This window comes from Uloborus diversus, chromosome 6 (genome assembly GCF_026930045.1).
Source record: "Uloborus diversus isolate 005 chromosome 6, Udiv.v.3.1, whole genome shotgun sequence".
In the NCBI taxonomy this organism is placed as follows: Eukaryota; Metazoa; Arthropoda; class Arachnida; order Araneae; family Uloboridae; genus Uloborus; species Uloborus diversus.
The window spans coordinates 138530434-138669757 of NC_072736.1; the positions used below are offsets into that span (position 1 = coordinate 138530434).

The 139324-nt window shown below is 34.2% G+C and overlaps 1 protein-coding gene across 3 annotated transcripts; it reads left to right on the forward strand.

The window, feature by feature from the left end:
• Positions 1-24037: 24037 nt before the first annotated feature.
• Positions 24038-121338, forward strand: LOC129224213 (ELAV-like protein 4). 3 transcript variants are annotated; one of them, XM_054858636.1, is made up of 6 exons: positions 24038-24406; positions 98900-99085; positions 100480-100586; positions 104722-104887; positions 114155-114380; positions 120799-121338. In XM_054858636.1, the coding sequence occupies exons 2-6, from the start codon at positions 98908-98910 to the stop codon at positions 121118-121120; spliced, it is 999 nt and encodes a 332-aa protein (XP_054714611.1). In that variant the 5' UTR covers positions 24038-24406; positions 98900-98907; the 3' UTR covers positions 121121-121338. The 3 variants fall into 3 exon arrangements, with proteins under 3 accessions (XP_054714611.1, XP_054714610.1, XP_054714609.1); XM_054858635.1 differs by lacking the exon at positions 24038-24406 and adding an exon at positions 53080-53221 and having other exon boundaries at positions 104722-104875; XM_054858634.1 differs by lacking the exon at positions 24038-24406 and adding an exon at positions 53082-53221.
• Positions 121339-139324: the final 17986 nt, after the last annotated feature.

Here is a 139324-nt window from a genome sequence, read left to right on the forward strand (position 1 = left end):
GATTAGAAGTCGGAAGTTGGTCATTTTCCCTCTGACTCCGCAGTCCTGGTTAAAAATTTTACGCTTTGAATATATTTCATTTTGATTCAGTCATATTTATCTCTGACTTGCATCAATGCTAAGTGTACGAAATATAATATTTCGATTTTTATTAATAACGTTTTTTTTTTCTATTTCTTGAACCCAAAAATTGAGAATGTATTCACAATGTGCACAATGGCTTAATTTTTTTTGCCAAAAAATAACTTTTCGTGTTGCCCTTAATGGTAAAAAATTTTGAACTGCTCAAAAAAAAAAAAAAAAAAAAAGTTTTATGTACATGTTTTTCATCGAGAGCTTTTGCCAACAAAGTTTGTTTGAAGCAAATTCCCTTTCACACACACACACAAGTTCGAGATTTATATTTGTCTTGAATTTCCCCATAGACACTGATGTTAAATTTTTTTGAACTGCTAAAAATTTAACGAAAAATTGTCAAATTAAAAAGTAAAATATGGGAACGAGGTGTCCTCGCTGAGGTTCTTCAAACAACAAAAGTTTGCTTAAATCGGACTATTCGTTCAAAAGATTTTGAGGGGGGGGGGAGGCAGACAGACAGAAAGACCGACAGACACACAATTGCCCCATCTCAAAACCAAACTTTCCAATTTTCAATTTTTCGATGTTTTAAAAATTATATTATTTACTTGTAACTTTTCTTTTTGTTTAACAGCCATATTTTTAAGATGCATTAAGCCTTCTTTCCTTATCATTTCTTTTTCTTCTTCTTTTTTTCCCCCCCTACTTTTACGGAAAAGTTGGCTAAAAAACGGGAATAAGTGAAAACAAATTGAAGAAATATCCATCATGGTTACCGTATCTTTGCTTTTCAAACTAATAAAATAAAATAATAAAGGGCAATAAATTAAAGAAAGAAAAAAAAAAGGAATCAATAAGATGAGAAAACTTTTCCTTGTAAAAATAAACATCATATAATTAATAGCCAATAATCGAATAACTTCAGTGTTTCAACAATGAAACTCGCGCCATGGCATGATAATTTGATAATATGTTTTGGTGATATTTAACATGCAGGGAAAGGCTTTATTGTGACAAGGCTGAACTCTATCCGGTAACTTAACTGTTTTACAGGTAAGACTTTCATTTTAGGAAAACGAAGAAACTTAAACAATTCGCAACTCCAGAGCTCGAATACACTACCTTGTGGCGATTAATAATACTAAAGAAAAAGGTAAAACATTCCATTCCACGTGTTTTCTTTGGGGTATATTACAGGCTTCAGAGAGTTTGTGGTGCAATGTAATTTCAGAAGAATAGAAAAGAAAGCTTCCCACAAATACGATGAAAAATTACTGTCATTCACTAAACGTCAATGCAAGTTATAAATTACGGCATGCGTTTGTTTTACCTTTTTCATCCGCCATTAGATAGTGGCTGCAACGCCCCCTATAGTTTATTGGAGTTGCGAATTAACGCTATCTACTGGAGTTTAGGGTTAATCCACTGGCTTTTGGGTTAAAATTTCTACTATCAAAATATCATCAAACAGGCAATTGCTTTGTTCAAATGTAGAAACAATTTTCACCCGTCATACCATGACGGGCGACTTTCTAGTATAATAATAATAATTAAAAAATAAAAAATAAAAAGAATAGTTAAAATTCAGCACTCTATTTTTACATGCGAAAAAAGCAGATATAAAATTTCAAAGTCTGATACTCGCTAAGAAAATAGAACGAGAAACATAAGGCAGGGCAGAATAAGCGATCTTGATTATTCAATACAGTAACAACTTTCTCTGTACAGATATTAGCTTTTTCACAATTTTTAGTTGTTTACAAAAAAATAAATTAATTAATCAATAAAAATAAATAAGCCCATCAATAAACATAAAATTTGAAATTAGAAATACAGTTAATATTAAATGTGCCTCAAAATCTGTATTTCTTTTTAATATAAAATCATTTGCAGCGAAGAAAAAAAAAAAAAAAAAACTCAACTTGAACATCTAAAATTTTGATGAAACTTTCAGTTATCTTACTGTTTGACATCTTCAATCTATAGATTATTTTTTTTTAATCTATCAATGATAACTGAATAATGATTAAATATTTTTGAAATTTGCTTAAAAAAAATTAACTTGCCGACAGTATATTTTAAAATGTTATAATTTAAGTTCTATGGGACCTATAGATTTGTGTAATTACTCTTTGTAAAGAGAATTGTATGCTCTTTAATTTGGTCCGTAACTTAGATACTTTTCAACATTTTTTTTTCCACAAAATTTTGAAATTTAAAAATTTTTGAGATAGGGTCTTTAAGATCTTAATGCAAGAAATCAATGTTTTTTAATTAATGCGTCCAAAAATTTTCTCTGAAAATGGCTACCACGAAATCAAATCCTGGTCGCCAAAAGTAGCGACCACGTGTTTCTTTATGCAGCGAAGAAAAAAAAAAAAAAAAAACTCAACTTGAACATCTAAAATTTTTATGAAACTTTCAGTTATCTTACTGTTTGACATCTTCAATCTATAGATTATTTTTTTTTAATCTATCAATGATAACTGAATAATGATTAAATATTTTTGAAATTTGCTTAAAAAAAATTAACTTGCCGACAGTATATTTTAAAATGTTATAATTTAAGTTCTATGGGACCTATAGATTTGTGTAATTACTCTTTGTAAAGAGAATTGTATGCTCTTTAATTTGGTCCGTAACTTAGATACTTTTCAACATTTTTTTTTCCACAAAATTTTGAAATTTAAAAATTTTTGAGATAGGGTCTTTAAGATCTTAATGCAAGAAATCAATGTTTTTTAATTAATGCGTCCAAAAATTTTCTCTGAAAATGGCTACCACGAAATCAAATCCTGGTCGCCAAAAGTAGCGACCACGTGTTTCTTTATGTGCTAAAAAAATATCAAGCTACGGCAACGCCCCCGTAGCGCTTCCCGCTCTACTTCATCAAATATTAGAAGGCCTCAATTAATACTGAAAATGTTAATAACAAGAGTTGAATCATTTTATAATAAAAAAATAATTTTTGACTTGCAACAAAATTTTACAATTTGATTATTATTTTTTGAAAATTGCTTATGTGTGTGTAACCTTTTTTCTTTAATCTTCAGCTTCAGAGGTAATGTTTTCTTAACTGGAGTAGACTACATGGGCTACTACAATGCTAATTTCTTACCAAATAGGTGGCGCTAAAAGCAGAATAAATATTTCACTTTTACCCCCACATTCCCCTACTTACAATCAGGGTTGCCAGATTTAAGAACAGTAAATACGGGACAGGCTTCGAGAAATGAAAAGGGGGGGGGGGGTATTTTTGAGGTTGAGTGCAATTACTGGTTATGTATTTTTAAAGGGTGATAAACAACTATGTTTTAATAACTTTCGGAAGATTTCTCCCAGAAACATGTTTATGGGTGAGCACATTTTTGGAGAAACTCTAACTCAAAGAATAAAGTAAGCAATAGAACGAAGTTCAGTAAACAGATCGACGTTGATAGGAACAGGTACTAATTAGTTTTTTTACTTGCGTTCGCTATAAGTTAAACGGTGCAATCGGTCTTAAAACAAAAAGGGGATTTTTATCTGTGAAATCAAACTACTTTCTCGTGCAAATTCACAGTTGCTTCAAAAAATGTCTGGTATCCCTCAGTCAGACATTGTATATTTCTACCGCCTATAGATGTTTTAAGGTTTTAGTGACGAACGATTCATAAAACTTATCTTCAAATCTGCTCTCTAGCTGTTTTACCAAATGTGTCATAATATCATAAAGTTATCAGGTGCAGTTGTAGATTCATTTCGAAGTTTTTTACGGACAACTTCAAAAACGGGGGACACATTAAGGTAACGGCACCAGTAACAAACAAGGGTCCAGTCACAGACAGTTATAAGTTTGGATTTAAATAATAAAAATTTTATGCGGGTAAAACGGATGTTGCTGCGGCCCATGAATACGGTGCAACCATCTAGTGTTAATTATCAGAGTGAATTTTATGAGCCAGTTGGTATTTACAAGGCAGTGGTGCAAGGTTAGGAACAGCCACCAAGAGGTCAGCTGGTGTTTCATGTTCATTTAAAATTTAATAAGGCTTCAGTTCTAAAAATAAAGAACTTTTGCACATTTTGAAGAGAAAAAAGGAAGGTTGACCATTACTCATCTTTTCCTCCACCCACATGTGTTACCGGGTATCATCAGATTTTTTGGAGTCCGTAAGTGGGGGTCGGATTTTTTTTCGAAATTCAGCAAATAAAAATAGAATTAACTAATTCAGAGGAATTAGTTAATTCCCAACTAATTTCCAGAAGCAGTCAAGCGATGAGATGTTGTTGCATGAGAGAAAAGCAGTTTAAAATGCCTAAATAAATAAATGGCTCAAAAATTTGTGTTAACCCGAGAGCGATGTCTTAAGCATGTCTGTTACTGGTGCCGTTACCAGAAAATGGAAAACTAATGCAACCTCATTGGTTTCACATCATGTTTTAGCTGTACTTTCTTTACTTAAAAGCAATAATTTTCTGCAGCAAAGGCTTAGGGATGGATTATAAAATAATTCATGAGAGCAGGCCAAGATTTAATGAGTCGATCTACAGCAGGAGCTCAACTTAGCCATTGTGTCAGGACAAGCTTTAGTTGCTCTTTAAACTCTAGGTTAGGAAACTCAAAAAACTCATTCCGCTTAACTACTGATCTAGAAAAATGTGAATAAATTTTTAAAACAATAGTTTTGACATCAATTTCTAAATCATTAGCAGCATGGCGAAATGCAGTGTGAACTATATGAGCTAAACACCCTGACTTCAGTAAATTTTTGTTTTGCTCTCTAAGTAGGGTACATGCTGACCGCTTTGTTTCAAAATTAGCGTTGGTATTGTCGGTTGAAAGTGCTGAAACTGACAATAAATCCAAGTCTGACTCAATCAATGAGTTAGTCAAGCAGCCGTCTCGGAACTTTTTGCTCTTTGATTTTCTTATTGTTCTTCATTTCACATTTTTTGTTTTACTTTATTTTTCCCCCTTAAAATTATGTCTCGTTTTGTAAAATATTGTTATTAGCCAGAATACGGGATTTTAGCCGTCCCGTATGGAAATTCCCCGGGACGCGGGACAATTTTTCAAAATACGGGACTGTCCCTTGAAATCCGGGCCATCTGGCAACCCTGCTTACAGTACAAAACAGAAAGAATTTATTCCAATTTTGCTTTGTATGTTATTCTCACAATAAATGAATCAGAAGGGATATTTCGGTAATTGCCGTGCTTGTTAAATTCCTGGCATACATAAAATTTTATTTTCGTAACCCAGATGCTTTGTAGTTACCCTGGGTAGACACTATACCCTGGGCAAGTAGAAACAGTTTGACCACCGATGAGAGGGAAAGGCAAATATCCGGGCTACAGGCGAAAATAGACGCATCTAGTATTAGTTTTCAAGGATGCCAGCTTTTGTAGAGGTGTGTTAGTCTCTAAATCAGTGATCGGCATCCTAAATTAAGAGCCGATCTACTTTCCAAGTTTGGCAAACACAAGGATCGACTTCACTGGGTGGTGGTGGCGGGGGAGGGCGGAGGGACTGATCTCTCCTCGCTACGCCACTGATAAAATTCTGTTCGAAACAATGTTTTCCTTGCTAAAAAAATTATAAAACATTCATACCAAGTTTTATCTGTCAATCCATACTAACTTTTGCGGACATTATTTTTCAGGAACAATAGGCAAAAATGATTTTTTTTTTTCTAAAATATTGAAAACGGTGGCCCTTTTAACGATTTTAAAAAGTACTAAAAATCTTCGAAACCCATTTGATTCAGAAGTTAAGCCTGATTTTCCCCCAGAAAATAATGTTTATTAATGGTACTCTAACAGAAAAGTAAACAAGGTCCAGAATGTCTTTGGGATCGACTCAAAACTGGCTCGCGATCGACGGGTCGCCTACCGCTGCTCTAAATTAAGCAGAGTCACCCCAAATCCCCCCCCCCCTACAGGCCGCCGCTACCAGCAATGGGGCCCGGTACAAATTTTAATTCCGAGCCTCCCCATTTGACTCCCCCCCACACCATTGCATATTTTTATACCGTCGCTTCATTTCCTCGCACACACCCACACACACTTCAAAATAAATAGTTTTAAATTGCATTTAGGCATCTTTTCCACTTCATCATCTAAAGAAATATATTTGAGTACTATTGGCTTGTGAACAGGGAATAAATTCCTTTCATTTCTTCAAAACTTGAGTTTACATCATTTATAATAAAGCCCAAAACTAAAATTATTTCTGTTTGAAATTCATATTCAGGGGTATGAGTTTAGTACTTTGATGTACAGTAGATCCTCGTTTTACGCGGGGGTTACGTTCCACGGAATTGCAGCGTAAATCGATACCGTGTAAATTGAGACCAAATACTAGTGTTAAAATAGGGGCTTGGTTCCATAGATAACAAAATACTTCATTCTAGTGATGAATAATTGTATAATAAGTTTAATATGTTCTTTATCGATTTTTATGCACAACATGCATAAAGAAAACATAAATTAATTTCGTGTTCTGTTTTCAAGAGGAGCTGGCTATGATAGTCTTTTGGCAGTCATTAAGAATTTTCTCTGTAATTCTTTGCAGAGCGTTAACGCATGCATGACCACTTGCGTCATTTCCATGATAGAATCTTCCTTCACTAACAAATCTGAAAGATCATTTCCATTGCCTAGGAATGACTCAAAATTTTCAATGTGACCGTTTTTGTTGTGAGTTACCGACGTCGGTGTCCTCGTTGGTTTTGGCCTCCTGTGTCACTCCTAAAAGCTCTTCTTCCAGTGAGTTTAATAACTTTACATCTGGAAAGAGCTCTGGAACCATTCGCGTAAGATGTCTCCAGTGGCCCAAGCTCGAATATTAGCACGCCAAAATGCAGTTGATTACGCTTAATCTGCAATCTTTATTAGTTTGGATTTTGAAAGAGGGGAAAATTTAATCTGTTTGCATTGCCGCATCCGCGTAAAACCGAAACTCATCCGCGTAAAATAAAATAAAGATGTCAAATCTTAAACCGCGTATAATTATTGCATCGAATTAAAAATCATTTTTAAAGACAATTAATTATCGGCAGGGCTCTAGCCAAGGGCAAATGTAGAGAGATGGCATGCCCCCTCCGTTTTTCAGAGAAGGGGCTACCAATCTACCTTAGCACGTGTAAAATAATAGAAAAATATCTTTGATTTTAAAAAAAAGCAAAAAAAAAAAAAAAAAAAAAAAACAAATAATTAAAATGCCAAAAAGCAGTTTTTTTTTTTTTGTGAAACTTAAAAAGAAAATGCCTATAAAGGATCATCCGAAAAAGTGATACGTTTCCTACAATTTTTAAGCAAATTATGGCAGAAGCATATAGCACAAGCCCCCAATTTGAAGAAAAAAAAAAAAACGAGTTGATGTGTGCATCACATGACTTCCTTTTACTCCAATTTAATGTCATTTCCCCGTTACTGGCAATTTTAATGTGATTCAATAGTTTACTCTCTAAATATCACCAACAGTGGCCAAATTTGAAACCAGATAAAAAAATAAAAAATAAAAAGAATCCCCAAATTTGTCGCCAAGTTGGCAACAAAACTTGGCGACCAAAAGACTGGCGATATATTGCCAAGTGACCGACAAATTATAACACCACTTGAGCTTACATCGAACTTAACAATGATTTCCCCCAAAAAAGGGGCAAAAGACCCCTTTAGAAACACCCGAATGCAACCAAAAGTGGGAGGTGCACAACTAGACCCCACTGGGAGTCTACGTACCAAATTTCAACTTTCTAGGACATGCCGTTCTTGAGTTATGCGACATACATAGGCACATACGCACGTACGCATATACGCACATACATGCGTACATACAGACGTCACGAAAAAATTCGTTGTAATTAACTCGGGAATAGTCATTACGGATATTTTGCGTGTCTATACGTTCTTGGGCACTCATTCACGTCTGGTGGAGTCTGAAAAAAAAAAAACTTAATATTCAATTCGGGGGTGAGTAAAATGGAAATTAAGGTCGATTTTTGAGTAAAATTTTTTTTACGAATACAATGCTTCCTTTTTTGTAAAAGGAAGCAAAAAAGAATAATAAATAAACATAACTTCATAGGGCTCGCCGATAGTTTTGTTATTAGGAGAGGGGGGGGGGGAGATAACACTAGTAGTTTTTAAATATTTGAAGGTAAAAAACGAAAGTAAAACAAAACTTCATTAAAAGATTTAGGAGGCATGATATTCAAAACAAAATAAAACGGAAATAAAAATTAATTTGAACTTTGACATCTTGAATTCAAATTATGTTTTTCGCAATCACGAGTGTGTGTATGTAGGCGTGTGTGTTTGTGTGTGGGGGGTATGTGTGTTTGTGTGTAGAGGGTATGTGTATGTGTGTGTAGGCATGTGTGTTTGTGTCTGTGTGCTGGCATAAGTGTGTGGGTAGTTGTGTGTATGAATGTGTGTGGGGGGGGGGTATGTGTGCGTAGGGCATATATGTTTCTGTCTGTGTGCAGGCATGAATGTGTGGGTAGTTGTGTGTATGAATGTGTGTGGGGGGGGGGGGGTATGTGTGCGTAGGGCATATATGTTTCTGTCTGTGTGCAGGCATGAATGTGTGGGTAGTTGTGTGTATGTGTGTGTATGTTTTTTTTTGTGTGTGTGTGTGTGTGTACGTGTAGGTGTCTGTATGTATGCATGATTGTGTGAGTAGCTGTGTGTATATTTTTGTGTGTGTGTATGTGTAGGTGTCTGTATGTATGCGCGTGTGTGTGTAGTTGTGTATGTGTTTGTGTGGGTGTGTGTATGTGTGCGTGTGTGTGTGTGTAGTTGAGTATGTATGCGCGTGTGTATAGGACATGGATTCAACCTGGAGACGGCTTTCGCTATGGAGCAGCATCGTGAGGACCCGGTCGACGGTGATGCTGCGGAGGGTGGCGGTGGGAAAATAAAATCAAAGGACATCAAAACACTCAAATGAGAACAATAAGCAATCGTGATTGCTCAAAAAAAAATTACTTATGGTATCACTTCAAAATATCATATAGTCCCCAAAATGATAAAAGTTTCTGTTGTCGCAGATATAACGGTGAGAATTATAAATTTCAGCAAGGAAAACTAGGAAATAATTTTTCACAGCATTTTTTTTTTTTAAGATAAAAGAAAAAAGAAGGTCGTAGGACAAAGTGTTGGAAGCGGAAGGAAGGGATCCCTGAACACCCTCCACAAAACATAGAACGTGTAAAATTGAGTTTTTGAAACTAGTATGTAGTCTCAAAAAATCTCCGTCGGACCAACCCATCCCAAAATACCCCCCGTGGGCCATTCCCGTCCGCGCCGCGCAGCCCTATCTGCAACCCATAATTTTCAAAGTTACTAATTTCATCCCTCAATAACTTTCATGTCTTATTTTGTCTTGCACAACGAGTTCTAGGGAATCGGAAGTCGAGTAAAAAATATCCAATAAAATGTTTGACGTAATGTTATATTCAAGGGGAAAAAAAAGTTGTCGAATGAAAAAATTTCAGACTTTTTTTTCGGCTAAAATTGGGCAAAAGAGCCGACGCCTAGGTTATTCCAATCATTAATTCAGGTGCAACGGAACGGGTCGATACAAAGGGGAAACTCACGGAGAAACGGATTCTGCATGCACCAATAACCGCGCCAAGTGGCTCGATCGATACCGCCAATGGAATGGCAAGCGTGCGCCAAACTCGCCTCCCCCCTCTCTTTTCAACGGGGGATACAGAGGGAAATATATGGGGAATTTAACGACTTATAGGAAAGGGGAGGGGGTGGGGATTCATATCACAATCAGAACAAGGCTTAGTCACACTGCCAAGAAAAAGTGGTTTCTATGGGTTGTTTTAATATATGTGTGAGTGCGCTATAGAATTGTGATGCTGCAGACGATCGGAAAAGGGATAAATTTCTTTATTAAAAATGTAGGAAAAATTCATTTCTGTATTAAAAATGATGGGATAAATTTATTTCTCTATTAAAACGGAGGTGGAAAATATGCTTCGTTATTGAAAAAGCCGGAATATTTTTTTCCTCATTAAAAATTAGAGATTTTTTTTTTTTTTACTGAAAGAAAAAGCCGTAAAGTCAACGTTTTCTTTTGAAAGTGTAATGCTGGACTTTTTTTTCTTTCACTAATAAGCACATTAGTACGGAGCAGACTGTTTTGTCTTCATAGATGTCTATTTTCATTTTCAAGTTTTCTGTGTTTAAGTCTTATTATCATTGTTTTTTTGAACAGAATTTTCAACTAAACAATCATATTTAACATTCAACTTTGAAAGAGTAGTAACATTTATGATCTTCTGAACTTTAAAAGCTCTTTAACGTAAAATAATCCAGGAAACAACAGGAAAGCGACATTCTAAATATCTTATTAAAATTTTACAAAAAAAAATGTATATCCAAGTGAAATTCGGTGTGGAACGATTTTCATATTTGCTCCGAAGTTTATAATGGGATATAAGAAGTTTCTAGTTTATTTATTATTCGCAATACGATATTTTTTCATTTTCAAATAAGGTCTATAAGAATCTAATTAGATGATTGAAAACAGTGATTTTCACAGCATGATTTTAATCATTAAATTAAAAGACAAAAAAAGAGTACAAAAAGACTAAAGAAAAAAAAAAGAAAAAAAAAAGGACTAAAATCAAAAGAAATTAGAAGACGCATGTGGAACAAATTTCTTTCCATTAGAAGTTCTAAATTCATGCTTGAATGATTTCAACCCCTTCTTCCACCCTCCTTCGAATAATGTCCAGTCTAGAAGACCTTTATTCGAATTGAAACAATACTTAAAGCATGCAAAACAAGCAATATAGTAGATGGATGACTTTTTTTCATGGTAGCCAATCAGTCGTCTCCAAATTTTTACATAATCTCTAGCAAAGTAACGATTACTTATATGCGTCCTAGTCAAACCAGGATGTCTGGCTAGCGTAATTATAGTCAAACAATAAACATCTGTTATAGTAAATCAAAAACTAGCTACAAAAATATTGATCATCAGGTAAGTCTTTGCCTGAGTTGAGAGAGCACAAACAGTAGAGTGTCCAAAAATCCGAACTAATTAAGACCATTGAAAATTCAGATTTTCATAAATAACTAAGAAAATAGTATGCCATTTAATCAAATAAAGTGGCTATACAATGTACATGAACATAACATACAACATAGTGCATAAGGCTGTTTTATGTAACTACATTTTTCAACAAAATTGAACAAACATTAACTCACATTGTCCAAAACGTAAAGGAAAACTGAAACCCACTCTGAGAGGCACTCTTACACAGCAAAAAGACCGTAAATAGAGTTTTATTTCGGGGAAGGTTTTACCAAACACATTTGTCGTGAAATCTATATGAACATTTAATTTGATTTAATTAGTATATTCTATTGATTTTCGTTACAAAATGTTATTTAAATGAAGGGGTGCTGCTTTAATTAGCAAATGTAAAAACTGATGTATATTAAATGAAGGAAAGACATCTGATGTGTGAACAACATAACTTGAGTTCTGTTAAATATTTGATGTCTTTTTAACATTTGAAAAGAATAGATGCATGTACTCATATTTTCACACTCGAAGTAATACTTTTAAAATTCATATTTTTTGACAGTTATAAGATATGTTAAATATAGAGTTTCACTTTCAAACTTGAAGAATTATAATGTTTTTGTTTGAATTTTAATGTTTGTATTCCAAATTTGAAGGGAAATACTGTATTGTTTTGTAAGAAAGGATATTCGCAATAAAATGCAATAAAAATAAACATATACTGCGGAAAAATCCTGAAGTTCTTCAACAATAATAATTCCATTTTTCAAGTGAAACTGAAAAAAAAAAAAAAAAAAAAAAAAACTGAAATACTCATTATAATTTTTTTCAGCCTAAACAGTATTAAAAAAAAGCAGTTTTTCAAACAGTTTTCAAAAATTTCGGAAAGGATTTTAACAATAAAAACTCACACAGCCCTCCACAGTAATTAGTTAGCCCTGAACAGTTAATGAAGGAAAATTAAATTAACTTCCGCCGATTCACGCAAAGAAATCGGAATTAATTTCTGTAAGGAAAAACTGACTTGAATTCATTAAAAAAAATCCCCGATTTTCGGCAGAGTGGGAGCTTCGAAATATGAGTTCTGATTTTTGACATTAGGTAGGGGTCCTCCCCACATGAGCAAAAACGCACCCACCCTAAATATCAACCCCCACCCAAGAAAGAGAAAACCTCTTCAACACCCCCCTAAAAATTTCAAAGGTCCAGTCTGCGCCATGCCCCCCCCCCCCCCTCAGGTGGGCACCCCTGCATTAGAGATGTGCCACGCTGTCGAATTTGAAGTATTAGAGATTTTGTATAAGCTCGACACAATTTTTTTCGTGCGAAAATCTCGAGTTTTGAGTTGGATAAACGTAGGCTTGCCATGCGACCCGGTTTGACCGGCGGGACAGTCCCGGTTTTCAGTTAAAATCCTGGTTTACTTCAAGTTCCGGTAAAAGATAAATTTGATTACAGATGTCCAAAGAAGACCTAAAAATAATTAACTGTGAAGGATTATTTAGAAAAATTATTTTGTCGTTTGTAACATTGACTTGTAAACTTAAATATCGGATTATTAGCTTGTGATGATTTTTGCATGATTAAAACTAAAAAAGACTTTCTATAAAACAAAATACTAACAATTGAAAAATACATGTAAATATTGTTCACATTTTATTCCTAATTCAAACTGTTTCTCTATTACTAAAGTAAACTATAAATATTAACGTTTCGGAAATAAAATATTTAAATTTATCTGCTTATGCTATTTACTATTACTAGGCTTGCCAGATTTTTGAAATGTTCAACCGGGACAGCGGAATCTTTTTTTTTTTTTTTTTTTTTCGGTTTTAACCTCGTTGTAAAAATCTTCACAAACTAATCCGATGTCAATTGTACGCGTCATGGTTACAAATGAAAAAGTAACTACACTAAATATCCCTTCACATTTAACTATTTTTAGACTTTGTGGTCACCAAAAATTAAATTTATCATTTTCCGGGAAGTGAAGTAAACCGGCCGGGGCACCTGGATTCTGTCTGAAAACCGGGACGTCTGGCAAGCCTAGCTATTACGGTTTAGGTTCATAACGGGGTTGTTTCCTTTAGTCAAAAGTACTACTTTTAGTCACTAAAGTTGATAGAATGAGTGAAAAAAATAACATGGACCCAGAAAGTACTTTCATTTTCCCAACAGTTATTTTTTAATTAATTTTTTTAAAATGTCCGATTTTGAAAACAAGGCGTGGTCTTTATGACGTTACAAATGACGCAATTTGGCGCATCTTTCTAACCCGTTTCCACGTTATGATAATCAAGAAGCGAATTAGGTATTGCGCTCTACGCTTGCTATCAACCATATCGTTGCCAATACACGTGAGTAAAGATGCGAATTAAATATTTTGCTCTGTGAATGGCAACACTGAATGGCATTTCATCATTTGTGATGTCTCAACGACAGAAGCGTAAACAATGAAAGCGGGCCGATTTAAGTAATTTTTTAAAAATATTATACCTAAACAAATTATTTAAAAAATGATCAGATCCTATGTTTTTAAACATGCTCTTTCAGAAAAAAAAAAAATACTTTTAAAATTTTGGAAATGACCCCATTAGTAACCATGTATTCATAGCACTTGAGAATAAACTAAATTCTAAATCACTCTAAAAACCAGCCTATAGTTCGTACCCTTTTGACTATTTGCAACGGGAGGGGGGGGGCATAGAAGCCCCCCCCCCCCGTATTTCATAAGCAGGGCTTCAGAAATGGGGGTACCATTGTACCAGGAGGTTGAAATTGCGCTCGGAAAGGCACCCAAACTTGCTCGCTTAAGGAAAATTTTCAAACATTGTGAGTAAAAAAGCATTTCTAAAGCATATATGAGGCAAGAAATTAATGAACCTAAAAATGTAAAATTTTAGCCTCTTTCATTTCTATGTGCTAATGGGGGTACCTTGGAATCTCTCGTGACCCCTGTGTGCACTCCTATGGGGGGGGGGGGCGCATTCTGGTATTCCGGTTAAGCATTTTAGAGATCTGGCAAGCCTAGATAAGCGTCATTTACTTGAATTTAAAAATTACTTCAATTTGAAGAAATCTGCAGAAATTGTACTTAACGTCTGAAAAGATTGGTCTTTTAAACTGCCGGTATTCGCAGGAAATCTGCATGATCCTGGTAGACCCATGGCACAATGATCGGCTATGCAATATGTAAGTCATCTTTTTTTCAGGTAAAATTTTTCTTTTTACCTTATAATCAACATTTTTGAGCAACAGGGCCGCCGAGAGCAAATGTCAGTTTGACCCACCGAGCCCTCCTCCCCCCATTGAACTTAAAGCATTTATACTACTCTGAATCTTTACCGAGCCGGAATCCCCAAAAGGCTGGACCCCTAATTTCTCATTAGGCTGACATGACCTCTCGTCGTCCTTGTTGAGCATTCAACTCTTGGTCTATTGATGATAGTGTTTTTAAGTTCAAAAATTTAATAAATCAAACATAATTAAAAGTTCGTTAACTTTTAATTATGCTTTGTTTATGTGTTTCGTAAAATGCTTGGAGTGCAATGTTCGTTCTATAACTTTTTGAAATATCATCGGAAAGTTTCAAAGTTAGATTATTAAAAGTAATTCTGACTTTATGAAGAAATCGGCACGTACCTTGTATTTATTTTCAACCACTTTTTAATAATAATAGCTTCTATAAAGATTGGAGATATACAAAATCAAAACTTTTTCGCTTGTTTCGCATCTGCCGTTCCAATTTGAATTTCATTAGTATCACATGATTTGTTTTTATTGTTCTAAAATACGATGATTTTGGTATTAAAGAATATTTATGCAGCTGCCATCATTGCACTATTATTATTCTTTGGGTTTTCAATCCTTTTTCTTCCCCTTTCAAAACCATATGCTAGGGAGAGGCAGGACTGACGTAATGATTGGTTTGTTTTTTTATGGCTCAAGAATCTTAACGGGCGTTACTAGAGCCGCTATATATACAGGACGACGCATCAGCTTAAGTGTAGCCATTTTGGATCGGATTTTTCATTGTTGAGGAGCTGGAGTTACCAGAGCAAAGTTTCGAGTTTTACTAAGCTGGCCAAAATTCGCAACTCCAATAAACTATAGGGGGCGTTGCAGCCGCTGTCTAATGTTGTTGTTGTAGTTGTTGTCGTGTGCAAGTCAGGCTAGCAATTTGGGGTGCGCTGCTTCACTTTTCCAACTGTACCGTAAATTGGTGTGAAGTCCGACTTCTACAGTACACACATGCCATAAGGACCCGTTTATAGGGTAGGCAACCATTCACATCACAACAACACATTCACACAAAGAAAGGACAAGGACAGGAGAGAGAAAGTACGTCCATGTCCGAGCCGGAATTCGAACCCGGACCGTCCTGTCACAGTCAGACTTCTCCTTCTCTGACCACTAGACAAGGCAGGCGGCAGCCACCGTCTAATGGCGGACGAAAAAGGTAAAACAAACAAATGCCGTTACTTATAACTTGCTTTGAAGCTTAGTGAATAACAGTAATTTTTTATCGTGTTTGTAGGAACCTTTCTTTTCTTTTCTTCTAAAATCACATTATACCACAAACTGTCTAAAGCCTGTTTACCCCAAAGGAAACACGTGGAATGGAATGTTTTACCTTTTTCGACAGTATTGTTAATCACCGCAAGGTAGCATATTCGAGCTCTGGAGTTGCGAATAACTTGGCAAAAAAGACAACCACTCAAACACGCGCTCCGATCCAAAATGGCTAATCTTAAGCTGATGCGTCGGCTCGTATATATAGGGGCCTTAGGCGATACTGTGTCATGCAAGTTCATTTTGGGGCAAGGTACACCTGCACTGCATTTGCGGGAAAAATAGATGAATTAAGTTAATTTCATTTGTGTGAAGAACAGACGAAAACTAGGAAAGATTTCACGAAAATCGAAAATTATTGTACAAGCAAACTTATTCTTGGAATTTAAATCTAATTCTCAGTTATTTACGATGAAGTATAGTCAAAAAAATTTTTAGTTTCTTCAATTTGTTACTGGTCCCCTAAATGCATGGGCGTTTCAATTTTTATTGAAACATATCAGCTGAAGCGTACCTTTTATGTGAAAAAGGTTACAGAACATTTATTCTCTTATTTCAAGAGAAATTCTTCAAAATGTGAATTTCTGCCAGTAATACAGTCTTTTTGGTCCGCCACTGTACGTATGTACATAGTTTTAAAAAGTTTCGTACTGATAAAGAAAATAAGAAAATTCATTAAAAAAAATAAAAATGCAATAATAAAAATAAATAAATAAATAAAAATCAGATGTAAACATAATTCTGTTTTTATTTTAAAACTTATCGCAAAAAGTTTTCTCACAAAGTTAATACACTTCTACGAGTTACGATTTAATTATATATATTTATTTATTTATTTATTTTTTTTTTTTCAATTTCATTTGAAAAATAAAATGACTATTATTGAAAAATGAACAAACTCAGTGCTTTATCTGCAATGTTTATTTTTATTGTAGGTATTGGAAACATCACCTCGTATGAAACAATACAGCTTAAAAATTTAAAAAAAAATTTAAAAGATTTTAAATACGTGGCGCTAACGAAAACATCAAAATTCTTCAAATTTGAAAGTGCCAAACTTTAAATTCACGCATCCATTTGTTTTTGTTTTTGAATTACTAAAAATACATCAAATATTTAACAGGGGTGAAGTTATGCAGTAAACACATGAGAGCTGTAAATTTTCAACACAAAATATATGTTAAGCAAACGATCTTTTACCTTGGAATATCGTATTTTTTAAACTGAATTTAATGGTATAGTTGAATTTCCGAAATACATTTTGGATGATTTTTAAATATTTATTCAAAACCTAGTAACTAACTGACATTTTAAAAAGAAGTATGTCAGTCAGTTACCATGCTTTTAACAATTTCTTTTAAATCGTCCAAAGTGTATTTAGAGAATTTAATGATAGCATTGAATTCAGCCTAAAAAATACAATGTTTCAAGAGAAAATATTGTTTTTACAATGTATATTTTGCGTTGATTATTACAAAATGCGCGTTGTTTTGCTTAATGTCAGTCAGTTACACGTGGAAATGCCGTAAATCATTTTTTAAAAAAACAGTAATTCAGTTTTTTCTTCTTTTTACTTTCTTCTATATCTAATATATAGAAGAAAGTATTGGATTCGTGCAAATTTCGAATTTTGACGGATTCGAACGTTTTGAGGTGTGCTGAGTCCATTTCGACCATTTTTTGAAAATGTCTGTCTGTGTGTGTGTGTATGTCCGTGTGTGTGTCACGTATGTGTGTGACCAGTTTTTTGTGGCCGCTCTATAGCAAAAACTACCGCATGAAATTGAACGAAATTTGGTATACATATGTGCCTCTTATGTGAATTTGTGCCCATTGCTTTTTGGCGTGAATCCTTCCAAGGGGGTGGAGCAATGGGACGTTTCCTGAGTTATGCATGCCTGCTATTCCCCAAGAAGTAACTGGAGGAATCAAACAAAATTTGGTCCATATATTGCCCCCCCCCCCCTTTTTTTTAAATTGATCGACTTTAAACATTGATTTTTTTTTGTTTGTTGCATCCAGTTATCAATATGTATGTGATGTACACATACATTAAATGTCCAAACATTAAACTTTAACCAATAAGCAAATTGGCCGAATACCGATCAATCAGCAAAAGATAATTGGCCGATGCTGATCATTCGACTGCCGATTAATTACAATGATAATGATTTTAAATGCTACAATTTTAACATCAACTTTTTCCTTTTTTTTAAATTACAACTTTGACTCCTCAGAATCAGTTAATAGTTTTTATTTCTGTAAGTGATGATTTATTTTTCTCCATTTTGAAAATTTTTCTTTGAAATGATGTTTCAAAAGTTTATTCAAGTTCTGTAAATCAGTTTTCTATTGTTGCTAATGAAATTAAGTTCTGTTGTTAACTAGGCATGAAAATTCAGTTAGTAGACTGCTATTTACAGCCACTTTTCGCTAAACATGGACTTTTTTACTATTAATAGCCATGTAAGGCAGGCCTTTTATGTTTACAAAATTAGAAGGCAATCTTAAGACACGATGCTAATAATAATAAACTTTAAGTAATAATATTAATAATAATGATAACAAGAAAAATAACAATAATAATAGTAGCAAGAAGAAAATTATTGAGAAGTGGAGAAAAGTATTGACACATGAGATTTTGTGCGATATTGTACGTATGGTAAATGTGCAGAACAATATAAAAAAAAATTTAAATAATTAACATTGCTTCAAGGGTTTATAAGATTAAAAAAAAGTGAAAACATATTTAATAATGCTAAATTTTTTATTGAATGAAAAAGGTGTTTTCTCTTTCTCTTTTCTTTGCTAATAATAAAGCTGAAAGTCTCTTTGTCTGGACCTCTCTCTGTCGTGACGCGCATAGCGCCTAGACCGTTCGGCCGATTTTCATGAAATTTGGCACAGAATTAGTTTGTAGCATGGGGTGTGCACATCGAAGCGATTTTTTGAAAATTTGATTTTGTTCTTTTTCTATTCCAATTTTAAGAACATTTTCCCGAGCAAAATTATCGTAAGATGGACGAGTAAATTACCAAGTTATCATAACGTGGAACCATAACATGGGCAAGCCAATTGGCAAGAAATTCATCATACATTATTTGTAAATAAATAGGCGAACCAAAAGACCTTTTAATTTTCTACTACGGGCAAAGCCGTGCGGATGTCACTAGTAGTAAATAAAAGTAAGATTTTAAAGAAATTCTGGAAGGAAGTCTGTGGCAGACGTGCGTTCAGGAGACCCCCACAGCAATTACAGTCTTGAAATTTTGTACAAAATTACTTCGAGCCCCGGGGGTGTGCACCTGGGGTTTTATTTTTTAAAATTCGAATTAGTTTTTTGCAATTAATTTTTTAAGCTCAAATTTCGCGTAAATTGCCTATTATTGCCTATTAAAGGGGTGAAAAATTACTTCCACATATTAATATTTTATTTTATATCATTGGAAAGGATAAAATTTTCCGCGTTCTACGCAATTTGCTTCAATGCTCTAACTTAAATACGGCGGGAGTTATTTGTGTTTTTAGCTCGACCTTTTTTTAGGCTTAACTAAACTTTAGGCACTACTTTCTTCATTAAATCTATCAATAAAGAGCGAAGGAATTGTCATACAGTTTTTTTTTTTTTTTTGACACCACTGAAAAGAGCAACTTTTTTTACTCCAGATCTAACTCGACCTATGGTCGAAAAACTAAACTTCTATCTCCATAGGAAAAGAAGTTACAAGCCGTTAAAAATCAATTTAGAATAATCTCATCTTCATCAAAATTATTGATGTTTTATTTCGCGTTGCCATAGTTACGTCTTTTCGATTCGCATGTTTCTTCTTTCTTATTCACAAACTTTAAGGGTTTCGATTTTAAAGAAAAATCTTATGCTCAACTCAATTCAAGCCCCGAGCTAAAGAGCAAAATATATTACTAGAGACCACGAATATGAAAGCGATTTTTCAAACGTACAAAACTGCAGTTTTTCAATGCTCGAGCCCCTTAGCCCTTACTTCTCTGCAAGTTGGTACAAGTTATTTTGAAACTCGGAGAAGGGGTGCTTTTTGATCCAAAAAGGAGCTCATAATGCGTTTTTAATCTGTTTCTTTCTAATTGACGACTTAAATTTTTGCGAATCAATTAAGATTGCGAAGAAATCGTCAGGGGTTGGTGAGCGTTAACGAGCAGGGGGCAGAGCCCCCTAGTGATTTTAAAAGAAAAGCACAAAATATACGTTGCAATTGTGTGCATAAACTGTGAATGTAGTAACTTAATAACAAAAGAAAAAAACTTTGAATCAGAGTATGGTCCTCTATGGTGAGGTAATAGGACCTCACACGGTTTTGGGGGAGAGGTGGAAGTGACAGACACGCATATAAGTAGCTATCACATAATTTCCTAATGTACGCATTATTCAATAACTACTTTTCAAAAACGATTTTCTGAAACCTTTTTGAATTCTACTTTATTATTATCATTATTATATTATTGTTACTACAATTATTGTTATTATTATTATTATTATTATTATTATTATTATTATTATCATTATTATTATTATTATTATTATTATTATCAATGTTATTATTATTATTATTATTGAAATTTTTTGTATTAATTATTATTATTACTATAATTACCTTTATTATTATTTTTATTTTTATTATCATTATTGTTTTTTGTTTTGTTCTTTTGATTTTTTTGTCATTACTACTGTTATTGTTGTTATTTTTATTACTATTGTTATTATTATTTTTACTTTCTTCTATATCTAATATATAGAAGAAAGTATTGGATTCGTGCAAATTTTCGAATTTCGAATTTTGACGGATTCGAACGTTTTGAGGTGTGCTGAGTCCATTTCGACTATTTTTGGAAAATGTCTGTCTGTCTGTGTGTGTGTGTGTGTATGTATGTATGTGTGTGTGTGTGTGTGTGTGTATGTATGTGTGTGTGTGTGTGTGTGTGTGTGTGTGTGTGTGTGTGTATGTGTGTATGTGTGTGTGTGTATGTATGTGTGTCACGTCTGTGTGTGACCAGATTTTTGTGGCCGCTCTACAGCAAAAACTACCGCATGAAATCGAACGAAATTTAGTACACGTATGTGCCCCTATGTGAACTTGTGCCCATTAGTTTTTGGCGCGAATTCCTCCAAGGGGGGTGGAGCAATGGGACGTTTTTCGAGTTACGCGTGCTTGCTATTCCTCAGGAAGTAACTGGCGGAATCAAACAAAATTTGGTCCATATGTTGCCATTAACAGGAACAGGTGCTGATTCAATTTTGGTGTCAATAACTCAAACGGGGGTTGAGCTATAGAACGTTTTTTGTCGTCAATTGTGACTGCTGTATCTCAAGAAATAATGAACGGAATGAAAGAAAAATTTATCGGCAAGTAGCCCTTAGTGGGTATAAGAACTGATTTTATTTTGGTGTCAACAGCTAAAAAGGGGGTAGCGCAATCGCCCGTTCTTTTTTTCCATTGTGAGTGCCCTATCTCAAGAAGTAATGCTACGTTCTGGTTGAAATTTGGAATATATGTGAATCCATATGTAAACAGGCTTTGGTTCAATTTTGGCGCCAATCGCGCCAAGAGGTGCTGATTTATTTTTATTATCATTATTTTTTAGCGAATAAAAGTAGCTTTATTAGTGCAACAATAAGAAAGATAAATCGTAATAGATTATCGTCTGCTTATTTCTCGTGATTTTAATTGTATGGAAATGATCGGAAATATTATTTCAATGATTTAAAATTTTTAACTGTTGCCATCTTATGTTCGTTAACAAATAAAATATTTGTAATTAATTCAAGCAAGGCTTTTAAAATAACTTTCAATTTTCGCTCTTTGCTTTGCTTTTGCAATAATGCAGACATTGGGATGGTCGTCAAGTTTTTTCATGTGTAATTTTGTTTTTGTTGGGAATATTGCTTCCTCGTCAAGCATGGGGAGGGATCAGAAAAAAAAAGAAAAATATAGAAGAAAGTTTCGTGATGGCCACAACATACTAGTTATTATTATTACTGTTGTTGTACTTTAGAGTTAATTAACACGACTTAACTTAGACTTACAAGACGTAATAAACACCCTGTATTTCTAAATTTGAGCCTTACACTTGCGATATGGTAAATACACTACTGCACGAAATAGTCTAGAATCAGTGACGCAGCCAGGAAATATTTTTGGAGGGGGTCCAATATATTAATACATTGATAATATTTAATATTTCTTTGGAATATATAACTGTACATATAAAGTGTAAAAAGAGAGAGAAACTTAGTTCTTAACAGTTGTCCTCAAATCTCATTTTGTTTAAAATTAAAAAAAAAAAAAAAAAAATCTGATTTTAATACATTTTTACCTAAATCTACATTTTACAAAAGGATTCAGAGCATGCTTTGGCTTAGAAGATCTTTTTACCGGGAACTACTCTGTAATAAATATACTTTGCTGTAACAGCATTTTTTTGTGAAGTAATAATATATGGTTTTTTTTTCTCTCTCTCTCTTTCTTTCTTATTTTTAAACTTTAATACCTGGACGATCGAGCTTCACTCGGCTTTAAAAGAATTATTTTTTGACAGCTTGTGTTTTTCTAAGGTTCGATACTTTTTCAAATATACTTGAAAAGCATCACGTTAACGAAATATTAAGGATCTCGCTAGTCGTTGGATATGCTTCCCAGAAACGAGAGATATACAATGTTAACACTTCATCAGCATTATAATAATTTCAGCTATAAGAAGCCTACTACTGAATATAGGCCTCCTCTCTCCCACAGACATCCACCAAGGGAATCTCTGAACTGGTTGCGTCTAAATATTTGACGCACGGTATTGCCAAAAAAGTAGTTTCTAAGATCAAACATGGCAACAATAAATATGAAAAATTGGATTGAAAATGCGTCGCGACCTTCTTATAACACTAAAGTATACCAAACAAAAAAGATTCTGAATGCAATTAAATCAACATTTTGCTTTAAACTATCTGTTACATTTTTGTTTCCACTATACAATTTTCCTGTCATTTATCAAAAGAGTTGCGATTCACGATTTTATCCCAATCGAGATTTTCATTTGGAATAAGTACTTTTAGTGTAGTTGGTCACTTTACGCCAGAAAATGCTACATACAGCATGCTATCCATAAAAACCGATGATCCACAAACCACTCCAACAAATTATAACAACAAGATATAAACAGTCAAGTCTCTGCTCCCGCTCTCCGTGGACGAAGCAGTGCCCACCCAGTTAATTTTTAATGTAGTTGTGTTCAATTTGTCGGTTTTGCATGTCTTGTTCAAATTTTTTCAATTTGTTGTTATTTCATTATTTTTTTTATCTTGCACTTACTGTGCACGCCTGGAGGCGGACTACAAGCATAACACCATGTGTATATATATATATATATATATATATATATATATATATATATATATATATATATATATATATATATATATATATATATATATATATGGGGGGGAGAAACAATTAAATAAATCAATAAAAACATCCCCGAATGCCATCATTTTAAACATTTTGAAGTTATATGAAAATAAAACAAAAAATTTACCTTGAATGTGTCAGAGGAAAGTGATGTCAAAAGACATAAAAAAAAGTTTTAGTTAAGTAATTAAATGAAACTGGGAGAACTACATAAAATAAATAACATCGTTCAAAAGAATGGCCGTTCATTTTAAGGATATTTTTAAGTTCATTTTTAAGTCGGTCTTTTAGACCTGTTAGTTCATTAACGACATCTCCAGTCGCTAAACTCAAGAGACAAAATGTCAAAATACTTTTTAATTAAAAAAAATAGTTATTAATTATCTCCGAGTATTCTCCGGGCTATACATATTGAAACCATCAGTGCGTAATTCCTTGCTGAAATTTTTTCAAATGGTTCATCAAACAGCGCCGGCAGCCCCCCCCCCCCCCCAAGCGCATACCGATTGCCTTACTATATTGCAGGATGGGCGTACTTCATCAAAGAGCATCCCCCAGCAAAATTACTTCTCGAAGCCCCTTCAGTCGATGAGGGGGAAAATATTTGCATCGCACCGCAGTATACTGCTCTCTCTCTCTCTCGCAATGCATTTATTTGCCAGGCCAATACAAACGCAGACGTGACTAAGTGCTTTGCACCACCCCATGAAACATCTCCTCCAGAATAATAAAACGCGTACCCAATGTCCTCTCGTTGCCGAAAAATCCCCATCTGGAAGAGGAGGGAGGGAAAATCCTTCCCTACGATCGACAAAAGAGGAGCCCAAGAGCAGAAGGGGGGGAGCATCGAAAGGGGGTATGGAGGGGGAAGAGCACGTAGTCTGCTCCAGAGAAATCGTCGCCGGCCCAATCCGTCAGAACGTTTCGTATTCTCTGCCTACTTTGGTTAGCCTTTACTCAGCACTTGCGTTCGTTAAGTTACCAAGTTTTTCGTTTCCAAACTTTCGATTAGTTCCGTAGAGTCAAGCCGATTTGTTGTCAATTCACTGCACCGTATATTTTTTAAAAGCTTTCCTATACATTCGATTTTGGTTCTGACAGCTGTAACTGTTGGACAAAGTGATTTAACCATCCAGCACTCTCCCCCACATATTACTGCAGAAGTCTTCCACAGTACTGTTTCTCATCTGCACAGGCATTGTCATCCGCATCAGCATCGTCACCTCATCTTGACAATTTAGGACCTCCTCAGCAGCAAAGACGGAGTTGGACGATCAGTTGGAAGAAGGTAAGCAAAGGGATGCCTGGGAGCAACGGGATCGGGGGAAAAGGATGCTGAATTCAATATGGCGGCTAGATCGCGTTTGGCGTCTGTGACGAAGAGTAGAGCGGTTTGGGAGGATGCCATTTAATATATACTTTGCTTTTATTCTTCTTTGATTTCCCTTTTCCCTCCACGAGTTTGCGTAATAATTACATTGTTGTTTTATTTGTCAAATTGGGGCAGCACGTTTTCTCTTGTTGTCATTCCGTTTCCGTCAAAATTGCTTTTTCTGAAATCGGGATGTAGAAGGTTGTATCGATAGTTATGTGCTATATGATTGATAATATAATGACAATATAATGGTTTTGTTGATTCAGGTCATGGAGATTTAAAAATGTTTCTGCCATATTGAATGTCATGTTGAATTTTCGCAACTCAACCATTAAATCATAGCTTTTCATTTTTCTTTCCTGATTTCATTTCGACGCATAATACTTTAAGTGTAGCAATTATAATTATTAGCAAAAACATTAAGAGAGATTTTTGGAGGTGCTTAAAAAATGCTTTAATTCAATGTTGCTAATTTCCTGGCTCATATTTTAAATTTAACTGTCAACTTAATTATTTAAAATTTTCATGAAATCATGATAGTTGCAATGTCTATGATGTAAATATAATCTATAAAAAACAAGCCGGAAAAATTACGCTTGTCCAACTGAATGTCACCAAGTGAATTTCTTCAACCGAACAATGAACAATAAAATGAAACAAATTTTCTAACCTCTAACTTCATTTTGGGGTATGAAACTAAGTAAGTATTTGTGATGACATTTCTAAAAATATACTGACAAGTTTCAGGATTTACTTTTGAATCATATACAAATTAACTGCTATAGAATTTAACTAGTAATTTTAAAGTTTCCATAGTCATTAGATCAAATGCAGTTTTATATGTGACATTGTTTCGGCATATCATTAAAACGTAATTTCTTTCAACAAAAATTTGAAGTTGTTCTATCCTGAAGGTTGTAATTAATTTTTGCAACTGAATAGTGAAGTGACGATGATTTTACAAGCATGATTTTATAATTGTACCAGATGCGACTAGGTAACTGGTGCAACATTAGCAAAACTTTTTAAAGTTTTTTCGGACGTTTTGTTCAAAAATATATTACAGTTCGGCGCCAAAGGCTTTTCACATTTAAAGTATTTATTCAATTAATTTATAAAATAAGAAATGCTGTAGTATTTCTAGCAAATGAAGTTACATAATGCTTCGGTACGTCATAAAACAAAAATTTTGAAAGAAAATGTTAACTTTTTTCTACCCTTTTGACTGTCACACTAAATTTTTCAAATTGAACGATCAAATGACAATGATCACAATAAATTGGTTTCATTTTGACGCATAAAGTTTGGGACTGTCGCATTAAAAATATTCTATGAGAATCAGAGACATTCTTTTTAAGTCTTGAAATTCATGATGAATTACTATTACTACATGATGAATTAATATTATTTTCATCATATTCATATGATGAATTCATTTTAATAACTACGACAACCATGGCTTAGCTCCGTCATTCTTTACCTTAGGGGGGGGGGCTATAAACATCCTTATCTGTACGTAAACTACTATTTTAGAGGGTTGGTATATTTGTAGAAACCAAGGGTATAGATATTTGTTTTGAGATTGCAGAACAACCATAATTTTCAGATTAGCGTGGATGAAAGATTTAATTACGGGTTTTTTTTTTTTTTTTTTTTTTTTTAATCTTCTTCTAAATTTCCTTCATCGTCTCCATCCCCCTTCCCCCGAAAAAAAAAAAAAAAAAAAAAAAAAAACATGAGGAAGAAACTTCTTTCCCAAGAAAATAACAAACCATAGCAGGAAATCTCAACCCCTTTGTCATCAAGTCGATTTAATTGCTTTATTCATTTAGTGTTCTTTTTCATCATTTTAAGACGTCAAATAAGTTGTATCACTTGTGAATTTAATATTAAAATCCAAGTGTTAAAGGTTACCTTAAGAACCAGCGAAAAGATAGTTTAAGGACAAATTATAAACTAAAAAATAAAAAAGTAATAATTGATTATACAAGATAAATTAATAAATAAAAAAGCACGCCATTATAAAAAAAAAAGAAAAACGCATTTTTCAATCCTGTCATGTACAGTGTAATGATGTAACACTACATATTTACATGCATGTAGAGACATTTTAACGCAACTGCAAGCGTATTTTATGCATTGAAAATCGAAAACCCGACTTAAAATTTCAGTCAAGCGTAGGCCCCGTCATTTCAAAATTTTCTGGTGGAGGGGAGTGAAAGGGGATGCACGAAACACAAATCATATCGAAAAATAGATAATGACATGCCTGTTTCATGTTTTGATTCTTGAAAAAAAAAAAAAATTAGCATCATGGAGAATGAGAAAAAAATCAGTTCAGTGTTTTTGAAATCTTACAATGGAATATTTTAAATTTTGTATAAAACTCAAAATTTTAAACATTCTAAAAAAATAAAAAATAAAAATATAGAGCATATTATTTTCTTTTCCTCCCATTTTCTTTTCCATTCTTCGAAAATTAGTTGTTTTAAGGAACTGATCACTGTCCTGCCGTAGGATGGTAAAGCGCAGTATCTAGAAATTTTTCATTTTTCTTTCTTGTATTTTTGTCACCTATTGTACTTTAGCTTTGCTGTACAAGTTTGTTTATTTGGTTTCCGCTAAAAATAAAGCAAGAAAAACAACTTCAAATTTCGGGATTGCCCGATTATTAGTATGGAATCGAATACGTGTTTCATCAAATATCTCGAAAACCTCTTTTTTGCATATACTGCGCTTTACCTTCTCACGGCAGTATTATGGTCTACATTGTTTTTTTATAATTCACTTCTCCAAAATGAGTTTAACTCCTCTAAACAATGCCAAGGAGTGTTTTTACACCTTTCAAAAAATCCGATCAATGTTTGCTTGTATACAACACCTGGTTTTATGCAAGCATTGAAGATTATCTTCTATTCCAATTTTAAGAACAAAAATATCATAAGATGGACGAGTAAATTACAAAATTATCATAACGTGGAACCGTAACATGGGTACAAGCCAATTGGTGAGAAATTCACCATACATTATTTGTAAATATACAGGCGAACCAAAAGACCTTTTAATTTTTCTATTGCGGGCAAAGCCGTGCGGGTACCACTAGTTACTAATAATACAGCCGAATGTTCGGATGTCTGGATGTCTGTGACGTGCATAGCGCTTAGACCATTCGGCCGATTTTCAGGAAATTCGGCACCATGGGGATGTGCACCTCGAAGCGATTTTTCAAAAATTTCATTTCGTTCTTTTTCTATTCCAAATTTAAAAACATTTTACCAAGCTAATTATCATAACGTGGGCAAGCAAATTACCACAACGTGGATGAGTAAATTACCATAACGTGGACGAGCAAATTACCATAACGTGGACAAGCAAATTACCATAATAAAGGCGAGCATATTGGAGAGAAAATCATCATCGACTATTTGTAAATATACAGGCGGATCAAATGACCTTTAAATTTTCTACTACGGGCAAAGCCGTGCAGGTACCACTAGTGTTAATTAAAACTGCAGCAATAGTTATTTTTCACAACATAATGATTCCACTCATTCAGCGATTGGTGCGTCAAAAAAGACACAAAACCCCAGGACTTGAATACTTACGCTTGGAAAAAAGATGCCCCTGTTGGAGTAATAACAGAACACCCTCTCAGCCTTGTCGTCCAAAAATAATCTCAATCATCCATTTTCGAGATGCTTGTCTGTAGTAAGATGAAGTACTTCTGGATATTGAAAGGCAGGCACAGAACGCGTGGTCCCGAAAGTGCAACATGAAGAGGCAAAATTGAACTCACGAAGAGTTATATAAAACTAGTGATCCCCGCACGGCTTTGCCCATAGTAGAAAATTAAAAGGACATTTGGTTCGCCTGCATATTTACAAATAATGGATGGTGAATTTCTCGCCAATTTGCTATGTTCATTTGCTCGCCCACGTTATATGGTAGTTTGCTCGTCCACGTTATGGTAATTTTTCTCGGTAAAATGTTCTTAAAATTGGAATAGGGGGGAAAAAAATCAAATTTTTGAAAAATCGCTTCGAGGTGCACACCCCAAAACTATAAACTAATTTTGTGCCAATTTTCATTAAAATCGGCTGAACGATCTTTTCGCTATGCGCGTCCTAGAGATCCAGACAGAGAGAGATGATCCAGACAAAAAGAGATCTAGACAGAGACTTTCAACTTTATTATTAGTAAAGATAAAGATACACATACTAACTGTTATTATTTAAATGTTAGGATCAAACTCTTATGGAGTTTTAAAACAAATTAACAGTAATAAAACGTTTTTCGAAAATTTTATTTTGAAAATAAGGTGTATTAGTTCGTTTCCAATACGTATTAAGCAAAAAGTTTTTGATACTAAAGTTTTTGAACTATGATATTATATTCTGTAGTTATTAAAGATTAAATTGCAAAGGGAATCGATTTAAAAAAAAAAAAACTGTACGAAAAACGAATCTAGTTTCGAAATAATATATGTGAAGTGATTGCTAAAAAAAATAATAACTTCTTAAAAACTCATGTATTTTGGGAGGAAATTACAAAAACCCTTCTTTATCTTTAGAAGCAAAGATTTAAATTTAACTAGGAACCTAAAACACTTAATTCAAAATATTTTGTGTAGTTAAAACTAAATTTTTATGGTATGCATGTCCAATGAATAAATTGTAACCATTTTCCGAAAAACGGGGGAAATATGATTACACAAGGATTGTCAGTTGATCAAAAAGAAAATATCTAGTATCCTACCTCCAAAGACTGACAATTTGGAGGCGCAAATATTTCCGAATTAATCTTGCATAAAGCATCGGCAGCTGTCATTAATTTCATTCCAGTAATGCTAAATCAATGAAAGTCTGCGTGGATGTTTGCTCAAACAGTTTCCCGGAATTCTTCCAAAAAATAGAACACATTCTCTGTCATTTTCATTAAGACATGTCGAAGACTTTTCCCTTTATTTCATTAAGAACTATATGAAAGGAGATCCGTTGATGATGATTTTTTTCGCCGTGTTATTACATCCATCATATTGGATTCTTGGAATTCCGAAAGCAATGTTGAAACATATCTGTTGCCAGGTTTCGCATTCTATTGACAATCGTGAGTGCAATATCAGACCAAAAATACAATTCAGGTATTTGGTATTTTTTTTTGTACGTGATACTGGGATTTTGGTATAAGAAGCTTCCAGACGAGAAACAAAAATATCCCCATTTCATTTCCATATTTCAGAATTCAATACAGAAAGGAAAAAACAATAAAAATTTGAAAAAAAAAAAATATATATATATATATATATATATATATATATATATATTAATTTGAATTTTTGGCATCTTTAATTCAAATTATGTTTTTCGCAATCACGAGCGTGTGTGTATGAATGAGCGTGTGTGTATAGGCGTTCGTGTGTGTGTGTATGTAGGCATATGTGTTTGTGTCTGAGTGCAGGCATGAGTGTGTGTATGTGTGTGTAGGAGTGAGGGTGTCTGTGCGCATGCATGTGTGTATGCGTGTGTAGGAGTGAGGGTGTTTGTGCGCATGCATGTGTGTATGTGTGTGTAGGCGTGTGTGTATGCGTGTGTGTATAGGATATGGACGCAACCTGGAGATTATTTTCACAAGAGGAGCAGCATCGTGAGGCCGGTCGACACGGCGGTGGTGCTGGAAAGGGTGCTGGTGGGAAAATAAAATGATAGGAATTCAAAACAGTCAAATGAGAACAATAAGCAATCGTGATTGCTCAAAAAAAAAAAAAAAAAAAAAAAATCAGCATAAACAAATATAAAAGGAAAAATTAAATACAGGGCTGAAAAAAGAAAAAAAAAGCTTATTTTCACTTTAATAATTGCTTTATCACTATTCAACTTTGCAATGTCTACTATTGTTAATCCATGCTTTCAACTATTATTTTTTACATAGCTCCATCTCTGACAATAAATACTGGAGTACTACAGCTACCCTCGAAACTGACTATGTTTTTAAAATAATTATTTTTTTACAATATAATAAAATTTAAAGTATTTTGACATACCAGTTCGAGAGACATTCAAATTAAAAAATGGCTAACTGACACATTGCTTTTGATAGGTTAGTCTGAACAACAGCAACAAAAATAAATAAAACTATCATACTGCTGCTGCAGTTATTATTTAGCGTTTGTCAAATTTAGATTTTATTTTATCATCAATTATAAATAATAATTTTGAGTAAGAGAGACAAATAATAATAATAATAATAATAATGTGTGCACATAACTTAAATACAGGACCGGATCTACGATTTTTTCGAGATAAAAAAGATAGAAAACAGTGGGAATTTTCCGCCCCCAAGCAGTCGCCGACCGGGGCAAGAACCCGGGCTTGCTTCCCCCTAGATCCGGCACTGCTTAAATACTTGTTTTAAATTGGCTAGTTATGGGCACAGTAGCTTTAAAAGAGCTTAAATATCTTAGTTAATGGCAAAAATATGCCAAAATGATAGAAAAAAGGCTAAGGAATGAATTTATACCTTTCATGAACGGATTATCAAGAAAAAAGTGATTGCTCATCCCCACTGAAAGACAATGAAATTGAAAATGGTTTTTCAAAGGAATAAAACTGCCCTTTTGCTATTCGCAATTCCAATAAACTATAGGGGGCGCTGCAGCCACTGTCTAATGGCGGAAGAAAAAGGTAAAACAAACATATGCCGTAACTTATAACTTGCTTTGACGCTTTGTGAATGACAGTAATTTTTCATAGTGTTTGTGGGAAGCTTTCTTTTCTATTCTTCTGAAATTACATTACACCATAAACTGTCTGAAGCCTGTAATTTACCCCAAAGAAAACATGTGGAATGGAATGTTTTACCTTTTTCGGTAGTATTGTTAAACACCGCAAGGTAGCGTATTCGAGCTCTGGAGTTTCGAATACTGAAGGAACTAACTCTTTAGCACCAATAAAGCTGTGAAATTTGGAACACGTTAGTTTGGACCCCGGGAAGGGGTTTTACTCTGAAGCGTGCTTTTTTAATTTATTTTATTTAAATACTTTTGTTATGAGTATTGTAATTAAGTTATTTTTTCTTCAGGTGGGAGTGGAATTTTCATTTTCTAAATTAGCATTTTGTTCCAATCATAAAGCATTTTTTTTTAAAATCTGATTCTTCCCAGAAGATGATTTAATAACTAAATAAAATATCGACAGTGGCGGAAAGAAATTACAAAAACTAAAATGCTTTTTGTACACTTTAAGGTCATTGCTTTATTTTTTGTGTTCGGAAGGTGATTAACAATGATTTTTTAATCGCTATTTTTATCCGTTAGCCACCCTTGACCGGTGACAACAGCTAATTTTCTCCTTTACACTGCAGGGCTATAAGATAATTTGTTTGACATGTTAGATAACTACTAATTTATTAATTTGCAAGTATATTCATTTTACGCACAACACATTATTTCACATCGGTCTTTTTTTAGCAGAAAAAAAATCTGCAATCACTTGTAATGAACCAATCGTCAGAAAGAAGATTTATTTAGAATCGTTTGTTGAAAACGTGAAAGCGTAAGCACGTTGTTGAAGTGAAGTAAATATTTCGTGTGCGCCATATGTTTTCTTTTGCATCCTTTATGAGTACAAAAATAGTTTTTGCTGAGCATTTAACATCTGTTCGAAATTTATTTGTTTTTAACGCCTGCAATTCTGTTTGTGTTACCGCGCACCGTTTTGAAATAAAAAGTTATTGCTTGACAAAGACCATGTCGAATCCGGTCACATGGTTTCTTTCAAACAATTGACCTGTTTGCACTTTCAAAAATTCTTTACAATTTAAATTTACTTCATTTAAACCAATTAAATAAAAACAAAAAAGAAAGAAAAACCTCGCTTTTTAGGGAATTGAATTCTACTAGGGGTGGTCCAGAAGTGATGTCACAGTTTTTAAAAAAAATATTTGACCCATCTCCTCTCTTTGTCGAAAAATGACGCTTCACCACACTCCCTCCTCTCATCTTGTCACATGTGATTTAATTACAACCAGGGCCGGCTCTAGTAGTTCTGCCGCCCTAGGCGATATTGACAAGTGCTGCCCCCCCCCCCCCCAATAGAATAATAATAATGCTAATATAAAATAATGATATTTTAATAAAATAAAAATAATAGTAAAGTGTATACAATGAAAGGGAGATTCTAGTTACTGGGTTTTACATAGTCAAGCAGCCAGTGGCGCTTACAGGAATTTTGCAGGGGGAAGGTCCAAGATCGAAAGCCCCATTCCTATATCATACCTCAATACGCCGTCAAACATATTGACTTGATTTTATCCGTTACCGAGAACGAAAAACAGAAAAAAAATAAACTGTTGAATAAATAATTCGCATTATTTAATGAAATACACTTAAATAAATAACCAGAGAACAAAATAATTTACGTTTTTACATTTCTCATAATTAAAAAATGGATTCATTTTCATAGAATCTCCTTTCAATCTATAATTACAAAACTAAAAACATGGTGTAGTCATTTATAATCACCATTCTGCTTCTAAAAGGCAATTCATTATGATAAAAGTGCACAATATAAAAAAAAAAATCCCTTTAAACATGAGCATTTTATTTTTTCATTTATTAGAACTGAATTTGTTGTTGCCTTTGTTTGAAATTATTCCACGTACTAAATACATAGGATCAAAATCAATCGGGAAAAAGCAAGAGCTATGGTAGAGGTCCGGCCCCCTGGACCCCTCCCTTGTGTGCGCCACTGCCAAGCACTGGTACACACTTTGAAAAATATTTTTATTAACATTAAAGTAGTGCGTCTTATGGCACTGAAACATATATTAATATTTTTAAATGATTTTTAAATCGCGCAATTTTCCGCCTCTAAAAGTAAATTGAATTTCTTGTTCAATTCAAAACTATGTTTTGCATATCCAAGCACTGGTACACACTCTAAATTATTATTATTATTATTATTATTATTATTATTATTATTATTAGTATTATTATTATTTAGCATTGAAGCAGTAAATCTTAGGACGCTGAAACAGATATTCATACTTAAAAAAAAATCAATTTAAAAATTTGCTGCCCCTAAAATCTGCGCCCTAGGCGGCCGCCTAGGTTGCCTACCCCAAGAGCCGGGCCTGAGTTTGACCGAGACAGTCTTGGTTTTCAGACGAAATCTCGGTGTCACGGCCGGTTTACTTCACGTCCTGTTAAAAGATAAATTTGATTTCAGGTGACCGAAAAAGTCTAAAAATAATTAGCTGTAAAGGATTATTTTGGATAATTACTTTGACACTCGAACATTGACTTGTAAAATTAATATCAGATTAGCTTGCAAAATTTTTTACAACAAGATTAAAACCAAAAAAGACTTTCTGGAAAAAAGTCGTAGCTATTGAAAAATACATGTAAATATTGTTTAAATATTATTATTCAAGTAAAGTGTTTCTTCTTACTAAAGTAACTTAAAAATATTTACATATAAGAAATAAAATGTTTAAATTTATCCTCTTGTGTCATTCAAAAATACTCCTGGTTTATGTTCGCAATTAGTAACCCTTTATTCATAGCATTGAGAATGAACTGCCCTCTAAAACACTCTAATACCCTTTTGATTACTAGAAACGCTGGGAGGGGAGGGGGGGGGGGCATTCCGGTGTCCCGGTTGAGCATTTTATAAATCTGGCAAGCCTAATTATAACTACAAAAATGATATCGATTAATTTTCACTCGCTGCTCGCGGACTACATGAAAATTGCTCGATCCGCGGACCACAGGTTGAGGATCCCTATTTCAAGGAATGGGTGGGGGCATGTTTTAGGGCAGCCTATTAGCACCAGTGATCTAAATTCGATGCTGATGTTCCACATTGTGATCTTTCATAAAAACATATAAATAAATGTAATGTTTTTTTTTTTTTTTTTTTGAGCAATCACGATTGCTTATTGTTCTCATTTGACGGTCTTTGGCGTTCCGGTTTCTTTTTCAGCTTGGACCAGGGGCCTCTGCAGCACCACCGCCCACCGGTCTCTACAGGCGCGACTGTTCCCCGGTAGCAGCTTTTCCTGGTCGGTGGCGTCCATGTCCTACATACACGCACGCTCACACACACTCCCACACACAAGCCGTTACACACATACACACACGCCTAAGTGCATACACACAGGTCTACGCACACACACAAGCCTACACATGCACGCACGTGCGCCTGCACCAGGGTTGCACGTGCACCTGCCAGACGTCCCGGATTTCAAACGACAGTCCCGTTTTTTGAAAAATTGTCCCACGTCCCGGGAAACTTCCATACGGGACGGCTGAAATCCCGTATTCTAGCTAATAACAATATTTTACAAAACGAGACATTATTTTAAGGGGGAAAAATAAAGTAAAACAAAAAAAATGTGAAATGAAGAACGATAAGAAAATCAATAGAACAAAAACAAGAACAAGAAAATAAAAAGAACAAAAAGTTCCGAGACGGCTGACTCTATAGAAAAGTGCTTGACTAACTCATTGATTGAGTCAGACTTGGATTTATTGTCAGTTTCAACACTTTCAACCGACAATACCAACGCTAATTTTGAAACAAAGCGGTCAGCATGTACCCTGCTTAGAGAGCAAAACAAAAATTTACTGAAGTCAGGGTGTTCAGCTCATATAGTTCACACTGCATTTAGCCATGCTGCTGATGATTTAGAAACTGATGTCAAAACTATAGTTTTAAAAATTTATTTACATTTTTCTAGATCAGCAATTAAGCGGAATGAGCTGAAGGAGTTTTTTGAGTTTGCTAACGTAGAGTTAAAAGAGCAACTAAAGTTTATCCTGACACGATTGCTAAGTTGAGCTCCTGCTATAGATCGACTCATTAAATCTTGGCCTGCTCTCATGAATTATTTTATAATCCATCCCTAAGCCTCTGCTGCAGAAAATTATTGTAAGTAAAGAAAGTACAGCTGAAACATGATGTGAAACCAATGAGGTTGCATTAGTTTTCCATTTTCTTTAGTAGGGTAATGGCACCAGTAACAGATATGTGCTTAAGACATCGCTCTCGGGTTAACACAAATTTTTGAGCCTTTTATTTATTTAGGCCTTTTAAACTGCTTTTCTCTCATGCAACAACATCTCATCGTTTGGCTGCTTCTGGAAATTAGTTGGGAATTAATTAATTCCTCTGAATTAGTTAATTCTATTTTTATTTGCTGAATTTCGAAAAAAAATCCGACCATCAGTAACGGACTCCAAAAAATCTGATGATACCCAGTAACACATGTGGGTGGAGGAAAAGATGAGTAATGGTCAACATTCCTTTTTTATCTTCAAAATGTGCGAAAGTTCTTTATTTTTAGAACTGAAACCCTATTAAATTTTAAATGAACACGAAACACCAGCTGTCCTCGTGGTAGCTGTTCATAACCTTCCACCACTGTCTTGTAAATACCAACTGGCTCATAAAATTCACTCTGATAAACACTAGATGGTTGCACCGTATTCATGGGCAGCAGCAACATCAGTTTTACCCGCCTAAAATTCTTATTATTTACATCCAAACTTATAACTGTCTGTTACTTGTGCCGTTACCCTAATGTGTCCCCCGTTTTTAAAGTTGTCCGTAAAAAACTTCAAAATGAATCTACAACTGCAGCTGATAACTTTATGATAATATGACACATTTGGTAAAACAGCTGGAGAGCAGATTTGAAAATAAGTTTTATGAATCGTTCGTCACTAAAACCTTAAAACATTTAGACGGTACAAAAATACAATGTCTGACTGAGGGATACCAGACATTTTTTGAAACAGCTGTGAATTTGCATGAGAAAGTGGTTTGATTTCACAGATAAAAATCCCCTTTTTGTTTTAAGACTGATTGCACCGTTTAACTCATAGCGAACGCAAGTAAAAAACTATTTAGCACCTGTTCCTAGTAACGTCGAACTGTTTACCGAAACTTCGTTCTATTGCTTACTTTATTCTTTGAGTTAGAGTTCCTCCAAAAATGTGCTCACCCATAAACATGTTACTGAGAGAAATCTTCCGAAAGTTATTAAAACATAGTTGTTTATCACCCTTTAAAAGTACATAACCAGTAATTGCACTCAACCTCAAAAATACCCCCCCCCCCTCCCTTACACCCCTCGAAGTCTGTCCCGTATTTACTGTTCTTAAATCTGGCAACCCTGGCCTGCACACACATACCCAAATATACACACGTAACCCCCAGAAGGAAGGGCAGGCTTGAGGGGACAGGAGTTTCTTTTCTGGTAGCAATAAGTCCAATGAGTAGGGTCCTGTCGTGATTGCGAAAAACATAATTTGAATTCAAAATTTCAGAATTCAAATTAATTTCATTTTTTTTAAAACCAAGCAATAAGTTTATTTCTTTTTTTTTCATTAAAAAAAATAATAAATATTTAGCTAACGAAAAAAGAAAAAATATCACCAGCCAACGGCAAATTTGTTTGCAGGGGGGGGGGGGGGGGAGGAGAAAAAACGTCAACTTTTGACAGATATCCCTGTGGATATCCTCACAAATATTGTTAATGTGAAAGTGAGTTTGTTTGTAATGTTTTCACACCTTAATTACTCAACCGATCTCATTATGAAATTCTGTATACACGTTGTCAGGGGTGCCGGGGTGAACATAGAGTACTTTTCGTTCAGAAAAAATGAGTGCTATGTTTTTGTTCCAAATTTGAAGAAAATCATAAATTTGCTAGTATCTCATTGGAAAAAAGTCATATTTGTTTGATTTTTGCTGCATATTAAAGGCCTTAAAAAGCCACACAATATGAACTTTACCCGAAGTTTGAGAGGTTATTGGAATACCTCTAATTCTTCATTTTGAGTTGATTTCATGTTCTAAAACGAGGCTTATCTTCATTTTTAAAGTATCGTCTGCTGTTTCTGGTCACGGAATTGAACGGAATATTTTGTATATTATAAAAGAATAATGGGTTTAAAAAAAAATTTTTTTTAATATCGTCTGCGCTTTCTACTAGTTTTAATAGCTTTTGTGCAGCACAATAAATTGGCAAGATTCTGATAGTTGATGTACGTTAGTTTTAGAATTGCTTTTATTTAAAGTCTTTCAATATTTTTCTAAAATTTTCAGAACTTAATTCATTAATACATGCTGCTGTCAATGTGGAACGTACCTGATGCTTGTTAATATATAAAAGATGACTGAAGTTTTGGAATTAAAAAAAAAAAATCCAATTAGGTCTACATTTTAATTTTGAATCATGAAATTGCTCTTTTCTACCCATTGATGGGAAATTTTGCATTTGTTTTTTGCCTAATTGCTGAACATGCGTCACTTGACACAAATTTTATTTTTGATGTTGACCGTGCAACGTCGGGCAATACAACTAGTATAAATATATATCGATTACCAATACTTAAAAAAATTGAAATTTTATTCTTCCTTTCACTAGCAGACGAAAAATTTTACAGTAGACCACGACACATTAACGTATAAAACAGATCCTATTAATAACAGACAATAGCCACCCGTCTGAGAAAAAGTAAACTCGAACTGATACGTAATTGTGAGTGAAAAAATACAAGTAGTGTTAAAAGACAGATGACAGTTAGAAACGTCAAACACGTTTCTTGAAATCCCCGAGAATGGGTCACTAGAAAACGGTCAAAGTCCAATCTTCGAGTGAAGCGAAAATGTAAGATTACTTACTCATAAAATAAATTTTTGGTAAAATAGTGTTTAATTACAAACATTCGATTACATAAAATTAATATTTACGAGTAAAATGAATGAATAAAACATAAAACTAAAATTTTGTCAAAAAATGGACACAGGTCGTTTTTCCACTAGACCCTTCAGTAATATAGTCTCTAAAATTATTTTTACCTTTATTTGATGCAAAAAAAAGTGGAGGGAGGGGTTTCCAAACCTTTTATGTTCAAAATTATGTCTATTGACAGTAACTAATAATAAAATCATTAACAAAATAATAGACTATAAGAAAAATTACGGAGTAAGTCAACTGCGGTTGATTTTCATTAAACATCAATGAACAAAGGGTCGCAAATAAATGATGTCTCACTTTGAGCGGGGGGGGGGGATCCCTGAAAGTGGAACAGTTTGTGATAATAAGGGAGGGAGGGGGTAAGAAGATATGTGACATCACACATTTTTTAAAGAAAATATGAAAAATAGTGTGATCGTTAGAGAAATGGAAGGAGGTAATGTGAAGCAAGGCAAATTCAGGCCTGTCATTTCAAAAATTTTCAAGATGGTGGGAAGAGGGGGGGGGGGGGGAGGGTGGCAAGGGTATGCATTCAATGTATTTTATTGAAAAAAAAAGCATCAAAATGCATGCAAAATGCAGAATTACATTATGTTTTTAAAATACAGGGGTGAATTGACTCCCCCCCCCCACCTTATTAGCCCAAATGACGAGTCTGAACACATTGTGAGAAAAGGTGGGAGAGGTGCAAAAACATTGAAAAAAAGTTTGATATTTATGGACAACCGTTAACCTGGTAATGTGGGAACGATTTTCCGATTTCAATACTTAAAAATCATGTCCACTGGGAAGCAGTAAATGAAGTTTTTCTTTTTTTTGAGCAATCACGATTGCTTTTTGCTTTCATTTGAATGTTTTTTGGCGTGCTATCATTTTATTTTCTCGCTGCCACCCTTCGTACCATCACCGTCGACCGGCTCCTCACGATGCTGCTCCTATAGCAAAAGCCGTCTCCAAGTTGCATCCATGTCCTACACACCCGCGCATACATACACAACTATACGCACACATACACACACACACAAACACATACACACACATACACCTACACACATACTCCTACACACATACACCTACACACATACACTTACACACATACACATACACACACGCAACTGACACCTACACATACACACAACTACTCACACATTCATGCCTGCACACAGACACAAACACATATGCCTACACACACATACACATACCCCCCACACACACATTCATACACACAACTACCCACACACTTATTCCAGCACACATGCCTACACACACATACACATACCCCTACACACAAACACACATACCTCACACACACGCCTACATACACACACTTGTGATTGCGAAAAACATAATTTGAATTCAAGATGTCAAAATTCAAATTAATTTTTTTTTAAAGGGGTCTTCCGAACTTGATATCACGCTTTGAGAGAGGAGGAGACTTAATAATAATCTTTATTTACTAATAATAAAGCAGTAAGTCTCTCTGTCCGGAGGATGTCTGGAGGATGTCTGTAGGATGTCCGTAGGATGTCTGTGACGCGCATAGCGCTTAAACCGTTCGGCCGATTTTCATGAAATTTGGCACAAAGTTAGTATGTAGCATGGGGGTGTGCACCTCGAAGCGATTTTTCGAAAATTCGATGTGGTTCTTTTTTTATTCCAATTTTAAGAAAAAAAGTATCATAAATTACGAAATTATCGTAACGTGGAACCGTAACATGGGCACAAGCCAGTTGGCGAGATACGAAATTATCATAACGTGGAACCGTAACGTCGGTACAAGCCAACTGGCGAGAAAACTCACTATACATTATCTTCTTTCTTCTTCTTTATCTTTACTAATAATAAAGCAGTAAGTCTCTCTGTCCGGAGGATGTCTGGAGGATGTCTGTAGGATGTCCGTAGGATGTCTGTGACGCGCATAGCGCTTAAACCGTTCGGCCGATTTTCATGAAATTTGGCACAAAGTTAGTATGTAGCATGGGGGTGTGCACCTCGAAGCGATTTTTCGAAAATTCGATGTGGTTCTTTTTCTATTCCAATTTTAAGAAAAAAAATTATCATAAATGACGAAATGATCATAACGTGGAACCGTAACATGGGCACAAGCCAATTGGCGAGATACGAAATCATCATAACGTGGAACTGTAACGTCGGTACAAGCCAATGGACGAGAAAATTCACCATACATTATTTGTAAATATACAGGCGAACCAAAAGACCTTTAATTTTTCTATTACGGGCGAAGCCGTGCGGGTGCCACTAGTAATAATTATAAATGTGACAATTTGTGACAAGGGGGAGGGAGGGGGTAACAATAAGTGCGACATCATGAATTTTTTTATAGGAATATGTTCATGAGAAATAGCGTGACAAGGGGGAGGTAGGGATTAAAGTGAAGTGTGACACTTTATGACAAAGGAGGAGAGGGTGACAAATCTTCTTTACTAATAATAAAGCTGAAAGTCTCTCTGTCTGGATGTCTGGATGTCTGTGACGCGCATAGCGCCTAGACCGTTCGGCCGATTTTCATGAAATTTGGCACAAAGTTAGTTTGTAGCATGGGGGTGTGCACCTCGAAGCGATTTTTCGAAAATTCGAAGTGTTTCTTTTTTTATTCCAATTTTAAGAAAAAAACTATCATAAATTACGAAATTATCATAACGTGGAACCGTAACATGGGCACAAGCCAATTGGCGAGATACGAAATTATCATAACGTGGAACTGTAACGTCGGTACAAGCCGAATGGCGAGAAAATTCACCATACATTATTTGTAAATATACAGGCAAACCAAAAGACCTTTAATTTTTCTATTACGGGCGAAGCCGTGCGGGTGCCACTAGTGTTAAAAAAAATTGACATTATTTATGGAGAGTAACTAAGCTTATGTCTTCCTCTCTTTTTCGTAAAAGATTGCATTTACTGGTGTTTGTATGTTAGCATTCTAGTGAACAGTACCAGTCTGCAATACAAAACTTTGCACTCTAAAATATTACATAACTAGTGGTACCCGCACGGCTTTGCCCTTAGTTGAAAATTCAAAGGTCATTTGGTTCGCAATATTTACAAATAATGAATGACGAATTTTCGCCAATTTGCTTTGTTCATTTGCTCGCCAATGTTACGGTTCCACCTTATGTTAATTTCGTAATTTACTCTTTCACGTTGTGATATAAAATTGTGATACGTTGTGATATAAATGTGTGCTCGGTAAAATTTTCTTAAAATTGGAATAGAAAAAGAACAAAATCGAATTTTCGAAAAATCGCTTCGAGGTGCACACCCCCATGCTACAAACTAACTTCGTGCCAAAATTTCATGAAAATCGACCGAACGGTCTAGGCGCTGTGCGCGTCACAGAGATCCAGACATCTAGACAGACTTTCAGCTTTATTATTAGTAAAGATATCCTGTACAGTTTTATTTTACGTTATTTATTGCATATGTGTACTTCAGTCTTTTATGCTCCAGTAGAATGCCAAAAATCTTAAAAGCTAAAAATCCGACTGTCGAAAATCCGGACGCATTCCCATGAAGTATTAATAAATTTTCCTTTATGTTAAGTAAGCAATAAGAGTTAATTTTGGTTAAATTTTGTAAAAAAAATGTAATTACGTATTGTGTTGTTGTTGTTGTTGTTTACAATCCTTCATTGATCCAGCGGCAGCTAGATCAGATTCATGATGCCATGAACCCTAGCGAAGTCAAGCACCAGTAGTGGGCTAGCACAGACATCTGCCAGAGTGAACCCCAAACAATCAAGGATGTGGTCGGGGGATGCCGGTTTCAGATTGCATTTGCTCAGGGCTGTGGAGTCGGAGTCGAAGTCGGATAGATTTTGGGGTAAAGGAGTCAGAGTCGGAGTTGTTCAAAAACATGCCGACTCCGAGCTTCTTTTTTTCTATCCTTTTCACTGATTCTCCTTGCATTTTTTAAAAACTGATTACCAATTGGTTCGATTACATGTATAAAAAGATAATAATGAGAAAATAACAGCCATTATGGCAATCAGCTAGCTTGAGTGCTTACCGAACTTTCTGTAGCCGTCCCCTAGTTTGCTTGCTTTTGAACTTAACTAATAGCAACTGTCAGCAAACGATTTTGTTGCCTAACATTTTCAAGTAATCACTTTCAAATAAAAATAGAAATATAGTGTTTTGTTCGATCTCGGTTATAAAATAGTAAAAGAAATGTAACTAGTATGTTGTGGCCATTACGAAACTTTCTTCTATATTTTTCCTTTTTCTGATCCCTCCCCATGCTTAACGAGGAAGCAATATTCCCAACAAAAACAAAATTACACATGCAAAAACTTTAAGACCATCCCAATGTCTGAATTTTTGCAAAAGCAAAGCAAAGAGCGAAAATTGAAAGTTACTTTAAAAGCCTTGGCTGAATTAATTACAAATATTTTATTTATTAACAAACATAAGATGGCAACAGTTAAAATTTTTAAATCATTGAGATAATATTTCCGATCATTTTCATACAATTAAAATCACGAGAAATACGCAGACGACAATCTATTACGATTTATCTTTCTTATTGTTGCGTTAATAAAGCTATTTTTATTCGCAAAAAAAAAAAAAAAAAAAAAAAAAAAAAAAATCAACGCCTCTTGGAGCGATTGGAGTCAAAATTGAACCAAAGCCTGTTTACGTATGGATTCACATATATTCCAAATTTCAACCAGAATGTAGCATTACTTCTTGAGATAGGGCACTCACAATGGAAAAAAAGAACGGGCGATTGCGCTACCCCCTTTTTAGCTGTTAACACCAAAATAAAATCAGCTCTTATACCCACTAAGGGCTACTTGTCAAAAAATTTTTGCTTGATTCCGTTCGTTATTTCTTGAGAAACAGCAGTCACAATTGACGACAAAAAAAACGTTCTATAACTCAACCCCCGTTTGAGCTATTGACACCAAAACTGAATCAGCACCTGCTCCTGTTAGGGGCAACATATGGACCAAATTTTGTTTGATTCCGCCAGTAACTTCCTGAGGAATAGCAAGCACGCGTAACTCAAAAAACGTCCCATTGCTCCACCCCCCTTGGAGGAATTCGCGCCAAAAACCAATGGGCACAAGTTCACATAGGGGCACATATGTGTGCCAAATTTCGTTCAATTTCATGCGGTAGTTTTTGCTGTAGAGCGGCCACAAAAAACTGGTCACACACAGACGTGACACACATACATACACACACATACATACATACATACACACACACACACACACACACACAGACAGACAGACATTTTCCAAAAATAGTCCAAATGGACTCAGCACACCTCAAAACGTTCGAATCCGTCAAAATTCGAAATTCGAAAATTTGCACGAATCCAATACTTTCTTCTATATATTAGATATAGAAGAAAGTAAAAAAATTAGTAAGTCGAGGCCCGTAGCTAAGGTTGAAACGTTTAAGGGTGATCGGCAAATTCAAAAAAGTTATGGCGCGAAAGTACGAATCCAAAAGATCCGATGAAATAATCTAATGTTTTTTTTTTCTTTATTAAGACTATTTCTATAAGCTTGGTTCTCACTAAAAAGTATGGAACAAAATAAGTATAAATGATTTCTTGATTACAACACTCAATAATTGCAGTTAATCTTAAAATCTTCATAGTAAGGTTAATTTTAAAGCAGTCAATAAAATTTAAATTAAAAATTTAGCGAAGAAGAAATATAGGTATAGTAAAAGCTATTCGTACAAATTTATATAACCCCGCATTTTGTGTAAAATTAGCTCCTGACGTATATGTGCCCTATTTTCGCTGAAATTTTATTGATGAAATATAATTTAAAATATATTCGCGAAAATTTTCAGAATTAAAATATTTCTATTTTTTTATAAACTCTGAAATTAACTTTTGGTGTCATCTACCAGATGGGTGTCACCCGGGGCAACCACCCCCTCTCAAGAACTTGGATTTAGAAAAAAAGCATTTTTTTCTCTCAAGTTACAGCTTTCAAAAATTGAAAGCACACGATTTGATCAATATCAATTTGTTAAATATTAAAGGGGGGCAAATTACAGATAATCCTTTTCAAATTTTTTAAAAGGGATTTTTAAGTTATCTCACTTTTTAACTCGTAACTATTGGAAAATTTGATTTTTAAATTGAATTTCTAACGTTGTATACGTCTTGGGTTTACAATAAAAAACAAAATGCGAAATTTTCATAAAAAGGAATTAATATTTAAATCTCTGTTTAGAGGTTTCCCCCCTTCCCCCGAAGGGAGAGAGGGAGTTGAAAAAATACAATTAAAAAAATAATAAAAGAAATCCGGAGTCGGAGTCGGGCATTTCAAAATCCAGGAGTCGGGGTCGGAGTCGGCCATTTTCCTTCCGACTCCGCAGCCCTGCATTTGCTGCACAAAGAGAAGATCTTACACCCAGAGTCGAAAATCATGTTCTTCAGATAACCACTTATGAGTCTCGAGACGGCCGTTTGATCATGACTGTCCCCCTCGAAATCTAACGAGCCTCCCGGGGTCTTCCTGCAGTACCAGGGATGACCTGGAGGGGTGATCCAGACTTGCCTGTCTCCTTGTTTCTTCATAGAGAAAATTTCCTTATAAGTTAATGTGATGTCCTTGTTGGGCAACTCTGAACAACCTCTTTTGGCCAAGATGTCTGCGGCTTCATTGCCATGGATGTTTACATGAGAGGGAATCCACTGAAAGTGGACTTCCCTTCCCTTGGTTAGATTTTTGAGATGGGTGATAATCTGAATACCCACAAGATCGCACACACTGCTCCAGTTCTGTAGGTATTGAATCGAGCTCCGACTATCAGTAAGGATCCAAATGTCACCATATTTAGTGTCGTGAAGGATGGTACTTAATCCTTCATTTATGGCGATTAATTCACTTCTGAATACCGAACAGTTATTCGGGTTGCGTCTGGAAAGCTGAACAGAAAGACTTTCGATAAAGACACCACTCCCAGTGTTATTCAATTCATCTTTACTGCCACCTGTGTAAATCAAAATGGCATCACTCGGGATGCCATCTATAACTTCTAGAGCCAACTGTCTTAAATAATCTGGAGCATCTGTGTTTTTGTTAGTGATGGACATAAGTTCAGTATGGAAGTGAACTCCGGGTAGGCCCACAATCGGGCTCACACAAGGTCTTAGAGAGGACTGCTCTACTGATTTAGAAATTATCTTCATATTATCAGCCAAACTAAATGGGCTATATTTCTTTAATCTTTGATTATTTATCGAATTACACAAATATTCTGATGTTCTATTATGGTTTCCATAGCTGCGTAATTTGTTAAAATATTTAACCAAGTTTGAGTTTCTTTCAAGACCAAGTGGTGGAAGATTTGCCTCATAGAGTACAATGTCGTTCGGGCAGCTGCTTTTCAAACCTGTTATGATACGAGCTGCACATAACTGAACCCTCTCTAATTTGGAGAGATTCGTTAAAGAGGCGCTGAAGTATACTGGGGACCCATACTCTAGGATAGGTCTAATAAGAGCAATATACGTTGCCCTGAGTGTTTTTGCATCAGCACCCCAATTTCTTTCACAGATGTACTTAAGGATGTTCAGTCTCTTGCGACTCTTGTTGACCAAATGTAGTAAGTGCCCATTGCACGTGATCTCTGGATCCAAAACGAAACCCAGGTACTTAGGGTGTTTGACATATGAGAGAAGCTGGTTATTAAAGAGAATCTGGGGGCGATACGAGTAAAGATGTTTATTAGTAGTAAAGAATCCCGTATATGACTTTGAAACATTAAAAACCAATTTGAAGTCATCTGCAAAGTTTACGTATTGTAGCGTTATGCACTAAATGGTATGTTATGTTCATACATAATTGTGTTCATACAACTTTATATATAATATGTTCATACAACTTTATTTGATCAAATGACATACTATTTTCTTTAATTTTTTTTTTTTTTTTTTTTTGTTATTTTTAAAAATCCGAACAATTTGACAATCCGAACTACCTATGATCCCAACCCAACTAGTTTGGACTAATGACGTTTTTATTTACCAGTCGATTGGTTGAAATGTGTATACATTTGCAATCAGTTTCCGTTGGTGGCAGCTGTGACATCTTTTGAAAAGAAAATATTTTTAAAATCGAAGCATGCAACCGCTTCCCTGCTTTTCTAACACATTTTCAAAGGAAAACATAATTAGTTGTCTTTTGCCTGTCTCATTCGAAACATCTGCGTTCAAACTAGGTATGTTTGGCACACAAATAAAATAATAAAAAGTTAAATAAATAATAAAACAAGACGGTTCATAAATCGGCGAAAACAACTTTTTCTTCAACATAATACAGTCCAACCTCGTTTGTCCGGACCAAGGGTGCCCCCCTAAGGGCAAGGGCGCACCCCCTAAAATCGTGGAGACCCTCCAATAGCAAGACCCCTTCCCCAAAATGAGAAAAATACCCCTCAAAACACCACTAAAAATTTTAATGGCGTAGTCTGCGCCATGCCCCCCCCCCCCCCCCTTAGGTGGGCACCCCTGGTTCGGACTAACTGGGACCAAAGGCAATCCGAATAAACTAAAATCCTAAATATTGCATTAGTTTGATCAATGTGTACAAAATTGTGAAATTCTGAAAGAAAAAACAATCTTTTTAGCATATTCTCCCCCCCCCCCCCGATTACAATTTTCGAAAATAAAAATCTTTCGAATCAACCGGATTTTCGGAAGAAAAAGGGTTCTACTGTATACGTAAAGATCAACTTTTTAATTAATGTAAAAGATTCTTTTTAACAACTATGGTTGGGGGGGGGGGGGCAAGCCAAACCTGGCGACATTGTGAAGACGACGCAAATCCTAATCACAGCGTTTCGACGTTGCCAGGTTAGGTTTGCCTCAACTGTAGTTACCAGATTTAATTGTAATGAGATGAACTTGTTAAACAGAGCACCTGCAATAAGGTTAGCGAATGAAGAAAATGCAGCCAGCAGGGGATTAAAGGAATGGGTTTTTAGGGTTCAAACCCCCTCCGAAAATTATTCAAAACAATTCCAAAATATGTTTCTCCTTATACTCTTTTTTCTAAAAAAAATATTGTAACTTTTTTTTAAATTTAATTTTCAATTGCATTTGAACAATGAAGTTATTATTATAGAAGAGCTGTACAAAATCAGTGTGCTTGTCTGCAATACTTATTTTTATTGTAGTCACTGCGAACATCATTTCTTACAAAGCAAACACAGTTTCCCTTCAGGTTTTGAAAACCTGGCTCTAGCAATAACATTAAAATTATTTAGATTTAAATTATTAAAATTATTTAAAACATTGGACATAGCCTGTCAATGTGGATGAAATTTATTATTCACATGAGAAAGGAATAAAATATTTAGCGCACTAGATATAGTAAAGGCAACAAGACTTTTTATTTTATGAAATACATCAAAAATATAACTTTTAAAACTTTATAAATGAACTTTTCTAGTATTTTAAATACAGTTTTACAATTTTAAATGCTAATTTTATTTTCAAAGAGAAATAATTTATAATTACAGCAATTTATTGTGAATGTAACATCAGTCACATCATCAGTCACGGATGTTAAATAATTTTTATACTATTAGTTTTTAAGTTATTTCAATAAAACAAAGTGTTTTCATCAAGTCAAAAATCTTTATTTTAAGGGGAAGAAATTTGTTTAGATTTTATGTTATTAGTTTGCACCAAACTCTAATTTAACATATTTTAGAGGAAAAATAAAAGATATATGGTATCTATGGATGTTTAAAAGAAAATAAACATTAAAAAATTGAAATTGCATTGGTGAAAGAAAGGGCTTACGGAGTCAGAGAGAAAATCCCGACGTCGGCTCCGACTTGTGGAATTTTAGGGTCTTTGACTCCGACTTTTTTGCCCCAAAATTAGTCCGACTCCGACTCTGACTCTAGAGCCTTGTCAGAGCAGCGGACCTGGAGGGAAAATGACAGATTGCAACTACTAATTTTTTTTTTTTTTTTTTGATATCCTTCAACTCCCGCCCAATTTACCCCAAAATGTAACTCCGCAGTTCCGGGGGAATTACGTTAAAAAAGCAGAAAACGAACTGGTTTCAGTGATCAAAATGGTGATTGTATGATTTTTCTTTAAAAAAAATCAGTTTGGCTCAAAAATGCTGAGTAACAAGTATAATACTGTCATTAACTTTGCTAATTTCTCTAATGCCCAATTTTTCCAATTTTCTTTATTCAGGGCAGAGGAGAATTGATAACTGATTTTTTTTTTTTTTTTGAGCAGTAAATCGAAATATAGCAGAACCTTAATTATCCGAAACCCTTTTAACCGGAACCTCTTTTAACCAAATCAATTAAACCGCGATATATTTCGCAAAATTTCAACTTTATTTTACTTTTTGTGAATAATAACGCTTTAAGATCACCGGCGGTAGTCAATCCTATACTTCAGACACCGAGTTTTCAGTGAATTTCGCCCCTTTCAGCTCTAACTCATTAGTACATATGGTGTTTATTAATGAAATATATCCTTGTAAATTATTTTGCCATGATTTATTATATTAAATCCTTTATAAATGTTTCCTTTTGAAAAAAAAAAAAAAATACAAGCATTCAGTTACTGTTTGGCATTAGATATTCACAGTGAAAACCCGATTTACGATTCTCAAGGAACTGAGTTAAAAAAAAAACTTAAAAGTACGGGAAATGTATAGAAAGCAAAAATCACATTGTGTGTGAACCAGGGGTGCAAAGCTATGGGGGGGGGGGGGGTCATGCCGCAGACCGCGCCATTCAAACTTTTAGGGGGTGTTTTGAGAGGTATTTTTCTCATTTTTAGGGGAGGGGGTCTTGCTTGGAAAAGGGGGGTCTTCGTGATATTGGGGAGGGGGCACCCCTGCATAGAACAAACTAAAGGTAGTAAAGATGACTCTTTTAAAAGGTATAATATCTATATTTTACGAAAAGAACATTGTTATACGTACATTCCATTTTAGATTATTTTGACACATTTAGTTGCGAATATGGGTATTTAGAGTATCCTTAATAGCTCGTAATATAACTGGGTGGAGCAGTAGTAGCATTTCTGTTTTCGTAAATTTAACTTTCAACAGCATGGATGAGCTTAAAAAAAACCACAAAAGGAAACATGTTGCTTCTTTCAGATTTTTTTTTTTTTTCTTTTTTCTTCCTTCATAGGGAAAACGTAAAATGCAGAAAATTCATAAATTGCAAACTTTTTACCAGGGTAAAATTAGCAGTATTAATATACGGAAAAACTGGGACCTGATGAAAAAAAAGTGAAATGCGAAAAAAAAGTAGATTCGGGGGACGTGAAACCGGGGTTTCACGATATCTTTCAAAAATTGAGTTTCTTCACCTCTCTACTAAAAGATATAACTAAATGTGGTATCATTTAGCAAACAAATGTAAAACATCGAGATACCTGCATCACTTTTACAATGTACGGTACACACATTGTGAACACTGACAGTTTTTAAAGTGCTATTAAATTCGAAAGCGAATGGATTTGAAAAAAAAAGAAAAAATCTTGTTTTATTGAATATTCATTTTAGCTATTTATCTATATCCGTAAAAATGGATGCATGTGTGTGCGTATACCCACCGTGCTTTATACAAATGCACGGTTTACGTCAGATCATTGCCAAATTTGGCGCAAAGGTTCTTTGATGATCAGTAATTTACATAGCGGGTTTTCGCCAGAAAGTCCATGAATTGGAATGATAACCCTTATTGATAACAATGATTGAATTTTTGGAATAAAAAAAAAACTAAATAGGTGAAAATTTGAATGTTGAGTCATAAAATTACTCTTTTCTACACTTTGACAGGACATTTTACGCTATTCTCCCCCCCCCCGCCCATGTATTTAAGCCTGATTGTTGAACAAGCGTCATTTGACACAATTTTTATTTTCGACGTATACCGTGCAACGCCGGGAAACGCAATTAGTTCGTTTCTAAAGTTAAAGAACAAAAATTAAAGTCGAAAACTTTTTTTAATAACACTAAAAATTAAAGTTATGTTATTAAACATTATATTTTACTGTGGTTTATAAAATTTATACCGCACTTTCTGATTTCCGTAACATTTATTGAACAAATTTACTATTTCTGATTTAAAACGTCACAATTGTTATTTTTTTCAATAATAAAGTACATGTTTGAATCCAGGGTTAAATATTCCAGCAGTCTCTTGATAATCATTGCTAAGCACCTTGTTTTATTCGGAATTTCCGATTTACCGGAAGTTTTCATTCCGGATCACTTCGGTTAATCGAATCTCCACTGTCATTTGTTAATTGTATTTGTGAGTAGCTGCTTCAGTTGCCGTGAACATTTTTCATTGCTATTAAGACTAAATATATCTTTCAAAAAAGTTGCTTTAGTTGCAGTAAACATTCTGCACTGTAAAGAAGACTAAATGGATAGTTCAAAAAGCAGTGTATTTTTAAATGTTTAATTTTTCGTTTCATTGGTTGCTTGATTGTAAGCAAAAACCAAAAAATATGTCACTTTAATGACTTGAAGGAACAAACATTTTAAAAAGTGGTCTTCTTGGTATAGAGACAAATTTTTTCGATTCCGAAAAATGAAAAATATTTCATAGCATTTGTAGGAATATTTTCTCATTTGATTATTTTCGGACCTTGTACGTTGGCTTTCGAAAATGCTTTCCATATCCTGCTGTCGTAGATCTCTATGTGCTACGTTGAAAAAATTATAAAGCAGCGCACTTTTTTTTTCGGTAATTTCATTTTTCGTGAAGCAGGTGCAATAAACTTTTGGATTTTTGGAGAAAATGTTCAGGAATTTGGCATACTTTCAAATAACCTTTAAAACACCTAATACTTTATTCATGGTTTGCACAAAGAAAAAAAAAAGTTATGACGGTCGTGCGAACACAAGAACCAACATATCTATCTATACATGAATACACTGCTGGATCTTCAATTTTTCCCAGCTGGGACAAAAACCAGGGCTGCGGACTCGTATTTGAACTGGTTTTGAAGTAAAGGAGCCGGAGTCGGAGTTGCGAAGCGAAGACTTGAAATTCCAAAAGTCGAAGTCAGTCATTTTCCCACAAATTCCGCTACTCTTCCAGTGCTTGTGGAGTCGGAGTCTGATTGATTTTGGGGTAAAAGAGTCAGAGTCGGAGGCTCTGAAATTCCCGGGGTCGGAGTTGGAGCAGGCGTCCGTCATTTTCTCGCCGACTCTACAGCCTTATCAAAAACTTGAAACTCACATTTTAAACATTTACATTCCTCTATTTAAAACGAGTTTCAACGAAAAAAAAAAAAAAAAAATTATAAGGTGAATTTGCCGCTCGGGGCAACAGCCCCAGTTTGCTGCCCCTAGATCTGGCATTGCATGCATATTCCTTTTCAGCGAATAACAGCTTTTTTTTTCTGTTTGCTTTACACAATATAATATACGTAACTTAATCACCAGAAAGGGAATTACAAAATATTAATATCACTAGATCCTATGTCCAAGGTTTTTTTTTAAACAATCACAAATTGCTTACTGTCCTCCATTGACCGTAGTTTGTGTCCCCCCAGTTTCTACAACACGACATTTCCTTCCCCCCTGTTTCTCAGCTTTAATCTTTACTTTTGATATATTTATGGGGGAGGAAAATTAAAGTGTCGGCGAAGTTGGGGAGTAAACCATGCAGTTTTTATACTGTGTTGCCACTTAAGAAATTAAAGCTAAAATTAAAATAGATGTTAATTTCAAACAATCAATGCTGACGGTAAATATTAGTTGGTTCCTATAAAATAATGTTTATGAGCCATTCGACGGAAAACAACGGACAAATTGCCCTGCACGTGACAGCTCAAAATAATCATGTAGCCTCATAATAATCACAGCTTTTAAAATAATCATGTAAAGTTGAAATGAACAAAATTTTGTTGCTCAAGAAATCAAAAACATATGTGTGATTTCTTAAGAAAAAAAAGTGTTCGTAACATTTTAAATTTCCAACAAAATATATGCGCTGTCACGTGTGGGGTAAAATGGCGGCTTTTTCGTGGATGGCGCTTATAATAATATTTGAATCTAATAAAAAATATGAAAAGGAAAATTGAAATTCGCGTAACATTATAACTTTTTGAAACATGGAGTGGACATGTGGCTGCAATTCTTGAAACTTTTAAACTGTCAGAAACGCATTTAAGGTTTTCTTTTTTTACAAAATTGCTTCACAAAAGTGTTTGAGGTTTCGATGTTTTAAATAGTTCTGCTTCTGAAAAAAAAAAAAAAGTGCTTCAGTTACGATATTGGTATTAATGACAGCTGTAGAGTGAGCTATTCAAACACATAAATTAGTTGCGAAGAACTATAAAATCTTGGAGAGCGAAGCTTTTCTGATTAAAATGCAAATGAATGAACCCAATCAAAACTTCCACGCACTTTAGAAGACCCCAATTCGCCGCACGTGTCGGCCCCACCACGCTCTCGAAAAAACCTTTTTTCTCTCGCCATACACACACACACCGACCATCTTGCGTATCGTAGAGTCTCTGCCGGTGCTTTTCGAATAACTGGTCGATAATGTGACAGCTACATAGCCCCCCTCCTCCCTCCCTCCCCCTGCAACTCCGAGCCGCCCCTCGGAGTTCGAAATGGGAGCAGACGGCTCGTTATGGTGGCCGAAGATAAAGGGGGAGAAGGGTGTGGCGGCGGGGGGAGGGGGAGCGGTGTCTCTGGGAGAGGGGAGGTAGAAAACGCCCTATGGTTTCCTTTACCCTGTGTGTTCGGAGTCGTGCGGCAAAGGCGAATTCTAGGCGCAAGGGACAGAACTGCCTGATTATTTTCAGCGAGGTTTTTCTCTCTTTTGTTGGCTTCGCGTTTCAGCGATTTTTATTGTTTTATTTTTGGCTATTGGACTTCGGAAGTTTTTATTTCTTTTTACTCATATTCTTCGCTATTCGCTATCCTCTGAAATTCGGCAATGTCTATAACTGGTAAGCGCTCTCTTATTTTATTAGTTTTTCATTTCGTCTGTAAGTAGTTCGATTAGATTTGATGACATAAATGAATAAAATGTATTATCACTTTAAAACTTGAACTCTTAGCTGAAGACTTCGCGGAAGCAACTGTGTAGTAGGGTTTGGGTTGACTGCATTTCCCAAACGTGATCAATGGAAGTTGCCGACACGTGTTTCTGGATCGCACGAAACTGCTTTTTCAATGCGTAGATGTGGTGCTACATGAAAATCAACTTCCAAAACAAATATAAACTTTTTATAAATGCTGCCGGAAAGTTATTATTTTTTTCCATAATTCTTTTTCTGTGGTATGTCCGGCCGAAAATCGTGGTTATTAATTTCGTAAAGTCGGTTCGATTTTCAACACAAATTTGGAACTTAAGGCCTTGTGTACTTCACAAAATCTTCATTCAATGTGCTTTTTTTTCTTGCTTGATAAGAATTTTGAAAATTGAAGTTTAAGATTTTGCTTTAAATTCCTTGAAATTTTTAAAGAATAAGAGGTCAAAAAGATAACTTTAAAAAAAACAAAAGTCCTGGAATCTTAAAAAAAGTTTAATCGTTTGTACTTTTATCAAAACTTTACTTTTTGACAAATTATTTTTTATTATTTTTTAAATAAAGAAGTAGACACTTGAAAGTTTAACTATTTGACGTGTACTGTTTTACAAACTGTCATCTGATTTCAGTATCAAAAACGTTTCTTGTGTTTGAATCTTTGGAGATTATTATCTTAAAAGAAATTTAATTCAGTATCAGAGTATCACACTTTTTAATATTGACATAACAAATTTTAAAAGAGATCAGAAAATTCTAAATTCGAATCAATTTAGCAAGTTAGTCTAGGCAGGTAGGTTACAATGTGTAAGTAAAATGGACATAAATATTTAAAACCGAGTAATAGTTCTGTATATATACCATTTTTTTAAATATTTTTTAGAGAGAGAGAGACATGGACAACTTTTTGTTTAGGGTTAGATACAGAGCTTGTCATAAGAAAAATATTTGTAATAATTTTGAATGAATTGGTACGGTTGGGGAAATATTATCTCTTTTTCTTGAAACACCGGTCATTTCATAAAATTTGTGCATGCAGATAATAATTTTTTAAATTATTCTATTGTATCAAAACAAATTTTCTACTCTAACTTAATTTATCACAATTATAAAACTTTTGTTGCAACTAGTAAAAAATATCAACCAAAACTATTTTTTCCACTTTACACATTCGTTTAAATAATAATTTGTTTATCTACTCCGTCAAAAGATGAATTCGTCAAAATTTTCATATAAGTTTCTGTATTACATTCAATACAACTGATAGAGTGGAGTGAATGGTTTGTGGCAATTAAATTTTTTTTGTTGCAATTTATGTTGCTGTCAACAAAAGTAAAAACAAAAAGTAGAGGAAGCATGCCGCAAATATTTTTGCGGTCGCTTAAAGTTCAAGGTCATGAGTACATATTGCGGCGTTTTCGAAGGCTTTTCCTTCTGTTTCGAACTTGAATCTTTTGGAAATAAAGTAGACCCTCATCTTGCCTTAAGCATTTTACGCGGGGGTTACGTTCCTCAAAAATGCCGCGTAAATCAAAACCGCTTGAATCAAAGGTGCCCACAACAGGAGGGGGGGGGGGGGGGCATTATGGCGCAAGTTGCGCAATCAAAATTTTGGGGAGAGGGGGGATTTTTAATTTATTTATTTATTTAAATTTTTTTATTGATTAATTTTAATTTTAAATATTTATTTCATTTAATTTTATTTCGTTAATATTTTGTTTCAGTTATTTATTTATTTAGTTTGTGTGTATGTTATTGGCGTAGCACAGAACTTTTCTAATAAAATAATAATAATAATTATTATAAATAAATAAATAAAAATATTTTTACAAAATAAATAAAATAAAAAAGAGAACTAAAAAATAAAAAAGGGAAAAAGTTCAAAAATATTTGGGGGGGGGGGGACTTGCGCCATTGAACTTGGAGGGGGGGGAATGGGCACCCCTGGCTTGAATTAAGACTTAATATTAGTGTTAAAATAGGTGTTAGGCTCCGTAGATAAAAAAACAAATACTTCATTCTAGTGATGACTAATTATATAATTAGTTCAGTGGCCCAAGCTCAATTATTAGCACGCCAAAATATAGTTTATTACGTGTAATCTGCAATCTTTAGGAGTTTGGATTTTGAAAGAGGAGAAAATGTTATTTGTTTAGATTGCCGCATCCGCGTAAAACCAAAACTCATCCGCGTAAAATGAAATAAAAGTGTCAAATCTTAAATCGCGTAAAGCAAACCCACGTAAAACGAGGTTCTACTGTAATTCTCTGAAGATAATTTATTAAATTTAGACCCTTAAAATTAATTTATACGCTTTTTATTTTAAATATGAACGAATACAACAATCTTAGCTTCACATTAACAATCATTCCATTTCGAAAAGCATGACCGGCAATTCTTTCTCAATTTTGGATGACAACGCACATTTTCAGGAATTGTTTTTCCCTTTTTTTACAAACAAGTACAACAAAATCATTAAAATGTGAATGGGAGAAGTTTAAAATACAGGAATGATTACTGGAATTATACTCGATTTATGGGCGGCAGGTTGCTGAATTAGGAGTATAATTATTTGCGTAATTTGATACACACACACACTTAAGTTTAAATTTTATGATTTTAAAAACTAGCCTTTTAAAATTGCTTAATTCGCTATTTTATGCTCTTTTGACTAGGATGCTTATGTAAATTATTATATTTCACTTAAATTTCCATTTCATCACAGATCACATATTGAGCATGAATTAGAGTCCAGCGCTGCCACTGCAGACTAAAAAAGCGGCTATTGCGACTATTTTGAACAATTGGCGACTATGACGATTATTTAAGCCTAAATTGAGAGAAAAACGACTATTTTGTAAAAAAAAAAAAAGAAAGAAACTGCTTCTATTTCAGCCAAAAAACGACTAAAATGTAAAAAAATACGTGGGATGTAAAAAAAATAAAATAAAATGGAAATGTAAGGGAAAAAAAAACCGCTTCAGTTTCTAGTATCATCGGCCGAACTTTTCTAATTTTGAACTCGCTCTAGTCTGATAATTACGCGAAAAGTCATTAAATGAGCTAGCGCGGCCTTATTTATCGCCATGAATGAGTAAAACAGCCTTTTTTAATTTTTTTTTCTCTCCTGGCGCCATCAGGCACCCGATTTTTAACAAAAATAACCACAGAATAACAATAATGACCTCCTAAAGGGGAATATTTTTCTTGTTTGACGACTATTTTGCAGACTATTTTTCATTTAAGAGGCTACCAATACGACTATTTTTAAGACCATAACTCAGTGGCATCCCTGAGAGTGTACTAATATCTATTTCACTTTTTTTTCCTACTCAGTAAAATTGTGTAGCTGAAAAACAATGATTTGAGTCTAATTACAAGAGTCATGAAATATAGCATTCCGAATTTATTGATTGCTGGGAATTCCAAAGGTTTTTCTTTTTACTTCCTTTTACAAAAAAGGAAGTATTGTATTCGCAAAAAAATCTTCACTCAGAAATCGGTCTTAATTTCCATTTTGCTCACCCCCAAATGAATGTTGAGTATTTTTTTTCAACCCGACCACACGTGGATTTATGCCTAGGAACGTACAGACACCCGAAATATCCATTTTGACGATCCCAGAGTTAATTACAACGAGTTTTCTCGTGACGGCTGTATGTATGGGCGTATGTGTGTATGTGTGTATGTATGTCGCATAACTCAAGAACGGAATGTCCTAGAAAGTTGAAATTTGGTACGTAGACTTCTAGTGGGGTCTAGTTGTGCACCTCTCTTTTTGGTTGCATTCGGATGCTCCAAAGGGGGTCTTTTGTCCCTTTTGGGGGAGGGGGGAAATCATTGTTAATTTTTCGATGTAAACTCAAGTGGTGTTATAATTTGGTGGACACTTGGCGATATATCTCCAGTCTTTTAGTCACCAAGTTTTGTCGCCAGCTTGGCGACAAATTTGGCGATTTTTTAATTTTTTTTTTTTTAATCTGGTTTTAATTTGGCCATTGTTGGTGATATTTAGAGAGTAAACTATTGAATCACAATAAAACTGCCAATGATGAGAAAATGACATTAAATTGGAGTAAAAGGAAGTCACGTGAGGCACACATCAGCTCGTTTTAATTCTACGCAGCGCAAGTTAAGCATTAGATCAAGTTTTTCTCTTGTTCCGAAAACGAATGGTTGAGGTATCAAACACCATTACACACTCATACAGAGCTAGCATAAAAGAATATCCCGGTTTAAAAAATTTATATTTCATTAACTATTACTCTTAGCCCTTGATACATAAAAATAAAGATAAATTTCCCAAGACTCTTTTCACTTACAAATGTCTGATATGTGCGCCTTTCGTGCAACACACATCTAACATCAAGGGCGCCCATATGCAAAATTTTAAGGAGGGGAGGGGGCTCAAAAATTTTCCCCATGGTTTAGCAAAATATTTTCCGCATGGAAACCGATTTCAGTACAGATTAGAGACATTAAAATTTGACATTTTTAATAACTTATTCACTAATGGCTGGAAAAGAAATTTTTATACATTTTCGAAAAGAAAAAAAGTACTAAAAGCTAGGAAGTTCTCATTTCTAAGGGGGGGGGGGGGAGGCTTGAGCCCTCCTATATGGGCACCCTTGTCTAACATACATTTTGGAGTGATTTACTGTCAATGCTTCGTAATGCTACACATGTGCGATCTTTCAGTTCTCGCAATGTTGTAGGCCAGGGGTTCTCAAACTTTTCTGACTCGGGGCACCCTTAGAAGAGTTAGAATGTTCTCATAGCACGGCACCCTAGTTTTTGAGATTCGTGCCTAAGTGTGTCAAAGAAGGCTACCAAGGTTCAAAGCCTCTTAACATCTCATTCCTTTATGATTGAATTGCTCCGGCTTTTAAACTCATTAAAAAATAAATAAATAAATAAATAATAATAATAATAAATAAATAAAAAAATTAAAATAAAAAAATTAAAAAATAAATAAATAAATAAATTAATTAATTAATTAAAAAAATAAAAATAAAAATAAAAAATAATAAAAATAAAATAAATAAATAAAATAAAATAAACCTAATGTACATTTGAGTTTCAATTATGTTTTTCAGCAGTTTAAGCAAAGAAAAACGATTTGGTCTTATTAGAATAACGGATCCTAATAAGAAAAACTTTGGGCAAAGATTACTTTCCGCAGAATTGAAGACAAAAACGCCAAAAGTACTATCAAAGTAAAACGAATTGAAAAAGTCTTTAATATCGGTAGATACTAAACCACATTTCATAACTTCAAAGATATTGCCAAAAATTCCACATTTACTTCCATGGAAAGGATAAAGATCAATCGTCATACTCGGGGCAACTGATAATTTGTTATTTCCCGTTTTTGTGTTGTTTTTTTGTCCCTCATGCGTACAGTCCATGCATATATGTGCAGTATATGACCTTAAAAGCCAACAACCTACTTTTACAGATTATCAAATCACAGGGGAAAAATGCGGGGCATTGAATGTGACAGTGCACAACGACATTTATCTTTGTGAATTCGACAACTACATAAATTACGCTACAAGAACAATAAACAACTTTTTTACTTCCTTTTACAAAAAAGGAAGTATTGTATTCGCGAAAAAATTTTCACTCAAAAATCGCCCTTAATTTCCATTTTGCTCACCCCCAAATGAATGTTGAGTTTTTTTTTTCGATTCGACCACATGCGGAAAAGTGCCTAAGAATGTATAGACACGCGAAATATCCATTTTGACCGTCACCGAGGTAATTACAACGACTTTTCTCGTGACGTCTGTATGTATGTGCGTATGTGTGTATGTGCGTATGTGCGTATGTATCTCGCATAACTCAAAAATGGTATGTCCTAGAAAGTTGAAATTTGGTACATAGACTCGTAGTGGGGTCTAGTTGTGCACCTCCCCTTTTGGTTGCTTTCGGATGTTCCTAAGGGGATCTTTTGCACCTTTTTGGGGGGAAATCATTGTTAATATCAATGCAAACTTAAGTGGTGTTATAATTTGGTAAACACTTGGTGACGTATCGCCAAGCTTTTGGTCGCCAAGTTTTTTCGCCAACTTGGCGACGATTTTTTTTTTTTTTTTGTGCTTCTTATAAATTAATTGTTCTCCTGCCAAATATACCTAGCCATTCCTGATTTGTTATTTTATAAGAATGAGATTAAAAAAACATATATTCAGCTCAGTGGTGACTCTTTTTTACTTCCTTTTACAAAAAAGGAAGTATTGTATTCGCGAAAAAATGTTCACTCAAAAATCGGCCTTAATTTCCATTTTGCTCACCCCCAAATGAATGCTGAGTTTTTTTTTTCGACCCGACCACACGTACATATGTACCTAAGAACGTATAGACGCTCGAAATATCCATTTTGAAGTTTCCCGAGTTAATTACAACGAGTTTTCTCGTGACGTCTGTATGTACGTATGTGCGTATGTATGTCGCATAACTCAAGAACGTAATGTCCTAGAAAGTTGAAATTTGGTACGTAGACTCCTAGTGAGGTTTAGTTGTGCACCTCCTTTTTTGGTTGCATTCGGGTGTTTCTAACGGGGACTTTTGCCCCTTTTTGGGGGGGAATTCATTGTTAATTTCGATGCAAACTCAAGTGGTGTTACAATTTGGCGGACACTTGGCGATATATCGCCAGTCTTTTGGTAGCCGTTTTGTTGCCAAATTTTTTCGCCAACTTGGCGACAAATTTGGCTATTTTTTTTAAAATCTGGTTTTAATGTAGCCATTGTTGGTGATATTTAGAGAGTTAGAGAGAGAATCACATTAAAATTGCAATAATAGAGAAATAACATTAAATTGGTGTAAAAGGAAGTCATGTGATGCACACATCAGCTCGTTTTTTTCTAGTAACCCACTGACAGCCATATCAGGAGCGGATCCAGAGAAATTTTCGTAGGGGGGGGGAGTCAAATTCCAATGACCAGCGCCATATCTAAAAAAAAGCGCCTAAAAAAGCATCAGTTAAGCAGGGGTTTCCATCCCCCCTCCAAGGATGATGGTGCACCCCCTCATACGCTTAGAAGCAAACCCCCTCCCTGAAATGAGACCAAAACCTTCTCAAATTACCCCTCCTCCCTTAAAGTTTTCAACGAAGCAACCTGTGTTATGGATTTTCATCAAAAGTGATATTTCTTTAGGAATACAGGCTGGTAACGTTACATTAAGCTTTGAATATATGAGATTACAGCTGTAAAATAGCTGGGAAAAGCAGACTCAACACACACGCGCATGTGTTTAAAGGTGAAAGAGTGCTCTGAAAAAACGTTGAACTCATTATAGATGATTGTGCTTTTGAAAATGAACAAAAACTCAAAATAGCTATAGCACAGTAAACAAACCCAGTCAATCCTTTGAATTATGATGCGCTGAGCAGAAATACCTTTCAGAACCAAGCAAAAAACAGGTCAGCATCGATTCCATGCACTATTTTTTTGGATGTGAAAATTTGATGTTTGATAATAATCTTAATAGAATTCCTGTCACAGGGAGGTCAGCTGACCCTTTGACCCACCCCTGCGCCATATCAGCAGAACTTACACAGAAAAATATAATCAGGTAGTTTTTACATCGCTCTTTTAAAATAGCTCTTGCTACACCTTTGCCTAGCTATTAAAAACTGCTTGTTGATAATTTATCAACGGTTAGGATTTTTAATGACGATGAAGTCCTGATCTAGAAGAGGCATTTTTACTGTGCTACATCGAAAAAGGGGGGGGGGGGTGACTTAACTAGACTATTTGCCCTTATTTGGCAAACAAACCCACCTAACATATAGATTGATAACATGAACACTTCGCTGCACCCCTCGCCTCTTCTTACGGCACCCAGTTTGAAAACCCCTGGTATATAAGATAAAGAAAGCGCAGTAACAGATTTTTTTTAAAAAATACTAAGCACTTTTCATAATGCACTCAAAAAGACAAAATAACTTTTCTGGGTCAGAGGACCACTTATATTTAAGTATTCCTGTGGTTTTCGAAAATTACAAGAAAATGACACCACAAACGAAGAAAAGTGCGGCTCAAGTCATGAAGAGAATTTCTCTCTCTTATCATCATTTAGCTTTCAATCATAACTTCGAGTGTTGAAACATGCATGTTTTTCTTTTTGGGAAAGTTTGGTTTGAAATGACTAGAATCGCACTTTTCTTCGTTTGTGGTGTTATTTTCTTGGAATTTTAGAAAACTAGAGGAATGCTTAAACAGTTCTTTCTGACCCAGAAAAGTTATTTTGTCCTTTTGAGTGCATTATGAAAAGTGCTTGGTATTTTTAAAAAAAATTCTGTTATTTTATTCTTTTTAGTGTGAATGTATTTCAGAAATAGAATAACTTTACCATCATGAAACTTCACCTTATTTTCTCATATAAATGCTCGGTACTAAAAGGGAAAAAACCTATATACGTGTCTAAAACTTTAAGCAGTTGGCACTAATATTTAATCCTTGTTTCTCTCTAGGATTTATGCTTGCTAATTTCGTGCTTGCTTCACAAAAGCCTTGATTCAAAATTTTGAAATTTGCTAGTTTCCATCCTAACCTAAATAATAATTTTGTTTCAGAATTTTAATTTTTCAGCGTTAAGTTGTACCTTAAGATTAAGCAAATCATTTAGTGAAATCCAGAAGTCTCTAAGTTATTTAGTTGCTGAAATATAAGCAAAAGCAGGCCTCAGATTACTCCGTGACAATCAGGCCAAATATAATAAAGCGCTTAATAAATAAATAAATAAATAAATAAAACAAAACCAACTGAGTTTAACTTTGCAATTTTTTGGCGAAAAACAGCCATTGGTATTTGCTTTTTGTTACAAAAATACATGTTCCTAAGTTGCTGATTGACTGGCGGATAATCGGGAGTTTACTGTACCTTCGTACTTATTACATATAAATATATATTTGATGAATTTCGGGTTCTTTTTTGAGCAATCACGATTGCTTATTGTTCTCATTTGACGGTCCTTGGCGTTGTGGTTCCTTTTTCAACTTGAACCAGCGGCCTCTGGAGGCGCGACTGTCCCCTAGTAGCGGCTTCTCCTGGTTGGTGGCGTCCATGTCCTAGACACACGCACGCCCATACACACACACGCACGCTCATACACACACATGCCTTTACACACACACACACACACCTACGTGCAAACAGACAGGTCTACACACACACACAAGTCTACACATTCACGCACGCACACCTACACACACACATAACCGCCCAGGAGGTGGGACAGGCTTGGGGGACAGGAGCCGTTTCTAGAAACAATAACTCCAATGAGGTCCTGTCGTGATTGCGAAAAACATAATTTGAATTCAAAATTTCAGTATTCAAATTAATTTCATTCTTTTGTTTTTTTTTGTTTTTTTTTTTGGTAGAAATCTAGTCCTGCCCCGAATATAAATTTTCGCTGTGCGTTACGGTTGCTCAGTAATATGCAAAATCAATTCTAATAAAATGTTAAATCCAAGATCTCGAATTTTAATTTCAAAGTCTTTCATTTTGCAAAATTTTGTAAAAAGGAGTATTTTTTCCCTCAAACTCCAGAAGTGGGATACGTCATTAGAATAGAGAGGGAGGGATATTTTATTGGTGGAGAACTTTTCAGGAGTCATTCGGGAAACCCTTTGATCAGTGTGAGTGGTTGGTGGATGACTCATGGGCCATTACCAGTGTCCCATCAATACAGTGGCAGAACATCATTTGGGTTAATGGCTATAGTTTTGGGCAATTGTAGCAGATTGAGACGTTTTATTTTTCTTTCATGACATTTATGAACCAAAAAGTCGTATAAATTTGTCAATTTTGACTACTTTGGTTTATTACTAGGTTCAGAATAAGTTGAGAATACCTTTATGTCTACAGAAGCCCGGTCTTACAACAAATTTTAAGGCCTTGTACGCAAAAATCATTTTTGTTTTGTGTTTTGGATTTGAAAGGAACGCATTCTTCAGTGCGTTAAAAGGGATTTTTCTGGAAAGGAAAATATGAACAAATCAAATCTAATTTTCATATACAATTTATGAAATTCATTTCCTCCAATATTTAATTTGTATCCCGTGGACGTAGGCATTTCAAATTGAGTAGTTTTTTAATTATTATTATTATTATTATTGTTATTATTATTAATATCCACTTAAACCAGGACTGTAAATTATATGGCAATCTTAAGGCGCTATGCTAAAGGTAGAGTGTGGAAAAAAGTATTGACGCACGAGAGATGTGCAACATTGTATAAGTGTGCATATTAATGTAAAATAGAAAAATGAAACAAAATAACATCAATTGTTTGAAAAAAATTGAAATATGTACAAAGATATTTAATAAGTAAAATTATGTTGAATGAAAAAGTAGTAAATTCAAAAGAAAAAGAATAGTTTTACCTGATGCAATGCAATAACAGTGAAATTAAAAAAAAAAAAACCATGTTTGAATTAGAGTATTCTCCAAAAAGTGTGAGAAGGTGGGGGGGGGGGGGGGGGTCGAGGAACACACATAAATTATTAAACGCTCTAATTATTTTTCACATTTTCATTAACTGAATAAAATACTTAAAATATGAAAGGATTAACTTTTTTAAAATTCTGTTTTTATACTATTATTTATTATCATTTTTTATTCGCTTGTTATTTTTTGTTTGCTTATTTACTTATTATCTTACGTTTCAGGAAATTATATTTATTTATTGTAGAAAAACCCACCGAGCTCAGTTTCTTGTTCTCGGCATGCTTAAAGTAAAATAAATTTAAAAAAAATTCAGCTGATTAATTAAAAAAAAAAGAAAAAAAAAAAGGAACGATAAAATAATAGAAAAAGTGGTCGATTACCGCCGTTTAACCAGTGTATTCCAACTGGTGAATAAAAGTTGGAAATTCAAAAATGAAGTTCAGCGCAAAATTTTAAAATAAATGACCTTTAGAGATTATTGTTAAAAAGAACTTATAGCGGCAATTAAATAGAAAAATAATTTTTAAAAAATTTAGAGCACTGACATTTTAATTTTAGCTGGAAAATAAATACCAGTTTGCTATTATGATGTTGCTGCTTGACCAATGAAATGAACAGGTATTGATGCACGTAAATTTGAATTTGTTATATGATGAATTTTACACATGGTTTAGTCAGAACCGAGCTCTGTGCCTCCAGTAAAGTCAGAAAGCGAAACAAGGATCATGGGGAGTCTGGAAACCTTTTTCAGTTTTTTAATCGCCTTTCGTGTCACTAAAAATCTGCATCAATAGGTTGAAGTGCATAAATACATTCAATAAGTATAATTGGTTTACATTAGTATTGTTTTATCATTTTTTTGGGATGTAAAATAATACCTACATCAGCTTTTTCGGCATGTCTCTTCAAAGGTAGTACAATAAAACCTAATTCCATAAATCAAAAAGTCCGTATAAAGGAGAGAACTTAAAAATGGTTGTCCGGAGACCGCAAAAAGTTTAATTCTTGATTTAAACCTTCAAGCTTTTGCAATTGAACTACTAAAAGTGATGTGTTCAATTGTGTTACTATAATTATTAACAATAAATTTGTTGAATACATGTCGATCCAATACCAGTCCAAACTACTTTTCCTACTCTTTAGAAATATAAACTTGGAAAATCTTCAGCGGACACGAGTGTTTAATTATCTTCCTATATTTAACATCTCTCCACCGCATATTTTCTTCAAAATTTAAAATACCATTGAAGTTTTTAAGAAAATGAACAGAAGTAATCACCAGAAAGCCGGCTTGATGCAGGTATAATAAGAAAAAATCCCCATGCAGGGAAATTTTCTACATACTCCTTAGGGGCCATTCATTAATTACGTAAGGATCCCAAGGGGGAGGGAGGGGGTGGAAAAACTTCTACAGACCCTTACTTGGGGGGGGGGGGGGGTTCCGAGCCCATTCTTACGTAATATTTTTCAAGTCGATATTTTACATTAGAAATCGCGCGGTCAAGTGATTTGGCATTGATCATATTTCATTTGATTCTGGAAGAAAAAGAACTTATTAGGAGATGAGCTGTTTTTTATTTGTTTTACAAAGAATGAATGGTGCTGTAAAATAAAATAAAAGAATCGCACTATGTATGGCATGTTTTATTTTTAATTATTATCACATCGCATCATATATAAACAAAAAAATGTCGAAAAAATATTTAATCCAGATTCCTCCTTTTTAGTAAATATTTCTTGATACAATAAGGTTTAATTTAATGACGATTCCAGTGATACAAGATTCCTGGATTCGTTATTTTATTATTTTGGAAAACGAAATGGAATCTTACGTAAAAATAGGAGGGGGGGGGGGCGCTTGAAAAATCTTACGTACCCTTACATAGGGAAGGGGAGTGGTCAAAAATTGCAAAAATCATCCTTACGTAATTAATGAATGGCCCCTTAGCACAGTGGTGCCCAACCTACGGCTCACGTGACCACAATCAAGTCGGGAAGCTCATCCATGTGACCCGTTGTTTGATTCAATGTTACAAATCGAGAAGCTCGATTAGTGACACTATCACAAATTTGGAGCCAAATATACAGTAATCGGTTTTTGAAAAACATGCATTAAGTAAAATGGGTATCAAAGTAATGATAACAACAAGTATTGGGCTGTAAATTTCTTTCCCTTTTTAAAATTTTCCCATGCTATTTTGAAATTTTATAAGTGCTCTGACCCGTCATAGGCGGCTCGTAGCGCGGTAGGAGGGGGGGGGAGTAAGGGGGCAACTGCTCCCTCACTTTTCAGAGTTAAAAATTAATGATCGATTGAAAAATGAATTTTATAGGGTAGAATGATTTATTTCACGAAAGTAAAACCTAAAAATTCCAAATAAATGGACTTTTCTCATCTTATTTCATAAGAATTGACTTTCAAATGGTTTGGGGAAAATCTACGGTGGCAATCCGTGCCGATTTTTGATGCCATATTCCTCATTTTTGGGAGTTGTTTAACCAATAATAATATTAAAGCCAGTAAAAAAGCCCAATTTTACAAAAAAAAAAAAAAAATAGTTTGCTTCAGTTACCATGCCTCCTATCCCCAACATTTCTTTTGACCCCCCCCCCCCCCACCTTTCTGGTGCACCAGACGCCTATGTGGCCCGTAAGAATGATTTTAATATTATATGCAGTCATCGGGCAGAAAAAGGTTGGGACCACTGCTAGCAGACAAAAAGAGAAATGCGTGCTCCTCATAAATCTGATTTACATCCTTGAAATCCGCTTTTTGCCGAGAACCCCTCTTTACCATCGATTTTCCGACATAAGGAGGAAGCAGAGAGGGGTCTGGGTTTGGCTTTTGGGTAATCGAAAGCACTTAGGGAAAACAATTAAACATTAAAAATTAATTTATCTGTCTTGATAATGTTGTTTCATTGTATAACAGTATATAACAAAATCTGAATATTAAAAGACAACTTGAAATTGTTTTGAAGCTTTTTATTTTATGTATCTAAAAATCGAAACGATCATTTACGATAAAAAAAAAATGGGTATCAAAACTATAAAATATAATAGATAAACCATAAATAGTACATGAAAATGATATTTGGAACATGAAAATGATATGTGATATTTGGAATAACTGCATCTCAGAATGAAAATGATATTTGGAATAACTGCATCTCACACACACTAGAGAATCTACAGACTTTTTAAGTAAGCTGAATTAGCAGGTGCTAGGACAGCATAATATAGGGTATAAATTTTACTTTCATGCTTTTTTACTTTACCCCCCACCTTGAAAATTATTTTTCAAAACGATACCTTTCTCTTTAAAAAATATAAATGTTTATTTACATCTATTTCTTTAAAATGAGATACTTTTTGATATCAATTAATTAATTATCTACCCTAGATCAGTATTTACCCTAATTGTCAAATTTTACAATTTATATATAATAGCCAATGATCAAGTAACGCTCGTGATGTCATTAACAATGAAACTCGCGCCACGGAACGATAATTGAATATGTTTTGTTAATGTTTAAAATGCAGGGAAAGGGCATTAAGACTGAACTGTATTGGGTCATTTAACTGTTTTACTGGTAAGACTGTGTCATTTCAGGGGAATGTAGAAACGAAAAAGTGGTCAACAATGAACGCTATCTACTTTCAATTTTCACTTCGTCCCCCGTACCTACCACTATTTGTGGTTTAACCAGTTGGATGGGACCCTGAAGGCAGCTCTGATTTTTTTTGATCTAGATCAGAAACCGAGCAATCTTGGAGTTAAGGGTGCACTGTAAAAAAAATCCGGAAACGTTTCTGAGTATATCGTGCAGCTGCGGTTCATGAAAGTTTCAAAAGCGTTTCTGAGTATTTCGGAATCCTCTTTCTGTAATTTCTAGAAATGTTTCTGAGTATTTTGGAATCCTCTTTCTGTAATTTTCAGAAACATTTCTGAGTATTTCGGAATCCTTTTTCCGTAATTTCCAGAAATGTTTCTGAGTATTCTGTGCAGCTGTGGTTCATGAAAGTTTCGAAAACGTTTCCGAGTATTTCGGAATTCTCCAAACAATTTTCAAAAACGTTTCCGAGAATTTCGGAATTGTTTTTCCGTGATTTTTTCTAAAATATAATTCTTTACTATAGTATTGCATGTCATATCAGTTTCAATTCTTTCATATCTAAGAGCAATAATACAAGCAATTTTATAGAATCATTCGTGGATTTTTTTTTATTATTTTTTTTTTAAATTTCTAATGTGACAAATAGCATGGTTAACAACATAACATATGCACAGTTATAAATTTTTGAAAATTTATGAAATAATATAGTAGTTTCATTCCTAATCACAAAATCGTCGGGGGATTGGAGGGGGGTACTTTCTGAAAAGTGGGATTGTTTGTTAAACAATCTTAAACTTCAGTCTTTCTCTCAATATTTTCAAGACAAAACTATCAACATATTGTATTTTTAATGCAGAACTTAAAAACATATCTTGTATCAAACTTGATAGCTTTTATCTTCGGATAAAATTTGACAGGACTTACCTACCGACAAATCAAATTATTTACTTAGATAAGTAACTGTCTTCAACTATAAGAACAAAAACAATCGTTTAAGAAATAAGGAAAACAAAACCCAATAGAAAAATCCTGCAAAATCAAACAATGTACCTGAACATCAAAAAAAAAAAAAAAAAAAAAAAAAACCTTAACAAAAATCTGTTCGCTGATCACAACAGCGTATAAAAATAATAATAATAATAATAGATAAAAAAAATAAATAAATAATCTTCAATACATATATATATTAATTAACAAGTGAAGAATATTGAAAAGATCAAACCAAAAGCCCACAGATGTGCATCGCAGAAAAACTAAAAAGCCAAGTAAAAATATAAAATATACAAGCAAAATAACAATTTTTATGAAAAGCTATGAGAAAAAGGAAAATTAAAGCAGCAATTATTAGAATAAAGTTGAAAGGCTGGATCCAGAGCTCATCAGCCGTGGAGGATTCGATAAATATGGTCAAAAAAATATATTAAACTACTAACTAAATAGAGAGTGTTTAAGCTCTAATATATGCATTACATTGGGCCAAACGCACCAAATGCTAAACTATATGTGATAAAAACAAGAACTTAAACCTAAAATTAAAAGCAGGGGTTTTTGCCTCAACTAATTAGTAATGATCATTTAAGTGATATATGCATACAGCAGGTACTGTCCTGACGGAGTTAAAATTTCAACAATCAAAATATCAGCAAATAGGCAATGGCTTCGTTCAAATTTAGAAGCAATTTTCACCCGCCATATCTTGAAGGGCGATTTTCTAGTAAACTAATAAAAGAGTGAAATAATGAGAAAAGTCAACATTTCTCTATAAGCTTTTCTAAATTTGGGCACACTCCTTTTGATTGAGCCACATAAATTGTGTTTTCAAAGTTAATTAAGTTTTGCTTGTTCTTTTAAAAGGGTTGGGGGGGGGGGGGTATTCAAACACAGAAAGAGCGGAATGAGGGAAGGGGGGGAGGAACTAAAATTAGGCCCCGCGATTCGTGATGCTAGTTGGTAGAAAATACAGCCAGGGGTGCCCCGAGGGGAGGTCACGGCGACTTCCCAAAAATTTCCTTATTCGAAAAGTTTTGTCTGGCAATTCGGCAAATTCTCCTAATTTGGCGAAATTTGGAGTTCCATTCGGCAATATATCATCATTTAGCAAAATTTGGAATTCCTTCGGCAAATGGAAAATTTCCGAACTTCCAAAAGTTTAAGTTCTGGGCTCACTGAATACAGCAATACAGCGTCCTTTCTGAAAGCTTGTCTACTGAACTTCTTGAAAAATATATATTTTTTTAAACTAAATTTTATGCAATACATTACAACTTTTAATGGGGTCGTTTCCAATATTTTAAAAGTATTTTTTTCTGAAAGAACATGCTTTAAAACATAGGATCTAACCATTTTTTAAATAATTTGTTTAAATTTAATATTTAAAAAAAAATTACTTAAATCGGTGATCTTTCATTGTTTAGATCTCTTGCCGATGACATCACAAATGATGAAATGTCTTTCAGTGTTGCCATTCACAGAGCAAAATATTTAATTCGCATCTCTCCTCACGTGTATTGGCAACGATATGGTTGATAGCAAGCGTAGAGCACAATTTTAATTCGCTTCTTGGTTATCATAACGTGGAAACGCAGTACAAAGATGCGCCAAAAAGCATCATTTGCGACGTCATCTAGACCTCGCCTTGTTTAAAAAATCGGACATTTTAAAAAATTAATTAAAAAATAACTGTTGGGAAATTGAAAGAATTTTCTGGTTCCATGTTATTATTATTATTTTTCTTTTTTTACTTATTCTAACAATTTTAATGACTAAGTACTACTTTTGACTGAAGGAAACAGCCCCATTCTAAAAACTTTCGTTCATTTTTCACAGGAAGTAGAACTGTAGAATAATAACTGTTGGGGAAAAAAAAAAAATCTTGTTTGGAGAACTAGCTAGGGATGTTTCATTATCCTAAATCAGTAGCTGCGATTGGGGCTTATAAGTGGAAGGGGGGAGGGGCGAAACGCAAAAAAAAAAAAAAGAACAATTAAAACCCATGGGACTTTTAACGGCAGCTAAAATGAAAAAAAAAAAAAAAAAAAAAGAAAAAGAAAAAGAAAAAAAGAAAGTACAAACATTTGTTAGTGCTGGTTTCGAGAGTATTGAAGCAGATAAGCAGAGAAGTGGAAATTGATGTAACTTAACTCAGCACGTTTTTCTTAAGATTTTGATGAATTTCGTATAACAATAACTTTTGCCGAAGGAACACTTAGAAATGAATTAGACTTACATTATTCAGGGGCGCCCACCTGGGAGGGGGGGGGGGGGGGTCATGGCGCAGACTGCGCCATTGAAGTTTTTAGGGGGGGTGTTAAGGGTATTTTTTCGTTTTTTTTTTTGGGAGGGTGCTCATTAAGAGGGGGATGCGCCTTGCGCCCTTGCCCTAAGGGAGGAAGGCACCCCCGTATTTACCCTGAAGTATTTTGAGATGTCATTAATACTTGGTATTTCATTAAACTAGTATAGCTTGTTTAAGTAAAACAATGAATGCATAAACTTCAAGTTATTGCTTTTGCTAAATAATGTTTCGTAAACAGATAGCATATACAAAGTAAAACAAATAATTTTGTCCTGAAAATTTTGACATTTCTGCTAGTTTTGGTTTCTAAATTGGAAAATAAAATAAATAAATTGATCATAAAAAGTTTGGAGGGGAGGGGGAGTTGCCCCCCCCCCCCTCCCAACCACCGTCACTGAGAGTTCTTAATTGCATTCAATCTGAGAACCCAATCTAATTAGTCCAGCCGTGACACTTAATCGATTATCGTGCTGCCATCTGTCAAACGTATTACAAATCAAACATGTTGTTATAGCTTTAATTTTTATCTTACTTAATTAGCAAAGAAATTTAATCACCGAAGCATTTTAAGAAAAAGGAACATTGAACATTAATTAACATTGTAAGCTCTGTTATTATCAGGAGCGGGAAGGAGGTTGATTGGAAATTCTACAATGAATAAGAACGTTATACTATTTAATTTTTAAATGATTATTCATCAGTTTTGGAACGTGTTGGTGGGCTCCGGTCGCGCAATAATAATATGCTCCAATGCTTAGATCTCTCACACAAGAGCCGGTTAGTTGAGTCAACTTTTCGAAAAAGTTGCCTGTTAACTAGTTGACTGAACTTTTTCGTTGTCTTCACACGAGCAGGGGCGTGCAGAGAAATTTTGGGGCACGTCACAAATGACTTCCACGGGCCCCCTCCATATTGTTTACCCTACGTCCCTACATATTCCCCCCCCCCCCTCATTTTAAAAATCTCGGGCCCCCTTCAGGCTCGGGCCCAGACCAACAGTTGCCCCTTCTCTCCCCCCCCCCCCCTCGTGCACACGAGGCAACTTCGTTGAATCAACTTTTCTTCTAATAAGCCGAATTTATTAGAGCAGCTGCTCCATCAACCGGGGCGGACTGGCCTCCCGGTCCATCGGCCCGCGGACCGATGCGCTCTCCCCCCTTCTGTGCAACCCGAACGCCCTTTGCGCGCCTTCGTTTTTTTTTTTCACCCTCTTCGCTTTTTTTTTTCTTTGCACCCTTGAACCTGAGTCTTTTTTTTAGCCCTCAAACCTGGGCGCCTTCCGTTTTTTTGTGCCCTCGACCGTGTGCATCCTTTTTTCTTGCTTTTGTTTTTGCGCCGTCGGAAAGGTCTGTTTTAACTTTATTTCATTTCTGCTCTCGAACGTGCTGTGTGCCTTCGTTTTTTCTTTAGCACCCTCGAACCTGTGCGCCTTTGTTTCTTTTTGTACCCTTAAACCTGTACGCCTTCGGCTTTTTTTTTTTTTCTTCCTTTTCCCTTTTTTTTTTTTTGAGCCCTTGAACCTGAGCGTCTTTTTTTTTTTTTTTTTGTACATTGCACATCCGTGCGATCTTTTTTCTTTTTGCATAATGAATCCTTTTTTATTTTATTTTACTTTATTTGCGTCCTCGAACGTGAGTGCCTCCATTTTTTATATGCGCTCAAACCTATGTGCATTCCTGTTTTTTACTTTTTTTGCGCAAACTTGTGCGTCTTTGTGTCGTCGTCGTTTTTTTTTTTATTATTATCATTTTTTTATTTTAAATTTTTACGCTCTCGGGTTTTTTTTTTCTCCCCCTTTCGGATTTTTGATGTGCTTTGTAAAACTGATTACATTTCTGAATGTGCCCTGTACAAATCACAGGAATATATCACAGTATCATATACATAAACGTAAATTGTCAAGTAAAATTAAAGCAAGAAAAAGTTATTTAAAACCATATGTTCTATTAGTGTCATTGTTTATTGTAATTTAATTTTAATTTTAGCTGGGTATTTTTGATCTAATGAAAATTGTTACATTTTACTAATAATTTTATTAATATAAAATAAAAAATAATATTATATTATTATATTATATTAATAAAATATCAATACATAATATGAATATAGTATATTACTTTTTTGGTTATTTTTAATGATAATGGATAATATTCATATGATTTTTATGTTGCTAAAATCGTAGTCCGAAAGAAAAATGAAGAAAATATATCATATGTATTGCAAATTCATCCTTACGTAATTAATGAATGGCCCCTTACTAGAGAGAATAAGCGTGGGGGGGGGCACCAAATAAATTTCGTGCCAAGTGTCTTCAAAAACCCTAGTCGAGTCCGGGCTCTGTCGTATTTTCGGACACAATGGCTGTCACAGCAATCAGTATACTACACCACTTCCGTAATGATTGTTTATTCAAATACAAATACAAAAGTGACGACCAGCAACAGGCTCTGGGCCCAGCTTGACTGGTCCTAGCCAATTTACAATCCCCAGTGAAGATCAGTGACCCTCTTAAAACTGTCTACTCCCTTGCTCATTACCACCTCTTCCGGTAAGCTGTTCCAAGGTTCCACTACCCTGCTATAATAATAATTTTTCCTAATATCCATGTTAGTCTGAGATTTAAATGACTTAAAACAATGACTCCTTGTCCTGTTTTCAGTGCTAAACTTCAGCCCCGTAACATCTTTCGTTTTAATAAATTTAAACAACTGAATCATGTCCCCTCGGTCTCTTTGCTCAAGACTGTACATTTTTAGCCTTCTAAGCCTGGAATCATAGTCTAAATGAGAAAGTCCATTTATTAGCCTTGTAGCCCGCCTTTGAATCCTTTTCAATACATTAATATCTTTCTTAAGATAAGGAGACTAAAACTGAACAGCATACTCCAAATGAGGTCTTACCAAACTTCTATATAAGGGCAGAAGCATTTCTTTAGATTTGTTTGAAATTCATTTTTCATCGAATGATATCTAATTCAACTAATTCCCTATCACACTTTGAATATATTGAACGAACTGAATTCAGACTCACAGCCCACTGCAAAACTCCTGCTTCGAATTTCTCTAGAGAAGACGTCTAATTCCATTCATTCATCAGGACGATATTTGTGAAAAGCATTAGAATTACTCACTATCGAAACAAATCTAGCAGTAAAATCCACTCAGTATCAAAAGCCAAAAATAACGCTTTTCTTTCTCTCTATTGATTTTCGGGAGGCAATTCAAGTCGGGAAACCACGAGTAAATTGTTAACGTGCTGATTCATCTAAACCAACAAATGAATCATGGAATACGTTCGTAAATCCAATAGATTTGTTGGAGTATAAAATTAAAGGAATATCTCAATGTAATCAATTGGGTAGTATTGTGAGTGATATTGTTGTTATTTTTCATTTTAGTCAATCTTTTTATCGTTTTTAGATTTCAGAATGGAACATTTTGAACGTGATAAATAGCTGAATTTATAAGAGTTTTATTAGATTTTGTTGGCAGCACAAATTATTTGCCTAAGACCTGGATTTGAATAGAGGGGAAATAATTTTTAGTGGTTACTGATAGAGTATCAGAAATTTTTCTTAAAGAGTACAAGATGTTAATAAAGCTTTACACTAGAAAAGAAAATGAACCCAGAAAGATACATATCTTTAGGATTTAAATAATGCATGTTTTTTCCCCCAACGTAGAAGCTAAAAAAGAATACATTAAAACTAGCTTTTTTGTTTACTTTTTTAAAACAAGCGAATAAACTTACTCTTAAAAGAGCAACATAAAATAGATTTAAATATTCAGAGCAATAATCATCTGAAATTGAAAATATTTTGTTCGCACAGCACATACAAAAAAAACCCCCCCATTTTTGAAACAAATTCAAAAAAAAAAAAAGAACGATGAAATTTGAAAATGACAAAAAAAAAAAAAAAAAAAAAAAAGAAAAAAAAGGGGGGGGGGAACCTGATTAGTAAAACAATTTTAACATTGCATTTTAATCAAGCTATGTTGATCTTTATTAATAATTAACACAGTAAGCTTTCATTCATTCTTACACTATTAAAACGGACCTTGCTTAATCCGGACAGCCATTTAGATGTACAAGCTATAAATGGCCGCATTTTGTATTTTTGTAATGCATTTTTGTAATTTTCTCTTATGTAGTTTTGTATTTCGCTCTCTTGAATTCAGAATACAATTTTTACTGTGAACAGTAGTTTGTTTAATACATACCTTTGTTCAATTAAAAGGTTATTTTGTTTAATCCTTACTTCCAATAATTCTGACGACAAGGTTCCCCTATTTGTCCGTATTGATGAGGTTCCACCTTAATGCGATTATAGGAACATTGAAATACGTTAATATTGAGAGAAAAAAAATGTCTCCAATTAGGAGTAATTTTTGTTAGTTATATCATTTTGTAGCATGCAATCTATTGAGAAATTGTGGAAACTTTATTGAAAATAATGTTTGCTAAATAATTTTTAAAACATGAAGAAAATCATACCTAAGGGAGAAATCGGGGGACAGCCACTCCCAGAAATCTCTTTTAAATTTTTAATTAAAAGTTGCTAATTGAATAAATTTTCCTTCCCGAGCCAACTTTTTGTCTGATGGGCATACATTTTGATTTTCTTAACTACCCCTAAGCTTTAACGTGCAAAAATAGTTAATCACTTAGCTGATTTCCTGGAACATCGCTAGGGTGTAACGAAAGGGGTCGTTTTTTTATTTTTCTGAACTCCGCTTTAACCAACATATTTTTTGTGCCATTCAGTGGTTTCCCAATTGGAGGTCGAAGAAGGTCACCGTGACCTTCCATAAAACTCCTCATTCGGCAAATTTTGCAGACGATTCGGCAAATTTCGGGACAGCATTGTTTTTTTCCAAATTATTTTTTCAATAATGTCTAATGTCCCATTTTATTAAATGGAATGTAGGAATGTAGGTATTGTTCATGCTCGAAAAATTATCGTTCGGTAAAGTTCGAAATTTCACTTGGAAAATTGAGAATTTCCCTCCTCCCAGCAATTGAAATTCGGGCGTCCCTGACGCCATTTTGTTGATTTGCTCGTGAATATCTATTTTTTTTTTTATAAATAGGGGAGATTGGGGATACTTGATCCCCACTTTAGTTTTCAATTTTTTTCTCTGCTGCAAATTATCAGTTTTTTAAAGAAGTACGTGAACAAAGGTAATTTTTTCCTCTATCTGACAGTATTTTTTTTTAGTTGAAATTAAACAGATAGTTTTGGTAAAATATTCTTTTTCAAAAATTTCATAAAGGGATCATGTATCCTCACATCAAGGGATACATGATCCCTTCATGGGGGATACTTGATCCCACTGAGAAAATACATATACTTTTCATTAAATCCGCAATTTATTTAGTTTTTGGTTTTAGTTTTCTACACAATGTTTCTAAAAAATAAAAATATTTCTGATTTTATTTATTAGATTATAATAGTGTTAACACAGCATAAATTAGTTTCAAATATCACTAGACATTTGTAAAAAAAATGTACATAACTTATGACGCTATTGATCAGTTACTTATTATCCAATACAGTTATGAAGAATACTATATTTTATAAATAAAATTAAAATTTTTTTTAAAGTAGCGTAATGAAGCTAAAATTACGAAAAGAAAAAAAAAAGGATGACAAGCACGAAAATCATCTTATTTGCTTCTTGTCTTGCAACAATAAAATTAACAGTTTCATCAATTGAATTAATTTCGAAAAAGAGGGAAGAAAAATGTAAGTATCAGTGTACTTATAATAAAGAAAGCTTAACTTATATGTTTTCAAAATCTGAAAAATCAAATGCAAGCAATTCGTTTGTTGTAGTTCTTAAAGTTCCGCTTAACCCAACTGGATGTGTGCAGCTTAACACATTTTTTCAATTTTTTAGGAAAAATAGATTGATTAAGCACATTAGCTTTTCGCTTCAGAAAACTTATTTCAAACTCTAGAAATCCAACTTTGCATTCTATCCGCGAATGGGTCTACATATTATGGGCAACTCACTTTTTTGTTGTAAATCTAACTATAGCAAAATCTATTTTTTTTCTTTCAAGCAAAGACTTGGCATCTATTTCAACTTGTTCAAGCTCATTTGGCTGATCAGAACATAATTTATCAGTAGAGTTAGTTTATGTTTAGATATTTGAGCTGTTATGTGGGTTACAAGTGCGAACTGATATTATAATTGTTTAGCATATTTACTGTAGTGATTGTTTAAATCTATCGCTGAAACTATGATAAATTTTATTATGTTAACATGGTTTTGAATGTTTAAAGTTAGTGTCAACTAAGTAAAAAACATTTATATTGTTTTCATTGTGTTTATTTTGTCATATGGATACTTGATCCGTGGGATCATGTATCCCTCTAAACGAAGCGATCAAGTATCCCTAATATGCGATTTTTACAAACATACTTGTTCTATTATTAACAATCAGTGGCAATTTACCAAAAATATGTCTCAATTACTAAAGACTGTTTATACTTTAACATTACACTTCGGATTTTTTTAAAAGTTGTATTTAACGGACAATGTAAACTTCGGAATGCTTTCCTAAAAAAAAAAAAAGTTTCGCTTGACACATTCAGACAATCATTTCTTGAGCTAAAACAAAATGACTGAAAAAAAAAAAAAAAAAAAAAAATGTTGCCAGTTTTTATGTACAAGTATAACTTTAATATAATTGTTAGGTTTCAAATCTCTACTTAATGATTTTGGTACGTTTTTGGCTATGGGATCATGTATCCCTAGGGATCAAGTATCCCCAGTCTCCCCTATTGTTCAGTTGACTTGTTTCATCAATGGCCATAGTTTCCCAATCAAGTTATGAGCGAAAAATTACCATAAATCAGTTTCTAGGTTAATTAAACATGGCGAGTTAAATAAAAAGCGCTGCAACTAAAAACTAACATTGAATACAAAATACTAAAAAAGGTTTAACAAAAGATTTTAGTTTATGCACAAAATAGTTTGTCGGAAATTTGTGTAGTTTTCGACGTCAATATGAACACAAAACTAATCGGTTAAGTTCGATTCGATTGTTCGATTCCGAGTCACAACTGACTACAACTGGATTTATGTCGAGGACTGCATACTAAGTGCCTTGCCTCCATTATTTTTTTATACCGATAGATGGCAGCACCATCACCGGATCGAACAGTTAATGAGAATTTAGAACTAGACCAGGAGCTAATAGCTACCTGGTGCTAGCACCCCCAGAGGCGTCGTTTCTCTTGGAGGACATTGAGACCACGAGCATATTTAACATCGCCCAGTCCCCTTTAATGACGACGGTGAATCTTCGACCATCGAGGTTCGAACTCAGGACCCTCCGGCCCCAAATCCGACACTCTACCGATCGGGCTACCACGGCCCAATCGGTTAAGTGGTTAAGGGTTTTTGTTTTTCCGTTTGAAATCACTCTTCTTTAGCGGCTGAAGTTTTCTCAACAGCATGGTATAACAACAGGATGCCTAGGTAAACATGTGATTTGTAATTTTTATCGTTGCTCTAAAAAAAGTTTTCTAAAATTTCTGCTTTCAATCATTACTTTCTAATCACAGCAAAAAATCAATTAATGCGTAACAAAAAATGCTATTAATATAAAGAACTCATACTTCGCGCAAAGTCTTAAATTTCCCATCCATCCCATTGTGTTGCTTACAAGAAAATTTTTGAGTACTCCAAATATGTAGAACTCCAAATATCCGAATCGATTTCAGAATTTTAGAGAAAATAAAATACCATGAAAACGAACTGGTTTTCTCAAAATAATGATTCTGTCTACACGCTTTTCCTGCTGCGATGCTAATCAAACATTATACTAGATCCGAGACTTGCAGCCAGCGATGACTTTCATTTTCGAATACGGTACGTACATTCTGTACTAATGTACAGCACTTGTAAATAAGCTTAACATGTAAAAATATCGCCTTTTCATTTGATTAATTAAAAGCTCTTTTTCTTTAAAAGTAGTTTTTTACTCCCATTTTCAGCATTCATACAGTTAATAATTGAAAAAATCCTTTTTTCGGAAAAAAAATCCAATAATCCGAATTATTGATTATCTTTATCCGAATGGTGTCCGATCCTAATTGATTCGAATAATTGGAGTTCTACTGTAGTAAAAGCTGTCTTGTTCCGTTACTACTTGATAATTGAATTTTCCGCAGAAAGTTTTTCGAAAAGGGGCTTTCCCTATGATTCATCAGCTGGTTTAGGTGAATCATTGTAGCAACAACTTTATCATTGGATACCGAAGTGGTTTTTACCTAAAAATCCATAATGAGTGGTAGTATGAATTGATTTTTGCACTCAACGATCAGTAGACCCAGGTTCTTATAAGGAAGGGAAACGGAAAGTTATATCGTTGGTCAGTGCTGTTGTCATTTTAAAGTAGCAAAGGAGATATACTGAACATGAATTTAAAAATAAGAGGGTACACGCTGAAACATTAGAGGAAAGATGATGGGTAAGTTAGATTAAAATGTAGAAGATAGTTTCTGATCTGTGAACTTTCATTTTCCTTTAGTAAATACATACCATATCAGTGGCGTAGCCATGGGGGGGGATAGGGGGGTCAGACTCCCCCCCCCATGAGCCCCAAAAAATAATTTTTCAGTTGAACCTGAAGGATTCTGTTTATGAGCTAAAAGATTTTTATTTAATATAATAGCTGTTATGACGGTAAAAAGCTTATGTCTTCCTGATATGCCCAACATTTTTTCTCTTGGAGACTTGGACTTTCTTTCTTATGCCGGCAGTATTGATCAAGGTATTTTCAAAGAAGAAATTCGTTTATAATGTCCTTTGTTGTTTTTGATAAAGAGTTATATATATATATATATATATATATATATATATATATATATATATATATATATATATATATATATATATATATATATATATATATATATATATATATATATATATATATATATATATATATATATATATATATATATATATATATATATATATAATTCTTAGAACTTAAAATAAAATATTGTACATTTAGACAGCGCAAATGCAGCTAAAGTGTTAAATATATATTATATATATCTCATTTAAAGTCTCGCTCGTAAGTGGCACACTAGCAAGTGTATGAAACAAAAACAATAAGAAACATATAAGAATAATAACAGTATAAATTGAAAAACTATGCGAAGTTGAACAATATGAACTTTAAAATTTTAGAATGGGGAGTAACTGCTACGTTATCAAAGAGCTGGAGCAGTTGGCATAATATATTAATTTGCAGGTTTCTATAGAGGTCGGTAACGTACATGTCATAGTGCATTTGCATTCTTATCATATTATTAAGTATTAACTTGTCAGATTGAACGTGATAAATTTATTAAGTATTAACTTTTTATAAAAATTGACGAGTTTTTTAAATGTTGACATGTACAAGTCCAACCCCCCAGCTCTGACCTGCAAAAAAAGAAAGCAGTCAACTTACCCATTCTGATAGAAGAATTTGGTTTAAATTTATGACTGCTTTCTTGGAATTCTCGTTCTTCTATCAGAATGGGTAAGTTGACTGCTTTCTTTTTTTTGCAGGTCAGAGCTGGGGGGTTGGACTTGTACATGTCAGCATTTAAAAAACTCGTCAATTTTTATAAAAAGTTAATACTTAATAAATTTATCACGTTCAATCTGACAAGTTAATACTCAATAATATGATAAGAATGCAAATGCACTATGACATGTACGTTACCGACCTCTATAGAAACCTGCAAATTAATATATTATGCCAACTGCTCCAGCTCTTTGATAACGTAGCAATTACTGCCCATTCTAAACTTCTAAAGTTCATATTGTTCAACTTCGCATAGTTTTTCAATTTATACTGTTATTATTCTTATATGTTTCTTGTTGTATTTGTTTCATACACTTGCTAGTGTGCCACTTACGAGTGAGACTTTAAATGATATATATATATATATATATATATATATATATATATATATATATATATATATATATATATATATATATATATATATATATATATGCGTGTGTGTGTAAACTTGAGGGCATGGCTTTACTTTAAACTTCAGAAAAATTCCCCCCCCCCCCCCAGGGATTTTTTCTCGCCACGCCACTGTCCCATATAGCATAGAGAGATGCACATGCACATATTCGTCTACAGCGATTCTCAACCGATGGTCCAGCGGACCGGTATTGGTTCGCAGAAAAAAATGACCGGTTTTCCGAGATCTTTTGCTTGTGCATTTAAAAAAAAATGTCCTTACTCAAAGAAAGAAAAACAATAATAATAACACCTTTTTATATTTTTACTCGAATTTTGTGATTAAGTTTGTAATTTTCTAAGCTTATTTACCAGTTATAAATTACTTATGTATGATTATTACAATAAATAATTACTTATCTTAACATTTAAATATTTTTTGTGACAGCTCCTCGGTGGACGTAAAGTATAATTTATGTATTTCTTTAGTCACATATTATTATGATTATTATTAATTTAAAAAAAAAAATAAAAAAAAACCTCAGCCGTCCGCAAATTTTTTTCACCAGTTTTTAACAGATCCCGAATCAAAAGTTTTTTTTTTTTTGTTTTTTTACCAAAAAAAAAAAAAAAAGAAAAAACGCTGGTTCAAAAGAAAAGAAAAAAAAAAGGTTCAAGTGCAATTGCAAAACATTATAAACTTAGAAAAACAGACAAGTCGCCAAGGGGCGGGGGGTCAATTGACCCCTTCTGGTATGTAAAAACATTAATCCCCTTACATGTAAAAACATAAAATTTCAAAGCCCGGCGAGGGAGAGGGGATGGATCCCCCTTGACCCCCTAAACGATTGGCCTAATCCGGCCGCCCTTTCTAAAAATACTTATTTTAACAGACTGCAATTCATAAGGAGTATGCAGTCATTTTCCAAAACTTGCCAGAAAACATTTATCAAAATAAAAGCTAGTTTTCGTTAACTCTGAGAGTAAAACACGTCATTTTTATCGATTTACTCGCTGAAAATAACTGAGCTTTTACAGAAATGGATCCTCGTTACCTTCTTGATGAGTCACCTGGAGAGACTCATGAATCATTCTTGTTGTTTTTTAGGTCCTCAAAACGGACGGATCCAATCATTCGTTGCAAAATAAATTTGAGAAAAAAGTCTTAATGATACCATTATTCTGTATTTAATGTTGAAGTACATTAGTAAATTTGATGGGAATGAAATTTCCTTTATATTATTATTCAGTTTGACATTCTGTCCGCTTTGATCATATCCGTAATATTTGTCCTTAATAGGGCTGCCTGTGCCTAAGCTTCGGGTTTTCCTCCGATATTGCTGTGGCGTAACGAGAAAGTTTTCATGGGAGGGGCAAGGGGGGTGTTTGTATGAAATTTTTCGAAATTAAAAGTCGAAAAGCACTTTTGTTGCTTCATGGGGAATAATGACCCACTTGATTACGCCACTGCAAGGGATATATGGTTTATTTGGGATAGATTGGGTTTTCAATACAGATCTTGGATTCTTGAAATTTTACTTCAAATTCTTAGGTTTTGGGTCTATTCATGAAACAGATACATTAATTAAATATTTTAACTAAAAACTTAACATTTTCATTAATATGTGATTTTTGACTGAGCAATCCGGAATGAGAATTTCTTTCGTGCGAAAGATTTTCTGTACGAAAAATTTCGCTGGTAAGAATAAACAAAACAAAAAGCGGGAAAAAGAAGCTTCTTTCCTCTACTCTACCCAGGATGTAATTTCTCCTATATGTCGCAAATTTTTCTTGCCTATCTGCAAATGTGTCAAGATTTTTTTCTTTTTTTTTGTAGCATACTATTTTACGTCATTTTTTAAGAAAATGTTCAAAAGAAATAATTAATGATTTTAGTATAGACTCATGCTTTTTTCCACTATCATTTTCAAGGTTAGTAATCGATGAGTTACTGAAGTAGCAATTACAAAAAAAGTGAATACATTTTAAGAATTGTTAGATACATCATCTTGGGTTTTCTTTCCTAATCTTGGGGTTTTTCGAAAAATCCCATACGGCAGCCCAAAGGAAATTGTAAACAAAGGCGAAAAAGCGGATAACTCGCAGTTTTTAGAGAATGGTACAATGGTACAACCTCGTTTATCTGTCCCCTGTTTATCCGGACCTCCGGATCAAACATCGAGAGTTGAAAAAAAAAAATCCTATTTATTTAAATAAATAATTAAAAATTATGATTGCAAGAATGGAACTGCAAAAACGCCAAATATTCGGATTTCGTTTCGAATGAAACGTACAACTAGAACGTACAATAAAGTACACTTACTAGTTTATCTATGGTACTATGGTGCACTTCGAGCGTCATTCCAACAGCACTGCAGTTGAACCTTTTATCATCAAGTACTATTTGTGAGAAACCGTACTACAGTGAAACCCGTGTCTTACAATACTGTCTAGAACAATAAACCTGTCTATAGCGATATTTTCCTTGGTCCCAGCAAAATGTCGGCATAAATAATCAAACTGTCTATAACGATAACCTGTCTATAACAATATTTTCTTGGTCCCAACAGTATCGTTGTAGACAGGTTTCACTGTATGTAGTTTTGTTACAAGCAGAGCCCGATCATCCTGACATTGGACATGGGGCACATTTCTAATTTCAGGGCCCCCCCTAAGGTCCGACTAAGATTTTTGAAGACACCGGGCACGAAATTCATTTTGTGCCCCCCTCCCCATTCCCGCTTTTTTTATATGTTGAAGCAATAAAATATTTCGATACTTGCGTTTTTACACAACCGTACTAAATTTGGTGGTACCTCATATAACAATATAACATATACATTTAAAAAGTAGAAGAGGTATAGTAGTATACGATAAATATTATAAAATGTGGTTAAACTTTGCTTGTTGCAGTAAACCATAAATACCAAAATTATCTATGATATAACTTTTAATACAGATTAAATTTGGAGTGGTTTTCTGATTTGTAAAGAGATCACATTTTTAAGTCGAATTTTTATCAACAAAGAGACTTTTTCTCTTGTTTTGGCATTTGCATAACTATCAATGATATCATCGTACTCTAGATTCTGAGTGAAATCATTATTTATTTTTAATTAGCATGATAAATTAAGGGGATTTTGGGCCCCCTGAAATCTAAGAGGAGGGGCCTATGCCCCACATGCCCCTGTGGTAATCAGGCTCTGGTTACAAGGCTTTTTTTTTCGTTAATAAAGGAAAGGATAAGTCTGCTTATTCAAGAATGTGCATATTCAAGGCAATTTATTGGGGAAAAACCATCAAAATATATGAAAATTATGTTTTTAATAACCAGGGGTCAACCCTGATCGTCCAAACGACGGGCCTGCCACCACCCTGGTGAAATATGAAATGACGGACCTGTGTGACTCCTTGCAGTTTGAATGTACTTCGGATTCTTCTGTCTGCCCATCAGTGGTCAGCCATCAGCCTATTTACGCTAATGCTAAATTTTAATTCGGCACACTGGTTTTTCTCATGTCGCTCTATCAGGACTTTTTTGTTTATTTTCTGAAATAAAAGCAACAAACATGAAACAACATTTTTTATAAAAAAATTTTTAATTTTAACAGACGCATTTTGACTGAGAAGAATCAAACATACTTAAGTGAAAAAACTGTATCCAGGTGTCTTCAATCTTCAAAAGTTTACTAAGTTTGAGCAAAATTGCCGTAATAAACAGGTTTTTTAGCAGTAAATTGAATCTCGGGTCTAGAATTCACCTCAGTATCGCCACCTGGTAGAGAAAATTTAAATAATAGTTATAACAGAATTTCAGCCCCATCAAGGAAATCTTCATACAAACTCGCTGGGAAAAACTCACTTTTGCGTTTGCCGTTGAAATGTAGCACAGTGACGTTCAGGGTTAACTATTTTATGATCCATATCCAACGTAATGTGTAAGTATCTATCTCATCGAATTTTACTTACATTTTGTAAAAGTTACAAAAAACGTTTTAGTGTTTTGTTTCGTTTTACGTTTTGTATGCACTTTTTTTTATTTTTTTTATGCAGACTGTATTTCTGGGGAGGGGGAGGGGGCGAGGTTTTGTAAAATTTATGTATTTGATGAACTGTTAGTACTTTGAATTTGTTTTTCTCGGCGTGTTTTTTCGTACAAAAGTGTGCATGGGGCGTTTATCCCACCCAAGAGCGATAATACCCCCTTTAGCCTCAAATACGATGGAGCAACCCCACCCCCAAGAACAACACCCCTCAGCAAAGGAGACAAACAATATCTCCAAAAATAGCCTTCCTAAAATTTCAATGGCGCATTTTGCACCATGCCCCCTCTAGCATTGTGGCCAAAGACAGGAATTGTTTATGTAGCTGTAAAATAGATTGTAATTTGTCAATTAAGATTTGAGCCAAGTCATAACAAATTCAACTTCATGTTTTTTTTTTTTTTGCATTAAAAAAAAAAAAATCTAAGTACGTTGTATGTAGAAATTTGGAAAGAAACAAAGAAAAAAAGTTGCATTTGACGATTGAATCGCCAACTATCTATCGCCAAAATACATCTCACAAACCTTTTTATTTCTCGTTTACGGAACACTTTTAACTGGCCAAGTACCAGAGAATCTCTTAAGTCCCGTCGATGTATTTAGTAATTCTACTTATTTTCAAAGATTGGAAGCTTTAATATCGAAAGTTCAAGAGTTATTTTGACTAATTAGTAATTACATTACATTTTTTAACTTTCAAGATAATCAAAATTTTCAACTTTTACTTCATTTTATGCAGAAAAATGTCAAAAAATAAACTCTCTTGCACTGGAATTAATAGTGTCTCCAGGCCCATTAATAATGGAAATAGTATTCTGGCGATTTAGAATGTTAAGTAGTAATAAGGAAAAATATTTTCTTTGACCTCAAGCGGCAAGGCGACACTTTGGCGCCAAGTTTCCATGGCAACCAGACAACATTCATTGACTGAATGGGATTTCGCTCAGGCCTTAGTTTACGATAAAATCTTACAATTCTTTAACCACGTTTCATAAAATTTTCGGGTAAAGAAGAAATATTGATGGGTTTATTTTTAACAGAACTTCTCCTTTTTACTTTACAATTAAATTCCGGAATTTTTATTTTCTGTGAAAGATTAACATTTCCTTCGCAGTAGAATGCATTTGAAAGTGCAATATTTTATTTTAGAAATTGTTTGAATAGCTTTTCAATTATTATGCATTTTGAAATTAGGAGAGGAGACTACCGTGTGTTAGAACACATCGTATTTTCTCTTCCAAAATTGCATAGAAGCATCATTTACCGTGATTAGACCTTCCAGAATCATAAAATAATTTTCTGCAGTAAGAAAAACGTATCTTAGTACCTCTTAAAAAAACAATTTAGAAATCATCTAATAATCCATTTTTTTTTTATAGATTCTCTAATGCACGATACAATTTGCATTCACTATGGACGTTTTGCACCTGGAAAAATTCGAAATGACTTTTTAAATGCCCGAATATTCCTTTTCATTAGATAACCCGTGTTTTATCATTCGTCAAAATTTGGAGTTCCATTCGGCAAATTGAAAATTGTTGCCCTCCCAAAAATTTAAGTTCAGGGCGCCCCTGCTCTTCGCTGCGACACTGGTCCTATATGGTAACTTATTTTTGTACCAACATTAATTTCAAAAATGGCGGGCCTACACGTTCGTCATTTGGGGAGGGGGGGGGAGGGCAATTTGCCCTCTGACTTTGAGAAATCAACGTAGTTGCATATAAATGGGAATGGTTTTTGTTGTTTTCCGATAAAATTTGCATTCAGTATGTACCTTTTGCCCCTGGAAAAATTCGAAAGACTTTTTAAATGCCCGAATATTCCTTTTCATTAGATAACCCGTGGTTTATCATTCGTCAAAATTTGGAGTTCCATTCGGCAAATTGAAAATTGAAGCCCTCCCAAAAATTTAAGTTCAGGGCGCCTCTGCTCTTCGCTGCGACACTGATCCTATATGGCCACTTATTTCTATACCAACATTAATTTCAAAAATGGCGGGCCTACACGCCCGTCATTTAGGGGAGGGGGTCAATTTTCCCTCTGACTTTGAGAAATCAACGTAGTTGCATGCAAATGTGAATGGTTTTTGTTGTTTTCCGATTAAATTCGCATTTAGTATGCACCTTTTGCCCCTGGAGAAGCTCAAATGAGGGGCACGCTGGCCGGGGATGAAACATTTAATATAAACTGTTGCAGGAAATGCTAGCACACTAGTTAAACAACGTAAGAAAATTCTGAAATAATAGAAATTATATCCAGGTAGCGTTCTGGCACTTCACGGGCGTCTACCAATTTCCTGTGAAAAGCAAGTATCTCTCTACAAATTGCATGAAAGCAGGTTTCTCACTGAAGTGAGAAATAATTTTAACTATCAGTGCATTGTTTGAACAGCAAATCGGCTGTTCTACATTTGCTTGCAATTCTGTCTTAGCTTCGTTCACCTTTGCTTAAACGCTCTAGAGCAGTGTTTTTCAGTTTTATTTAACCCACAGACTGGCAAAAGATTTTGAAAAAAATTCGCGGATCGACGAGTTTTTTTTTTTTTTGTTTTTTTGTTTGTTTGTTTTTGTTTTAACCTTCGAATCGCGACCTGACCATTAAAAAAAAACGTTTTGCCAACGATAATGCGATTTTTGGCGCAAATGAATGAATAAATAAATAAATAAATAAATAATATTTTTTTCGTGTTGTTAAAGAATTCACAATTGTTTTTAAATCCAAACATATAAGTAATAAACATAAATTATTTGGTTTGATTATCTTTGTTGAGTTACATTTTCCAACATGATGCCCAGAGCTGCGGAGTCGGAAGGAAAGTTGTCGGCTCCGACCCGACTCTGACTACTGGATTTTGAAACATCCGACTCCGGATTTTTTTTCTTTCAATTCCCTACTAAACAGAGATTGAAATATTAATTCCTTTTTATGAAAATTTCGCATTTTGTATAAAATTGTAAACCCAAGACGCATGCAACGTTAGAAATTCAATTTAAAACTCAATCTATATATATAAAAATGAATGTTTGTCATCCATGAACTCAAAAACTACCCGGCAGATTTGGCTGAAACTTTCACCGTTTGTTATTTTTGGTACTGGGAATGTTTATAGACCAGTTCGAAAAAAATCCGATCGATAGTTCCTTTTTTATTCCAATTTAAGTCACAATCCATTGGATAAATACGAATAAAATCTCATTGATAAGAAGTTAGCTGTTGCCATTTTTCTTGAGTTTGAACAAATAAATTCTTTCTTTATTGTTTTATGGCTTTTCATGCAACGGGGGGATTTAAAACTTTTTCTATTTGATATTTTTAGCGATTGATTGATCTTGCAAACTGCGTGAGTACAAAATTTGAGTATAGTCACGGCTTCACTTGATACGTGTTTCTATAAGACGCGATAAGACGCGTATCGAGTGAAGCCTTGGTATAGTAAGCTAATCGGGACTTTTAGACACGCGATTTAGACACGTGTCACATGAATTTTGAAAAAAAAAAAAAAGCGAACGATATGTGCCATTTCGAGTCGAGAGTGAAGAATTTGTATAGATTGTGCGTATTTTTGACATTCAATATTTACAATATTGTGCGTATTTTTGACATTCCGAACGCATTTGCTGTGCAGTTTTTTTTTTTTTTTTTGGTAGCATCGTATACCATCGGCGACTTGGCGACATCTTATAAATTCAAAAGCATCACGTCATCTAGATATATAAAAATGAATGTTTGTCTGTATGTCATCGATGAAGTCAAAAACTACTGGACCGATTATTATGAAAATTGCTATATATATGTATTTTTCCACGGAGAAGGTGCATAATATGCTCATTGAAGCCACTCGCCACCAGGTGGCACTGCAGAGTAGCAACTTCTGCCCCGTTCAACCGATTGTCATGAAAATCAGTATAATGATGTATTTTTTTGTTGGCGTAGCAACGCGCGTCGGGTACAGCTAGTTTTCCAATAATTACGAGTTTAAAAGTGACTTATAAATCCCTTTAAAAAAATTGAAAAGGATTACTTGTAACTTGCTCCCCTTTAATGTTTAACAAATAGATATTGATCAAATCGTGTGCTTTCAATTTTTGAAAGCTGTAACTTGAGAGAAAAAAAGCTTTTTTTTTTTCCTAAGTTCTTTGAGAGGGGATGGTTTGCCCCGAGTGACATCCATCTGGTAGGGGGCACCCAATGTTAATTTCAGTTTATAAAAAATATAAATACTTTAATTCTGCAAAAATTTCCAAATATATTTTAAACTATATTTTATCAATAAAATTTCAAGGAAAATAGGGCACAAATACGTCAGGAGCAAATTTTACACAAAATGTGGCGGTATAAAAACTTGTACGAATAGGTTTTACTAGATCTTTGCTAAATTTTTAATTTAAATTCTATTGGCTGCTTTAGAATTAACCTTAAGAAGAAGATTTTAAGATTAACTGCAATTATTGAGTGTTGTAACCAAGAAATCATTTACACTTATTTTGTTCCATACTTTTTAGTGAGAACCAAGCTTATAGAAATAAATGAAGAAAAAAAAAAATTAGATTATTTTATCGGATCTTTTGGATTCGTGCTTTCGCGCCAGGACTTATTTGAATTGCCGATGATCCTCATAAGTTTCCACCTGAGCTACGGACCTCGACTTACTAAATTGTTACGTTCTTTTTACTATTTTATAACTGAGATCGAACAAAACACTATATTTCTATTTTTATTTGAAAGTGATTACTTGAAAATGTTAGACAACAAAACCGTTTGCTGACAGTTGCTATTAATTAAGTTAAAAAGCAAGCAAACTAGGGGACGGCTACAGAAAATTCGGTAAGCACTCAAGCTGCTGATTGCCATAATGGCAGTTATTTTCTCATCAGTATCTTTTTATACATGTAATCGAACCAATTGGTAGTCAGTTTTTAAAAGGTGCAAGGAGAGTCAGTGAAAATGAAAGAAAAAAAAACCTCGGAGTCGGAGTCGGCATGTTTTCTAAAGACTCCTGTACCCCAAAATCAGTCAGACTCCGACTCTTCGACTCCGACTCCACAGCCCTGATGATGACACATAAGTGAGAAAAGTGAAAATTGTTTAATTTTCTTTTTTATTGTTTTTTTTTTGTTTTTTTTCCTTTATTCAAGACTAGTAGTACTCGCACGGCTTTGCCCGTAGTTGAAAATTAAAAGGTCATTCGGTTCGCCTGTATATTTACAAATAATGGATGACAAATTTCTTGCCAATTGGCTATGTTCATTCACTCTCCCTTTCCAGGTCATGATAATTTCGTAATTTACTCGTCCATCGAATGATAATTTTGCTTCGGAAAATGTTCTTAAAATTGAAATAGAAAAAGAACAAAATGCTACAAACTAACTCTGTGCCAAATTTCATGAAAATCGGCCGAACGGTCTAGGCGCTATGCGCGTCACAGAGATCCAGACATCCTCCAGACTGAGAGACTTTAAGCTTTATTATTAGTAAAGATTTAAATTTATTTTTAAATTTTAAATAGATGTGCTGCCGTCTTCTCACATGTGCGCTCACACGTTTTCTCTATAATTCTGTGATAAACAGTGTTCAAATGAAATCTTTTTTATTTGTGAGGCGGTCTTAGTAATTCTGTTTTATGTTATTACTGTTGAATCATTCTTACGACCAAACGGCACGACCTTGAGGGTCATGGATTTGAACAAAATTCTAGCTATACGCCCATTCCCTCGAGATATGAGCGCAGGTAAAGCGGTTTGACTGCATAGGCCCTAGTTTCTCTGCAACGAGGGTCCTAAATTGCTAGTTTGGCCCCAGAAATGCAATTGCGTTTCCATTGGAATTTCAAAATTCGACACTATGTGCGATCTCCCAACACCTTTGGCATCGTTTGCTAGTAAAGTGAGTACAGGGTTGTCCAAATTAAAATTCCCCAACTCAGAGGCCTGTGCAGGATGTTCTATGGGTCATAATGTGATGAAATTTTGGAAACAGACAATTCAGATCATGCGCTCGTGATTTATTTAAAAAAAATAGTACCTGAAGTTTGCCGATAGGTGGCGTTGCAGATCAACAAGACATTTTATAGATGTTCTATATGTCTGCCGTGGTTCTCCACAACTTTTTCCATCCGTAAAGCAGTGTGTTCCACAGCGGAACGCAATAAGTGCACATTAATACCACGCACATTCTAAATAATTGAGTCTTTCAGATCTGCCAAGGTTGCTGGATTTTCTCGGTAGACTTGATCTTTTAAAAATCCCCATAACAAAAGTCGCATGGGGTGAGATCAGGCGAGCGAGGAGGCCAAGCTGTTGGGAAACAGCGGCTGATCACACGTGCATCAGTGAAAGTTGCCCGTAACACCTGTTGAACGCCCAGAAGAATATGGGGAGGTGCACCATCCTGCATAAATATCGTGTCCTGGAGGTGGCCACGTTTTTGCAGTTCAGGAATCACAAACGTTGTCAACATGTCCTGATATCGTCTTCCTGTGACAGAGCAGGTTTCGAATCCTCTTGGAGTCACCTCTTCAAAAAAATAAGGCCCAATGATGAATGTTGCAATGAAACCGCACCATACCGTAACCTTTGCAGGGTGCAAGGGCACTTGATGAATTGCTCGCGGGTTTTCACTTGCCCAAATGCGGCAGTTGTGCGCATTCACTTGACCATTCAGGTGAAAATGGGCCTCATCCATCCAAAGGATATTCCACGGCCAAGCAGCATCGACTTCCATTCTGGCAAGGAACTGCAGCGCAAATGTTTCCCGAACCACAGGGTCCCCGTCCGACAGCTGATGAAGACTATAGATTTTGTAAGGAAAATAGCGTAAGATTCGACGCATCACACGCCAGACGGTCGTATAGGGCATATCCACAGCACGAGAAACACGTGGCACACTGACAACACCATGTGGCGATTGTCTAGTGGTATCTACGACCGCCAAAGCAACGTCTTCTACGCGTGCAGAATCCACAGCATGGAGTCCTCTACCTGGCAAAATTCCCAGTTGTCCACATCTTTCGAACTTCCTCATCATCTCTCTTAAAGCGCGTGGTGACATCGGTCCTCGGCGTATGTTCTTCAGCCGACGGAATGCTCTTAAAGCAGCACATGAGTTCTCGTCATTCTGGTAAAAAAGTTTGACCAATAGAGCTTTGTCTTTCAAAGTCACCATTGTGTACCAGCGAGGTTGAAAATAACTGCCTGTGCAGCGCCTGTCTTCCACCTTCCACTTTTGTTTGGCTCATCTTTTGCATACGTTGCGCAGAAGCTTTATTTCTGCAAATCACGTTATTGAAATATGCAAATTTCCCCAATTACTTGTGTTACAGCGCCATCTATCGGCAACTTTTAGTACTATTTTTTTTTTTTTAAATAAATCACGAGCGCATGATTTGAAGTGTCTGTTTCCAAAATTTCATCACATTATGACCCATAGAATATCCTGTACAGGCCTCTGAGTTGGGGAACTTTAATTTGGACAACCCTGTATAAGGGAGAAGAAGTATTTAATTATGGGCATTATCTAAGTTATTTGAAAAGTCAAAACGATCTGGTATTTTTGTTCTTTTGTGTGCCATGTGCAATAAATCAGAGCTTTTTCTATTTTTCCATTTTTCGATTTTTAATGTGGGATATCTTTGATAGCAGACGATAAACATCCAGCTAAAGTAAATGTTTTCATTAGCAAACGATAAATACTTTTTACTAGCTGACGATCAATATAAAACGAAAATGATTAGTTTCATTTGCAAACGATAAATATCCTGTTACTATGCTACTTTGGCATTTAAAGTTATTAAAATTAAGAGCAGTAGCCAAATTGAATTTGAGAACCGCTTATTAAAAATTAGTGTTCAATGCATAGACTAATAATAAGAATAGACCGAGCTATAGCAACCCTTTTGCTGCTCATAAACCAAACCATGTGACTAGTGGATATCCTAGCAACAGCGGGCGTTGATCGTAGCAGACGATCGAAATAAAATAAATAAAAATTAATGGAACACGGAAGAATGATCTTTTATGGAGTCCGATTTGTAAATTTGTTATTCTAAGTTGTAAATATTTTGTTAATATAGTGAGTTTTTCGTTTAGAAAGTATTGTGCATTTTCTTTAGTCAATTTCAATAACTCTCTAAGCAATTAAATATTCAAGCGCCCAAAAAGAATCGGCAAACGGTAAGATTTTTACCTACAATTTCAATTTAAGATACCGATTAGTACATTTTTGCGTTAACGCAAAACGTTTACGCCATTACGTTTACGCCAACGCTGACGTAGTAGTTCCGAATGAAATAAAAGTTACTGAAAACTGTGACCAAAAACTATTACTAGTGTCAAAATAATGCATAACTAAAAAAAAAAATCTCTGCACTTGGAATTTTTTTTTAATGAAAACACATTGTCTTAAAATACATGTCGAGTGTCAAACTATAGATAATGCTGCCATCTAGCAACCATGCTGCCAAAGTCTTCGCCAAGCCCTTCCACTAGTCACGTGATACATCTATGAACCAATTTTCTTCATCAGCAAGAATGAAAAAGCTCGGTCTACTCTTATTATTAGTCTATGGTTCAATGTAATTAATTCAAAAGTAAGCATGCAAACGGTTCATTCTGCAGTATAATAGCAGAAAAAGCGATAAAAATTGTAATTTTAAAGGAAACTCCATTGCATTTCTGGGTCAAAATTATCAACTTTGGAATCTCGTTGCAGCCGAACTAGGGCCTATGCAGTCAAACCGCTATACCTGGGCTCATATCTAGTTGGAATTGACCTATATCTAGAATTTTGTTCAAATTTGTGACCCTCAAGGTCGTGCCGTTTGGTAGTTAGTTCTTTTTACTTCAGATGTTTTCCAAATCTGATAGGAAATTCCAAAAAATGTACAATGGAAAATTCACAATTTGTGAGTTTTTTCAAAAATAAACAAGAGAAATCTTTTTTTCTGAAACACATATTAAAGATGCTTCTTCAATTCACTTTAAATAGAGGCTATTCTTTTTTTTGTAATCGTCCCGTCTTCTTTAACTTACAAAATATTTTCCAAAAAAGCTAAATGGATTTTTGATGTCCATAATGCCCTTTCAGTTTTCTATAAAAAGGAGCTATTGCTCTAGAAGTTGAAGTTGAGGTTCTAGTTTTCTTAGATTTCTGTTCTCAAGACATTTGTTGCAGATGATGTAAAATGCTTTGGAATTGAATGCTTTTTTACTTTGTATAAAGAAAAGGCTAAATTCACTAGATTAGCTAAATGTGTCGAGCACTGCTGTAATTTTATCTTCAACTAATAAATAAGTTTTACATCGTTCTACCATTTTTAATGTTTGGGTGAATTTAAGTTGTACTCTGTTTTTTCAATGAATTTTTAAGAGTATAATTATTTTGATGTATGAAGTGCAAAATAATTTGTGCATAAAATAACAGCGACAGTCCTGAAAAGTTTCATTGCGTTTATTTATTCATTTTTCGAGTGTTTTTTTTTTACATCCGGTTCATTTTAGTAATCGTATACAATTACTATATTATATGATACAGTTACTATATTATATAATATACTATATAATATTTATTAACAGTTACTATATAGTAACTGTATTTCTCTTTTTTTTAGTTGAAATTGGCCCTATTTCATACCAGCAAATGAAAATTTAAACTAAATCGTAGTTTCTTTTTACAGGCGAGATATATTTTATACCCGTTACTCTCTTTTACAAACATCACAAACGGAGCATTTTAACGACCTGTCTTTTTCTTTTTCTCAAATTTTGGTGATGACGGATCGTTTCCAATCTACAGAACATTGTTTCTGGGGAGGGAGGGGGGGGATGAAGATTCACAGAAATCCCTACATGTGTATATAGATTTTTTTCTTGGATTTTAAATGTAGAATGAAGTTACAAAATTTAATAAATTACTTTTAAATTTAAAAAAAAAAAACCGCCTTCAAAAAATACCCAGGAACTAAAAAGCAAAAAATAACTGATTAGACTTACATTCTATTTCCTACCCAAACATAGAAATGAAATTTATTTTACAATTCCAGTACAAAAATCAACTAAACTAAACACCGAATTATAAAATAAACACTGATTTAAATTACTATACAATGAATTATTTTAAATACCTAACTAATTATATACGCTCTCTTAATTTTTAATAATCTTTTGAAGTCAGGGCCTCTTATAAACAACTACATAACGTAATTGACAACCCACCGAATACTGAATTAAAGACTAATTTAACTATACGCGATATTAGTCTTTAAAACTACGTTAGGTAGTAGTTTATAGGAGGCCCCGTTTTCAAAAGGTTATTAAAAATTAAGAGATCGTATATAATTAGTTAGGTATTTAAAATAATTCATCGTATAGTAATTTAAATCAATGTTTATTTTATAATTCGGTGTTTAGTTTAGTTGATTTTTGTACTGGAATTGTAAAATAAATTTCATTTCTATGTTTGGGTAGGAAATAGAATGTAAGTGTAATCAGTTATTTTTTGCTTTTTAGTTCCTGGGTATTTTTTGAAGGCGGTTTTTTTTATTTAAAAGTAATTTATTTTTTGATTTTTAGTGGTGTAAATAGCACGGCGAGTGTTTCGGAGGCTTCCGACGACTGTGAAGAAAGGCTTTTTCAAATGCGTAACTATGTACAAAAAAAATTTTTCTTCATCATTAGTTCAACTTTATCAAAGTTTGCTTTCCGAAAGCAAATGCACGAGTCACTAAAAAAAACCTGAAATCGCTTTAACTTTAAATTTGCAAAATTGTAAATTTTAGAATTGTAATATTGTGAATTGTAATTTATGTTTCGCAATACGTGTCATGTAATTCGTGATAAAAGTCGCATGTTTCTTCACATGGCCCCCCCCACTATAGATGAAGATTAAAAATTCCACTAGAATGAATTTTATGTTTGCTTCGGAGAATCCTTGATTCAAAACTTTCATTATCATTACTCTTAATAATAATTTCTTTAGTACTTTCTTTAACTATAGGTAAAGAAAGTATATACCTTTGTTTTATGACCTTTGTTTATCAATAGGTTTTATATTTAATCGTTTGTGAGGGAAATTGCATGAAACTTACTGTTTTACCCTTAACTTTTCCCTAAAGAACAGATAGGGTAAATCAAAGATTTGGAACCTAAGTTAGACCACCCCTAAACAAAACCACCACTAAACAAAAAAAAAAAAGGATGAAAACCGGTTCACTAAGTGAGACGATATACAAAGTTAATAAAGTACAAATCGATTTAAATGTGAGTATGATATTTGAAGAGTTCCTTCAGTTTCATCAAACATGAACTTGATTACCATTAGACGGCCGAGGAAGTATACCGTTTCAAAGAAAAAAAGAATTTTCCTTATCAATACAGGCAGGGGCGTGCACAGAAATTTGGGAGCCCATCACAAATGACTTTTCCAAGACCCTCCTCCATATTGTTTACCCCTATATTTCACCCCTAGTTAAAAAAATATTGGCCCCTTCAGGCTCAGGCCTGGGCCAACAGGTGTCCCTCCCCCCTCCCTGTGCACGCCCCTGGGAACAGGTGTCTTCGAGTATTTATGGAACATTGTACAAAGAAAGAACAAATCCGACGAGTTCAGAACCTCCTCCTTTTTTTTTGAAGCCTGCTAATTAATATAACCCTAATTTCAAATTGAACTGGCGGCATCGTGAAACAGAAAATCTAGAATATTGGTCAAACTTGAGAAATCATACACAGTTATAATGTATATTACTAATAATATAAATTAAATCGTGGGGGAGGGGTGTTCTGTATTCAATTCCCCCTCAACAGAACACTAAATATATTTAAAAATTGGAATATTAAATAACGAACTTTATATTTTAGTGCCTAAATAAAGTTATTTATTAGTAAATAAAATATTAAGGTAAATTGATCCAACTATTAAAGTAACAAAATATATTTAATTTAATGCTTTGCTACGCAGTAATTGATACATTAGTAACATCTATAATAAAAAATTAACAGGCGGCGCAGGTTGAGAAAATTAATCATCCATGTGCCGCGAGAATTAAATATCGTTTAAGAGAAAGCCAAATTCTTAGGCGTGAAAATACACCGATCACAGCAACACCACGTGATCGTGACGTATGAAATTTAAAGTTTCTTGGATTTCTCCGAGACGACTTATCAGATCCAGACCAAATTACAATGGGACCATCTGGAAAGTATACCCTTCCAAACAAAAAAAAAAAAAAAAATCAAATCGGTCCAGTAGGCTTGGAATGATTCGAAAACACACATAAAAAGCCGCAATACGAATTCATAACCTCCTTTTTTGAAGTCGGTTGATGACACTTCATGCTGTTATAACCAGGGTTGCCAACTTTGGAGAAACAATTTTAAGAGCATCTGTGGTGAATTTAAGAAACCTATTGAAATTTTGCGGAGCAGCTCGATAATTTGCAAAAAATTCAATTTAAAAAAAACGAGAAGCACTTATCTGAAATTGCTTTTGATTTTTGATAATCTTTTTAAGCACTAGCACAAAAATAAAAAACACCTTTTAACACTATGTCATGCTTGAAAACGCTCGGCCGGGAAATGCGGAGCAAAAAGGAGTTTCGCTATTTTTGCGGAGCATTTGGCAACCCTGGTTATAACCCAAACTATCGACTGTCTTGGGGGCACTAATATTTTCCCAAACATATACATGACCTTAGATTTGCACAATCTGAGATTTTCTTTTTTGGAGCAGAAGGGGGGGGGGGAGGGGGTTTATAACCAGGATTCGATAAAGCCCGTTCGCCAGTTTGCCGTGCGACACAAAAAATTATTTTTTGGTATCTAATTGTTTTAGATCATGAATCTTTCAGCAGCCATGTTATATGGAATTTGGTTATAAACTCTCGAACATAATTTTTTTGTCTGATGCCTAAAATTTTTACGTGGCTCCTAAGAATTTAGTTTTTGTCGGTCGCTATTTATAACCATCCTTAGATATATAGTACTATATACAGTGATGTTCCAATCAATTTTTCTGAGGGTATTATTCCAGTAATTCATTACGCACAATATATGTATGCTGTCATACTATGAAAAATGTTCAAGTTTTAGGGTGTACGCTATATGCCCTAAACAATGTTTGAGAGTTTACGGCGTATATGGAGTATACCCTATGGGAACACCACTGACTATATATACACACAAGTGGTACCCGCACGGCTTTGCCCGTAGTAGAAAAATTAAAAGCTCATTTGGTTCACCTGTATATTTACAAATAATGGATCATGAATTTCTCGCCAATTGGCTATGTTTATTTGCTCGCCCATTTTACAGTTCCACGTTATGATAATTTCGTAATTTAATCTTCCACGTTGTGATAATTTGCTCGGTAAAATGTTCTTGAAATTAGAATATAAAAAGAACAAAATCAAATTTTCGAAAAATCGCTTGGAGGTGCACACTCCCATGCTACAAACTAACTTTGTACCAAATTTCATGAAAATCGGCCGATCATTTTAGGCGCTGTGCTCCTCACAGACATCCAGAGATCCAGATGTCCAGACTGAGATTCAGACAGAGAGACTTTCACCTTTATTATTAGATAATAAACCCTCATTATTAGATAATAAACCCTTATTATTAGATATTAAAGATAATAAACCCTCTAGAGTTGTTGGAAACATGGCTTAAGACCAAGGGTGGATACAGAAATATTCGTCAATTGAAGGCAAAGCTTGGATACGTTGCATGTAGTTGTGCCTTAGCCCTGGCTTAAGGGCGGTAACTTACTGTTTAATATTCTAGTGTTTCCTTCAATTGACGAGTTGAGCAGCACCATTGCTGCGGACTCTGGCTGGAGGGCTAAAGTTACTTTAGCTACCGGTTTGTTGGCAGTCTCAGCTTCAATGAGATGACATCTGCCTTCAGCTCGGTTATTGTCTATTCCATACAGATGAGTTTGCATCAAAGACGAAAATGTGGTCTCTGGATGGCATAACCGAGCTATCGTAATATTGCTTGAAGTAATTGTTGTAACCGATATGATAACACCCTGAAATCTGTTCAAACAAAAACATAAAATCATCAGTATCAATAATCAGTGCAAAAGTCTTCAAATATAGCAACTAAATTTGAAACGGAGGGAGTATAAATTTCATACTGATGTAAACATTTCTTGAACATTTCCACTGGTCAATTTCTAATCTCTCTTTTCTTTTTCCACAGCCGGCCTCATGAACGGAATGGAGGGCGGCGGCGGGGGTGGACAACAGAACGGTGGCTGCGAAGACTCGAAGACGAATCTGATTGTCAACTACCTGCCCCAGACAATGACACAAGAAGAAATCCGATCACTATTTTCCTCCATCGGCGAGGTTGAGTCTTGCAAACTCATCCGAGACAAGGTTACAGGTAGATTAGAAAAAACACAAAACTCTTATTGCTCCATCTTTTTTTTCTTTTTTTTTTGTGATCTAAGCTAAGACTTACTACACTTTTTACTAGTGCATTAAAACTCTAAAAATAAAAATATATTTCAGTGTCCTAAAATATCTATTGTAACCAAGTACTCCAGATACTAAGAAAAGTTGAAATCAAGTGTTAATCGAGTAATAAAATATCCGATCTTCCTGAAAGTGATTTTCGCACGGTCCATTATAGATTAAAAAAAAAAAAAAAAAGCTGTCTGCACGTTTTCGTTAGTGGGAATCCCTGACAGAAATGTCTTTAGGTCAGCAACAGGTGGAAGTCGCTAGCAACTAATTCGGGGCTTAAGAGTGGATGTCAAACACCTTACAGAGCGGAATTGTTTCAGAAGATTTTTTTTTTTTTTTTTTCAGTTTTCCGTGCGCGGGTGGAGAATTGTGACAATCGCTGTATTTTAGCGGCAGAAATCTATGATGTACTAGCTTATAACAACTTATCCCATGGTTTGACATGAAATGTTATAATTTTGGTGTTTTCTGTGTAAGTAGTTAAAATATCGTTGCATCATTTGCATTAAATTTTCCCCTTCATTCAAGTAAGGATTTTTTACTGACTAATGTCGAAATTCTACTGGGGATTTTTGAGTGCTGTTGTCTTAGTTATAATGAGTATTTTTAGGGTCTGTTTACGCTGTTTTTGAACTATTGCCTTTATTCTAATGACTCTTTTAGCCTTTTCGTTATCTATTTGGGAGAAAAAGATACGCCTCATCTCCTCATGGCTCGCGTACCATGAGGCTTGGCTCCAGTAGCGTAACTGTGAAGTCTAGCGCCCCTGGCGAACTAAAGAAATTGCGCTCCCCCCCCCCCAGGGTCGCCAAATGGGAAATCACCGGAGGTCATTGTGACCTCATTTTTTTTTTAACATTTTGATTTTTTAATTCGACTAATGGGAGGCAGCATTGTAATTTTTTTTTATTTTCTTTTTTTAGAATTGTTTTCGACGATGCCCAATATTCCTTCTCAGTAGATGTTATGCATGTGTATATATATACATACCCTCTCTAGCTCTTTTTCTTGCGAGTTTTTTTTTTTTTAAATTTTTTAAAGCATTTTTCAAATTCTATGATAAAAAAAAAAAAAGAAAACCTCTTAATTTTTTTTTTAATCAGTCGAAATGCCACTTCCCGGGCTGCTGCGCCCCCGGCGAGAGCCACTCCTGCCAACCCCTAGTTACGCTACTGCTTGTCTCACGTGCATATTAATTAATATTTGAGACTGTAACCGACGTTTTAAACTACCGAAAAATAATGATATATTGTCTCGTTTGCATGTTGAAGATAAAAAGATGCTGACGTCGTTTTTTGTTTGGTGTTTTAGCAGGCCAGAGTCTAGGCTACGGATTTGTGAACTATGTTCGGCCAGAAGATGCAGAAAAAGCCATTAACACATTAAATGGCTTGCGTCTGCAAAACAAAACAATAAAGGTATTAAATCATTTATTATTTTCAATTTAATCTTCTTGTAATGTTTAAATAACATTTCTAATTCAGTTTTATGTTTTGAAAAGTTTATTGCTTCATTTTGCAAAGTAAAACTATCTTTCAAAAATGAAGTCTATGCTTAAATATACAGTAAATTCCCGATTATTCGTGGAATAGAGTGGCCCGGTAACCGCAGATTATCCGAATAATAGGTAAAAACGTTATGATATTTAGTGTAAACAATAGTTAAAAAATATTAATAGCACTCACACACACATTATAAATTATAACTAAAACATTGCTACATTGCATCTACTAACATTGAATATAAAAATATACTTATGTAAAATCTGAAAGCGAACAATAACACAATCATATGTTAAAAAGAAAAAAAAATGTGAAAAGACCCATGGGATAATCCGAACCGCGGATAATCCAACCGCCGATAATCAAGCGTTTACTGTATTTTCTCATCCAATATCTTGCTTTACATGTACAAACATGCTTTTACATATTGAAGCGCTGTGTCTGAATATTGCAATGTTTGACAGCTGTTTTTCCTAAATTTAGCGCTTATTCCATTAATTTTCACTCTAAATTATCTAACTGTCTTGAATCGTGACTTATATGTTGTTTGCTTTGCAACTATTTCAACATGTAATTCTATGGGCTTGGCGAGAAAGTGTAGAGATATCACCAAGTTGGCATCATTTCTGGTGACTAACTTGTCAGAAAACCGCCAAATGTCACTATATTTGGCGACATTTAGAACCTAATGTATCACTATGTAATTTATTTTAATATTGGCATATTTTCTTCAGAGGGTATAAACAGCATCTGCGTCGATCAAGGGCACGCTGAGCTTAATTACTTGTGAGGGGAAATTTTTTTAATTTAGCAAATGAAACTCTAAACTTACCGATCGATAAAGTACGAGAAGACATACGTACCTTCATCATCTAATAAGAAGAGACATTGGGCATCATTAAAAAGTGGGAAAATAATCAATACTGCTATTTTGACCCCGTATTAGGGGAAACTTCAGACAATATTTAGAGAACCAGGAGTGTTTTGGGGAGGTCACAGGACTTCCATTGACCTCTCATCGGAGCGCCTCGAACTGCAAGATTGCAATACTGTCTAAAAGTCTGCGGAATCATCATACAAAATTTGCTGAAAAGGTAAAATTTTTGGGAGGCCACCCCCTGTGGCCTCTTATCGGGTATCTCTGGTCATTATTTTAAATTAATCTTGCTTTTAAATGTGCTCAAAATAGTAATAATAATGATGTTATCAAGTACTTTGGAAGTAGTATGCAAAAAGTTTCGAAGTTTTCTTATAATTGAGCGTTATATCGTGTTAAAGGAAAATGAAGACTTCTCGCTTCGTGTTAAATCGAAACCATGCTGCTGCTGTTGAAAACTGTGTTTTGGAGAGTTAACGAAAACAAAAAGTAAAACACAAGAACAATGAAACTAAAAAAAAAAATAATAATAATAATTTGAATTCTAAAATTTTGAATTCAAATTATGTGTTTCGCAATCACGAGTTGCGACAGGACCCTACTCATTAGAGTTATTGTTTCTAGAAACGGCTCCTGTCCCCCCAAGCCTGGCTTGTACGTGTGCGTAGACCTGTGTATAAGTATGATGGCATGCGTGTATGTGTGTAAAGGCGCATGTGTGTGAGAGCGTGTATGTGTGTGAGCATGAATGTGTGTGAGCGTGTATGTGTGTGAGCATGTATGTGCGTGAGTATGTATGTGTGTGCGTGTGTGTAGGACATGGAGGTCACCGACCAGGAGACGCGAATTCCGGGGGACGGTGCTCAGGACCGCAGGAGCTGCGACTGCAGAGGACGGTGGGGTTGAAAAGGAACCGGACGCCAAGGACAGTCAAGTGAAAACAATTAGCAATCGTGATTGCTCAAAAAAGGATGCAACGAAACTGATGACAACTCACCCAGAGATGATGTATCTAACACAGGATCAATGACCGCTATCTTTACGTCCGCAAACGATTTTTCTATAACTGAGAAAAAATAGGCCGGTGAGTGATGAGTATGCTACACCAGTATTTAAGATATGTTCATACAAAATTTAATTTGTAATTGTATTTCAGAGTATTTTTTGATGAACACAATTCTAAATCTATCCAAAGTGTCATATGCAATTTGTCGAATAAGGTAATTTTTCGGAAGGTCAAAGTGACCTTCCACGACCTGAAATCGGGGATACCTATAGCTTCAATGTTAGCGAGTCGTTATTTAGTCAGTTGTTTTCAGTCAGCAGTGAGTTGCTTGGTCATAATGCCACCGAGCTGTTTGAGTTGTGATTTCGTCTCAGTGTTTTAATGCATTTGGAAGTAAATGTGTGTTTACAGAGCTTTATGCTTAACTGCTGAGGGTGTTTTAGCAATTTACACTATTTGTGGATAGCGTAAATAAATTTCCTGTGTTTTTAAAGGGATCGAGTCATATTATTTGTAAAGGCATTATTGACGCATTCACCTCGGCCCCTCTACACACGTAAACGAGTGTAATCATTGCCTAAATTTAATCTAGATTCGTCGCTGAAGACGATCTGGTTCCATTTGGTTGCTAAACATTCCCGTCAAACGCGACACTATTCCTAACGAAGTCGACAGTGTGAAAGCCCTAATCTTACCTTTGTTTTGAGTGGCATACCGCACCTACAGCGGGGGAGATGTTATGGGGTGCCATCGCATAGGTACAAGGTCGCCCCTAATATTAATGGACAACAACTTGATAGTCCAGTGGTACTTTCGTAACATGCTTCAAGCTCATGTGTTGGGCCCTATGCATGGACTCCCAGGTGTTATTTTTAAGCAGGACAACGATCGGTCACGCACATCGATGGTGTCACAGGTCTTCCTCTACCACATTGTCACTTCTGATCTGCTGGATTTGTCACAGATTGAGCATGTCTGGAATAACTTGGGTTATAGGTAAGCTGAAGAGTCTACGAGTTGGATCGAAATAGTGGCGCGTTTACAGTAACTGGGTGGGTAGAACACGTAGGACATCGCACGAAACTTTTATAGGTCGTCTGTATCACCTGGTGTATCACGCTAGGAATGGCTCAACAGGGTACTAAAACCTTCATTCATTTGGAATTTTTTCTATAACAAATAATCATTTTGCTTTCATTTTCTGATCACTTTTTTGCATCAATGTTGTCCTTACGTGTGCGAAATTTTGATTCATTCTGAGTACTCCTTCGAGGTGCGCCATTTTTTTTTTATGGAGTGTCTTTTTCTTGTTTCAAGTTTTTGATTTATGACACCAATCTTTCCTCATGATAACAATAAGCAATGACTCCCTTGACCCATATTAGTTGCTACATTTAATTAGTTTTGTACCGATTGGTATTACTTACGATTTTATGAGTTCGCTGTTCATGGTATTATTTAACAATACGTACTTAGCAAGCATTCCCTCCTTCCGTTCTTCAATCAGTACCAAATTAGTTTAAAAATCCAGCATTCGTACAGTCTTGATCCCCGCTTCATTTTGCAAAGAATCTACTCGAAAAGATCAGCTTGCTTTCGAATCATTCGAATTCGTCTACATAGAATCAATACACATATATAATAGGGATAGGTTAGGGTTCCAAGAGAAAACTTGAATTCTTCCAGGGGTGCCGCGAGCCGGAAAAGTTTCGGAACCTCTGAGTTAGAATCCAGTTTTATGGGATTAATGGTGGACGAGTCATTACAGCACGTGGTGCGTGGTGGTTTAAGGCTGCTCGAACCCTGTATGTTTGAAACCCATTTGGTACAAATTTAAGAAAGAAAAAAGAATATGCCTGGTAAGTAAATATTGTTGATTTGATTGATAGCATGTCACAGTGAAATCACTGAGACATAGTTAAATAAAATCCTAAAATCATCAATTTGAATATTTAGTACAAAAATATTCAAATGTAACTACTAATTCGAGACAAAATTTTCGACTTAGGTATTGCGACTGATTTGCGACGAAGCGAGTAATAAACATTAAAAACAGTCGGTTAGTTTTGACATTGGGATTCTGTCATGTCTTATAATGTAAACGATATTACTTGATGTGACATGCATTACTGTTCCGTGCTCAAATTGTGATCCTGTTCCGTGCTCAGGTGTCGTATGCCCGTCCGAGCAGCGAAGCCATAAAGGGTGCCAACCTGTACGTGAGCGGCCTGCCAAAGACCTTCACTCAACAGGACCTGGAGGCACAGTTCTCCCCGTTCGGGCGCATCATCACCTCGAGGATATTGTGTGATAACATCACAGGTAATAGTGGCGGTCAGTAACAGTTTTTTCAATTTCATTTCACACACACACATACACACTCGCTCGCTTGCTCTTTTCCACTTCTTTCTCTATAGTGCCAGCAAGTACTCTTTTCCGCTCTATTGCTTGGCAGTCTTTTGCTTTCAATGCTGTAGAAATTAGAATAAGACATCCTCATTTAAATAATAGCCGATGATCGAGTAACCCGCGTGTTTCAACAATAAAACTCGCGCCACGGCACGATAATTTGATAATATGTTTTGATAATGTATAACACGCAGGGAAAGGCTTTATTGTGATAAGACTTTACTCGATCCGGCAACTTAACTGTTTTACTGGTAAGACTGTGCCATTTCAGGGGAATGAAAATTACGAAAAAGTGGTTGAAAATTAACGCTACCTATTGGAGTTTAGGGTTAATCCACTGGAGTTAAGGTTACAGTTTCAACTATCAAAATATCACCAAACAGGCAATGCCGTCGTTCAAATGTAGAACGAATTTTCACCCGTCATACTTTGACGGACGATTTTCTAGTGTAATAAAGAATAGTGGTTTTCAAATGGGCAGAGAGAGAGAGAGAATAGAAGCTTACCCTCCCTCCCCCAAAACCATTGGTTATAATTCACCGCGGTCATTGGCAGAGCCTGATTAAGACATAAGAGGGCCCAAGGCCAATAAGTTTTAGTGGTCCCTGTATTCAGACTTCACAATTTTAGCTGTAGGATAAAACACATTTATTTTTTGACTAAAATCATTTTTGGCATTTGGGGACCCTTAAATAATGGGGGCCCTACGCAGACCTAGTTAGCCTACTCAGTAATCAGGCTATGGCCATTGGTCAATCTTCATGTTCTGGACCCTTGAACTTGGTCAATTCTAAGAGATCGTATTACAGTGACCGCCGCCTATATGAATCACATTTGTTCTAAGAAATTTTGATTCCATAAAGCGGCTAATTCAATAAAGCTGGATTTTATTCTGTTTTTGACAATTTGATTCGTTAAAGCGGCTGATTCAATTACCTTCGTCCACTATACTTCAAAACTTTTTGAAAATGGCGCTTAGTTTGCTCAACGAAGAAGTGCTTTTAAGAATGCTGCAAGCTATTTCAAAAACTGAGCAACAAACGGTAAATTTAGCATAACTCGAGAAGAAGAAAGGTTACTGCAACAAAATTTGCGTATACACCCTTGCAGTGAAATATGAAAGCAGCTCCTCAGTAAAACATATGATCGATATAAGGCCAGGCCAGTGGTTGGAAAAACTACATTTTTTTTGTAGCGAACTACAACTACAACTACTTTGTTACAAATGTAGTTAACTACAACTACAACTACTTTTTTCAAAATGTAGCAACTACAAACTACTTCTGAAATGTAGTCGCTACTTCGCTACTTTCCAAAAAATAAGTAAATACAAAGCATACACAATAGGTTGTCCCTCAAAAAATGAAAGTCAATTTTTTAAGTCGCATACACTCTTGTATTTTTCCTCTTGTGTTAAAACAATCATGAAAAAAAGTTTCATATAATTTGCACAACGGTAACCCGTGCCGACTTGCACCTGAAAGTGTAAAACCATACTTGTATGCTAGGCCAAATCGGGGGAAAAAAAAAGAAAGAAAAAAAAAAAAAAAAACTTTTTTTAGAAAATTGAAATTTCTGTAAATAAAACGCTGCCCTTGTACCCAACACCCCACATGTACCACAAGAACATTTATTCAAATTAAAAAAAAAAAAAAATTAGATATGCCACACTTAACCTAAAATTTATAATTTTATTTAAAAAAATGTTTTTTTTTTATTTTTTCAGTTATCTTCCAAAAAATTACATATAAATTTAAATAGAATATCAAGTTCAAAAATTACTGGCGAACACATTTACAGATCAACAATTACAAACGAATAATAAAAAAATTATATATTTTAAATGAAAAATTTAACTCAACCTGGAAAAAATCCATATCTTTGAGTACTATGTGGGAGACTTAAAAATTGCAGGAAAGCAAAAATTTCTTTCTAACGCTAATTACCTACTTTTCTTCTTTACTGTTTATATTTTTCAGCTTCATAATTTCATAAAATCTTACATATCTGATAATATGTATCAAAAACTTAATTTTTTGAAGAAATGTTAGGCCACGTGTGGGAAATCTAAATGGTTTTTAATTTGAATAAATATTTTTGTGGTGCATATGTGGGGTGTAGGAGCAACGTTTTATCAACAGAAATGTTGAGTTTCTAAAAAAAAACATTTTATTTTAATTGGTTCACACTTTCAGACATAATCGGCACTTGTTGCCGTTGTTCAAATTATATGATTTTTTTTTTTTTTTTTTTGACGTAAAAGGATAAAATATAAGAGAGTGTGCGACTTGAAAAATCAACATTCGATTTTTTTTTTGGGGGGGGGACACACCCTAATACACAAACACACCGTAAGAGGATTGAACAAAAAAAAGATTGATAAATTAGCTCATCAGAAGATACTAAGAAAAACTATCCGTTATCATACTCTCATACACTGTAATGCTCGCATTTATTGTAAGTCCTCCAAAACAGTTCAACTTCATCCTTTTCTATAATAGTTTCAGTAGCTTCTTTTTATTTGGTGAATACTGTCGAAAATTTAAGCCTCGCTAAAATATTTTTGTTTTTCAATCTTCGGTCTGTTCATATAAAACTCACCAAATTTTCAACTCGCGAAATCACCGATATCTTCATTTTCGCGAAAATAAGTGCTTTTTTCAATATAAATATTGGTGAAATAAAGAAAATTACGACGGCAAACTAATGGCGTCGAACAGATAGAACGTATGGCGTCAAAATGAAATGCCTGAGGTCACCTCGTATTTTTATGAGTCTTATTTCTCATTGCATTCGCTGATGTACTTGTGTAAAATTTGCGCCAGTCAAATTCGTTTGAAACTTGATTTTTTTTTTTCAGTTTAGTTAAAAGTAGTTTCCAGAAATCGCTACAAACTACTATTTTTTTGTAGTTAACTACTCACTACACTACTTTTTTCTAAAAGTAGTGCGCTACACTACAAACTACTCAAAAATGTAGCTACTACAATAGCGTCGCTACTTGTAGCGCGCTACTTCCAACCACTGGGCCAGGCTCATTTCATCAGTTGCTATTTCCCTCGTTGCGTTGGATCTTGTGCTCATTTCTTCATTTATGTGTTACAAATTACTGGTCCCACACCCTGCAGATCAATATTTGCAATTAAGCATTTTCAATAACGTGTTAGAGACTGTTACAATGTTTATTTGAGAACTAATTGTTGGTTTTCACTGTTATTTTGTGTGGCATTACCCAGGGTCGCCCCAATCTTAGACTTTTGGAAGGGCGGAAATGTTCAAATTGCCGAATGAAACTTCAAATTTTGACGAATGGAAATCCTAATTTCGCCGAATGGAATTCCAAGTTTTGCCGAATGATGACAATTTTGCAGAATAGAACTCCAGATTTTTACCGGATGATGACAATTTTGCCGAACCGTGAGACAAAATTTGCCGATCAAGGAAATTATTGGACATTCACAATGACCTTTCGTGATTTCTTATCGGGGTGCCCCTGGCATTACCTCTTCTGTTCATCAACCTGTGAAACTTGCATTGTGTTTTAACAAATAGCTTTCACTTTACACGATTTTTTCTGTCTGTTGCTTGTTTTTTGAGATGGAATGTATTTTAATGCAATATGATCAGCATTTCGAGAAAAAATTTACTAATTTTGCAATGAATTCAATTACTGTCGCTTAGTGTGATTTCATTTGTTCAGCATGCTTTGGTTCTGATATGCAAGTCAAACAAGAAATGTTAACATGTCTTAGATGAAACCACTCTTTACACATTGGTTTAAAAAAAGTTGATTTCGACAATATCATTACTTCAGTAAAGAATTTAATTTAACGAATGCTGTATCTGCATCTTAGCGTGATCATAGCTTCTCGAAAGGTATTGGTTGTTACTAACAGTTGCGTCTATTTACTTTAGAAATCTGTTAAAAAGTTACTACATAGAAATATCATTACAATAATTTCGTAGAAAACTATTTTTAGTGAATGAAATTACCACCATTTTTTTGTTTGATCGTGTTAGATTAATTGCTTGTGGTTCTGATGAACCGCTAAACTTATTAACATAAAGACCTGCATGTGACCAACATATATTAATTTAAAATGATTTTTAATTCGTCGTCACTTCAGAAAAATTGGAATTTATTACTACCAGGGAGGGGGGACGGAGGGGGATCCAGATGCTCTTCCAAGAAAACTTAAGAATAATTATCTTGAAAAAAACACTTTAAAGCCATCTTACGTCTTAAATTAGTTAATTTTAAACCACTTCTGTAAAAATGTTTCAAATAGAATGTCATGGTACTTTTTTCCGCACTTTCTACTTTTCGCCTTTCTTCTTTTTTTTCCTTTTCAGCTTATGGGGGTGCCACGGCAGTCCTGGTGACCCACGTGCTAACGCCTTTTCCTATCGCTTACTTAAAACAAAACACATGGTGCCTATTCAAGATTGTATAAAACCAGCAGGGAAAGATTTCTCGCCCAGAATGAGCATTTTATTACAAAAGTCGTAGTTTTTTAACATAAAAATGTAGATAGAACGTACGACATCGCTTGAAAAAAAGACAAAAGACTATTTCTTTAAGAGTTTTGACGTTTCTACTAGGGGAGTTTTCCGGCGAGACTCTAATTCGCTTGTCTTTATCAACTGAGCAACATCCGAAGAACAGCTGCAAGCAGGATGATGACCTGATACCCAATAAAACTTTCCCTCGATGAAAAATGTACAACATTTGCACGCCATGTTTTATTAATTTTATGCGAGTGCTAATGTAGTGTATTGTACGTGGTACTTTAAAGGTTGTACTAATCTTATGTAGAAGTAACGGTCATGTGAGTGAGGGTTGCATATTCGTAGAGACACATTCTTTTTTTTTTCATCGGTGTTTTAGGTAAAGCTTTGTATCAAACTAGTTTCAACCATGAATTATTCGTTAAGCTGACTTTTCGCGAGGAATCTTGACCTTGCTGTTTATACAATCTTGATAGGGACACCTCATTTTGGAATTTTCTTTCAAAATTTTGATGTAATTATTATTATTATTATTATTATTATTATTATTATTATTATTTTTTGACCATCACCGTAATACAGGGTGTCCTGAAATAGACTGATGGTTTTCAAAGAGTTAAACGTAAAAGCAGCTCAAGTTGAAAGAACAATTCTTGCAGAAAAATCATTTGACAGCGCATTTCGAAAATATATCATGTGATTTTCAATTACTTTTCTTTAATTTACGGATTTGCTGTCTGCAATGCCATCTGTTGGAAAGTTTTTTGCACTAAATTCTGAGATGAAAAATGTATGCCCTGTCAGCCTGTCATATGAATTTTCTGCAATAACTGTTTCTTTTCTTTTTTGTTTTTTAAAAATCTTGACCGTTTTTCTGTAATGAATTTTTGAAAATCTTCTGTTCATTTCAGGGCACCTTGTGCAAATATTGAATTGTTTTCATTTATAAATACTAAATTGCCATGTATGCCGTTCCATTTTTTATCAAATAATCAAGAAATAAAGAAAATTAGCTACAAGCAGGTCAACACAGAAACTTTTGTTTTTGAAAACGTAGCGGTAAATTAATTGGTTTATCTTCCTTAAAAGAAAGACTTTTGTAGACAACACACGAATATGTTATGTTACAACTTCGTTTTGTTACTATTGTTACCAAGGGCGCCCATATAGGGGGACAAGTGGGGGCTTAAGCCCCCCTTATAAATTTTAACTTTCTTTCTTTTAGTACTTTTTTCTTTGCAAAAACGTGAAAACATTTTTTCTCCAGTCATTAATGAATAATTTATCAAAAATGTCAAACTGTAATAATTCTAATCTGCACTGAAATCGGTTTCTATGGGAAAAATATCCTGCTAAACCATGGGGAAAATATCTGAGCCCCCCTTAAAATTTTGCATATGGGCGCCCATGATTGTTACTGTTTATGATCCCACCGGGGCTAGCTCTTAACTAGACCAGGTCTATGAGCCTATAAAGTCCTTAGAATGCCCATAACAAGAAGAAGACACCTAAAATGATTCTCCTTATCCAATAGAACCGAGGCCAGCTGAATGTTTCATTTAATATAACTTGCGACGCAGTTCCTCTCTGAGACGTTGCAAGTTGTCAGTAACAAACCTGGAGATGGTATAGCTTGACTACGGAGATATAGCGGATAAACTGGAAGCGAACCACTTCTTTTTGTAATGGGTTGGATCACCGATATCGCGCGAGAAGTAAAAAAAATTACTGTTTGCGCGTTCTCGCTGATCCTACTTATTACAAAATGAAGTGTACTGTTTCCCCTTCCATTTTACCCGTCAGCTCTCCGTGTTCAAGTTGCAGCCAACAGAGCATTGTCTTAACCAAAAGCAAGGACACCATCAGGGCGTTCTCTGCTACAACAATCATGTACCGGATGAGTGTTTCAGAAATGAATGTTCAAAAGTTTTCTTCTTGAGTAATTCTCAAGAAAGGTTAAGGATTTTTTTTTCAAAAAGGCATCGGCATCTTCTTTCGCTAGAACATTGGTAATTTCGTTCCCATACAGTCCCACGTGCGTAGAAATGCACTGTATATAAATTTCATAAGTTTGGGAAAGGTATTGTAAGCTGGTGAAGACTGCTATTGTGCTGTAGCTCGCACTAAAGCCCTGGATCTTAGTTTAAAAGTAGCGACGCTTCCGCCATTTTTGGGCTAAAAGTCGCTTTTTCCCTATGTATGCTATAGTGCAGTAGCATGTTTTGTTTCTTGATAGTGATTTCTTATTAACTCCATGTCAATCTGCAATCAAGAAGCAAAAAAACTCTACTTCATCTTAGCAGACAAAGAAAGAAAAAGAAATCGGTACTTATACAAAAGATGGCAGACATGTTACAGTAAAACCTGTAAAGTTGACCACCCTTGTAAGTTGACCATCTATCTAAGTTGACCGCGTTTTTCAGGCACGGAATTAGCCCTTATCATATAAATCAACCTCTGTAAGTTGACCACCTGTTTAAGTTGATCAATGAAGTAGTGCACCGCAGGTGGTCAACTTACACAGGTTTCACTGTACTACTTAAGCTACGATCTAGGACTTTAGCTCGCACTACAGCTTTATTTCTTTCATTCTCCCCCCCCCCTTTTTTTGTCAGAGTATCTCATAGAAAAGACGTTATCCGTGTAACGTAATCAAAAAAAAAAAAAAAAAAAATATATCAAATGGCGGCTACATTCATAGATGTTTATTGACAACGGAACGACAAATTTTACAATATGCACAGGAAGAGCTTTTTTAACAGTTATTTCCAACCGGGAACGCGAGGAACATCCTTACGTTTCGGGCTTCTTGAAAGGTTTCCTCTAACACCCGTACGTTTTGGGCCTCTAGCAAATTCTCCATTGGTCCTCTAGACCTGTGGTTCTCTACCTCGGGTTCGTGGACCACTAGTGGTCCATTTTCATGTGGTTTGTAAACAGTTAAGTGAAAACTAACCTATAATCATTTTTATAGTTGTAATTGTGTTATTAAAGAAAGCTTTTTGGATTCATCACATTTCACCTAATATAATTAATGCGAAAGTATTATTCCTACCGCACGTGGTCCGCTTAAGATTCGGAAGGGTACCAAAGGGTCTTTAGTAGCGAAAAAGTTAAGAACCACTGTTCTAGACCTTTCTGAAATTTCTTTATAAGAAGGTCTCCCGTGAGAAAGATCGCCGTTCGTTTACGCAAAGCCTAAACATTGTTGTCAGTTAATAGAGGTTATGTTCCTTGCAGTGTCAGAGAGCTCAAGTAGTGAGGAAAATGGGTTGAGAATTTGGTTTTTATACTGTCAAGAAACATCACCTCACACTAAATGGAGATGTTTTGCGCGCACAACCAATGTCAAAATCCTCGGAAATAAGACCGTTATAAAGATAACATGGCTCCGTTAAGGAGGTGTTATTTGAATTTGAATTTCTGTTTGCGTATGGACTATTCCCATAAGATCGTATGGTGAAACAAACAAGCTGCATACAATTTATCAGACAGCCCGGTTATCACATTCTGAGACTGTCTTACAACCTGGTTTAGAAGCGGTATCTTAGTCCTAAAATACCCAAGCTTTGCCTTCACTTCACGAGTTGAACCGCACCATATGATGCGGACACTCGTTGGTGAGATGGACCATCTACCAGTTTGTTGACACTCTCAGCTTCAATGAGATGACATCTGCCTCCAGTTCGGTTATTCACTATTCCTGACTGAGGAGTTCTAATAAGAACGAAACTGCAGTCTCAGGATGTGATAACTGGGCTGTCTGGTAAATCGCATGTAGTTCTGCCTTAGCCCTGGCTTAGAGGCGGCAACTTGCTGCTAAACAAGCTGCATTTGTCTTTAGTGGAATGAGTGGGTGATAATGGCAAAAACGACTCACGCAAGGCAATTTTGAAATATATAGAACTGTGGCGAGCCAGGCTCATCTGCCGCTTACGTAACTTCCGGGTTGCGCGGATCTTATCCACGTGGCGGCGAATGAGTCAGGTGACCGTGTTTTTCCCATTTCTCCCTGGGGAATTACGGAACGCAATGTATGATGCAATGGAGATAAATAACCGAAGCAATGTATTTCATACTTATGGCACAAATATAGTGCAAGGAATTACTGCTCTTCGATACTTCTGTTGATCCACGTCTTGTAAATAAAAGTCTTATTTTTGATAATTATGGAGTCAGATTTCTCTTATCAAGAACATCAATTCCGTTCATAACTACAAAGACCCCCCCCCCCCCAACGCAACGGCACATCGCGCAATTGCGTATTGATAAGGAGTTATTCAATTGGTATAAAAATACACTAATACAGTGAAACCTGTGTAAGTTGACCACTTGCGGTGCACTACTTTAGTGGTCAACTTAAATAGGTGGTCAGCTTACAAAGGTTGATTTATATGATAATGGCTACTTCCGTGCCTGAAAAAAGCGACCAACTTAGACAGTTGGTCAACTTACAAGGGTGGTCAACTTCACAGGTTTAACTGTACTGCGTTGTGAATTGGGTAGCGCGAGGCTAGAACATTACTAGAAAGACCAACACAAACACTAACCAGATATCATGACGTTGATTTGACGCCACTATGATGGTTTTGTGCATGGCAATTGTATATATTTCTTTTATTGTTTATTATCAACTGTGTATTCAATGTCTGATGGGCAAATCTTCCCTTGTTGTTCCTGCAGGTCTCTCCAAAGGCGTTGGCTTTGTCCGCTTCGACCAAAGAATGGAAGCAGAGCGAGCCATCAAGCACCTCAACAACACAATTCCGGAAGGAGCCACTGATCCGATCACAGTCAAGTTCGCTAACAATCCCAGCAACAACGTGAAGGCCCTGGCGCCCCTGGCAGCCTACCTGTCCCCCCAGCGTAGGTTCCCAGGGCCCATCCACCACCCTGCAAACCGCTTCAGGTATATACCTGTGACTCCTGCCGTATCGTCAAGGTACGAGGGCTTCGCCATCCTTCATCCATAAACGGAATTCTTCCAAGACACTTCCGGTCACCTTCATATTGGTTTTTTGCTTCGACCCTCTTCGGCAATGGTCCATGATTCGTTGAATTTCTTTAAGGTTTTTAATTATATTTACAAAGCCTTTATTTCACTTTATGATTCTGTTTTTTTGTTTTGTTGCCTTACTTGAAAGAGAAAGTTCAAGCGCTGCCTCACTACACCTGGTTTTTGGTTTCGTTTTTCAAGCGTCCTTTGCTTTTGTTGGCTTTTTGCTGAAATCTTTTTTTGGTGTTTTATGATTTGCACTTTAAGTTTTCATTGCAGTTTGGACATCTTATTTGTTTTCTTCATTGGTACTATTTGTTGAAACGCTAAACGTTAGACTTGGTTCTTTCCTTGTGCTTTCTTTAATTGCGTTCGATTTGTTTAGCAATAAAAGCAATGAAATTAAACACTCAAACGTTAATAAGTAAATCAAAATAATCTTACCATACATTCGTTAATAAATTAATCAACTTTGACACACACAAAAAAAAAAAAGACATTTTGTTTTTTTCTTTGAGAAAGAGTGAGTTTTGAATTTTAAGTAAAATGATCTTGCAAAGGATTTTCTTTTATTCAGATTTTTTGCATTTGATTCTTTTTCAAAACGCGGAAAAAATCAAAAACTATAAAGGTAAACGCTAAAATTCTTTGAAATCATTAGGATCTGTTTATCAACACCGTTTTCGGCCTTCAAACCGTATTAGACTTTGGGAACAGCAAAAAGTCTGATGCCGTCGGATCAAGTGAGTATAGGAGTTTGACCCAAAATCGAAAGTAGTGAGCAAACAGTGTTCTGGCAAATTCTCATTTATGAAGAAACTCACCACACAAAGATTTTTTTTCGAGAGCTGGAAAATTAGCTTTGTTCGGTAACCGTTTTAGTAAACCATGTTAATTTTTATTGTTTACAGTTAGGAAGGTTTTGTTGAATAGGCATGCAGGCAATCACTTACGTTTTTGAAACGTGAGTATGGCTCTCTATTTAACTACTTTCAGGGGACCACAAGAAATCGTCCTTAAGTAGAATGCTTCTAAAACTACAGTGAAGCATCCGGGACCATGAAAAGTCGTCTTTAAATAGAGAAAGTCGTTAAATAGAGCGTCGTTAAGCAGAGAGCCAACTGTATTATGCAATAAATTTTCTAAGATTTAGATCATCATTTTCGTTTTAGAAAGTTTTGTTTGCTGTTTTTACCTAAAAGAAAAAAATATATTATTCCAAGCATTTGTGAATGGCATTAATTTTGAAAAAAGAAGAAAAGGGGATTGCAAGTTCCAAAAATTTGATTAACTTTCACATTGTCTCAGTGACAGCAAAATAATATAAATATTCAGCGGTTGTACTATGTAGTCCTAAGCTTAACCAACATTGTATTTCTCTCGAAATACCAATTATTTATGATAATAATGTTTAAAAATAGAAGAAGAAGCTGACATTCTCCTGAGCATCCATGGTATTTTTGCGAGGGTCCTGGTGCTTCCCTTGGATTTGAGGGTGACAGGAGAGATCAAACTGCTTTGGCTCGCCTGAGCACAGATCATCTAAAAACCTTCAGATTTTCCCATGGTAATAGGACTTTCCCAATTTGCACCAGATGTCATACTGAAGAGGCCACTGCACAGCATCTGATTTTTGTGTTGGTTTGGTACGCGAGAATCTACTGAAGAGACCTGCTTCTGTCTTGAAGTTGATTAAGGCGAACAACCTCATGGATCTGAACTGATTCAGAACAGAGAGATAAGCAAAAAGAAGAAGAATTTTTTTTTTTTCTCTGGATCTAGCTCTGTAAATATAAATAAAACAAATAACAAAATGCGCTTGCATCTTTACCATTCTGTGTATTAAAGGTAATCTTAAAAAAATAAAAAAATATTTTTTACTAAGATAACTTTTGCTTCCGAACCTTCTTCAAAGTTTTTATGCTTTAGAAACTTCCTAGGACACATTTCATGACGTTTAGAATCTTCAAAATGCAATAGCTGTTGTTTGTCATAAGAGCAGATTACAAATGAGCTTGCATTACCTCATGCGGTTAGCTTATTTTTCTAAAAAGGTTCTTCCTAAATAGTGGCATTTCCTTTTGCAATATATTACCTAATACAGACTACGTGATTGGGTTTGTGGATCGCAAGGTCATTGTAACGATAAAACTGTTAATACTGTTTACAATGTTGGGATTTTTGAATCTGAGAAATCGAATTAAAGATAATGGAGAGAGCTTCATTCAAGGCATAAAAGGTTTGAAATTATGACGTTTAATTTATCAGTGACTGATTGATGCTTTTAAAAGATTTCTTCAAACAGAGTAAACAATTCAATCATTTGCAGTACTTATTGATGAATGATTTTTTTTTTTTTTTTTACAATGAGAAGGAAATTTTTTGGTAAATTTTATTCATGTTACTAAACACATTGCTCTGAAACACCATGATTGAATTAAAAAAAAAAAAAAAAAAAAATTCATCAACGAAAAACATGCCATAATAAATATTTATTACTTTGAACGCAATGCAATAAATGTGAAAAAAAAATTATGTAAACAGTAGTTATTTGGTGACTTTAAGACCTTCTGTTTTTCTTTTGAAGAATATTTTGTAAAATTATACTACCACACACGTTAAGCTTTGATAAATTTTTGCATTGGGATCAAATATAGTTTCTAATTAAAAAAAACATTTAATACTAGCTTAAAAAATAAACAATAAAATCTTTTGAATAAATAAATGAAGAAAAAGATTTTTTTTTGAAGTTCCTATTTCTTGCAGTCATCTAAAATCTTTGTTTTTCGCCATTTGTTTACTCAATTACGAGGAATATAGCAGTATTTAAAAGCATAACATATTTTCAAACATTGTTACTTATCGAAAATTATTAATGAAAATTGAACACTAACTTACATTTCATAAATTCACGAGTCTAACAATTTTTTTAATCCACTTTTTTTTTAATACAAAAGCTACTAAGAATTTTCAAACATGAGCTTTATTCTTTTGCATATGGATTTCTTTTCTGACTAGTTTCCACCAATTCTTTATTATTTCCTGGATGATTTACATTTTCATTAGTTTTAGCTATTTATGCTATTATTTTATTAACTATTGTTTCAATGAACTCTGAAAAATGTTGATATTGTATGAAAAAATGATTTGGAAACGTTTTCAAAGTAAATATTGTTATGTCTCCAACATATTGCTGTATCGTGAAGATTATGATGGTAAATATTTTGTTATGTCCTTTTATGGGGTTATTTTTAGTGGATTTTGATTATTTTCTGATTTTCTATGACAACACATTTTCTTCTAATTTGCTTGATGTATTTGGTTTTATCATTTTTGAATTTACGACGAAAATGCATTTCGTCTTCGTCCCTCTTTTGCTTTATTTATCTGTGTTAAGCAAGAAATTCTTATTGGTTTATAAAATATTATTTCTTTGGCCTGCAGCTCTAGCTTTCTTCAATTCTCTTAATTTTCAGAGAAGTATTCTTATTTTATTGGTTTCTTTGCCGTTTATGGATGAGGTAAAAATAATTTAAGTTGATGGGAGCTTTATTATGACACTAGTAGAAAACGTTTTCAATGTAAAATGAGATTAATTATTATTGAATCATTTATGCAGACGTTAAAATTTTCTGTTAAATCAAAAACTGATTTGAACAGTTTATGTATTTTTAAGTATGTTTGGTAATAGCAGTTGACGTCTGTATGCTTAACTTGCTCTTAAGTATAATCCTCTGCTTAATTAAGGCTAAACTCAAAAAATATATTTCAAAAAGAAAAATAAATAAAAAATAAATTTAAGTAAAATTGGGAAAAAAATAATTTTTTAAAAGAGAACGAAAGAAAAAAAAAGATCGTTTTGTTGTGTTTAGGATTGAGAATACTATTGGTTATTGAGGTTGAATTGGAAGGTTAGCTATCAGTAATCATTAGGTTAAAATAAAAGACTGTTTTAAGAGTCAAACAATCAAGCTGACTAAGTTAACCTGGATAAACGTAGCTATATTTTTTGCCAAAACATTTCCTTTTTTGTCGAAAATCAAACAAGAAAAAAAAAAAATGAAGACGTTTTGAAATTGTCTTTACGTTGTTCATCAGTTCAGGGTATGTACAAAATTCAAAACTTTTTTTTGTCGCTTTTTATGGAAAATAACCCTGCCCCCTGACTTTCTACTTTTCTATACATTAATAATTTTGGAATGATAACAGTCAGATATAAACTGCCGCAAATTATTGCTAATACATAATTACAGTTTCAACATCAACAGAGGATTATGCTTGGGCTTAACATTAAATACTAAGTGTCCCTAAAATCTGAATACGTATGACACATTATTAATGCAAGATCATAAAATTTTCATCGGAATAATTTATAATCTTTCCATTAGCTTTGATGAAAATTATACTGAACACATTTTTTAATGATTAGTGTGTTGAAATAATGCTTTTTCAAAATTATGACGTTTTTTCTATGTGTTCAGACTTTAGGAGTACCTTGTAGCTGTTATTACTACACTAACACGTATATGTTCTTTGCAATTAAAACTTTAAACTTTTTTTTGTTTTTTGCTTATTTTAAATTTTAATTTAATGATTAATTTTTGTTTCAAAAACCATTTGAAACTCGCTTCACATATTCCATGATATGCACACCATTTTGATATAACGCATGCATTCACGTATGTTTGAAAGACTTCAGGTTCGAGTCCTGGAGTTGCTGAAACTACTTCAGAGACTGGAGTAAATAAAGAGGTGTAAGGACAAAACTAGACAACAAATTTATTTGCACAAAAAGTAATGAACAGAATAATGAGTGTTTCGTAATTTAATTTTGAGATCTAAGTATTCACAAATTATTTTTTAGACAGCCCCCTACTGGCACGAATTACTGAATATTACATTCTGTCAATAAAAATCACGTTTGACAAGTTTTACCTTAAAAAATGATGCAGATGGTGATAAGTTCAAAATAGTGATGATAGGCACCAAGCGGAGAACGATGGTATCACAAACCACTCTGCCTGGTGAAAGCTATAAAAAGGTTATGCGCGGCGTGAAGCGAGCTGGAACAGGAACATTTATCTAACAACGTAATTACAACAGACTGTGTTGTGCATAGTTAATGTCTGGGCATGGAAAAAATAATAAAAATTAAAAACTAAATAGCACGGAAAGCTACTGATGTTATGGCCACGTATATTGTTGATGACGGAAAAGCAATAGTTGGGGTCACCCAAGGACACTAGGTTCACTAGTGACAGTTGCAAAAGCAAAGATTATTCTTGATGCGTCCTGCGTATTTCCGTGATGAGCGTATTTTTTGGCTTCACGTTCTATGACAGGACTCTATGTGTCACTAGTAAGAATTGCTAAAACGAGGACGATACGCGTTTTCCCGGATGCTTGCTGCGTATTTCCATGATTTTACCCTGCTGAACGTACTTTTCGGTATCATGTTCTATGGTAGGATTCTATGTAACATTGGTGAGAATTACTAAAACGATGACGATTTGTGTTTTCTCTGATAAGTCCTGTGTACTTTTCTGATTTCACCTTGCTGAACGTACCTTTTGATATCGCGTTCCATGAACAGATTCTATTTTCGCTGGTGAGAATTGCTAAAACGAGGATGACGCGTTTTTCCTGACGCGTGTTGCGTATTTCCGTGATTCTACCCTGCTGAACGTACTTTTTGATATCATGTTCTATGGCAGGATTCTATGTGTCATTGGTGAAAATTGCTAACACGAGGAAGATTTGTGATTGCCCTTTTAAGTCCGTGATTTCACCCTGCTGAACGTGCTTTTTGGTATCGCATTTTATGAACAGGAGTCTATGTTCAATGGCTAGAATTGTTTAAAGGAAGATGATAAGTGTTTTCACAAATGCGACCTGCGTATTTCCTTGATTGAATGAGCAGCGTCTCCTGTTGCAACATGCTCAGAGAAGATGTATAAATACCCCTTTTTGATTTCATAAAGTCGTCCTTATTTTCATGTTAAAACATTGTGCCCAAGCATGTGCAAAAGCATGGAACGTTTTTAACTCAACGAAAGTATAATCTAAGGACAATATTCACCAACCGAGATTTAGATAAACTTGAGTCCGGCACTCAAACCGCCGATTTAAGCTTCCTGATTGGTTGAAGAACGCTTTGATGGACGGTTCAGGTGCCCGACTGAGGTTGAACTCGACTGGTGAATATGACCATTGGAGATACAGCATGTAGACAGTATGTAGGTATAGTTGTGAAGCGAGTTTAGTTTTTAAGTATTTTTACGTTTTTTTGGCAACTAATGTCTTATTCTGCAACGAATCATCATTCATCCAGGTATTCTCCCCTCGCTGGAGACCTTTTGGCCAATCCTCTGCTAGCAGGCACAGCCATCAATGGATCTGGTTGGTGCATCTTCGTGTACAATTTGGCCCCAGATACAGAGGAAAACCTCTTGTGGCAGCTGTTTGGACCCTTTGGAGCTGTGCAAAGCGTCAAGGTCATCAGAGATTTGCAGACCAATAAATGCAAAGGATTTGGTTTCGTCACGATGACCAATTACGACGAAGCTCTAGTCGCTATCCAGAGTCTAAACGGATACACTCTGGGCAACAGAGTCCTGCAGGTGTCATTCAAGACGAATAAATGCAAATCCTAAATATAGAAGGTGACCCATAAGATGAAAATTAAAAAAGAAATTGGCTACCTCTATTGTTAAAACAACAAATATCCCAGGATAATTATTTAAAACATTTATTTAAAACCCACTTTCCTTTTTTACTCTTTTTCAAGAGTAAATTATTTCTGCTTATATATTTGGAAAAAAATCTTTGCATAAAATTACCTTTTTTATAACATTCATCATTACAATAATTACTTCTGCTTTATAAATTTAAAAAAAAAGCTCTAAGGTTAAAACCAATTATCATTTTTTTTCTTTTAAAAACAAAACTTACTTTGTTCTACAACTTTAATTTCATTTAAATTGAACACAACTACTTTTATTAAATCAACAAAACGAATCAAGGACTCCCAAACTGTTAATTGTTTCAAATCAATGAATGGTAATAAAAATTAATTTTATATACAGATGACATTAAAAGTTTTAAATCGCTAAATAATACTACAGCATAAAGAAGTTTACACAGCAAAAAACAGAAGGCCAAAAGTTACGCGTGAATCGAGAGTCGTACATAGGATTTATGTAAATACGGAATTTTTTTCAAAGATGTATACTAATCCGAATGTTTCATTCATGAAGCTTCGATCATTTGATAAATAATCAAGATCATTACATTTTTATTATATATTTTATAGATTTTTGTAAAAAAAATATTTAAATATATTTATGGCCAAAGAACTCTAATTTATTAAAGTAATATATGTTCCTTATATTTAAGTTTATCGATTTTAATTAATTTTGAAATGTTATTCTTCACTTGGATTCAGTTTTTCCTAGTCAACTTATATTTTGTTGTGATTTAGTTATGTTTACAGTTTTTATTGTCATTTTCTTTCATTTCTTTTAGTTTCGGTTTGTTTTATTTGATTTGGTTTTGCATGGTTATAAGTTTTTACGTTTTTGTCTTAATTTTTCTGATATGTAGCATTTTTTGAGACCAATTAAAGTTATCTTATTTTGAGTTTTGCGTGCATTATTTTTTGTTCATTTAGACATTTTATTTATTGTTTCTTCCATACTTAAAATGCATGAATTTTTTCGGTTGACTGTCTAAAAAGCATGCTTGCTTTATTATTTATTGTTTTTTCCCTTTTTTGAGGTAAGGAAAAATTAGAATTTGTTCACAAAAATTCATTTATTCTATATTTACATAAATCATGAAAAATATAAATAAAAGGCGATTAATTATGGTAATAAAAAGTTTTACTTTGTGTTTACTGCTATTTAGGATGTTTTTAAAAAATAATGATGGTGAGATAAAATATAGTGGCTGGGTTCATGGCAATAGAGAATAAAATTGCTTAAAAAATATTTTAAATTTTTACTTAAATATTTTGTTTTACAACAAGCTACAAATTTATAATTTATTAAAATCTTTGACAATTTTTATTGCCACTGAAATCGTTTTTTTTAATTAAGAAAATCGATGGATTTGTTTGGATTTTTTTTCGTTATTATTTTTTTTTAATTTTAAATCTAAGGGAAAAATAATTTTACCTGAATTGTAATGACATTGGAAACCACATTTTAAGTTCAAGTCAGCAAATACAGATTTCAAGGAATTGAAATAGAATGTATTTATCAATGGATCCATCGATTTCTTTAATTTTTTCCATTACTCACAAACATAAAAAACGAATTAAAAGAAATGTTAAACGATTATGAAAATTATAAAATGTTTAAATGTGAGATTATTATGGTGTAATATTGATATAATTATGAGGTTAAATACAGATAACGTTGGAGGTTGAAAAATGCTTTTACGAGTATTTCTTAAGCGTTAACATACTTTTAAAAATTAGGTAAAAATATTGAAAGAAAATTAATTATCATTTGATATAAAACTATCATAAAAATACTGCTACATAGTTGGAAATTTTAAGTTTGATATTGCAAGTTTTAATCAAAAATGTCGTACTTAATCATTTTTCGCAAGGATTTTGGAGTGTTTAAATGAATTATAAAACTTAACATAGAAAAAAGCAAATAACAGTACGATAACTCGACGCAGCGGATCGCTTCTAACGTTAGCTCTCATAACTGGTCAGACATACACTGAATCGACTGTCAATTTTGGTAAGTGGAAAGTAATGACGCGTTATATCGCCATTTTTAGCTGGGAAGTAAATGCTTGATTTTTCTGAAACGGCTGGTGGTACATGGTCTCGTATGAAAAAAACACATCAATTCATCGTGCTCAATTTGTCGTCCTGCGCTGAATCGTCAGTTGCCGGAAGCAATTATGCCATTAATCAATTTATTGTGATTCAAATTATCGTGACTCAAACTTGCTTGTCTTAAATCGTCGTAAGAGTTGATAATCAGTTGAACATTATTACGAAATGTTTTAACTAAACTAAACCATGTTCAGTTATTTCAATTTCAAAACACGCAAACGTTTGAAATATGGATCGTAAAATTTGCTAAATAGTACATAATAATTAATACTTTTTTATTATAAAATTTCATTGCATCGCGATGAACTTATTTAATAGTATGATTTTGATGAACTACACGATGATGATCACTACTCACATATGAATTTGCCTCATGGTGAAGTGATACCACGATGAATAACACTTCGCCATGGTATCTGTTAATTGACTCGGCAATGAATAAGTTTTATTGACATTGCGATAAATTTGAATTAAAGTTAAAGAATTTTGTAAAGTATTTATTCCACAATGAATGTGTCGCACAGTGAATGATGATAGTACGATTAATTTGTCTCACGATGAAGTGATAAAACGATGAATATTTCTTCCTGTTAAATGATAATTCAATACATATGTCTCGCTGTCAATTGACTCAGCAATGAATTTCTGTCATAGTCAAATGACTCTGCCATGAATCTCACGATGAAGTGATACTGCGATGAATGACTTATGGTGAAGTGATACCACGATGAATATTTCTTCCTGTTAAATGATAATTCAATACATATGTCTCGCTGTCAATTGACTCAGCAATGAATTTGTCTCATGGTCAAATGACTCTGCGATGAATTTTTAGTGCAGTCAATGAAATCTTTGAATCATTTATGCGCGAGAATTAGCTACGATGAGCTGATGTGTTAGAACATAAAACAAGTCAGCACTACTCATATTTGACAAAGTTAGCCAAAGATATACTTTTGATACTTAACGTAGATCATTTAAAATTAAAAATAAATTTTATATTTCGTTAAATTTTAATAGAATTTAACAATTTAATAGAAAGGTTCAGGATATTTTACAGTTAAACAGTACGAGACCATGCTACTAACACTTTTTAAGGGACATGTATACTTATATATATACCAGTAAACTGTGTACATATGAATGATGTACAATTTTAAGATTTTTTGATACAAGAATACTGTTATGTGTCATACCTACTGTATGTTAAGAATTTTTAAAATAGTTGTAGTTTTGAAACAGTTGTTCAAAATGAGAATTTACCTTGAGATTACAACATTTTCACAACATTCTAATTCAAAGGATTTAGATTAGTTTTATTAACAGGCAATACAGTTGAAGAAATATTGTTTTCTGAAGCTGCACTGCAAGGCAGCATCAAATTATTAATGATCATTAACACGTAATATAATTCATGCAAGCAAATTCAGCATTTCAATAAATTTTCAGATTTTATTAAAAATAAGTTTTTAAAAATCTCAAAATTCTATTTTATATTTTAATGCAGTTTCCTTGTTCCATGGTTCTGCAATTCGAGCAATTTGCTAATTTTCAACTTTTTTTTTTTCTAAAATTTAAAACAGGGAAAATACCAAGCTAAAAAAATATGTTTAATAAAAATTTAAAAACAGTTACAACACTTCTAAAATATGATTGCAAAGTACTAAAGGAGGTTTTATTCTGATAGCTTCGACAAGTTAATTACCCGATTTTTGAAACATTTCTCAGTAAAATTCTTTGTAAAAATTCCAAATTACTGCATTGTGTTGGGACACTCGTTCATCGATTTTTATCCAGAGTCATAAAACCATATTATTCTTGCAAAGAAAAAAGAAGTTTTTCTTATCAGAAAGACTAAAATATCCACCTATGTGTCTTTCATCATAAAGAAGCCAGATAAACGTCATACGCATCTGAAGTTTTGAATTGGATTCATTTCCGATTCATTAAATGAATCTATCGATTATTATTAGAAAACAGTTCGTTGCACAAATAACATCAGTATACGATTACGCTACTGATCTTAAAGTTAATAGGAAGTCTATAGTAATCAGGTCCAACGGTTTGCTTTGCAACAGAAATCTGTGCGTTAATCTCCCATAGTTTCATGTTTGTTTTATTTAGAAATTCGAAATTGCATTGTTTGTTAGTTTATTTTCGGAAATTTGCTTTTGATGCTTGCTATTAATATTTACACACTTGTTTTACCTTATTAGACGTTATAGATATTTACATTCAAATCAAAATAGTTTGATGGTTTACTCTTACACAATGGTTAGATTTTGCTTTGCATAAAAAAATATGCTCTTAATTTTTCAAATACCAACAATTTCACTGCCACAATTTGGGCAATAAACCCAACAGAACCTGTCAACAATCTTACAACTTCCAAGCTATAGACATGTGCCCTTGACGACAAGGCTGTTTATCTGGCTTCAGAAGTGTAAATTGTAACGATTATCATTGTAAGTAATTTTATTTTGTGGTTGATAGGGTAAAAGTAGCATATTGTGGATTTTGAAATATAATTCAAGTTTTTCATGCTGTTTCAACATTGTTGAGTATTTTAAACATTGGTAACGGAATATATTACTATTTTTCTTCGAAGGTATCTTCCGTGAAAGGTATACCATTGAAGGAGGTATATCATGGTATCTTGGAAGGTATATCACCTTCAAAGAAAAGTATATCCCGTTTATGGAAGGTATCTTTCATGAACACTAATTGTAAAATCTTAGAACACTAGTTTGATGGAGACACAAACGTCTCCGTAGACTTGATTGCCTGCTTAATAAAAACTAATCTGAATCAATTCAAGCAACGCCCTCTCAGAAGTAGACTTCCCAAAATGTGTTTTTCTGTGAATTTTCTTCTTATAGTTTTGCTACAAAGAAACATTTTGGACATCCTTGCTGGTGCTCGATCTGTCATATTCGCAGGTGCTCCATAGGCGTATATGCAATTTCTGCTAAACGTTTATGAGACTTTTTTCAGTACATAATTGAATAACTAAAAAAGTCAATTTTTATATGAATGAATCTCTCTATATATATATTTAGAAATATATATATATCTATATATTATATATTCTTGTTCGTATACATCGCAGTAACCAATGATGGTCGTTTCTCAAGAGGATGTTGTAATAATAATGCCTTTTACTTTATAACGCTGAATGTTTTGAGGACTATCCCAGATGGAAGACAGTTGCGACGAAAGAGATTTTGCGTACAAGTTGCTCAACAGAAGTGTGCAAGATTTTTTAAATGAATGAGATTTTTAAGATGATGTTTCACTTAATTGCGTTGCAGAAAATAATGGCTGCAGTCCTTCAGGAAGTTCAGTAAAAAAAAAAAATCATCTTGTGAAATAACTATTGAAGAAATATATTTGCGAAATCAGTTAGTACTGAATTACCAATGTTGGATAAAAGTTCGCGTGGTTACTTCAAATGATATTTGCGTAACCAAGGATGGTTATTTATGTTCAGTAACTTCAGACTCTTTCAAAAAAATTCTGGTTTTTTATTTTTTTTTAAATTATCAAAATATTTGCAAAATTAGTTTGTCCGTTACATAAATTCAGTGACTTGAATTCTTTTTGAAATGTCTCAGTAATTGACAAAAACTTGGATGAAAACTAAGCAACAGCAATCAACAGTTAAAAGTAGAGAAATACTTGGGTACAAGTTTTGAAACACTAATCACACTGTTAAAAGTTGATAAAATCGTTGAATATAAATTATGGAACACCAACCGCACTGTCAAAAGTTAATAAATCTTTGGATACAAATTATGAAGCACGTATCGTACTGTCAAAAGTTGACAACTCTTAGGATGCAAACTATAAAACACCAACAATTCTGTCAAAAATTGATAAATCTTCAGATGCAAGTTATAAAACACCAAGCATTCTGTCGAAAGTTGATAAATCTTCGGTTAAAAATTATGAAACACCAATCACACTGTCTTTCAACTGGGATGAGAAAAAGGAATGAACTTTTGATTATACACTTTTTATGATCGGTATCCATACAATGTTGTGATGTGACTGATCCCAAGTATGTAGTTTCGATGCTTCGTTTCGAACATGCTTTTTAAAGAAAATTAATCGCCAATTTTCACAGGCAATAATATATGTTGAGAAAGTTTAGAATATAATGGGGCGACGGAGCATTTTTGAACTCATCTGTTAAAAAACATGAGATGAGTGTTGACAAGTTCAGCAGTTAGTTTTTTGTGCCTCAAAAGTGGATGGAAATATTTTTTAAAAGTAAAGTTATATACGGAAAAGCGAAAATTAACTATTTAAACTACTATATGTCTTCCAGTCACTTATTTTATTTTTCAAAAATAGCGACGTGTTAATGTATAGTGCCTAGCATTTAGACGTTGTAGAAAACAATTTCGGAGCTACTCCTTACATATTGTCAGCTAGCACTTTCAAATTTGGCTTAGGTCATTTTACTTACATTACATGATTAAAGGTAAAGATTAATCACAGATGTTAATTTTGACAAGAGGAAAATTAAAGAAAGACAGTTAAAACAGCGTTGAAGTTTTTTTTATTGAAATTACCTAACAACAGATTGCTTGAAGTAGTTTTTATTTTCATTATAAAAATAACTATTAATTTGAGCTAAAAGTTATTTTTAAACGTACCCTGAAGAATGATTGTCAGTTTAGTTATAACTTTTGATTGAATTGACAAAAAATAAAAATGATTTGTTAAATGTTATTATTTCAAAGAAAAAAAAAAGTTATATATTTAAACTAAAAAGTAATTCTTATTTCATATTAAGAGTTGCTTTTTGAGATATACTTCAAACGTTTAAAAAAACATGCATAGCAAAAAAGGTTAGAGAAAGAGCTTACTTTTTTTATTATCAAACCTTATTAACTTAAAAAGAAATACCAGAAGTGATATTTCTTTAGAAGCAATTTTTCAACGTGGATGTTTACTTAACTTAACCAAACGGTATGGTTTTAAAAGGAAACAATTTGAAATAATTTAAGTAATAAAGGTAAATAATTGAACTTGGCTGCCTGAACATTATTTCTTAAAAAAGTAATGCAAAAAGATGAAAAAAATGCAGAATTTTAAAGTTTTATAAATTAATGATTTTAGTATTTATATCCGGTCTGATTGACAACTGCTCAAAACTTTTTAACATAAAATAACATTTCAAAATGTTGCGGAATAATTTTTGTGGCACAAAAAACTACTTTTTTTTACTAATTTAGGAAAAGAAAATGTTGTTGACTTCGAGAAGAAGAAAGTGAAAGAAGGCGGAAGGAAAATAAAAATATTGTTATTGTTGTTCACACAAAAATGTGTATCGCACAGTGAATTAGACTAGAAGCGGAATGTTGACTAGTTATGTTTGGGCAAAAGAAAAACCGAAGAAAACTAACAAAACAGAAGACATGGTTTAATGCACAAATCACTTTTTTATGTGTACATTGATGCGATTACCCTTGTAAAAACCTTTGGTTTTTATACCCCTGCACTGCTTGTTTGGAAAATCGCAGTTTCTGATAACACGTTTGAGCAAATTATCGCTATTCTAAAACTAATACTGGAATAAAAAGATCTGAGTGGCTTCAAATGCTAAGTGCTCATTTGGGCTAAACCTGCATAACCAAATTCATCGATTGTTGTATTATGTATCGTTCGTATCGATGACTGGCGATTTCTATGATTCTGAATTCATTTCTGAGTGAAAATACGTTGTGGAACTATGTTTTTACTTTTTGATTATTTTCAGTTTTACATGGTATCAAGAAGACACGCCTCATGCAGAAGTTATTAAAAATGATTTTAAATTCTTTGAATAATTTGTTAAGAATTTGTAAAATAATTTCGTAAAACTTTTATACTTTACCATGAAGAAAGAACTGGAACATTAACATCTAATGAAGATTCTTTTCTTGAAAATTATTTTTCTATTTTATTCTATTTACTTGGAAAATGTATTTCTTAAACTGAAGTGAAGTGAAGTTGAATGATCGCCATTACTTTGAAAGCTCAGTATTATATTCACCAGGAATGTTTTTCAGAAAAAAAATTAAGAGATGAAGTTGAAACAATTGAGCAATAAACATCTTTTATAACTGTGAGGAAATCAAACACGATTTCTCCCTAATGTGAAATACACTATATTCTTAAATGTATTCAAACTGAACGTCCCAACTGAGCTATGAATATCTAAAGTCATATGGTGATAGTTGATGTGCGAGTGGCTTAAAATTTCTCGCCATTTTGTCCAAGCTCTATCAGTGTTCTGTTAAAAATATTCGCGAAAGCTACGTTGCTGTTTGACTGCAGATTTCAAAGATTCATTTGGACACGAGATCATCTAAATGCTGTCTTCTAAAGACGGTTAATTTTATCATGTTGAGGATTGGTTAGCTGTAAATACCACTTAACAATGACATTAGAATTTCTCAAGATTTATTTAGTCTATGATATGTTCTGTCTTAGGCTATCCCTACTTAGTCTTTTACTTCTCGTACAATTACTATATGCTTTCTTTCTTTAAACTATTTTCTAAATGTGAGATTATGATAACTTTAGTGGGTAACATTTTTCTCCTTAGCTTTATAAGAGCACTTTGTGAATGATAATTATGAACATTCCATTTATACATATACATGATATATTTATATCCTCTAGTCATTAATTATTATACATTATTTATTGGAGATTGCGGAAATATGCTGAAAACGGAATATGTTTTACTATGTATTTTTATAAATATCTTTGAACAATTATTTGTTATGTCGTGACAACTCTCCTCAGGGCCTGATTACAGAATAGGCCGTGACCTAGGGCCCCCACTAATTAGGGGCCCTCAAATGGCAAAAATTGTTTTAGTCTATAGTCTACGGCTAGAATTGTTTTGTCCAATGGCAAAAAATTGTAGAGTTTGACTACAGGGGGGCCAAAGAAATATTTGGTCTTGGGCCCTCTGATATTTAATTGGGCCCTGACTCTTCTTAGTTATTTGCTTTGACTACAGCAGTTCATTCAAAATTATATTTTTTTATGTTTTAAAACTTATAAGTACTGAAGAAGTTTTTGTGATCAAACATTTGCGGTATTTTTCAAACCAAATGAAGCGTAAAGGTACTATTATGAGGAGTAAAATTCAGGTTCTGAAATTGCCATTTACCGAAAGTAAATTTTTGGGAAGTTTTTCTGAAATTCTGGGAAAGAATTTTCTCAAAAATATGACGTTACGAATGATTGTTATTTTACACGATAGTTTCACTAAGAAATAAAACTATTCGTTGGGTATCAATAGATTTCTTTTGGAAACATTTTGGCTAAACATATATGACCACAATTCTTGAATTGGAAAAAAAAAAGGTTTTTGAAATTAAGATTTCTAAAACTCCTGAAACTGAAATCTAGATCGCTATTTCCCATTATCAGAACAATGAATCTCAAATAAATTCTGCTCAACTTCGCTTCGGGAGTAATTAAGCGAACAATTATTCCGTTTTTGGAATTTTTCTGCTCTTTCTCTATTAGCGTATTGTATTTATTGTTATTTATTCCACATATTCCATGTTAACATATTTATTTTTTTATTTCACCTTTTCTAAAACACTCGAGACTTTCAGAAACTAAGAAAGAGTGGTATCAAGGAAATACAAAACGTAGTATCTAAACATTAATGTATTCTTCGATTACTTTGCTTGCTTTGAAACTGTACATTTTGTAGCAATTTTTATTCACTTTTTTCCTAATGCTAAGTATGTAATTTGTAAATGTTGTCTTGTTTCTATTCAATATGTGCTGTTTTACAATTATTTGTATAAGTGTAGGTCTGATGAGTACTAAGATTGTTCCATTTATTGTTATTTATTCAACTTGCTTAGAACTAGTGTCAATTTTACTATAAGTATTTATTTTACCACCATTCCTTGTGATTGCGTAATTCGGAATATGTTTATTATGGTTCTGATTCTAAAGCATCAATTTCTGAGACAAATTAATTGCAACGTTGATTAAAAAATTAGGTTTACCAAAAATTAGGCTTAAGATACCAATTGTAGGGAATCGTAGAATCATGACATTTTTTCACATTTCTTATAGCCTAGGAAGTTTTTCAGTACTATTTGACTGTTCAATGTTTATGACTTAGTGCAATCGCTAAAAATTTAATTATTATATTTTTTTTTGGGGTTAAACGCATGGCAACGCTTTGACGTTATTTGTTGAAATCAGAAATTGATGCTTGAATCAATATTATGTATTCGTTTGGACTTTGCAACTTTTAATGTTAGCCACTCCAAGCAGTTTTAATACCTATTCGCTTGTCATACATTATGAGTAGCTTCTTCAGAAAAAAAAAGAAAAGAAATTGGTAAAAATATTTCTAAAAATCAACCAGAGCTGATATTTAAATGCGCTGAAATAACATACTAAAAATGAATTAATTCCCATTAAATGGTTATAACGATAATATACGTTAAATGTATCCAAACTCTGGAAACTCTGTCAGCAATAGATTGAAAGTCTAGCGCAAAATACAAATCCTCTCTTTCTTTGAAAAACCAGCTTGCATTTTTCCCTTTGAAAATCTGTTAAGTTGGCTTTTTCCACCCTTCACAAAAAGATTTCTTTTTAGATTTAAATATCAAAGACAGAAGCGAATGGATTGCTGGGAATTGACCCTGCAAGTGCTGGAAAATGTCAGTTTGCTGATGCTGAAGATAAAAAAAATATCTAAACAAAAACTATGAAAACAAACTGCGTAGGGTGATTGTCTTGCAGATATTTGTACTTTTGCATGTTAAAAATTCAATAAATTTCCGCCTATTGGAAAAAAAAACCCTGTCAAATTTTGTTTTTAAGTGGCCTTTTATTGTGCTTAGCCCGGGAAAACTAGCGCGATAAAACGGCACTCAAACGGTTGAACGGAGTGTCTATATCACGCAATCAGTGATTGTTCAAACAGGGTATACTCCATATACGCCGTATACCCTCAAACATTTTTTAGACATATATCGTATACCCTCAAGCTTCATAAATTTTCATATTATGACATGCTATGTATATGATCACATACACAAATTGTGCGTAACGGATTACTGGGAGTATACCCTCAGAAAAATTGATGAGAACATCACTAGATGCAATTATGTATGCATGACCCTATTAATGTTTGCTTAGTGCAATTTAAGGATAAAAATTTTAACAAAAGTTAATTGTCACTTTTTAAAATAGATATTTTTGCTTATAGCCGGGGAGCTAAACGACAAAAATCAATGGAAAACAGCAAATTATGATAAGAAGATGCCACTTGGTAGGAATGTTGTATATGACTATAAAATGAAGTTAAGACCCAGAGGCACTTTCAAAAACCGTTTAAAACCAAGATGGCGGCGTTTTTCAAAATGGCTACCCATATTAGAATTTTTTAAATATATGTCGTACAAAAGAGGTTTTTGTATTGAATTATAGGTTTTTCAGGTCACAGATTTCATTTTGTATGTTGAAAATAAGCTAAATGTTCATTTTGGTGCCTTTTTTTTAAATATAATTTTATTACTCACAAAAGAGATTACGTGCTTTTCAAAGTACCAATATAAAAATAGGAAAAATATTAAATGCAAATATGTACAAAAGTATTAGTACTACGTTGTTAGTCAAACAGTGCTTCATTCTTCGCATTAATTTTTGCATAATAGTGTGCAAGACAGACGAACACTTCTGCAGCTACACTTGTTCTTGCCGATTTTGCAGGTGCACTTTTTGAGCTCAGTGCATGAATCAGAAATATCCAGTAACTCAGACCATTTCAGCTGCCATCCATCCGTATTCACTTGGAGATGGTGCACATATGATATGTTTGTGAGCTTGTTCCAAATGTGTCCAGCCTTGAAAGCGCTACGCAATACTTGTTGCTGGCAAACTTTCCAGTGGCCTGTTTTTTTTTTTTTGTCATAAACCATTTTTTCCTTGCATCATTTACAGTGTCGCTATTACTAGTGGAAAAGTACAGTAGTACTACAATTTACCTTTCAAAAATGTCAAAAATTTCGCTCGGTATAGAACTTTGAGGTTGTGAAATAAATAAAATATGCCACAGTTTCTTCTTTAAATATCACCCTTGCCTCCCATGTGGATTTTATGGACTTCCCAGTGAATCTAGGAATGCTGTAACAAAACCTATGAAGGCATGAAATCCTGGTAAAGCCTTTCTTTTCCTTTTCTTTTCCAATAGCTTCATATATGGCAAGCACTGTAATGGATTTGCTGTTGATTACTGTTCCAAAAGCAATCCAAAGTTTATCTAGACTTAATGTTGACAAGGAAAAAAAGTAAGGTATTGCTAAGACTAAGACATCTGTATCAACAATGCACATGACAATCTTCCTGTAACCGTTTTCTACCATGTTTTGAAGATGCAGTATCATTCTTGAGCCTGTTTCTTCTGGGCCAGGGCAAGTAACATCAATGAGGGAAGTTTTTGCAGTACGATTTCCTGTAATGTCGTCACCTATAGTCGTTAGAACCTGCACATTTTTTTATGGTACTTACAGCTAAACGTACCTAACAGAAGCAAATAACCCTTCTTTGTTATTTGAATTTCTTAAAAACCCTGGCCAATTTTTAGGTAAAGTACCGTGTGAAAGCTCTTGTTTTCTTATTCCTGCTCCCCACTTCTCTCTAGTTTGACCTTTAATCGTTGGTGTAACATATATGCCCCAAATAAAATCAATTCTCTGGCATTGGAAAGTCTCAATATCTTTACAAACGTAAAGTTTAAATATGTTTTCATAGTAATAAACAAATGTTTTAGAGGTTTGTGGCTTTAAATTACGCACGTCCGTTTTCAATCCATCTAAAAAGATCTTTATGATGCAGAGATTGAACTACCATCAGAGCTACATCGATCATTTATTTCGGGAGTTTAAGATAAGAAAATCCAATAGATTATTCTCAGCAATCAGTACTGACCAAGCACACCAACAAAATAATGCAATAGTAAAAGGAGATGGCGGTGCAATAGGATTGACACAAAATCCATCAGCACTTAGGCGTTGGATGGTTCCTAGACCACAAAAAAGCAGATTAATAATAGAAGAGTTAAAGTGTGATATTAAGCTAAAACATGAAGAAAATAGTCGACTCCATCTTGAGCAGTACCACTCATTTCAAATTAAATATTTTACTAAGGTTCGAGCTCTTTATAGCACTTTGAAAAAACTTGGAAATCCATTTTTGGAAAATGACCAGAACCTTATCGTAATCGATAGCAGGAATATTGTGCACAGTGATGTCAATTCATTTTTATGAACATTTTTTTTTTCATCTTTTGCTGCCGCTGAAAATCCCATGGCTTTTAGTGTTTCTTTTTCGCCCCCCCCCCCCCTACTCCACTTATAAGCCTCAACCGTCACCACTGCTGTTAGGTACGTTATCTGTAAGTACCATAAAAAATGTACAGGTTCTAACGACTTTCGATGAAGACATTAAAGGAAATAGTACTGCAAAAACTTCCCTCATTGATGTTACTTGCCCTGACCCAGAAGAAACTAGCTCAAGAATGATACTGCATCTTCAAGACATGGTAGAAAACCGTTTCAGGAATATTGTCGTGTGCATTGTTGATGCAGATGTGTTTGTTTTTGCAATATCTTACTTTTTTTCCTTATCAACATTAAGTCTGGATAAACATTGGATTACTTTTGTAACAGGAAACAGCAGCAAATGCATTACAGTTCATGCCATATATAAAGCTATTGGAAAAGAAAAGCTTTACCCGGATTTCATGACTTCATAGATTTTGTGACAGCATTTCTAGCTTTACTGGAAAGTTCAAAAAATCAACTTGGAAGGCAAGGATGATATTCAAAGAAGCATCTGTGGCATTTTTATTTATTTTGCAACCTGAAAGGTACGCAGTAGTACTACTGTAATGTTCCATTAGTAATAGTGTAATTGTAAATGAAGCAAGGAAAGAGTTGAATATGACAAAAAATCGGCCACTTGAAAGTTTGCCACCAACAAAGTACTGCGTAGTGCTTTCCAGGCTGAACACATTTTGGGACAAGCTCACAAACATTTTATACGTGCACCATCTTTAAGTGAATACGGTTGGATGGCAGCTGAAATGGTCAGAGTTATTGGAAATTTCTGATTCGTGCACTGAGTTCATTAAGTGCACCTGCAAAATCTGCAAAAACAAGTGTAGCTGCAGAAGTGCTGGTCTGTCCTGCACACTACTATGCAAAAATTAATGCGAAGAATAAAGCACTGTTTGACTAACGACATAGTACTAATATTTTGGTACATATTTGCATTTAATATTTTTCCTATTTTTATATTGGTACTTTGAAAAGCACTCTAATATGGGTAGCCATTTTGAAAAACGCCGCCATCTTGGATTTAAACGGTTTTTGAAAATGCCTCTGGGTTTTAATTTCATTTTATAGTCATAAACAACATTCCTACCAAGTGGTATCTTCTTATCATAATTTGCAGTTTTCCATTGGTTAGCTCCCCAGCTATTATAAAAAACAATTTAGGTGACTTTAAATTGATTATTGCAACAAGTTTTCAAAAACTACTTAATGTATTTAACAAAAAAAAAAAAAAAAAAAGAAAAAGGAAGGAACAAATTAAGAAAAAATACTGAAAAGACACATAATACATTCTCATATTAAATTTCATTCCTTTGTCACAGACATAATTGGAATGAAACTTTAAATTGAAGGGCTCGGGGCAGGAATGTGATATGTCACGTGGTGGGAAATTTTAGTAGACCAATTTCCAACGAATAAAAAATATTTGTAGACTTTTCAAAGGTATTATGCATTCTATATTCCGCAATACTAAAACCAGATACGTTTTTCTCCAAATGACATAATCCATTGTCATGTTTATTTCAATTTTAGTTATGAGAAGCAAAAATTGTGATCGAAAAGTCACTCCTTGTGGCTTGTCACATTTCTGCCCCGAGCCTGATGATTTCTGCCCGATGACATGCAGAAAGCAGGTTAAGAAATATGGAAATGTATTTGTATATTCAACTTTAAAGTTAAATATACCAATACATTTCCACATTTCTTAACCTGGTTTTCGCATATTATTTCATTTTTCATGAGTGGCGGACAGACCTGTAGCATGCGCAAAAGAATTTGAAGTTGGCTCATTCAAGTAAGTTTGATTCATGTCAGTCAGGTTTTTACACGAAATAAAAAAATAGGATTTGATACTATTTTTTATAGCCCTTGTAGTAATATAAGAGAAAACAATTTGGTTGGCTTGGTTTGATATTTTTCATTTTTTGACATAAAAGCCGTAGTGGGCTATACTGCACCAAAAGATTGTTTTAATTCGAAAAAGGAGCCAAAGAAGAGAAATTGTTTAAGGAGTAAAAGATATAAAACATATAGAATTTGGAAAAAGTTTGCTCAAATGAGCACACAAACGAAGTTTTAAATTTTAAATAAGAAGCCAAAAGAGTAAATAGAAAAATAATTTAAAGCAACATAAAAACATTTCTAACAGAACTGGGCAGAGATAAAAACAAAGACAAAAGGGAAAACACAAAAATTGGAGGGGGGGGGGGGGAAACTATTTTCTCTGAAGGAAGGAGAACAATTTAGGATGAGGGTAAAGGTAAAGTAATTTGGTATTCAGCTACTAATGAAAAGACAACAAAATTTTGTTAAAAGTAAAAATTTAAGGGGGGAGGGACGCACTTTTAACGATTTAAATCTCAAAAAAAAAAAAAGGTGAAAAAACATTTTTTTAAAAGAGAAGAAATAGATTAAATTGAAAAATAAAGTAATTAGGTATTTCTCTTCTATAAAAAGTAAGTAACCAGAAACATATTACATGTCTGTGCAAAAACAGAAAAGTTTAGAACTCACTAGAAGACACTGGTTACAAAAATATAAACTTTTTTTAACAACACAAAATGAATAAACAAAATTAACAAACTATATTCAATCAAGTATACATCGAAATCAAGGAGATTAAAGACACTAGGGTGCAAAAAACATCTTCTAATGTTTTAAAACTGCTCAAAAAATAAACTAATTATTTTTAAAATATTGAAGTGATGGAATGAATGATCGAGTAGCAAAAACAATTGAAAGAAACTATACGGCAATCCTCCGTATGAAAAATAAACTGTTGGAAACAAAGATACTTGTTGCAAAATTATAATATAAAATTCAAATAAAAACCGTTTAACAATAAATTAATAAAATTTTTAAGTGTAAAATAATAAGACAAAATATTTACACAGGGGGGGGGGGTAGCCCCATCAAAATAGGAGAAAAAAAAACCCTCATATATTTGTGTAATATTTTTTTTTTTTTTAAAGATTTGTTTTGTCTTGCAAAAACGAGAATATCCTTTCAAAAGCATCCATTTATCATTTGAAAATACTAACACTTTCAGATCCTGTTATGTTGTCATAAACTACAATACAAAAAGCAAAGCGAATATTGCATTTGTTTTAGTTCAATACTCAACCGCTTACATGATTTTCGCATTAACAGGAGCAGATGTTTGAATTTAAAAAAAGGAAGAAAAATCAAAATGCAGACCTAAAATGAATTTGTTCTTAAATATGGGACATAAAATTTGCAATAAAATAATTGTACTAAATAAATAACGAAAAACGTTAACTGAAGGATTTATTTCTTTTTTTTTCTTGCATTCAACATAAACTTATGTTTCTGACTCGTCATTCATGGGGGTCAATTTCTCCCCTCCCTGGCTTGGAAAATTAATGCTTTACTTTTCAGGTTTGTGTGGTTTCTGTTATTTTCAGATAAAATTTACACTGAGTATACATCCTTTGCCCCCCCCCACCCGGGAGGGAATTTAAATGACGAGCCGGTTTTTTATTGTTTTGATGTTTTTTCCCTTCCCCCTTCTTGTTCCCACTCCCTTCATCAAACCGAAAACTTCTAGATATCATTCAGGGGGGGGGGTGAGTTGAGGAGTTACGTCCCTCCTTCATCCAAAATTTTAATCACGAAAAAAAGGAAACATCCCTGCATGGCAAACATAACTTTTTAAACAAAGATAAGTTACTAATGTTTCCCAATGCATATAATCTTGTAAGGAAGACTTCTCTCAATCTGCACCATACAACAAAATTATTAATTCTGAAACTGTTCATGAAATTCAAGTGAGGGGCGAGCACCTGGCATCTAATGCTGGTATATATCTCCCTCTCCCCCCCCTTGATCAGGCGTCATGAGTAGTCTTTATGATAGAAACGTCGCATCGGCATAGTTGCCGCACCCCGCAAAAGGTCTGTCAAAAAATTTTTAAATGCTCAGAAACACTGTATTGCCATAAACGCAGTATATAAAAACAATGATCAACTCATGAACATCGATGGTATATCAAAGTAGAAAATACTTATTCAAAAAAAAAGTGTTTATTTTCGTGTGGCTCTATCCCCAACTTTTAAAGAAAAAGTGAAGGAAAAAAAAGGAATCCTGTATTTAAATAGATTTTTCTCTGAAAAAAAGGGGAACGTTTTGCCGCTTTTTTTCTTTTGCAAATGCACTCTTTGCAAAGAAGGAAAATAAATTTATATGTGAAAAAAGTAGTTAGTTTCCACGATTTTTTAAAAGTCATTTGTTTTTGCAAATTTCTGTCATCTGTCGCTTTTATTCTGTGCTAACATGAGTGAAATATGCACAGATTTTTCATATTTTGCTTCCTTATGTTCCTTTTAAGGTTTTGCAATGCTTTGTTTAAAACAAGCTCCATTTTACTTCTAATGGCTTTTCCCGCACTTTTCGAACAGTCAACTGTTTGCTGAATATTAAAGATTCTAATTAACGGGTAGATAATGTACATTTTCTTTTCAAAATTGAAAAACATGCAGAAAATTCTCGGTAGGCATAGTAAAAATAAGAACCAATACACAATTAGAAGTGCTATGCTAAAAAAAGTGAAAAAGTAGGGGGGGGGAGGAAAAAGTAGGGAAAAAAAAAAAGCTCCAAAAAGT

Bases quoted from the DNA above. Each gene is read 5' to 3' on its own strand.
- LOC129224213 (XM_054858634.1), top strand. The intron at 99,086-100,479 runs GTAGATTAGAAA...TTGGTGTTTTAG, and splicing joins CATCCGAGACAAGGTTACAG to CAGGCCAGAGTCTAGGCTAC. The intron at 114,381-120,798 runs GTATATACCTGT...TCATTCATCCAG, and splicing joins CACCCTGCAAACCGCTTCAG to GTATTCTCCCCTCGCTGGAG.